We start from the raw sequence: 111,275 nt of genomic DNA on the forward strand, positions 1-111,275 counted from the left end.
GGTTGGGTTGAGTAGCCCCTGGTTGAAGGAGGGGAGCCCTGAATGCCGTCATGCTTGTGCTCTCACGTTTGCTCCAGTAGGGAGCTGCTGATGCCAAGTTTGGAAAGGATATTGGGGCATAGTCTGATAACTTCAGGGTGGCGGATTGCACCCATATACTCAAACCACGGACCCAGTGTCTTCGGGGAGCTGATCTCTTAACTCCTTGCCTGGAGTGGCAAGGAGTCCAGTGATAACATGTCCCGCCCAGGACTGGGTGTTTATCCAGTCTACCGCAGCACTGGGCTGATATATACTCAAGGCGGCGACGTGGCCCGTCTTGCCAAGCGTGATCAGAAGTGCCTTACATCGACCCTTGATCTGCTCAGAGCCACTCCGAACCTTCTCTGAGGACCGCATCACCACACTGATGAGCAAGGTGCAATACTGGCTAAGCAGGGCCGACATCTCCAATGCTGTTGCCGGTCTTTCCTTGAAGCCGTCTATTATTGAGAGGGTGAGGCTTATGAATGGGCGCGCCATCCTCGGCGGTGGTTGGGTTGGGACTCCAGCTACTGATAGGACTCCAACCCATAGTCCCGGAATGAGGTAGCAAAGGGACGACAAGCTCCCCGGCGCTGGATGAAACTTTGCCCTGTGGTCGGCATTCGACATTGACAGGGTGTTTAATTCAAGCTCTGATCTGCCGATTCTCTGGGTGAGGGTCAGTGGCATCGAAGGGGTATTGGCGGAACTTGCCACTAAAGTTGTTCTTGATCTCGATGGTGGGAGGCTCCGGCTCCAGATCTGAAGCATCATTATCGGATCTTGGGATCTCTCTGGGAGGGGTTTCAGTCATATGCAGGTTCTCCACTTTGTCTCTTAAGCTTAGCCCTTCTGTGGGTCGCTCTCAACTCATCTTTGGCCGTGGTTACTAAATTCTGGATCTTGATCTTGATCTCTTGGAAAATAAAGCTCTTAAGTCCCCAACCCCATCCCCTGTCACACATAAAATTGCATTTCGTTTCAGGTTTTGGCGTGAAGGAAATTCCGTTAACTTTAAAGAACTCTTCCCCTACATCGTGTTCAGTCTTTCTGTTAATCATGAACATTTCTCTGGAGGGATGAAAAGTTCTGACAAAAAGGACCCCTCAATCTGCTAGAATATCGAATATCAGTTTTCTTTCCTGTCAAATTGTCCCAATAATAATTCATACCTACTATGTCCTTTCTTATACTCTGCATCCTTATTTTATGGTCATGAAATGATATTCCAAACTCAATGGCTTCTCATGATGAGAGAAAACACTTGTCCTCCACTGACTCACAGCCTAATAAAACTTTCTGATCCCCCAAGCTTTTGCATTTCTAAGTATCTTTTTATTTTGTTTTGAGACAGGGTTTCTTTGTGTAGTCTTGGCTGTCCTGGACTCACTTTGTAGACCAAGCTGGCCTCAAACTCACAGCGATCCACCTGCCTCTGCCTCCCGAGTGCTGGGATTAAAGGCGTGCACCACCACCACCCAGCTCAATTTCTAAGTATCTTTCACTTCCCTGGCCGTTGAAGTGGAACACTCAGTCTTCAACACATTGCAGAATTTCACCATTACAAACCCGTTTTCCTCCCAGGAGCTTTCTGTTTTCCTTTCCACAATTGCTGATGGCAAGCAGAGGTCAGTGCTGACAGATGTGAAGAAGGACATCCTAAAAGGAGAAATGAGTACAGCCATCCTCAGGTGAGGACAAGTTTAAGAAAAGTGAGTTTAGGTTGGGGATTTAGCTCGGTGGTAGAGCACTTGTCTAGCAAGTGCAAGGCCCTGGGTCCGGTCCTCAGCTCTGAAAGAAAAAAAAGTGAGTTTAAAAAAAATTCTTGTTTATTACCTATTTAGGGGTAATCTGAATTTTCGTTACAACAGATAAATTTTATATGGACACATGCACTTCCCCAGAATTAATTTCTTCTCTCTTTTCTTTTAAAGATTAAAATGTTCATTCTTGAAGGTCCAGAACTTAGCATTATCCTCCCCTGCCCCAAGCTGGCATTGTACCTGGCATGAAATATAGGTGTAGAATAAAATGAGAGTGATTTCAAAAGCCAAACATGAAAGTAAGTCTGATTTCTTTATTGTCACACAGATGACCATGAGAACTGTGGGTGTTCCTAGGGCAGTCAACCAGAGGAATGCGGTGACTTCATCTGGAAACTAGAGAAGGCTTCCTGAAGAGTGTGTGGGAAAGAGGCTCAGGAGACCCCGTCTGCTGGTCTCTGTATGGAATCTTTCCTAAACCTTTTAATGGAGGAGCTGGAGAGATAGCTCAGCAGTTAGGAACACTTGTCAAAGCCGAGTGGTGGTGGCACACGACTTTAGTCCCAGCACTTGGGAGATAGAGGCAGGCGGATCTCTGAATTCCAGGCCAACCTGGTCTACAGAGTGAGTTCTGGGAAAGCCAGAGCTACCCAGAGAAACTCTGACTTGAAAAGCCAAAAATAAAGTGAACTTGTGTCTTACATTTTTTGTTGAATATCCAGGTTAGTAGTAACATTTTCATTTTCCGTTGACAAAAGAATATTTGTTGTGTCACTTTATACCCAATGCAATGGCTTTAATAACAGGACAACCATCAAGCGAGGTATGGCACAAATCTGTATTCCCAGCTCTCAGGGGGCTTAGGTAGGAGGATGTCCAGTTTGGTGCCAGCCTGGGGCCACACAGATTCTACCTCCAAAGCGAAACAGCACAACACAATCACGGCTGAAAGTAACGGCCATTATTAAAGGTGTGGAGAAGTTGAAACTCACCCGTTGGTGATGGGAATGCTCAAGCCACTGTCTCAGTGTGATAAACCCTGGAAAGTGTAAGCAGGGGCTGGTGAGGTGGCTCAGGCAGGAAAACCGCTTGCCGCTCGAGCCTGACAGCCTGAGTTGATCCTGAAATCCATGTTGAGGGAATGAGAGAACTGACTCCTTAAGCTGTTTCCTGACCTCCACACACAGACTGCTGTGTGACCAAGAGATTGCACTCCTGGATATAGATGCAGAAGAAAAGGAGGAGATAAAAGTGTACTCAGGTTAAGAGTAGACCTTCCCACAGCAGGCAGAAGGCAGAAGTAGAACAGGTAAGTTCTCTGTATGCAGTAAAGAAACACAGTGACAGCTGGGCATGGTGGCACACACCTTTAATCCCAGCACGCGGGAGGCAGAGGCAGGTGGATCTCTGTGAGTTCGAGGCCAACCTGGTCTACAATGCAAGTCCAGGACAGCCAAGGCTACACAGAGAGACCCTGTCTCGAAAAACCAAAAAAAAAAAAAAGAAAGAAAAAAGAAAAAACACAGTGACTAATCTAGCTATGAAAGAATATGAGGACGTTCTGATACCCATGCTATGATGGACAACCCTTGAAAGCCTTCTGTTTAATGAAGGTAGAAAAGTACATGGAATTCCACGTGGGTGAGATATTCTGAGTAGGCAGCTAGAGCTCAGGCTCAAACTGAGGAAAACCGCTTGTTTTGTTGGTGTGTCTGGTAGGGAGTTAGTCCATAACTATATTCAAACTCAGCGGGAGCAGACACAGAAAATTTGGTATGGAAAATGCATGTTCATTTTTGTTCAGCACAAATCTCACTGCCACTCTTTTTTGCTGACTTAATTTTAATACCCATACAGCATTGACAAAACTGTTGCAAAGCTTGTAAATAAATTCCCCCCAAACAACTGCAGATTTTCCTAAGTCCTGTTAGTCACTCAAGACCATCTTTTTACTGTTTATTTCTACAAAGAAGATTAACTTAATGTCTGCTTTTGCATTTGTGGTAGTGGAGACTGAACCGAGAATTTGTGCATTTAGGTAGTGTTCTTCCACTGAGCTCCAGTGTGAACCCTCCGCTCCTTAACTTTATTTTGAGACAAGATCTCCCCTAAGTTTCCCAGGCTGGCCTCAAACCCACTCCGCAGTCAAGGCAGGCTTTGAATTTGTGATCCTCCTGCTGTGTTTTAGCCACAAGTAGCTGTGGTTATAGGGCTGTGAGACCAGACCTGGCCGATCTGTAGTTTACTCCACAGAACCAACACAGCCTACTACTTCCCTCTCTACATCAAGTTTGTAACAAACTGACAAAACTGAATTCGTCAGAATGAGGAAGGAAGGAGGAAGAGCTTTATCTAACGCATCCCATCCTACTTTCCTCTCCAGTCCCCATCAGGAAATGAGAACAAGGAAGATAGCACAGGGTTGCAAGGGTCCCTTACTGGACCTCAGCTTCAGTTTCTTCTCCTACAACGTGGTGATAGTTATAATGGCAGTAGGTACTTGGTGTGTGGCCCAGCTTTTCCTGGAAAGGAGAGACATGTCAACCCATCCCTGGCAGGGAGCTCACAGCAGACCAGAGTACAGACACCACTACCAAAGTCCAACCTGGTGAACCATAAGTATTAACCGGGGTTACTTAGAGGAGATGACTCAAAGACAGCTGCATCACCAAAGCCCACCCCACCATGGGCAACGCTCACAAAAGCTAGGAACCTGGAACATCAGCTCAACAAGTTGGAGGGTGTCCTTTCCAGGTGCCTCGTGTGGTCTAACCCTCTTCCAGGCAGCTCAGCTGGTTTCTGCTTTTTGCAGGCAGCTGTTGGTTTCAGAATCTTTGCAGCTTTCCTCCTCTGAGAATCTTCTTTGCTGCTCAGCTTCTCTTAGTCGGAGAGGGACTCTCAGCTTTACTTGTTTACTCTGGCAGGGAGGGGCCTAATGAATCTCGTAAGTTTCAGGGACTTCCTGAAGCTATTTCGAGTTATCTTCCTGCAGGATATAATGCTCCAATCCTCAGAGAAAACTGTTACTCAACAAGTATTTCTGGCTGGGCGTGGTGGCGTATGTCTTTAGTCCCAGCCCTTGGGAGGCAGAGGCAGGTGCATTGCTGTGAGTTCAAGGCCAGCCTGGTCTACAAAGTGAGTCCAGGACAGTCAAGGCTACACTGAGAAACCCTGCCTCAAAAAACCAGAACTAAAAACAAAAACTAAACTAAACAAGTATTTCTGACTGAGAGTTAAATTATTATATTCATGTTTCCTTTATAAATGTTTGTGAACCATTACAGAAATCCATGACATCATAGTACCCCCTCCCAAGCAATGGCCAAAATGACCACTGACAGTGTCCTTTGTTGTCCTGATTATTTTTTTTCTTTTAATTGTCAACTTGACACACCCAAGAGTCACTTGGGAAGACAGGGTCTCAATTGAGGAATTACCCAGATTGCCCTGTGGCTTTGTCTGTTGGGAATTGTCTTGAGTTTTGATAATGTGGGACGGTCCAACCAGAAGTGGGCAACACCATCCCAAGGCAAGTGTGCCTAGACTATATAAGAAAGCTAGATGGGGCTGGAGAGATGGCTCAGTGGTTAAGAGCACTGCCTGCTCTTCCGAAGGACCCTGGTTCAATTCCCAGCAGTTGCAGGTGATCTGACACCCTTACACATAAAATAAAATTAAAGAAATTATTTTAAAAATTAAAAAAAAAAAAAAAAGAAGAAGCTGGATGCTATGCCATTAAGGGCCTTTCTTGTATGGATCCATTTCAGTCCCTGCTTGAATTTCCGCAGTGACTTTTTGCAGTGATGGACTGCAACCTGAAACTGTAAGCCAAATAAGCCCTTTCTTCCCTAACCTGCTTTTTCTCAGTGTTTTTTCACAGTAATAGAATACAAACCAGAACACATGTTCATGTGATCATCTTGTTGTAAATTTGACTTATCTCACAAGTTTTTTCTCACAACAGCAACTGTGAATGCCAGGCCCACAAAGACCAGACGAAACCCTTACATAAAATGGCTAGAATTAAAAAGGCTTCCTAGGCAGCTGGGCATTGTGGCGCACACCTGTAGTCCCAGTACTTAGGAGGCAGAGGCAGGCAGATCAGTGTGGGTTCGAGGCCAGCCTGGTCCACAAAGTAAGTCCAGGACAGCCAAAGCTACACAGAGAAATCTTGTCTCAAAAAACAAAAACAAACAAACAAACAAATAATAACAACAACAAGGCTTCTTCGGCTGTGCATAGTGGTACTTGCTTGTAATCTTAGCACTTGGAAGGATCAGGATTTGAAGATCAATCCTTGGCTACATAGTAGTTTGAAGCCAAGCAGGCCAACATGAGTAGGCCCTATCTCAATTTAAAAAAAAAACAAAAAAAAGCTGGGCCTGGAGAGATGGCTCAGTGGTTAAGGGCACTGCCTGCTCTTCCAAAGGACCTGAGTTAAATTCTCAGCAACCACATGGCAGCTCACAACTGTCTCTTATAACTCCAAGATCTGACACCCCCACACCAATGCACATAAATTACAATTAAACAAAATATTTTTTTAAAAAAACTTTCCTGAATGTTACCAAATAAAGTAATAGTCTGTTGTCCTTGACATCCAAAGAACACAGGATATCAGGAGGAATGAGGTTTGGATTGGTTGTATTTTCAATCCTTTGTGGTATAAATATGGGACACATTATCAAAGTGACCAAACAAGGCTTTGGAGTCAGCAATCATTAATAATCACATTGTCATCATTAACAAACAATTTTGGAGGCCGGGCGGTGGTGCCGCACACCTTTAATCCCAGTACTTGGGAGGCAGGGGCAGGTGGATCGCTGTGAGTTCGAGGACAGTCCAGGACAGTCAAGACTACACAGAGAAACCCTGTCTCAAAAAACAAAAACAAAAACAACAACAAAAAAAAAAATTGGGGGGCATTAGGGGCATTATATGTGGGCCTCAAACCCATAGACACCCTGAACTATCTGCATGGGTTTTCCCTGGCTGTGCTCCAGGTTGTATTTTCATATATTCTCGTATTAATTCATATTCTCCCTCTTTTTGTCTCTCCCTCCCTCTGCCCCTTCCATTCTCCAGCCCCTCCCCCAGTTCCCCAGCTGATGATCAAACCCAGAGCCATTACCCATGCTAGGCACATGCTATCTTACTGAGCCCCAGTCCTCAGCTTACATTCATTTACAGCCGCCATCTTTGCCTCCTCCTAGGCTTCTACTTACTCAATGCCCTCTTCCTTTTCATTCTTTTAATTAGTCAACTCTTGACCTCTTCAACTTCTTTGTCTTCCTTGTCTTTACATTACACACTGGCATCTCTAGGGCAGACATTCCAGGTGTAATAAGTAGTGTAATCCTAGCACCCTGGAAGCTGAGGCAGAAAGATCTGAGTTCAAGGGCAGCCTAAAGTGATAACAAGCACCTAATGAGGATGGGCGGATCAGGATGGGGTGGTAGTTGTGAGGAGGGGCAACTTTAGGCTTCTAAGCCATCAACTGCAACTACACAAGAGCAGGTAAAAACTGCAAGTGGGACGTTATCCCTGTAGTGACAAATGGTCAAAAATGACTCTTGGATTTGATTGGCTCAACTCAAGAGCTATCTGTTGGACTTCAGTTCTATAGATGCTCAGGCCTGTCCTAAGGGCCTGAGAGAGATGAAGAGAGGCAGAGGGGCTGGGGAGGGGGCATGAGCAGCAATCTGGTGAAGACAGACATTCATGCATCACACAACAATGCTAACACCTATTATGAAGGGCTTACAATGTACACCCAACGTATACATTTATTTTAAGCCTGTGTGATTGTATATTGGTTATATGCTATTTAGTGACAAATTACCATAAAACTTAGTGTCTTAAAACAATAAACATTTATTATCTCTGTGGGTAAGGGATCTCATGCAGTTGCCTGGGACTATAGCTACCCAGAGACTTGCCAGGACGGGAAATATACTTCTTCAATGGCTGGGTCATTTGACTGCCGAGCAGATGCTGGGTATCTGCAGGTGGCCTCAGTTACTTCCCACACTAGCCTCTCCAAAGGGTTGCTCGAGTGTCTCTATGACGTAGTAGTTCATGGTTCCACACTCTTGGCAAATTACTCTATCATCCTCAGCTACATAGTAAGTTCCAGGCCAACCTAGACTACATATTCATTCATTCATTCATTCATTCATTCATTCATTTATTCATCATTCATTCATTCATTTCTGCTCTCTAGAGAACACACATGATTAGATGTTTTTGTTGTTGTCTTCTGTCAGTATTTTGTTTGTTCTTTTCAGTTTGGGGGACAAGGTCTGTAACCCGGCTTAGCACCAAACCTTCCATTCTCGTAATCAGTCCCCTCAAGGGCTAGGGTTATAGGTGCATATCACCATGTCCAGTTTTATCAGTATTTTTATTTAACAGTACTTCTTTGCGATCTCCACCTATTTGTACACTCTGAGCTTTCTTTTTCATTTTTGAAGCCACATTATTGCTTTGATAGAGTTGTTATTCTAGTTCTGGGGAGACAGACAGTAACCCAGTAGGTAATACAAGGGGTTTTGCTCAGTGGGAGCATGCTGGCCCAGCCTGCCAACAGCCCTAGGCTCAATACCCAGGGCTAGGAAACAAAATAACTATGGAATGAGTAAAACGCTTTGTAGTTAAACAATGACATAGGAAACATTGGGAGTTGGGAGTGAGTGGGAAGAGTCACAGGATTTATTTATTTGGTTTTCCAAGACGGGGTTCCTCTGTGTAGCCTTGGCTGTCCTGGATTCACTTTGTAGACCATGCTGGCCTTGAACTCACAGTGATCTGCCTGCCTCAGCCTCCCGAGTGCTGGGATTAAAGGCAGCGAGGGCCACCACTGCCCGGTAAGAGTTACAATCTTAAGTAGGGTGGTTAAGGAGGGTCCTACTGAGGTGATATTTTAATATAGACTGAAGGAGGCCAACAGGTGGGCAGGGTGTGGGACGAGAAAGTGCACAAAATCTCTGGGGAAAGGAAAACTACAAAAGTGAGAGCATGTACGTCATGTTCTAGAAGTAGTAAGCAAGCCTGGAGTAAAATGAGTAAAGGAAGCAGCGGTGACGGCACAGGTACAGCAGTAAGAACTGAGTCCACTAGGTCGGCAGCAGAGACCTAGAGCTGGTAAGTTATAAGTGTCGGGTTTTGCTCTGAGGAGGAGGAGGAGGAGGAAGAAGGTTGAGAGAGGTCTGATCTTAGACTTGAAAGATTCACATTGATCAAAGAGTTCAAATAGAATGTGGGAACAAGGCCAGTTCAGAGACTGCAACAATATAGTAAGGAATAGTAGCAGAGGACCAGGATGGTAGCAATAAGATTAGTGGGAAACAGCGGGCTCTGTATATATTTTTAGTGCCAACAGACTTGCTGATGTAAAGTGTGAATCCTATGATGCCTACATCATAGATGTATAGAATAAGTGGAAGAGAGGAATTAAAGGGTGTCTGGAAGAATGATAACACACCAATGTAGGGTGTGTGGCACAGGTTTGTAATCCTAGCACTCTGGAGACAGAGGGGAGGAGGTCTCTTGAGTTCAATGCCAGCCTGGGCTTTAAAGCAAACAAAACAAGCTCTAGAACTGTAGCTTTAGTGGCTGCGAAGTTGCCTAGCTTGCACAAGGATTCTATTCGCTAGTGCCCTCCCCGGGACAATGATTACAAAAATACATCAATACTGTTTATATCACACACTTTAGTCTTGGCCAGCTTTAGTAAATGATGCCATCAAGGGCCTAGGTTTGCTTGTTTGTTTGTTGTGCATAATATTCTTTTTTTTTAAATAACCTTTATTTAGTTTTATTTTATGTGCACTGGTATCATATGCCTTGGCACTGGAGTTATAGACAGTTGTGAGCTGCCATGCCGGTGCTGGGAATTGAACTCAGCTCCTTTAGAAGAGCAGACAATGCTCTTACCCACTGAGCCATCTCTCCAGACCCTTGCATAATATTCTTATTCAGTTATTCCTAGACTGCGCTGTAGCACCACCAGGCATTATATCCTTAAGTTTATGTCAGAGAGCAGAGGGCCTTCTTTCTCTTATCTTACACATTTTTTAAGGATTTGTATTTGTTTTTAAGGTGGAGAAATGGTTTCTTCCTTCCAGCTCTCCATAACGCCTAACTTCCAGTCAGGATCATTACTTAACTTTCCACTGTGTGCCCACGTTTAAACTGAGGTCTGGTGAGGGTGTGGCCCTCCATGATTGACTTAGACCAATGACAGTTTATTCTCCAGGGCTGGTGTTGAAGCCTGGTGCTTCTTCATACACAAACACATGCTTACCCCACAGGTAAACAGGCAGTGAGCAAAATCTGAGTTGTGCTAAGATCTCAGAGTCTATTAAGGTCTAGGGCCCTGTTATACAAGCACATAAAATCCTCCCTGGAATGCTCTGAGAAATTTCCTGACTGTTAGGCCTGCACACCATGCTAAGGAGTGGAAAGAGTATGCCCCATACCCTGTTGGAGTAAAGAATTGCCACATCAGGGCCGGTGTCATGGTTAAGAGCATTTGCTACCCTTGCAGAGGACCTGGGTTCAGTTCCCAGCTCCCATCCGGCAGCTCACAACCACAGATCACTCTAGTTCCCGGGGATCCAATTCTCTCTTCTGATCTTCACAGGCATTGTACACAAAACACATGTACACGTAATAGAATAGAAGAGAATAGTTGCTAATGGATTTTATTTTTTATTTATTTATTTTTGTTTTTCGAGACAGGGTTTCTCTGTGTAGCCTTGGCCATCGTGGACTCGCTTTGTAGACCAGGCTGGCCTCGAACTCACAGCGATCCGCCTGCCTCTGCCTCCCGAGTGCTGGGATTAAAGGCGTGCGCCACCACGCCCGGCTTTGCTAGTGGATTTTAAGTCAAGAAGCAGCATGAGTAAGGTCCACAATAATTTCAGGGCGGGATAGTGTCCTGGAGAGCACAGTCTGGAGGCAGGCCTAATAACAGTCAGAAATGTGCTCAGAAGGTTCTAGGGAGGACTTCAGGTCTTTATGTAATAGGACCCCAGACCTTAGTAGACCCTGAGACCTTAGCACTACTGACTCCATGATGCAAGGACCATTTAGGCCGTAAAGCTCAGCACACAGAAAGCACCACCTACCAAAACTAAAACAAATACCTAATCCAGCAAAGCCCATAGTTCTGGGAAAGTCTCTAGATGTACTAACCTTGCTTTTTGGCTCCTGCGGTTCTGCATCGGAAGTGTGTCAACCTAGAATGTGTTTTTTGTGCTTAAAAGCCCACTATGAGAAAGGCTCAGTGCTAGACTAAGATCCAGTGTACTCACCAGCAGGCTAATAAAGACTTTCTATTGGTTTAAATGCAGGTCCGAGCAGTCTTCTCTGCTGAATACTCTACAGTCCTTAAGTTAAGAACAGAAACTGGCCTGGGTGGTGGCACACACCTTTAATTCTAGCACTTGGGAGGAAGAGGCAGGCAGATCTCTGTGAGTTCAAGGTCAGCCTGGTCTACAAAGCTATCCAGGACAGTCAAGGCTATACAGAGAAACCCTGCCTTGAAAAACAAAAAAGTAAACATTTTTTATTTTATTTTGATACACACACACACACACACACACACACACACACACACACACACACTGGAAATGAGGAAAGAAAGTAGAGGTGAGAGAGCCTAGAAGGACTCCTGCGTAGATTCCCATAAGGGCTAATCACAGGGTGTTTTGTTCTAGATGAGCATTTTGGAGGAGGGTTGGGTGGGTAAAATGAGTGGAGAGATGGCAGGATTGGCTTTGAACAGTGAGCTGCCTGAAAGGACACACAGGAGGACGATTAAACATGGGAGAGAAACCTTTACAGGTTAAACGGGTGGCTGTGAGAGTTGAAGGGAAAAGGAAGGAGCCAGGGAGGGAGCGAGGGTTCCTGACACCCTGTGGTGAGGGTGGAGGGGGTGGGGCAGTTTTGTGTTGGGGGGTTGGCAGACTTTGTTCAGGGTTGGGCATCTAGGACATGTTGACAAAAAATTTTGATGTAATTGCAGACCAGCCTTTAAGGAGCAGTTAAAAACTTGTTTTGAAGCGCAGCTTTCTATAATTTGTTTCAACATGTCGTAGGGTTACAGCAAACGAGGAAGAGAAATGGTCTCACCCTTTTTTGAATTGGCCTGCTGGCTGGAAACCTCAGAGCTCAACCTTATGAGCTGCTAATGAGATAGGCATGGCAGGGTTTTGTAGAGAATCAAGCTGAGCACATGCCTGGGGGCAAATGGACTTGTTAAAGGAAGTGTTGTCCAAACCAGCTGTCAGAGACAAATTTGCAAAGAAAGTAGAACAAGAGCCTGGCATGTGGCCCACTGGGGAGGTAGAGACAGGTGGATCTCTGTGAGTTCAAGGCCAGCCTGGTCTACAAAGGGAATCCAGCTAAGGCTACACAGAGAAACCCTGTCTCAAAACAACAACAAAAAGAAAGTGTAATGAGAAACTCTTTGCATTAAAGTGTAGTTTTCTCTTCTGTTTTATAACAGAATGCCCCTTTAGATTGTAAAGTTAACATAGATCACAAATCCTATGATTTAGGTATTGTTTACAAATAGGTGGGAATCTTATTTATCCTCTAAAACACCTATTTGTTGGTGCACTGGAGTTTAAAATATACATATTTTAGCTCAACGTGTTGGCCCAAGCCTGAAATCCCAGCACTCGGGAGGCAAAGGCAGGCGGATCTCTGTGAGTTGGAGGCCAGCCTGGTCTACAAAGTGAGTCAGGACAACCAAAGAAACCCTCTCTCGGAAAATAATAAAGAAAATATACATACATATTTTAGACTTGGAACTCAAAGATGTTTTCTTAAAAAAAAAAAAAAAGTATTCCAAAACAACTGTTGAATTATTTCTGTGTCTTCCTCTCTTTAGGTACTGAACTGTTCTCTGGAATAATAAAATTATCGATAATTATATAATTTTGTTGGTAATACCAACTTTATGCAATGTGCATGTGTGTGTGATTGCATGAGTGTGTGTGTGTGTGTGTGTGTGTGTGTGTGTGTGTGTGTGTGTGTGTGTGTGTGTGTAGTCCTGACTGCCTCACAGCAGCCTTTCCACTTCAGCTTCCTAGGAAAGTGCTGAGGTTAAAGAACTGTGCCATTAAGCTGGGCCCCACAATTTCTTCTTCAGGACAGGCTCTCTCATATAGCTCAGGTTGGCCTCAAACTAGCTCTATAGCAGAGGGTGACCTTGAACGTCTGATTCTCTGGCCCAGACTCCAAGGATTACAGGAATGCACCACTATGCTGCAGGCTTTTGTTTTGTTTTCTTTCTGTGGTGCTGGGGGCGCGGGGGATGGGTGGGTGGGTGTCAAACACAAGGTTTTGGAGGCGAGCGCTCCCTGCTTAAAGTGGGACAGTTTCACGATCTGCACTAGGAAAACACTCTCCCAGCTAACCTACATCCTCCCCGCCCCCCACATCTGCTTGTCTACTTTCTCCTCAGTGTGCTTTCAGGGTCCAGGCTAATTATAACACTAACGCAGTGTGGTGACTGGGTGAGAAGAAGTTGAGAGAGGAAGGTTCCAAGAGAAAGGACAGGTTAAAATGGCAACCTGAACGACAGCGTAGCACAAGGGAAAGTCAAACGAGACAAAAGTCAGATCAAAGATGACAAAATGCTGGTCAACCTCTGCAGCAATCAGCCAGATAGGGTCTTTTTGTTTATTTGTTTGTTTTGTTTTTCGAGACAGGGTTTCTCTGTGTAGCCTTGACTGTCCTGGACTCCCTTTGTAGACCAGGCTGTGGAGGAATGTCTTCAATGGATGTAACAACTGTCAATAAAGTGCTGTTTAGCCAATAAGCTGGGCAGGACAGGAAGTGGAAGGCGGGGCTTCCTGGAGAGGGAGGATTGACGGTTGACGAGAGAGAAGGTTGACTGCTAAGGAGGACTGAGGGAGAGAATGGCCGGAGGAGCACCATAGTGGCAAATGCTTGGGGTATATGTATGATATATGAGGTTTAGAGTAGTTTGTTTACCATAGTTTAGGAGTAGAGTTATATTAGTTCAGATTCTGCCCAGCGTAGTGCTGGCAGCTTTAAAGTAAGCTTCAGACTGTGTCTTTTATAGCAATCTTAGGCTGAACCGATACATTTTTAATGTAACACCAGGCTGGTCTCGAACTCACAGCGATACACAATCCACCTGCCTCTGCCTCCCGAGTGCTGGGGTTAAAGGCTTGCGCCACCATGCTGGCCTCAGATAGGGTCTTTTTATATAGTCCTGCCTATGCTGAAACTATGTAGACTGGGCTGGCCTGGCACTAGCAGAGATCTGCCGTCTTTCTGACTCCCATGTGCTAGGATTAAAGACGCACCAGTACCCCAGGCTAGTTTCTTTTTTAGTTGCTCTTTTCCTCTCCAACTCAGGCCCGTCCAGAGAGTGTGGTGTTACTCTGACCCGGTCACCTAGTCCTCAGCCTTTCTCGGCTATGAATAGAGTTATATGAGCCCTTGTCCCTTTCACTATTAACCCACTTTACTCCTCTGACAGCTTCGAGTCCCGGCCAAATGCAATGACAGTGACTGTCACTGGCTACAGCCAGCTTTGAACGGAATAGTCACTACTGATCTCACGTTAGTTTTCATCTCTGTTCCTGTGTTCACTTAGATCCCAAGTTAGCGGTGTTTTATGTGTGAAAGGGTGGCCGAGCTTTGGGAGTGTGTAAAAGCAGGTATATATTTTGCTAATGAGGTAGACCGGGCAAGATTTTTGGAGGAGGATACTCTTCCCTCCCCCCCCCCCCAGACAGGGTTTCTTTGTGTAGCCATGGCTGTCCTGGACTCACTTTGTAGACCAGGTTGGCCTCGAACTCACAAGGCTCCGTCAGCCTGCCTCTGCCTCCCAAGTGCTGGGATTAAAGACGTGTGCCACCTCGCCCGGTTGGAAGAGGATACTCTTAAACCAAAGGTAAGCGATGAGTAGGAGCTGATAGTCAAAGCAGGTTGAAGCAGCAGAATGAACAAAAACTATCAGGTCCAAACTGGCAAGGTGTCGGTAAGAGATGAAACTTAACCCAGAGGCGAGGAGACGCAGTAGATGCGTCGTGGACAGTGGTGAAAGAGACAGGTTGTGAAAACTTTAGATTTTATATTATTTTTTATTATTATTATTATTATTATTATTATTATTATTATTATTATTATTATTATTATTATTACCATTCAAGAAACTTCTTTATGCCAATGAGACACAAGGCTGGTGTAAGCAAGGAATAAAAGCACCAAAGGTCCGCTGCTTTTGTACGCATCACCGGAAGGTCCCGGAGGACACTCACACGAATATTCACTCTCTGCACACAGTAGACAATCAACGCTGAAGGAATGGACACGAGCGCTTTGATGCGAACATCATTATCTCCAATTTTTTTTTTTCCTCACAATGTTTCTATCACGAGAGATGGCAATCATCCTGGGACATCAATTTGTGGGCAAAAGGGATGGAATGGAAGAACTGCCATTGTGGGAGGAAAGGTTGTGGGTAACTGGTGCATGGCTGCGGTGAACATCCCGAGACCCACCCACCCACCCACCCACAGGAACGGTTCAACAGTGGACGCAGCAGTAGTGGAGGCCACCCGCAGTGAGCTGGCGACACAGCAGTCGCTGACCTCTCACTTGTGCGGGCTGCGGGTCCCCGCCCGCCCTCCAGGCGGAGTCTGGGTGCGACGCCTTTTCCATTGGCCGCGGCTCTAGGCCCGGGGGCGGGCATTCGGGGCCGGGCGCCCTTGGGGATTGGCCCCGATGTGAACAGTTGCTCAGTGTGGGCTCGCCGCCGGTTCGTCCGTAGCTCCGGCTGCGCGCAGGGCGGGCCTCTCCGGGTCCCTGCTGTCATTGGCTCGGTGCGGTTTCCTTGGGGACGTGGCGCCGCCGAGGGCCAGGCTGCCTTCCGGCTGTGCTGGGAACCACGGGGAGCCGCTGAGGACCCGGCCGGGCTGTGGAGAGGGGCGAGCGGGCCTCGGGATCCTGTGAGTGGAACTGCGGGAGAGCGCGCGCGGGATGGAGAGGGACGGGGAGAGGAAGCGGGGTCCCCCATCCCCACCACCTGGGGTGGCGTGCTCAGCGTGCGCGGAGCTGGCCCACAGGAAACCCCTGCGCCCAGGATTCGCTGTACGGCCCTCTGGGACCACGGCAGGAGAGAGAACGGACACAGAGTGTAGGGGTTAGTACAGTGGGAGGGAAGTGTGCTGTCATTTCGGGGATCCGGCCCTTTGGACACTGCTGGAGGTATGTATGAAAGCCAGTCAACCTTTTCCAGGCTGCAGCCTTAGGAGATGCCGGGGACTAGGAGGCCACCCTCTCAGGGCAAAAGGAAAAGGAGGTGACAGACGACTAGACCACTGAAGGGAATCCATGGCTAGGTAAGGTTTGCACCCAGGTATCTTTGGTAGAGGGCCCAGTGGAAGGTGGTAGATAGGTGTGTGTGTTGAACGGCTGGGAGGCTAAGTGGCTTGGATCTGAGGCTGCTGAACTTTGCATCCTGGTGAGTTGCATGCCAACACGTCAAAGCATTATTTGTTTGAAAGGCCAATAATAACCTGTGGTTATCTTTTTAAGGTGGTAGAAACAGGGCAAAGATTCAGTTTTCACTATGTATCTGCTAAAACTGATTTTTAAAAAAAGTCTTCTTGTGTATATAATTTGTTAAACCATTTAAAAACTCAGTTCAAGCCGGGCGGTGGTGGTGCATGCCTTTAAGACCAGCACTCGGTAGGCAGAGGCAGGCGGATCTCTGTGAGTTCAAGGCTAGCCTGGTCTACAAAGTGAGTCCAGGACAGCCAAGGCTACACAGAGAAGCCCTGTCTAGAAAAACAAAACAAAAACAAAAAACCAAAGCAAAACTAAAAACCAGAACAAAACAAAAACTCAGTGAAATAATGTTTCTAACCATCTGGTTTCTTGACAGCATTACTAGTGGCCATGATGCAGTTTCTCCGATTCACCAGTGTTAGGAAGTGACTCCCAGAGACTGTTGGTCTTTCCATTAACACTAAATTAAATCTTTGAGTTGCACTCAAGGGCAAAGTTTGGAAATGGAAGGTCAAGTCTTTCTTTATTTTTCTTCTTTTTTTTAAACCTCAAACTCACAGAGATTGGTCTGCCTCTGCCTCCTGAGTGCTGGGACTAAAAGGCGTGCGCCACCACCGCCTGGCCTATATCAAGTCTTTCTAAACTGCATAATAGAAATACCATGAGCCATAAGGTGCTTTTCTCTCAATTTGAAACCGAAAAAACAAACAAACAAAAAACATTTAGACTTCTCTTGGCATGGATTTGTGCCTTGAGGGCTTTCATCTAGTTTTAAAATAGTTGTTTTTTTAACAGTAAATTTATAGTGGTTTAAGACTTAATGTTTGTGTCGTTCCAGGATCAGTTTTTCCTACCTCTGCCCAGCCTCCTGGTACCTCACTGTGCCCACAGTGAGCCCATTTCTCCGTCAGCGGGTGGCCTTCCTGGGGCTCTTCTTCATACCCTGTGTCCTTTTACTTCTATTAATCATGGATTTACGACACTGGGGCACCTCCTTACCCCGAGATAGGCAGTACGAGAGGTGAGTCAGCTTCAGATCACTCTAATCAGTTTGCTGCTGAAGTTATAAGCTTTTTTTTTTTTTTTGCAGTGCTGGCGACAGACCCAGGGTCTTGCTCATGCTTGCTAAGCACTCTTGTCACTGAGTTGGGTCCCCACCCTTGAAAAAATGTTGATTGTTGAGACAGGGTTCTCACTAAGTTTCCCAGGCCCAGAATGACCTGCAACTCACGCTGTAGGCTGATCTTGAACTTGCAGTCAGTGTGCAGCTCCGCTTCCTGGGGAATGCAGTCTGTGTCACCAGCCTTGGCTGTCTTTCTTGTTTAAAATGAAGTCTTCAATGCACTTACTACCCCTGACTCCTGAGAGAGATACTTTTATTAGTAAAATTGCATGTCATTTATCTCATAAGAAAGGTCCTAAGTCCCATTTTGGCCGTGTGCAGTTTTAGGTCAAGAATGCTGGCGCTGTATTTCAACCATGAAAGACAAGCTTTCTGTTTTCTTGTCTGGGAGGACTGAGGCTTGCTGGTGCAGACATGCTTAGGATTGTTGTATGCTTTTGATGAATTGACTTCTCTGTTTTTGTTAAATGAGCCTCTTTATTTTTATTTATTTATTTTTGGTTTTTGGAGACAGGGTCTCTCTGTTAGCTTTGGCTGTGCTGGGCCTGCTTTGTAGAGCAGGCTGGCTTCCAACTCACAGCAATCCACCTGCCTCTGCCTCCCGAGTGCTGGGATTAAAGGTGTGCACCACCACGCCCGGCGGCGTTAAATGAGCCTCTTTATCCTTGGTTTTGTTCTTTGCTCTGAAATCTTGTGTGATATTAATATAGCTATTTCAGCTTTCTTCTGAATCATGTTAAATGTGATGCTTTTCTGAGCTTTTAAGTGTTGTCTTTAGAAAATATTATTTTTATTTGTGTGTGTGTGTGTGTGTACGCGGGTGCGCGTGTGTGCAAGCGCGCGCATGCCTCTCCCTGAGTACTGAGATTACAGGAATGCGCCACTGCACCCAGCTCTTCTTTCTTTCTTTCTTTTCTTTTCTTTCTTTGTTTCTTTCGAATTGCTTTTAGACATGAGTCAGGAGACTTTGGGCTCCAAGTAATAACTCAGATTGACTTAAATAATAATAATTACAAAAAAAAAAAAAAAAAAAAAAAGAAGAAGAAGAAGAACCCTTCCAGCTCATATAACTTGATGTTCAGAGACAGAGAGACCATGGCGCCACATTAGCCAGCAGGGTGGAAGTTGCTGTACTGGCCCTCTTTCTGTTTACAGGGTTGGCTGTAAAATAGCACCTGGGGCCACAAGCATCCTCATAGAAGCGGCCTTCTCATAAGGACGAAGTGAATCTCACCAGACTCCTCTAGCAGCACTTTGCATAAAGCTTTTGTGGTCAGAATTGTGACAGATGCCTAGTCTTACTTTTCACTGGTCTGTCCCCAGAATTTCTCATTTCATAGTTTATTTTGTTGTCAATCAGTTAAAATTGTGTTGTGAGAGAGAGAGAGAGAGAGAGAGAGAGAGAGAGAGAGGGAAACTGTCTTGAGAGCCATGATACGCGTAGGTGCTGCTGGTCTGCCATACACAGACCGTTTGGTGCCTTTTCTCAAGCTGCTTGTGTGTTCAACCTCCCTTCTGCTAGAACTCCTGTTCATTTGTAGTTTGGAGTCTTTTCCAAGAGAGAATATAGTATTTGGGTGGCTATAAGCAACTGACCTTAAGAAATTTGTTAGCCGACCATGGTGACGCACGCCTTTAATCCCAGCACTCAGGGAGGCAGAGGCAGGAGAGCTCTGAGTTCGAGGCCAGCCTGGGCTACACAGAGAAAATCCTCTCTTGAAGAACAAGCAAGCAGACAAGCTCACTTTGATGGCATGATGGAGGATGAATTAGAAGGAAATAAGAAAGCCGAGAGATTTACTGTAATACTTGAGCGGAGAGGAGGGCAGCCTGAAGTGGGGCGGCAGCAGCACAGATAGAGAAGAGTAAAAACACTGAGTGGTCTGCAGGCCACAGAGTGACCCAGAGTTCTTATTAGTCACCGAATCCTAAGTGACCAGATCCAGGAAATAACTACTTAAGCAGTCAGCAGCCTTGTGGTTTTGTCGCCACTTTATTGATGGCTACATACCCACTGCCACAGCCGAATGTATAAACGCCACAGTGGCGGCCTCCACGAGACATCTAGGAGTCGGACACTCTCTAAGTCCTTGCTGTGTGTTCGCTGCGTCATATAAGATACTGGGGTACAAAGGTGAATGAAACGTGGCTCCTGAGTTCATAACCTCATTGGAGAGCACACCTGAGTGAACAGTTGAGATAGTCATTTTAAAATCAGGAATGCTACACAGTTAAGAATCAGGAACAAAGTTAATCATAAATGAATCCAAAGAGACCCATGAGTAACCAACCAAATGTGCTGTCAGTGAGTCCATGTTCTCAAGGGGCACGTACATTATGATAAGACAGGCTCTTTTACACAGCTTGCTTCTCCTGTTCCTGGCCCTCCTCCTCCTCCTCCTCCTCCTTCTCCTCTCCCTTCTTGTTTTATTTCTGCTTTTGCTTGCTTTCACTCTATAGACCAAGTTGACCTGAAAGTCACTGTGTTTCCCCAGGGAAGAAGCTTCGAACTGGCACTGCCATTGCAGGCCGCCACGCCATTGCTCTTCCTTTCCAGTGTTTTAATTAGCATGGCTTCCGCTTGTCTCATGGAACCCCAGATTACAGCAAACCCAAATGATGGCTCCTGCGGGCTCAGGTTGTCCGTAGTTGCAGGTGCCCTAAAAGCAGTGAGCACTGGTGTCTGACAGTGAGGCAAAGGGAATTTATTAAAGACAGCCATAAGATCCTGACTCATCAGATGCAATGGCACATGCTTGTAATCCCAGCAGGTGAATTGCTGTGAGTTCAAGGCCAACCTGGTGTACAAAGCAAGTCCAGGACAGCCAAGGCTACACAGAGAAACCCTGTCTTGAAAAAACAAAACAAAACAAAACAAAAACCTCCCCCAAAAAACCAACCCCAAAAAGCAAAGCAACTCCAGGACATCAGAGGCTACACAGAGAAACCCTGTCTTGAAAAAACAAACAAAAGCTTTGCTTTTTCTTTTCCTTCCTTCCTTCTTCCCCCTCTCCTTTCCCTTCCCTTCCCTTCCCCTCCCTCCCTCCCTCCCTTCCTTCGTCCCTCCCTCCCTCCTTTTTTCTTTTCTTTCCTGTAGTAGCAGCTGCTGCTTGAGTACCAGGGAGCACTAGCTGATAATACAGTGACCAGCCAGGGACCGAGAAGTCATGGGGAAAACGTTTATCAACAGTTCGGAAGGATTTAAGGCAAGTCCTGTGCTGTGACTTTTAATATTAGTACAGATGTAGTATATTTACACTTCTCCTACTGAAGTTATTCCTAAATCACGTGCTGAAATTTGAGTCAGTGTTCTGTGGTGGTGCACAGATGGTGCCATGCTGCTGGGAACAGACCCCAGGTGTCCTCACAGGAGCAATTGTAGTGACCTTTGCTCTGGGGAGTGTGTGCCAAGGACACCGCAGTCATTCTGTGGTCGCAGTAAATGGAGCTTAAGCCTATGGTGATCTTTCTGCATCTTTCTGTTTCATACTAATTATTTTCTGTTAAAGGGCTTTGCTTTTAGTGCTTTACCGTTTCTAAGGTAGTATGTCCGAACGCATCAGAAGCTTCTGTTGGCTTTCTGTAGGCAGTTTCAGAACCAAAGAGTTGTATTTTCTTTCTCTTTTCATTGTGAGCACATCCCCATAAAGTTTCTAGAAGTCAAAAAGAGAGATTGCATTAAATTAAAATAAAAATGGTTCGCTTTAGGATATACATATGAAGTTAGGTTTTCTTTCATAAGAGTTTGAAAGAGTGCTTGTCTGGTGAATTTGGAGGCTTCTCTGCCCGTGCATTCACTTGCTGTTATCTTAAAAGCAGGGGTTTGTGTTATAAATGTTGTTATCTGTCTTGCTTATTAACCTTGTTAAGAGGTTAGCAATAACCTTTCAAACTTTTCCTGAGCATGTATGGAGGCCACTGTGGACAGCTACTGTAATGCCACACTACATTTGGTTTTGACTCATGAGTAGTGTCATAAAATACGATGACATTCAGCAAAGAGCTGGTAAGGTGGCCCTTGTGGATGGAGGCCCCATTTATTGACTTTGGCAGACTTCTGAGTTCTGTTTGAACTCTGCAAGTGCTGTAATTGATGTTGATCCAGGTAATAGTTTGGTCAGTTATAGCTGTAATGCTGTTAATATCTTCAGGATAATGGCAGTGAAAAGCCCTCCTCTTGCATTTCTACTTGGGGAGATGTATTTGTGGGTAACTTTCATCGACTCAGCAGTGACTAGAGGAAAATCATGGTAGGGAGAGGAGGAGGTGGAGAGAAGAGGGGGTGGCGGGAGATGGAGGATATGCTCTGTGTGAGAGAAGGGGAGATGTGTGAGGAGCGGGTGGAGTGTTGGCTCTTTCTTGAGACAGTGGCTGAAGGATTTCAGAGCTCTTAGAGCTTTTCTCATAGGCTTCCAGTCCTTTCTAGAAAGTGCTTTGTGTGCCGCCAGCCAAGGAGAAGGGTCCAGTGGTGCAGTGGTTCGTTTGTGATGTTCAAGGCCGGGTCTGCAAATCATAAATGAAAATATTCAGGAAAGGACTGTTGGTCTGCTCAAGTGGGTGAATAGAGAGAGACTGTGAAATGGTTGGAAGGGTAAGAAGGCGGATAAGATTATGCGAGGTTAGCATTCCAGAAAGTGGTACTTTGCTACTTCCGGGAGGGAAAACCCTTCGGTTGCTTGTCTGTATGCAGGATAAGAAAAATGGAGACTTCCTGCTGCCTGCAGTGATTGATCAAAGACTCAGCGAGGGAGCAGAAAACAAATGCCATCTGGCGCTTCCTCTCTGCCCTGTGGTCTGAAGCCTGCTGTTGCGTTTTCTTTTTTGCTGTTGCTCTCATGACGAAGCCTTAAGGGAAGAGAAAGCTAAGCTGAGCTGCACCAAAATTAGAACTGTGAGACTGCTGCTTCAGCAAGAATCTACCAAGTCACTGAAACTGTCTTGAGAGGCCAGTTGAGCTTGAGGATAGCAGAGCAGAGACACAGAGGAATTGTGAGTGAACCGCCAGCTCCACACCGTGGGCTCCGGGGACAGTGAGCAGTGCTTGACCGCGCCTCAGCATGCATGGCTGTGAGGGTCACTGTCTGTAACCAGTGCTGCAGGCAGTGTGGCTGCTCTTGAGAAATGGCCTAAGCAAATGGAGAGAAACCTTAAGGGTTCATGCGGAAACAGATACTAGCTACTCAAAGGGCACAGTGCTCTTAGAGCAGCAGATAAGGGCTTTTCGGTAGCTAGAGAGATGGTGCCATGGCTAAGAGCATGCTTTGTTCTTGCACAGGACTTGAGTCTGGTTCCCAACACCAGTACCCTTTAAGGTGACCCACAGCCACGTGTAACTCCAGCTCCAGGGGATCCAGGCTTCTGGCCTCTAAAGGCACACACACAGATACAATTTTTTTTTTTTTCAAAAAGGAGGCCAGTGTCTTGGCCTTTAGTTTCAACACTAAGGAGGCAGAGGCAGATGGATCTCTATGAGTTTGAGGCCAATATGGTCTATGTATTCCAGGTGAGCTTAGTGAACGGATGGATGGATGTAAAGGAATTTTAATCCAACAACATGGCTACTCTGGCTGGAATACAGACACACTTGTAATTCTAAGAAATGGGCAGGTAGAGTTCTGAGTTCAAGGCCAACCTGGTACAGAGCAAGTTTCAGATAGAGAAAAGTTTAGGTCCAGGCGTGATGGTATATGCCTTTAATCCCAGCCCTCAGGAGACAGAGGCAGGCAGATCTTCTAGTCAGTTTTGTTCAGTCACTTTGGTTGAGTAAGTGAGTTGAAGGCAGTGCAGGCGAGTTGAGTTCATGGCAGTTCAGTTTATGGAATTCAGAGGCAGTGTTACAGGGAGAGTTTTACAGAGAAAGATTGAAGCTAGAACAAGCCAGACATAGGTGAGGACAGAATGAGCCAGAGAATGAGAAAGATCCAGAAGATTAGACAGATTGCTAGAGTTAGTTTGAGGCCATCCAGAGCAATTCAGTCCAAGGCTGAGAGAGAAGCCAAATTAAATCAGTCATCTTGGAGAGGAGTTTGAGCCAGAACAGCTGAGTTGAACCAGCCAGCCAGAATTCAGAGAAAACTAGTAAGGGTGAGCTTGCTCAGCAATAAGTCTCAGAAGCTGAAAGCATTCTAGGCCTAGATAAGATTGTACAGATGCTAGGAGCTTCTAGAGCCAGGCCTAGGTTTGCAGACAGAGGCAATAAACCTCCAAGACAACATTTAAAACAGACAAATAAAAGTTACTTTTATAGATAGATAGATAGATAGATAGATAGATAGATAGGTAGATAGATAACAGGCGAATAAAAGTTACTTTTAGGTCAAAAAGAAAAAAAAGTTACTTTTAGGGCTGGGGCAATGGCTCAGCGGTTGAGAGCACTGGCTGCTCATCCAAAGGTCCTGAGTTCAATTCCCAGCAACCACATGGTGGCTCACAACCATCTATAATGAGATCTGATACCCTCTTCTGTCATTCGGTCATACATGCAAATAGAGTGTTTATGTACATAAATACACAAATAAATGCCTTTAATCCCAGCACTCTGGAAGCAGAGGCAGGTGGATCTCTGAGTTTGAGGACAGTCTGGTCTGCATAGAGATACCCTATCTTGAAAAAGAAAGAAAGAAAGAAAGAAAGAAAGAAAGAAAAAAAACCCCTTGTTTTCAGGCCCACAGGTGTTCAGTACACAGGCATACACTGTTGTCCTCACAGCATTGCTGCAAACAGGTTCCTAACCCTCTCTCTTTCCCTCACACAGGTCTATTTTTCTGTCTATATCTTCAAGGTGTGAACCCAAATGAATTGAGTGTCAGAGACTCAGGATCCTTGAGTTTAAAGCTATCACAGGCAATACTGAGTGGTGGCTGGCTGAAGTTAATGGGAAAAAGGGCTATGTCCCATCCAATTATATCAGAAAAACTGAGTACACCTGAGGCCAGGTTGCCTCCCATCCTCCCTTGCTGTCACTTTCAGTCCGTTGAAAGGTTCTGGTGGGCACCAGGCGCCTGCTCCTGAACAGGGCCCCACCACACTGCTTATCCTAACAAGGAGCACAAGATGAGCAGGGAAACCATGCCAGAGATGATGATGAAGAATGAGCAGGAAAGAGGATGAGAGGGTGCATGCGTGGGAGAGGAAGAAGGCTTCATTACAGTGGTCCCAAGGCGTGAGTCCTTTCTGAGAGCTGTGAGTTCAGAGCTGTCAGGACACTGAGATGCTACATACCCATGCCATTGCAGTAACTCGCACACGCTTCACCTCCAAAGAAAACAAATGCCAGTGCTTTAGATGAAATTTGAGCTTCCACGGGAGACTTAGGATTTTGAAGTGTTCATCTTTGCAGTTGTGAATTTGGCACTTCCTAGTACCTTAAATATTTTTATAAGAAACATTGGTGGTGATATTTGTGAGCTTTTAAAACTGTAAAATGAAATGCGTCAACATTAGGAAGATTTGTATAACCTAATTGAATGACATGTTTTCCAATAATGAGGTCAAGGAATCATGCCTTGTTACGAAAAGCCATCCTTTCCCAAGACCAAGATAAGCCAATAGATTTTAATGTAACAGAATATAAAAATTTTTGAGTGGGGGTTTTTGTGTTGGCTATGTTTTCTTAGTTTTATTTATTTATTTATTTTTTAGTTTTAATTGGTCTGGAGCTCACTATGTAGACCAGGCTGGCCTCTAACGCACAGAGACTCACCTGCCTCGGCCTCCTGAGTGCTGAGGTTAAAGACTTGTGCCACCATGCCCAGCCTATTATTAGTTACTTTTGTTGTTGTTTTTGTCAACTTGACACAGGTTAGATTTTTCTGGAAAGAGGGAGTCCTCAGTTGAGAAAATGTCTCCATAAGATCGGCCAGTTGGCAAGTCTAAGGGGCATATTTTTGATTAATGGTCAATGACAGAGGGCCCAGGCCATAGTGGGCAGGTGGTTCTGGGTGGCTTTAGAAATCAGCTGAACAAACCATGAGGAGCAAGCCAGTGAGCAGCACTCCTCCGTGTCCTCTGCCTCCAGGTTCCTGCCTTGAGGTCCTTCTCTGATGTCCCACAGTGATGGACTGTTACCTGAAGTAATAAGATGAAATAAACCCTTTTCCTTCACAAATGCCTTATTTGGGCATTTACCACAGCAGAGAAACCATGACTAATACAGTTTTAGATTCCAGTTGTAGCAGACCTCTAAGAAACTCTACTTGTTTCAGGTTATAGAACAGAAGTGGTGTCTGCAGCATTCTGAAGGTTTATCAAAACCACCTCTTGGGTCTGGGGGTGTAATTCAGTGGCAGAGTGCTTGCCTAGCATGTATGAGGCCCTACGCTCAATCCCCACATCAGTCAACCAATCAATAAAAATAAATTTTTGAAAGGAAAAGAAAACCTTCCTTTCTAGAGCAGGTGTGAAAGGCTAGACTATCACACACTCAACTAAGGGTGTGTCTGTAGCACACTGTATACCGAAGCAAATGGGCGACTGTTAATCAAGGCACAAAAGACATTTGTGACACTGTGAAACAACACCATTCTTTCTTTTTCTTGTCTCAGGAAGTGGTGTGTGTGTGTGTGTGTGTGTGTGTGTGTGTGTGTGTGTGTGTGTGTTATTATGAATTGAATTTATCTATACTAGTTATCCATACATAATTTATTGTTAATTAAGTGAATTAATATTTAAACGTTCGCTGGGTCTGGTGGCACATGCTGCCATTAATCCCACCACTCAGAAGGCTGAGGCAGGTAGACCTTTGTGAGTTCAAGGCCAGCCTGATCTACAAAATGAGTTCCAGGTCAACCAAGGCTACAATAGCGAAACCCTGTCTCAAAAACAAAAACAAGCAAACAAAAACTTAAGCATTTCTTACTTTATTTTGTAATATACCAAGTATACGTAGATAAAACCCAAGTACCCCAAAGCTTGGGGGCCCAGTCGGATGAGGGGGTGCTGGTGAATCCTGGCGATCATCTGAAGCTGTGCTCATCATGAACCATCTCATCCTGTTTCATCCTCTTAGGTATTTGGCTCGGGTTGGGGACCTGGAAGCCACCAACACGGAAGACCCCGATCTGAATTACGGACTTGTGGTGGACTGTGGCAGCAGCGGCTCCCGGATTTTTGTTTACTTCTGGCCACGACATAATGGAAACCCCCATGACTTGCTGGACATCAAACAGATGAGAGACCGAAACAGCCAGCCTGTGGTTAAGAAGATCAAGCCAGGTACTGATCAGAGGAGTTTCCTTGTTGCTCCTCTACCTGCTATAGGCAGAAGAAGACAAAGGGGAGACGGGCGTGGTGGCGCACGCCTCTAATCCCAGCACTCAGGTGGCAGAGGCTGGCGGATCGCTGTGAGTTCGAGGCCAGCCTGGTCTACAAAGTGAGTCCAGAACAGCCAAGGCTACACAGAGAAACCCTGTGTCAAAAAACCCAAAAGCAAAACAAAACAAACAAAAATCCATAAATGTAGATCCTGCCATAGAATCTTTTTTGTTTGTTTGTTTTTCAAGATGGGGGTTTCTCTGTAGCCCTGGATGTCCTGGAACCTGCTCTGTAGACCAGGCTGGCCTTGAACTCAGAGACCCACCTGCCTCCCAAGTGCAGGGATTAAAGAAGGGCACCGCCTCTGCTGGGCACCTTTGACAATCTTCCTTGTGCTGTTGTTGTTCACTTTACACCTCGATTGTAGCCCCTCCCTCATTCCTCCCCACTGAGTGTTCATTTTCTGAGTATTATGTGATCGACATTAAAAAAAAAAAAAAAAAAAAAAAAAAATATATATATATATATATATATATATATATATATATATTTGTTTTACTTTATAATATTATATATTACATGTATACATTATATATTTTGCATATATATGTGTGTGTGTGTAAAATGTGTATGTATATGTTTTATTTAAGGAATCTCCGCAATGGCAGACACTCCAGAACATGCCAGCGATTACCTGCGACCTCTGCTGAGCTTTGCTGCTGCTCACGTGCCCGTGAAGAAGCATAAGGAGACACCCCTCTACATCCTCTGCACAGCGGGCATGAGGTTGCTCCCTGAGAGGTGAGAGTCAGGACTCTGCGGGACTCAGGGAGTCCCATGCAGCCAGGATGGAGGCGGGTGAAGGCACAGCACGCAGACTCGCGTTCACGGGTGTCTTCACAGGTGGCAAAGGCTGCTCACTTAGAAGCAGAGTAGCTGTCCCTGTACCCAGTTATTGCACGGTCAGATAGTCACATCCTCATGACATTTGTCGCTTTGGGATCAGCGTCTATCTGAGATGACAAAGTGGTTCTGAGTTTGGATTGAAGGCGTGGTGGCAGTTGGGAGTGGTGGCGGTGGTGACTCAGTCATGAAGCAGGTGTGGAGAGACTGCACAAAAGCAGTAGAAGGGTCACCTGAGGTAGAGCAGTGGCACTGGGGCAATGGTACCAGAGGCTAGGGCAGCCATGCAGCGTTCGCTGTCACTCTGTGTGGGTCCTGTGATGATGGCTGAGTGCCCCCTCTCCCTGCTACACAAACCTCAGTCTCTATATCACTTTATATTTCTCAGCCCCAGCCAGAGTGTATGTGGTGTGTGTGTGTGTGTGTGTGTGCGCGCGCGCGCGCACGCGTGCGCGCGCGTGTATGGGGAAGGGTGTGGGGGTGTGGGGGGTATGTGTGGGTGGGTGGGGGGTATGGGGGTGGGTGGGGGTGGTGGGGGGAGGTGTGTGAGGGTTCCACCTGAACCTGCATTCAGCCTGATCCTTCTTCCTACAAGAGAGTATGAGAGGGAGGAAGATGCTGTATTCAGCTCAGACACCCCCTTGCTTGTGACTTCCCTCTCCCAACGCCTCCTGGGTCCCAGCACATTTACATGGACCTGGGGTGGGAGTGAGCTTCCAGAGTGTTGGCTTTCCTCATTGTATTAAATTGTGAGAACACAGCATTACACTTTGATCATTATGACACGCACCCAAGAGAAACAGTTGAAAGGGGAAGATTTGTTCTGATCCCCAGTTCTCATCTGAAGCCCACTGTATTGTTTACGAGCCTGTGGTGTGGCAGAATATCATGGCAGGTGGGCACAGCGGAGCAGGGCTGCATGGTTCATAGTGGCACAGATAGCCAGAGAAGGTCCTGCAACAAGAAAGACCCCAAGGACATGCCTCAGTGACCTGCAGTTATCCTCATCACTTCCCAGTAGTGCCATCAGTGGATTAACTAGTGATGACATCAGGGTCCACGTGACCCAACTACCTGTCTGTGCTTGGACCCACCAGCTAGGGAGGCAGTTGTCAGCACGTGAGCCTGTTGGGTTTCAGACTCAGGACAAGCAGCTGAGGTACCCATTTAACATATTAAAGCTGACCTGGCCTCCCAAGGTCTTCCAGCATCCCTCAGTCCATACTCCATCCTCTACCCTGAGTTTTCCAGCCCAGAGGCGGGGCTTCCCCTTCCCCAGAGGCTCTTCACTATATAATCCAGACATTTTGGTCTCTGTTTGTCTCTTCTCTTCTCTCCTTCCCCTTCTCCCTGTCTGCATGGTGATTTCCTTGGCCTTATCCCTTGGGACTAGTCAACCTGTCCGAGAGCTGACCCCAATAAACCTGCCTTTATACTTTTAATTTGGCTTGAATTGGCTTACTTCATCGGTAGAGAAAACCTGTTAGATCCTTTTGGGAAACACATTGTATCTAAGCTGCAACACATGCTTAACATGAGCTCTGTCATCTTAATGAGTTTTTTTTTTTTTTTAGCCCCCTCATATTTAATTTTTTAATCTCTGGATGTGTGCACATACGTGAGAACAGTTGCCGTGGAGACCAGAAGAAAGAATCGAATCCCCTAGACCTGGAGTTATAGCAGGGGTGGGCCACATGCTATGGGTGCTGGGAAACCGGCTCCTGTCTCCAGCGAGAACAGCATGCGCCTTCTTTGCAGGCCCTGCGTGAGGTTTTGAGTGTACAGTACATTCTGTTGGCTATGTGCAGAGCTTTATGCCCGATCCTGAGAGCTTTTTTACCGTGTTTGCCTGAAACTTTATGGTCTTTTCCTTGGCGTAACGTCCTCAAGACTGACCGTGTTGGCTGGCAGTCTCCTGCATTACATGTATAATTTTTTAATCCTGTCATGTGTCTGGCCATTGAGGTCATTTTTACATATGGACTGCTGTAAATAATGTTGCAATGACTGTGCAAGTGTTAGTCTGTTTTCAGGATTCTGGTTTCAGTTCTTCTGGTAATCACCTCGAAGATGATATTCTTTGTTGTTGTTTTGGTTTGTTTGTTTGTTTGTTTGTTTTTGAGACAGGGTTTCTCTTTGTAGCCCTGGCTGTCCTGGAACTGGCTCTGTAGACCAGGCTGGCCTTGAACTTGGTATTAAAGGTGTGTGTTACCACTGCAAGCTTTTTGAAAAACAAAACCCAAAAAAACCAAAGAAAGGTGCTGGGGTCGAATGCAGAGCTTAGCTAGGCAGATTTTCCACAACTGAGATGTCGCCTCCACCTACTTACATACAATGTTTTTATTTTTTTTTATTTTTTTATTTTTTATTTTTGGTTTTTGGAGACAGGGTTTCTCTGTGTAGCCTTGGCTGTCCTGGACTCACTTTGTAGACCAGGCTGGCCTCGAACTCACAGAGATCCGCCTGCCTCCGCCTCCTGAGTGCTGGGATTAAAGGCGTGCGCCACCACGCCCGGCCATACAATGTTTTTAAAAGCTTTACTTACTTTTATTTTATGTATATACCTTTTGCCTCCATGTATGTATGTACACCACGTGTATGCAGAGACCACAGAGGCTAGAAGAAGGCATTGGGTCCCTGGAACTAGAGGTTACAGATGGTTGTGAGCTACCATGTAGCTGGCAAGAACCAGACGTGGGTCCTCTGCAAGAGCAGTCATTGTTCCAAACCGCTGAGCCAACTCTCCAGCCGTCTATATGTAGTTTTCAAGTTTGGTTTTTAACATGGTGTGTGTGTGTGTGTGTATGTGCGCGCGTGCGTGCATGTGTGCATGTGTCTGTTTGCATAGAGGCCAGAGAGTTGATTTTCTCCATCCAACATGTAGGTTCCAGGAGTCGAGCTGTGATCGTCAGGGTCAGCTTTCACTGCAGAGCCGTGTCGCTGGCCCTCCACATACACTTTCTGGAAGTACCTAGATGTTGTTTTCCATAGCTGCTGTACTTTTTGTAGTTCTGCCATCAAGGGTCCCTGTTTTTCCACATCTCGGGAAATACTGTTTTTTTTGTTTTTTAGCCACCCCAAGAGGTGTGACTAGTCTTTCACTGCAGTGCTGATTTGCAGTTCCCTCATAAAAACCCTAAGAATTTCTCATGTACCAGTTAGCCATTTGTTTGGCTTCAGAGAAATGGCTAATCAAATTCATAGATCCATTTGAAAATCAGGTTGTGGGCTTGGGGATTTAGCTCAGTGGTAGAGCACTTGCCTAGCAAGTGCAAAGCTCTGGGTTCAGTCCTCAGCTCTGAATGAATGAATGAATGAATAATAAAAATCAGGTTGTAGGTTTCATTCTATTATGTTGTAAAGTTTCTCCTGTGTCTGAGGATTGAGCCCCTCATCAGATGGGCAGTCTGTAAGCACTTTGCCCATTCTGTAGCTTGTGTTTTCGCTTTGTTGGTCGTTTTCAGAAGCTGCTTGGTTTGGTGTACTCCCACATGTGGCTTTGGTTGGTGCTTGTGCTTTTGGTGGCACGGTGAGTTCAGTGCCAGCAGTGACTTTGGAATTACGCTTCTAGGAATGACTATAGTCTCATAAGCATTGGGCATTTCTTTCTTTCTTTCTTTCTTTTTTTTTTTAAAGATTTCTTTATTTATTATGTATACAATATCCTGCCTGCAAGCCAGAACACCAGATCTCTTTATAGATGGTTGTGAGCCACCATGTGGTTGCTGGGAATTGAACTCATTACCTTTGGAAGAGCAGTCAGTGCTCTTAACCTCTGAGCCATCTCTCCAGCCCCGCATTGGGCATTTCTTATGAGTGGAAATATTTTTCCTTGATAAATAGCAGTTTGCTTTTCCATCCATTTACAATTTCTCACTTGGCGTTTCTTAAAATTACGATAATAAAAGCCCTAGATGTTGGCGTAGGGCTTCAGTCTGGGTGTGCCACGTGACGTAATGCCCCACAGCACTGTGTTCAGTGGACTTCTTGCCCCTTCTGTAGACTGTGAGTGGTTTTCTTTCTGGCTTACTGGTGAGCAGCAGACTGTTTATATAGTCATTTGTTATCATGAGAGGCCATCTAGTTCTCTGTTTACAAAATTTCATTTTGATGCTACAGACCACACTTTAAATGTTAAAGTGGTAGCTTTACATCATTAGCTGAAGGCCTAACAGTACACCAGGACCAACACAGCTGTGCATTCTGTTAGCCAGCCCTTCACTTTGTATGGGTGCCTTTTTTTTGCATATCTATATGTAACTCTACAAAGTTATAATGATCCTATAATTCACATTATTTACATATTTTTAAACAAACTAAACAAAGTATTTTGAAAATCTTTTCATGTTTTCATTTAGAAATATAGGCCCAGTGTGGTGGCGCATGCCTTTAATCCCAGCACTTGGTAGGCAGAGGCAGGTGGATCTCTGTGAGTTCGAGGCCAGCCTGGTCTACAAAGTGAGTCCAGGACAGCCAAGGCTACACAGAGAAACCCTGTCTAAGATAGAAAAAGAAGTATAAATTTATTAATATGGTAGTAATTTTATTAATAGGTGTTCCGTAAATTATTTAACTAGTTCCCGTGTTATCATCTTATTTCCCCATAGTTACTATAATAAATAATAATAGCTGGGTGTGGTGGTGCACACCTTTAATCCTAGCACTCAGGAGGCAGAGGCAGGTGGATCTCTGTGAGTTCCAGGCCAGCCTGGTCTACAAAGTGAGTTCAGGACAGCCAAGGCTACACAGAGAAACCCTGTCTTGAAAAAAATAAAAAAACAAAACAAAACAAAAAAATAATAATATAGTTGTCTTTGTTAATACTTGAATTACATTTTTTAAGTATAGTGGCTTGGGCTAGAGAGATGGCTCGTGAGTCAAGAGCACTTGTTCTCAAAGATGACCCAGGCTCAGTTTCTAGCACCACCACCCGTAACTCCAGGTCCAGGGCAGCTCACGCCCTCTTCTGACCTCCATGGGCACCAGGCACACAAGACTGGTATCCATCTTTCCCTGGTGTCAGGCCCAGGCCCAGCAATCGCTCCCCCAGGAATTGCTCAGAAGCATGTGCAATCCAGAAAGATGGAGAGCCCCCTCGTTATCCTGTAAACTCTGTAAAAATTTATTACATGTGACAGTTAGCACTGTAAATGAGATTGTATTGGAAAGTTAGTTCAAGTGTAATTCTGTACTTTGAAGTGGCAGCAGTATTCTTCACTGAGTTATGCTGTAATATATAACTTCCAAAGTCCAAGATGGCTGGGGAGAGGGAAAGTACTTGCCCTACAAGTATAAGGAGCTGAGTTCAGATTCCCCAGCCAGATGTAGTGGTGCATGCTGTAATCCCAGTGCTGGGGCCGCAGAGATAGGAGGATCCCCAGAGTTTGCTGGCCAGCTAGTGTAACCAAACCAGAAAGTTCCCGGTTCACTTAAGAAGCACCAGCTAGGAAACAGTTAGATGGAGGGCTCGAGAGATGGCTCAGTGGTTAGGAGCACTTGTTGCTCTTGTAGAAGACCTGGTTTCTATTCCTAGCACCCACATAGTGGTTTACAACCATCTGTAACTTCTGTCCCAGGGGATCTAATGCTCTCTTCTGACCCCCACTGGCACCAAACTTGCATGTAGCACACATACATACATGTAGGCAAAACATAAAATAAAATGAGTAAATTTAATTTTTTTAGAAAGGAAGAAAGTAGTTGAGGAAGATGCTCAGTGCCAACTTCTGATTTCTATCTACATATGCATATGAACACACACACACACACACACACACACACACACACACACACAGATAGTGAATCTAAGATGACTACTGGTCTCATTTTTAACTAGCATTTTCCTTGGATTTATATTACTACCCTTTGCTTTGTTTATCTATTTTTACTTTGTCTAATAATCCTAGGAAAACACTTAAAACCTGAGAGACACCCGCATAGATACTTGTAGTGAGAATTTTGGAATTTTGGGTTCCTTAAACACAGAAATATAAGGACATGTTTTTGTTTTAATCCCAGCTGTGGGTTTATGGGGCTGCTTCGCAGAAGCTAACTATGATTTGCCTCATGCTCTAGCAGAGGCGTGATGTTGCCAGCTATGGCAGTTTCCTCAATTGTGTGACTTTGGGAATTCTGGGGACTTTTCAGAGGGCATATAAATCCTAGGGCCCTGAGTTGGCTGTTGTTGGTCTTCGTTTGTTAAGTAGTGGTGTGCAAAGAAGAAACAGGAGGAAGAAGAAGAAATTAAATATCCTGAGGATGAAGGTCAGCCTTGCTTGCCCAAGAGTTCAGTGTTCCTAGTCAGCGGGAAGTAGTCCAAGGACAGCGTCAGCATCGTCCCATTTAGGACCCCTGACTTTATTCAGGAATCGCTTTCCTTTCCTCTCTATCCTCCTCCTCCTCCTCCTCTCTCTCTCTCTCTCTCTCTCTCTCTCTCTCTCTCTCTCTCTCTCTCTCTCTCTCTCATACTTAGAATTAGGGGGTTGAAAGGGGAGAAGAAAAGGGGTGGAGAAGGCAGAAGAAAGACGGACCCACAAAGTAGCTGACGCTAAGCTACAAATGTCACCCTTGAAATGGAAATTCTTACGAACTTTGGGTTTTGAACTTCAAATGATAAGATTTTTATACAGAAAAAAGTCAACCCTTGAAACATGGAAAAGGAGATTAAAAAGTTAATTGTTAGCTTATATAAAGGGTTATATAAAAGCCTGTGGAACTCACAGTATAGTTTGTGAGGCATTGTCTGTATTGTGTAAGGTCTGAGGGTGAATGTATGCTCTGTAATCGCCTTCTTCCTCTCACAGTAGTTAGGAGCATTTTATAGACTAGATCTGTGTGCTGTGATTCCCTGTGACTTATTCATACCCTCCCAGGGGCATAAAGGCACGCGCTCCTCACTGAGCACTGAGTTACAGCATTATTTAAGGGATACTGCCTTTCTTTGGATGCAGTGTGAACCTCTGAAGTCAAAATAGGAGCCAAAACACAGCATGGTGCTCAGTGCTAAGGTAAAGGCAGATGTAAATGTGTGACTTCTAGAAGCACTGTGTGAAACAAGCTCCTAGTGCAGGGTCTGCAAACAGATTGTGACAAGTGGACGGGGTAGCTGGACTGACATCATGACAAGACAAGGTAGCTTGTGGTTGTCCTAAGAGACAGAGGCTCACTGCATTCTCAGGCTAGCACTCAGCCCCTGGGCTCAAGCACTCCTCCCACCCTCTCCTGAGGGGCTGTTTTGGTGCTAGGTGAAAAGACAGTTAATAATTAACTTTGGGATTTTTTTTGTTCTTTTTCCACAGGCAGCAATTGGCTATCTTGGCCGATTTAGTGAAGGATTTGCCATTGGAGTTTGACTTCCTCTTTTCACAGTCTCAGGCCGAAGTGATCTCTGGGAAGCAGGAAGGTATTCAGCCTGGCAGGGCGGAGCTGGGTTGCCTCTGAGGTGCACGGATCAGCTTCCTTAGCAGGTGTTCGGGATTACTGCGTGCATCTGATTTCCATTTCCCTGTCAAGGATTGTCTTGGTTCAGCTGCACAATCTGTTTGCAGACCCTGCACTAGGAGCCTGTTTCACATGCGTGTTTCTAGAAGTCACACATTTACAACTCCCTTTACCTTAGCACAGAGCACCATGCTTCGTATATGCATCTTTGCTTAGCTAATTGCACGGTTGGAAACACACAGTTCTAGGGGTTATGTGTACTTTACCTAGTTACATGTGGAAGCAAGTTATTGCATTAAATGTGGGGAGACCTAAGTCAAGGCATGATTAGGCCAAGTTACTTCGTCTTGTTTCCGGTTTTCCTTTTATTGCAGTTACTGTGCAGTTGTGTTACTTTCCGTCACACACCACTGCATTGCTGTTCTCATGTGGTCCAGACATTTCCTAAAGGATGAGTTACTACCAATTCTTTTCTCTTTTTGAGACAAGGCCTCTCACCATGTAGCCTTTGCTGGTCAACAACTTGCTGGCTGGCTTCAAATTCAGAGCAGTCCCCCTGCCTCTGTTTCCTAGTGCTGGGATTATAGGCGTGTGCCACCATGCCCTGCCATTCCCATTTCTTGAAAGAAGGTGATCTCTTCTGAAATGGGGACATGGCTCAGTTGGTAAGGTACTTGCCACACAAGCAGTGGACCTGACTTGGTTCCCTCGGCACGCACATAAAAAGCCAGGTGTGGTGATGCACACCTGTAGTCCCAGAGCTGGGGAGGCAAAGGCCGGGGAATGCCTGGAGCTTGCTGACAAGCCAGCCTAGCGGAATTAGCGAAAGAGCCTGTCTTCAAAACATAAGGTGGAGGGTGACTGAGGACGACAGCAGTGTCATGTCTGGTCTCCATGCGCGCGCACGCGCGCGCGCGCGCACACACACACACACACATATGTGCATATACATAATTTATTTTCCCCTTGTCTGGGCACTACTACTCATGTTTCTTAGTCACACAGCCATTTGCCATCTTTTTCATTACAGTTGGTATCTTTATCATCTCAGAATTGGCATCTTCTCAGTCTTTTTCCCTTATGAGGTAACATTTTCCTGCTTTTTGCAAGACAAATAATTTTTATTACATCCACGAATATCATGAGGTTGTGAGTCCTGTTTACATCAGAAGGAGAACATTGATTTTTTTTTTTCTTAAAATAGACACTTTCACCTGGTTTACATTCAACTTTGTACATTTATTATGTGGGTTTATTTTATTTCATTTTTTAATGTTTACTATTAATTCTTCAGGGTTTTACTTTTTAAAACATTTTCTAATGATTTATGTGGGTTCTGGGAATGGAACCCAGGTCCTCTGAAAGAGCAGCCAGTGCTCTTAATCACTGAGCCCTTATTGTTTCTGTTTTTTTAAAAGATTTATTTACTATTATGTATACAGTGTTCTGTCCACAGGCCAGAAGAGGGCATCAGATTACATTATAAATGGTTGTGAGCCACTATGTGGTTGCTGGGAGTTGAACGCAAGACCTTTGGAAGAACAGGTAGTGCTCTTAATCACTGAGCCATCTCTCCAGCCCCATGTTTTTGTTTTTTATTTTTATTTTATTCTTATTCATTGTGCATTGGTGCCATGGCTTATGTGTGAAGGTCAGTCCTCAGCAGTCATTTCTCTTCTTTCAACACATGGAATTAAGCTCAGATCAGCAGACTCGACTGCAAGTGTCTTTCCCCGCTGAGCCCTCTCACTAGCCTTGGACCAGGGTTTTATTCCACTCTGTTTCGCAGTGTATATGCAGGACGGTCATTTTAAGCACCTTTATCTGATGAGCTACTCACTGGCTCTCAATTATTAGTTCTTTAACCAAAGCTTTGACATTACTGTTTGCATTTGTCCTGTGTGTATCAGCCACTGGCCAGTCTGGAACTGGGCAATGAACTGTCCCACAATTCCGTTCTGGAAACTGTGACTATATTGTTTAGGGTCAGTATGTGTAGCTTGGAGGTGAGCCCAGTTCCTTCACAGCTGTACTCTGTGTTCTCGTGGCTTTCCTCATACATTCTGGTTCCCTGGAGCCCAGGGTCATGCTCCTCTGCTTAGTAAAACAGGCTTTGAGTTCATCTGCTCTGCCAAGTTGGTAACGTGATTGCATCTGCAACCAAAGCCGAGTGGCTGGAGAACAAAGGGAGAGAAATAATGTATTTTCCCATCTGCTTAGGCTATAGCTCCTCAGACCAAAGAGAATTCACTTCCTTTACACTTCAGGTGTCTGCTCATCTGTACCCCATCTGTGGTAGGAATGCCCCAGTAGGGAGGAACAGAGTAAACAGAGGCAAGCCAGGCCCAGTGAGGTGGCATGTGCCTCTAATCCTAGCACTTGGAGACTGAGGTAGGAGGATTGCCCCAAGTCTGAAGGTACATATAGCAAGCCGAAGTGTAGGCTAGCCTGGGCTACAGAGTGAAATTGACAACAAAATGGACTGCGCTGGGAAGATGGCTCAGCAAAGTGTCTGCACGAGGAGCAGTTTGGATCCCCAGCACTCATGTGAAAACCAGGCATGACGTGGGCGGGCACAGACCTGTAATTCCAGCAGGCGGCTCTCTGTGAGTTCGAGGCCAGCCTGGTCTACAAAGTGAGTCCAGGACAGCCAAGGCTATTATATAGAGAAACCTTGTCTCGAAATACTTAAGAAAAGAGAAGGAAGGAAGGAACGAAGGAAAGAAGGAGAGAAAGAGAGAAAGAAAGAAAGAAGGAAAAACAAACACGAGGGGCTGGAAAGATGACTCAGAGGTTAAGGAGCACTCACTGCTCTTCCAGAGGTCCTGAGTTCAATTCCCAGCAACCACATGGTGGCTCATGACAATCTATAATGAGATCTGATGCCCTCTTCTGGCGTGCAGGCTCACATGCAGGCAGAACATTGTATGTATAATAAGTAAATAAATGTTAAAAAAAAAAACCAAAACAAACCAAACAAAATATAGGCATGATAGCATGTGCCTGTAAACCCATTGCTGGGCAGGCAGACATGAGAAATCCTGGGGCTGGTGGCCAGTCAGTCTTTCTGAGTTAGTGAGCTCCAAGTTCATTGAGTGACTGTGTCTCAAAAATGTAAGATATAGAGCAATAGAGAAAGACGAAACACAGACACACATGCACACATACACATGCACACACACATACACACACATACACAGATACACACACACAGACATAACATGCACACATACACATGCACACACACATACACATACACAGATACACACACACAGACATAACATGCACACACACAGATGCATATACACATAAACACTCACGCACATATAAGCATACACACACAGACATATGCACATTCACACCACCACCACCAACACAACAACAACAACAACCAGACAAGCAAAAACAAATCCCCCGGAATTGCCCCCCTACTGCCTCTGAGCCTCTAGAGTCTGTTTTCCTACTTTTTGAGCTAGAAAGCAGTTTTAAAGTTCTTTGTATCCACACCTGGTTCATACTTTATCTCAAACTGCTTCCAGTTGAAGCCAAGAAATAACTAAGAAAAAAAGGAAACGAGACTCAGTCTAGTTTGGGCGCACTTTAAGCAAATTAAGTGGTTGGGATGTAAGTAGCTAGCATTCATGAGCCCCGGCACCCTTAGGGTGAGGGGAGTGCAGTGTGCCAGATGGGGAGAGATGGATGAGCCCAGCTGGCACCCTTAGGATGGGGGAGTGCAGTGTGCCAGGTAGGGAGAGATGGATGAGCCCAGCACCCTTAGGATAGGGGAGTGCAGTGTGCCAGATGGGGAGAGATGGATGAGGCCAGCTGGCACCCTTAGGATGGGGGAGTGCAATGTGCCAGATGGGGAGAGATGGATGAGGCCAGCTGGCACCCTTAGGGTGAGGGAGTGCAGTGTGCCAGATGGGGAGAGATGGATGAGGCCAGTTGGCACCCTTAGGGTGAGGGAGTGCAGTGTGCCAGATGGGGAGAGATGGATGAGGCCAGCTGGCACCCTTAGGGTGAGGGAGTGCAGTGTGCCAGATGGGGAGAGATGGATGGGCCCAGCTGGCACCCTTAGGATGGGGGAGTGCAGTGTGCCAGATGGGGAGAGATGGATGAGCCCAGCTGGCACCCTTAAGGTGAGGGAGTGCAATGTGCCAGATGGGGAGAGATGGATGAGCCCAGCTGGCACCCTTAGGGTGAGGGAGTGCAGTGTGCCAGATGGGGAGAGACAGATGAGCCCAGCTGGCACCCTTAGGGTGGGGGAGTGCAGTGTGCCAGATGGGGAGAGATTGAGGAAGAGAAAGGAAACAAAAAGGTGTAAGAGCCATGCCAGAAAATATGGAGTAGAATATTATGCTTCTTTTTATTTTTACTTTTCTGATAAAAGAGGCAGCCTTGGGGAGGGGTATAAGTTTGGTCTAGCTGTAGCAAATTCTAGCGAGGCCTTTTCCATTTCTCCCTAGGAGTTTACGCGTGGATTGGAATCAACTTTGTTCTGGGAAGATTTGACCATGAAGATGGTAAGTCCATCCTGCCTTAGCATAGTCTTCAAGGCGGAAGCCACTTCCCCGGCTGTCAGCGTGTAGTGCTTGCTTTGAGCTTCTCTTCTACGGAAAGCTCCAATCCCCTCTAAAAGTAGAATACACAACAAAATGAGCGTAGATGAGCCCCTCCCATCACCTAGTCTCAACACTGCAAATAGTTTGCTCACAGAACACAGTAATAAATAAATAAATAATAATTCCACATTGTTGTTAAGCATTATTTATTGTACGTATGAGGACAGGTCTGAACAGGCCATGGTGCATGTTAGAGGGCAGCTTGCTGGAGTTGGTTCTCTCCTACGCCTGTGGGTACAGAGCTAAAACATTATATTTAAGTCATGTGCAAGAGTTATTCTCTGTATAATGTGCACCCAGTAGTTAGATTAATTTATTTTAGTTGCTTTCAAGTTAAAAGCCAGAACTTTTATAGGATAAGCCCATCTTGCTGGCCTAACAACTTTCTTCTCCTCCTCCTTTTCCTTCTTCCCCTTCCTCCTCCTCTTCCTGGGCCCCCCCCCCCCAATGGTTCCTGTATCTTTGATTTCAGAATCAGATGCCGACACTTCCCTGGACTCAGCAGCAGGACGCAGGAGGACTGTGGGGATCCTGGACATGGGAGGAGCTTCTCTCCAAATTGCCTATGAAGTTCCTACCTCAACTTCGGTCCTTCCTCCCAAACAGGTATTTGACCTTGCATGGAAGTTCCTTTAGGGACGTTCCTGCTTCTGCAGGATGATCACTGTTTGAGGCTTGGGTTATCTTTTGGGGGGAGGTGGGGTGGGAGGTTGGGGGGGGTCTCAATATGTGGCCCTGGCTAGCCTTGAACTCACAGACATCTGCCCGCCTTTGCCTCATTAAAGGCCTGTGCCTGCCACGGCACTGGCAGTAGCTTGCATTATCTTGGGTAGGTTACCTCCCTGATCCTTAGTGTCCAAAGGGCATAATTGTATCTGTCTTGCCAAGTTGTAGGGACCCCAGGGTGTGAAGCACTTAGCAAGCCGCCCAGCTTATGATAAGTGCTTGATACACTTTAGCAGTTATAATTAATACTGTGTATCTTTTGGGGTTTCCTGAAGAGTAACCACACAGGTCAGTCCTGGATACCATTCATGCTCACCCTGCTCTACTGTTCCTTTCCTTCAGCTCTAACACTGTTTGCCTATGTGCTCGTGTGTGTATATGGGTGTACACACACTTGTGTGCATGTGTATGTGCAGGCTAGAGGACAGTGTCCGGATCTTTCTCAGTTGTGTGCTACCTACTCTTTGAGACAGAGTCTGTCACTGAACCTGGAACTTGCCTGCTAGTCTGGCTAGCCAGCAAGCCCAAGGGGGCCTTCTGCCCTCTCTTCCCCAACACTAGGATTATAGGCATGTGCCACCACACCCATTTGTGTGTGTGTCTGTGTCGGTGGTGTGGGTGCTTGTATAGGTAAGAGTGAGTGTGGAGACCCAAGGGTGACATCACACACCTAGGTTTTCATGTTGAACTGGGGATCCAACTCAAGCCCTCATTCTGTGTGTGGCAAGTACTTTACTGAGTCCCTGGCCCATTAGCAAATATATTTTGATGCTAACTTTTATTTGTTTGTTTTTTGTGCCCCTGTGGATTTATCCCAGGGTCCTGCATATGCTAAGCCAGTTCTGTACCAATCAGCTCTATCTCCAGCCAAGAATGTATTGTGAGGTCCTGAGACAGGGTCAGAGCATCTCTCTGGTCTTCTGGCTCTGAAGCCCTAAGACTTCATGAGTTCAAATAATTCACATTTGTGCTCCTGAGTATGAGGAAACCTAAGGAACATCTATGTCTGAATTCCCATGGGTGGGACTGTTGGAAATAGGAATTTTACAGGCAGAGGTGTCCATGCTAGGGGTGGAGGTTGGGGGAACTAGTGTGACTTTGAGCCCTTTTTCGCTGATACTGTTAGTATTTATTCAATAGGTAAAAGGAACACATGGTTCTGATATTAAGGAATAGGTGGACAAGTGGCCCTAGGCTGTAAGGTCTTAAGTGACTCGTGTGTACACACTTAGAAGGCAGCAGTGGAAGTACTTGCAGCTGCAATTTTTTATTTTGTTTTGCTTTTCCAGACAGGATTTCTCTGTGTAACCTTGGCTGTCTTGGACTCACTTTGTAGACCAGGCTGGTCTCGAACTCATGAAGATCTTCCTGCCTCTGCCTGACCTTGTCTGAAACAAATGAATAACCAAAAAGCACCCAAAGATCAACACCTTCCCCCTGTCACGGGAAATATTAAAGCTTCTCAAATAGCTTTAGACAAGGTCATAGAATAGACCTCATGATGATCCAAAATGCCTGAAAGAAACAACTTAAGAGGAAGGGTTATCTTGGCTTACATTTGAGGGGACATGGCCCGTCATGGTGGGGAAGGTGTGGCAGGGGTGTGAGGGCAGCTGTCACACCGCATCCGTAGTCAAGAGGCTGAGAAAGAAGAATGTGGGTGCTCAGCTTCCAAGACCCCAACCCATGGGACTGTCCCCACATTCAAGGTGGGTCCTCTCTCTTCAGTTAACTCTCTTGGGAAATGACCTCACAGACACACAGGGCCTTGTACCTAACTCAGATTGTCTTTGAATTGGTGATCCTCCTGCCTCCGCTCTGTGTGTGCTGGGATTACAGGAGTCCTTTACTGCCCCTGGCCATGAGGGTGACAGGCCATTGGAAAGAGTAGTCCTAGAAACGGTCTGCTGTATTCACAGCGCCACCACTGCTTTCTGAAAAAGGACCAGGAAACTCTTTTCCTCTCTTGACATTGTGTTATAGGAAGAAGCTGCCAAGATCCTGCTGGCTGAGTTCAACCTGGGCTGTGATGTGCAGCACACGGAGCATGTGTACAGGGTTTATGTCACCACCTTCCTGGGCTTTGGAGGCAACTTTGCCCGGCAGCGCTATGAAGAGCTTGTGCTGAATGCAACACTGAGCAAAAACAGGTACATTTGACCCAGATCCCACATTTCTAACGTACAGTGTCAGCAAGCTGCAGACATCAGGTAGAAACAGCGATGCCCGGCTAGGATGGCTTGGTCCACCGCCTCCTTTCCAGGAGCATCTCTGGGGCCCCTGTTTTAGCCCCTGCTCTGCAATGGTACACTCTGCCCTTTAGTAGAAGTGCTGGCAGAAGTGTCTGTCCTGTTTGTTTGTTTGTTTGTTTGTTTGTTTTTTCTGTATCCACAGCCACACCTGACATCATGGAATGTGGATTAGGTCCTCTTGTGTGAGAGTTAGGTTTGCTCCTGTGCATTAAACCAATTCTGTGTTTTGAAGAAACTGAGGTCCCAAGCCTCATGTCCTGTTTTCTTGGAGTGCTCTCACAAGCACTCAGAATTCTCCTCACAGGACTCCATTCCTGCACCTTGTTCCGACAGACCACTGCTGTGCACATCAGGCTTACTGGCCCCTTAGCTTCAGGGGTTTTTCTCTCTGCCTCCCATCACTCTGTAAGGCCATGGGGTTACAGTCACATGGCACCTCACCTGGCAATCCCATGTGTTCTGGGGACTAAAACTCAAACACCCACACTTGAGCATCAGTGCGTTACGGCTGAGCCATCTCTCCAGCTGCCGCTTGTGTGTTAAGCAGGAATTCCTTGTACCTACAGAGGCGTGCGGGAGTGAAGGCTGGAGGGAGAACAGCAGATTCATAGCTCCTGCTTTACTCTACACTGGGAAATACACATTGATGATAGTGTTATGGTTAATTTATCAGTATGGCCTAATAATGTTTATTATCAGGCTTATAATTATTATTATGTCGGTATTTTCTAACCCTCTAGCAATCAGTGAAGACACAGACACCTGTTATATTTTAAAGTAGCTGTAGTTAACCTGGAGCAGGGTGGATAGTAATCCCCTAAACTACATCCCATATTGGGGCAGGTATCCCATACCCTGCCCCCATCCCATGCCATCTGCTTCTAATAATTTCTATTGAGCTACCTTCCATCCATAATCCAAGGAGGATCACCAATTCAAAGACAATCTGAGTTAGGTACAAGGCCCTGTGTGTCTGTAAGGTCATTTCCCAAGAGAGTTAACTGAAGAGAGAGGACCCACCCTGAATGTGGGGACAGTCCCATGGGTCCGGCGGTGTCTTGGAAGCTGAGCACCCGCATTCTTCTCTCTTGGCCTCTTGACTACGGATGCCGTGTGACAGCTGCTAATTTTCATCATCTAGACCAAATCTCCATCCATACCAGCCATGTGCTTCTTCTCCACCTAACCCATAGCCCAGCCTTCTTTTTCCTGCTCTTCTCCTCTGTCTCCCTTCCTCCCAAGATTCTTACTCTCTCCCAAGCCTGGGAACCTTAGCCAGCCACACTTATCCTCTTTGCCAGCACCGCCCAGGTGTGATGGCCCTTTATTGGTCAAACAGGAAGTTCTTTAGGCAAAGTTATATAGTAACCTTGGTACAGAGACAGCAAGCAGTAATTAGCATCAAAATACATCAGAGCAACCTCCAACACCGTAGGATTGAGTAAAATCCATATCACGGCTACATGCATTGCTCTCTTTTTCTAAACTTAACATGCTTAAATATGCATGTGCTGCTGCTGCACAGTGATGCCCTGCTCAGTCCTTGCTGCTAGGGCTGTCGTTGAGAAGCAGAAGGGATTTATGAAGTGCCTTGTAGTTCTCAGAAGAGGTCAAGTCCAGGACTCCCATACTCTGTTTTTGTCGTTGTGACAGATTGCTAGGCCAGAAGACAGGCCTGAGTCCTGACAATCCATTCCTGGACCCCTGCCTGCCTGTGGGACTCACAGATGTGGTGGAGAGGAACAGCCAGGTCCTGCATGTCCGAGGCAAGGGAGACTGGGCCGCTTGTAGGGCAGTGCTGAGCCCCCTGCTGGCCCGCTCCAACACCAGCCAGGCCTCACTCAATGGTATCTACCAGTCACCGATTGACTTCAACAACAGCGAGTTCTACGGCTTCTCGGAGTTTTTTTACTGTACGGAGGATGTGTTGCGCATTGGTGGCCGCTACCACGGGCCAACGTTTGCCAAGGCTGCTCAGGTAACTTACTAATAATCACAATGACTCATACTGGCAGCTGCCACTTATTAGGTGCCTGCCTTTGTGCTAGGCGTTGTGCAAAGGCCTTTGCCCGCATGACCTCATTTGAGTCTTTACAATGGCCTTTTTCTTAGGCCATTTTATAGAGGAGAAAGTGAACTCAGAGGTTGAGAAACCATCTCTGCTAAACTGCCTTCTGATGACTACATTCAGTTTTCCTTGGCTGTATTATCGCTGGGGTATAAAATGGTTCTAATGGTGAATAGTTAGGCTTTCTTCCAACTCTTCTGACTTTGATGGTTCAAATGCGCCCTCTCATGTATTTCCTCCTTTGCTAGGTGTGTGACTTGTAATGTGCTCTTGGTGGGCAGGTTTTTCTTCTCTTGCTTTGGACTATTAAGAGGCCAGAGTTGGGCTGGAGAGATGGCTAAGTGACTAACGTGATTGTTGCTCTTCCAGAGGACAGGAGTTCAATTCCCAGGCTCCATGTTGGAAAGCTTATATAACAAACTCCTGTCAAACTCCAGCTCCAGGGGCTCTGATAACATTTTCTAGGCTCCTTGAGCACTTGTACACATGTGGCGCACACAGACCGCTCCCCCCCCAAAAATAATTAAAAAGAAAGGCTTGTAAAAGAGGCCAGAATGGTATGGGGGTTAGTGGTAAAAGGTGCTGTAAACCCAAGTGATGGTGGAAGTAGTTTTTGAGTGAAAGAGTAAAAATTCACTTTGCATCTATATGGAACTTAAACATCTTCCAGGCTCACTTCTTTAGTTCCCTGCAGAGCTGAACGCTTGAGCAGCTCGCTGTACCTCCTGGAGCCTTAGTTTAGAGGCTGTGATAGTGAAATTTGTGGCTATCTCTCGTTTTATTTTTTGGTTTTGTTATATTTTTGAGATAGAGTCTCACTATGTTACCCTGGCTAGCCTGGAATTTGCTATATAGACCAGCCTGGCCTTCCTACCTCTACTTCTCAAGAGCTGGGATGAAAGTTTTGTTAGTCGACTTAAAAAAAAAAAAAAAAAATCTATCTATCTATCTATCTATATATATATATATATCACTAAAGCAAAACACTTGCAATGTTCAACTTAAAAAGAAGAAGTTTACTTTGTCTCAGTTTGTAGGTTCCAGGCTACAATCCACTGGCCCCTTTGCTCTGGGCACACATCAGGAAACGCAGCGCTGAGCCTGGGAGCAAAGTGTAGAGGGAGCTGGGATCCCGCAATGTCCTTTAAAGGGCTGCCCACAATAATCTGCTCACTAGTCCCCTCTTAAGGACTCTGTCCCACCATGTCCCAGCAGTGCCATGGCCCAAGTCTCTAAGACATGAGTCTCAGGGAACATTCTAGAGCGAGCCCCGCCATCTCTTTGATCTATCTGAGAGACAGATGGGAAGACTCCCTCCTCTTGTTTTTCTGCTTTCCTTTCTTCTCGCCTCCACCCGCTAAGGTTGGCATCCAACAGACCGGTGTCTGCGCTTTCTGCTATCCCATGCCCAGGGCAGTCCGGGGACTACTGTGGCGCTCCTGCTTCATGCTGCTCCTTCCCCGCCCCAGGGATCCTGCCTTCCTCTCCTCCCAGAGTCCAGGCCTCCCTGACTGGCCTGGTTTGGGTTTTTCTTGTCACAGAGATTCTCCAGATTCTTTTGTTTTCAATGCCAAGAGGCTCAAGGGATTGCTAGTTGCTAGTGACACGGTAAGCTGTCTGGGTCACAGAGGCCCTTCCCCTGACTTTAAGATCCTACTCAAGGGGCTGGAGACATGGCTCAGAGGGTAAGGGCGCTACCACCTGCTCTTCCTGAGGTCGAGTTCAATTCCCAGCAACCACATGGTGGCTCACAACCATCTATAATGAGAACTGCTGCCCTCTTCTGGCATGCAGGAGAACATGCAGGCAAAACAATGTATACATAATAAATATTAAAAAAAAAAAAAAAAAAAGATCCTACTCAAGTTCAAGTGCCGTCTTCCTGCCTTCTTCCCTAGATAACCCTGTCCACAGCCACCACCTCCTCACAGCACCCATTTCCTGCTTTACTTCTACTGAACACGGTACCGCCTTGCACACTCTGTGATGCTCGTGTGTTGATTCTCTTCCCAGTAAAATGTAAGCTTCATGGGGACAGGATTTTTTTCTCTCTCTTTCACTGCTTCATCCTCTGGCACATAGGAGAGACCTGGCACCTGAGAGTCAGCAAATCTTCTTTCCCTGAACTTCACCCCCCCCCCAACCCCCCACACCCCCGCCCTAGGCCTTTGAGAGTTGTGACCTCCAGGCAGGCTGGTGATGGACTGGTGTTCTTGCCTATGTGAGTTCTCCACAGAGTGGAGGGGAACTAGCTCCCTGGCTTTTGAGGTGATTCTTACTCCTAACCTTCAGGCTCTCTGATGCCCGAGAGGCTGAGGAGCCAGCCTGTGCTGTTTTGTATTAGACATGGAAGCATGGGACTAGAGGAGGCGTGGCATCCTGTTCGGTGGTCCAATATGCCGTTCACTTCCCTTGGTGAGACAGAGTAGCCCAGTACCTAGAAGTGGAGCAGCTGTGTTTATGGGAAGTTGGAGACTTGGCCTGTAATTTATGTTGCCCCGTGTCTCTGTGCTTGTTCCAGGATTACTGTGGCATGGCTTGGTCAGTACTAGCGCAGAGATTCAAGAATGGCCTCTTTTCTTCGCATGCAGATGAACATCGGCTTAAGTAAGGCGATCCCCTTTCTACTCTGGGTGTGGTCTTAAGACATGGGTGGGAGACTGGCTATAATGGGGACTCGTGGAATAGCAGATTAGATTTCAGATTTTGGTTTTCTGGAGGATTGGGACCAGTGAGCCCATTTCTGTGTTGGGAAATGAATAGCTACCAAAGAACACTCCCTCCAAGTGATAACCTTTTCTATTTTAAACATTTTTGTAGAAAATTAGCCAAGAAGTAGAAAGAATAAAAATGCTAACTGTGGTCTGGAGAGATGGCTCAGAGGTTAAGAACACTGACTGCTCTTCCATCTATGCCCTCGAATGCCCTCTTCTGGCCTGCAGGTGTACCTGCAGATAGAGCACTCGTAAAAATAAAATAAATAAATAAAAATTTAAAAAACATGTTGACTATTACCTAGATTCAACAACTGTTAACATTTGACAAGGATTCATAATCTTCCCATTTTTAAATGTTTAGTTTGAAATTTTCTAAAGTGTCAGGCATGGTGGTGCACATGCCTTCAATCCCAGCACTCTGGAGGCAGAAGCAGGCAGATCTCTGAGTTTGAAGCCAGCCTGGTCTATAGAGAGAGTTCTAGGACAGCCAGGGCTACACAGAGTAAAAAAAAAAAAAAAAAAAAGAAAGAAAGAAAAGAAAAAAGAAAAGTCTAAAAGAGAAATTCAAAGGACAAACCAACATAAAATAGCGCAGCGAACTCCTGTGCACGTGTTACCGAGCTCCCGAGGGAGAGTGACCCTGCCAGTTCTGTTTTCATTTATGCAAATCACAGATGGTATACAAATACATCATAGTTATTTCAGGGTGCTTTCTAAAGACCTGGAAATAGGAAACGACAGGCTCAGATTTGGCTGAGGTGGGAGAGACTGGTCAGTGACATCCTACAAAGAATGTGTCACAGTTACATTTTCTTCTTCTTCTCACAACTCAGGTATCAGTGCTTTAAGTCAGCTTGGATGTACCAAGTCCTGCACGAGGGCTTCCACTTCCCCTACGACTACCCAAACCTGCAGACGGCGCAGCTGGTGTATGACCGGGAGGTACAGTGGACGCTGGGAGCAATTCTGTACAAAACCCGATTCCTGCCACTCAGGTAAAGTCGGACTAACCAAGCTGGTACCTTGACCTCAGAGGGTGTTAAGCTGATGCCTCAGTATAGCTTTCTCTAGTGAGCCGCTCCGCCCTTCCACGGTCCAGAGACTCCTGTTGCTCCTCCCGGCTGAGCCATTGTTCCTGTCAGGCCTGCTGAAACAGAACGTGGAGATGGACTGGCCTGGAATCCATCCTCATTTTTTCCCCTTTCAGAAAGTCAGCTTTATTTGTTCTCCAGCAGATAAGTCCTTAGGGTTGGGCTTATACCGAATGTTCCTAGGACACCACTGGTGACCTGAGATGCCAATCTTTTGTTTGTTTGGTTGGTTGGTTTTGGTTTTGGTTTTTTGAGATGGTTTCTCTGGGTAGCCTTGGCTGTGCTGGACTCCCTTTGTAAACCAGGCTGGCCTCAAACTCACAGCAATCCGCCTGTGTCCCCCGAGTGCTGGGATTAAAGGCGTGTGCCACCACGCTCAGCTCAAGATGGCAACCTTAAGTTAGTCTGGAAAACATATTTGACAAGGAGCTGAAGGTGGCTTCTGGGGAAACTGTCTTTCCTAGTGGGTAGAATCATACCAGACATGTGTTACTGACCTGGCACAGTTGTGGTGGTCTAGCCTCAGAAAAAGGACCTGATGTGGTTTTGTGGTCTAGCCTCAGAAAAAGGACCTGATGTGGTTTTGTGGTCTAGCCTCAGAAAAAGGACCTGATGTGGTTTTAGGACGGGTATTTTCACCTGCTGGGGGAGACTGATGCCTCCTTGTCACTATGTCCTGTAAGATATTTGGGACAGGGTTTAAGTCCTTTCCTAGAACAGGTTCAAATAAAATAAGTACTTTTCCTCAATTGTGCCTTTCCCTCTAAACTCAGGAAGCAGACGGGGACAGAGGTGAGGGAAGTAGGCTGTGTGGCATTGTGTGGAACCAGAGAGTGCCCCAACTGATTCCTGTCCCAGCATTTGCCAGTTCCCATTTGTTCAGAGAAATCATAAATCCATATTTTATATGAAATCTTTCCATGTGAAGAGTTCTACTATTAAGAAACATTGCAAAGCCAGTCATGGTGGCATGTGGCTTTAATCCCAGCACTCAAGACCCAAAGGCAGGCAGATCTCTGTGAATTCTAGGACAGCTAGGGTTGTTAGACAGAGAAACCCTGTCTCAAAACAAAACAAAGCAAACCAAACAAACAAACAAAGAAAAAAACCCATTGCAGGTCACACAAATAAAAATGGGTCTAGTTGTTGGATGATGCCTGAGTGGCCCATTCTAGACAGACCACAAGACCAGTGCTCTTCAGGGTTTATAAAGCTGTTTTTCAGGTTATAATGCAGTTGGCCAGGCCACAACTGCCTTCATGTATGAACATACCAGATCCTAAGGAATGCTTCAACTTTTTATTTTTAAAAAGATCTAGACACATTCAGTTTGGGGACACTCTATTCTTAATACTGTATTTAGAAACTCTATTTTAAGACTTATGTTACAGCTAGGTTTGGTGATGCACACTTCTGATCCTAGGATTCAGTAGGCAGAGGTAGGTGGGAGGCCAGCCTGGTCTACAATACTGAGTTCTAGAATAGCCAGGGCTACATACATAAACAAAACTCAAAACAGCAAAAAAGATTTTTGTTGCAGGTGACCAGTTTTGTCTTTCTCTTCACTTTTTTTTTTTTTTTAACTTTAGTTTCAAAGGCCTTTTGATTTTGTCTCTACATTCTGTAGTGTCAGAGCCCACAGGACTCTTCCTTCTGTGGACCAGAGAAAGGAGAGTGTAGGAGGAATCAGTGATCCCTTGGGCCCAGATGTTAGTAAGCTGGGTAGAGCTGGTTTCTGGGGATGTTTGAGTGGGTGAATACTGGGAATAAACTAGGATGGACCCTTCAAATCACAGCACTTTCCACTCTGACACTAACAATTCTCTCCACAACCCCTAGGGACCTTCGGCAGGGAGGAGTCCGGCAAGCCCACGGCAGCTGGTTCCGTCTCTCCTTTGTCTACAACCACTATCTCTTCTTCGCTTGTACCCTGGTGGTGCTCCTGGCCATCGTCCTGTACCTTCTGCGGATCCACAGAATCCACCGCCGGCAAACTCGAGCCTCAGCCCCGTTGGACCTGCTGTGGATCGAGCAAGTGGTGCCGATGATTGGCGTCCAGGTGGGGCCGTGAGAACTGGAGAAAAGTCCAGGAGCCTAGGGATCGCTGCTGCCTGCTGAACTCCACTTTCGTGAACTGGCCTCAAATGCTGCTTTGGCCTGGGAATTTCTATTTTTTCCCTTTAATTTCCTTTTGGTGCCCAGGATGGGACCTCCTCTCAGAAGCCGCAATTTAATTTGCGAGGAACTAAATGGCGGTGCTAACATAGGGGACTACACTCAGCCCAAAGGAGGCATGCTTCTCTTTTATCTCAGAAATCTTGTGTTTTCTGGGATGTAGCATTTCTCCACCCTCCACCCCACCCATTGCTGAAGCAAGTTTTCAATTGGGCAACTGGAAATGTGGTTGAAACCAACTGGGATTGACTGATACAAATCAAGGGACCTTCCAGCAAGAATAGTTGCCCCCACTTTCTCTGTAACAGAGAGACCCTTCTGTGAAGACCCACAACTTTGAATAGGGACCCGAGATCTCTGAGGTTCGCTGGACCAGCTTCCAAGGCAACCTAAATGATACAACTGCCCAGCTTATTTGAGAAGCCATTGTAGGTGGGACCCAGAATCCCTGACAGAGTTGCTGATCTTGTTATGTAGATCTGAGTGGTTAGAGCCCTTTTTAAATGAATGATTTATTGAAGATGTGACAGTATTTTATCTGACACTTGGATTGACCAGTATAGAAAACATTTCCATGTCTATGTGCCTCCCAGGCTGCTTGGGCATCAATGTTGCCTTTTGAGCCTTAAATGTGTTTATAGAATGGAGAAACTGTGATGGGAACCACGGACCTGGGTTTGCGTGTGTTCAGGTTACAGTCTCACAGGCATGTAGTGGGCATATAGTGACTTCTCTCATTTCACTGCAGAGGGCTTATATATTTTTTGGGAAGGGATATATTTGTTTTGTTTTAAAGAAAGAATAGCAGGAAAGTGGGCCAAGGCAATAAAATCAAAGTGTTGTTTTTTTTTTTGTTTTTGTTTTTTTTTTTTTTGAGACAGGGTCTATGTAGTCCTGGCTGTCCTGCAACTTGCTCTATAGAACAGGCTGGCCTCGAACTCAAACTCACAGAGGCCTGCCTCTGCCTCCCAACTGCTAGGATTAAAGGCATGAGCCACCATTCCTGACTTAAAGTCAAAGTTCTTCCTATTTTTGGAATGCTTGACAGATAGCAAATTCTAAACTTTGGAATAACTAGCTAAATCGGCCATGAAGCAATCTGGCCACTTTTTGGATGCCCGTCACAAGTAGCTCTTCCACTAATGGGAAGAGGAAAGCCATATCCACAGTGTTCTCACCCGCTGCCTGGGAAGCTGGGTCTCCACAGCCAGCCTGTCAGCTGTACTTGGTCCATCTTCAAGAGCTCCTCTCTGCCCCATGGACTCTTATTTTCTGAAGAAAACCATGAGGGGCCTGGCTGGGATTGTTCCCATGGCTGAAATAGTAGCTTGATTTCTTCTTTGGAGGAGTTAGGCAGGTCTCACGAGCCCGATTTTCTAGGTAGCCAAGGCTGCCTTGAACTCCTTGATCTCCCTGATTCCAGTTCTTGAAAGGCCTGGACTTAAAGGTGTGCACCACCAAGCCTGGCTGGTTTCTTCTCATCTTCATCAATGTCTTTGTATTTCTAGGGTTAGAATAGAAGAAAAAAAAAGTTCAACTTTAAAAAATAAAAATGGATTTCCTTGAAAATAAGTTCCACACTGGGAGCAAAAAGACGGTAAATGCTTTATGAAATAGAAGAAAAAGTCAGGATGGCCCTAGGAATAAGTCAAGGTGAAGACGGCGTATTGACTCTGCTGTTAGGCAAGTTCGAATTATTTTCTTCTTTCTTTTTTTGGGGGGGGCGGGGCGGCGGTGTTTCTCACTATGTAATCCAGGCCGGCCTGGTACTCAATGATTCTCCTGCCTCAGCCTCCTGAGTGCTGTGATTATAGGCATACCCTACCATGTGCACAAATTAGAAAAGTGTGCATCCAGCAAAGTCTTCCACTCTCACATTTTTACTTTTCGCTAGACTGTGTCATTGACATTTCCTTTAAATGTCAAGGCTTTTCAATTGTCTCAATTCTTTTTAATCCTAATTTTTATGTCCTGTGAGTGAGCCCTTGCTTTTTTTTAAATGCTGCTTTAAGATGACAAAAATGTTCTTGCTAGCCATTTGCCTCCTCAGGGAACTTTTAATTTCATCTTGGTTTCTATATACCAGTCTTGGTGTTCTTGTGAGACCTAGTCAGAAGTTCCTCTGACCATATTCATGTGCTCACTGACGCTGGAAGGAGAGGTGGTAACTAGTCCAGATTTGAAGCTCTCATTACTGAACTTCCTTTTCCTCCTGATGGTCCCAGTAGCTAACATTTGTCAAGCACTTACTCTGTGTCACTCTTAAGAACTCTGTGTTCTCTGTGTATTATTTAATCATTATGTCAGCCTTTCGGCATTGATAGCCCTACATTCTTTTTGTAGATGGAAAAAAATTCTCAGGATGCCAATCTTTATCATTTCTCAACATAAATATATTTCTTAATTTATTTTAATTAGTCTTTGGCTTTTTGTTTTGTGCATTAAATCCTGTTTACTGTTTTAATATTATGGGATCTAGACTTCCCAGCATTCCACAGGTTAAGAACAAGAAGGGACAACTACCGTGGTTGAGAGGAACTGAGCACACTGCTCTTGACTGGTCCCTGGGTTCTTCCATTACTCCCATTGGGTAGGCTTCGAATGGAATCTCATTTGCCTAGTTTTTACTACATCTGTTTTTTTTTTTTTTTTAATATTTTTGATTTTGTGTTTAAGCAATTAGCTGACTTTGCACAATTTTTCCTAACCACAACATTCCAATAATATAATTACAATATGAATGAAGGTGTGATGCCTACTAGAGATACCTACCTCATCACAGATCTTGGTGGTGATTCTTTGTATGTGAATTCATCTTAGTTGGACTAGGAACTAAGCAGGAGTAGTGATGGCTGTTTCGGAGTCCCTTAAACTGGTCTCTTAGATTGTGCTTAGCTTCAGTCTTGCTGTGGGGATGGTAGACTTCTGCCAAACTCATGAAGATTTTGTTGATATTATAGAAATTAGTATGTTCAAAAATAAGGACTCAAAACCAAGTTTTGGCACCTTGGACTAACAATACAGAATAACAATTTTTTTTGTTTTGTTCACTTTTTTGAGACAGGGTATTTTGGTGTAGCCTTGGCTGTCCTGGACTTACTTTGTAGACCGGGCTGGCCTCGACTAACAATACAGAATAACAATTTTTTTTGTTTTGTTGACTTTTTTGAGACAGGGTATTTTGGTGTAGCCTTGGCTGTCCTGGACTTACTTTGTAGACCGGGCTGGCCTCGAACCCTCAGTGGTCCACTTGCCTCTGCCTCCTGAGTGCTGAGATTAAAGCATGTACCACCATGCCCAACTACAAATACTTTTGTAAACAGTGATTGCATCTGAAATCAAAGACTTCGAGGTAATGTTCTGTATTGTGTGTGGCTCTGTGCTTGGCCTCCACCCACCTCCTAACTTGGATCCAAGTGGGAATGCTATTGCGCCCTACTTGGGTTCCTGTCAACCCTGGGGTTTCTTTTTCTGTGGGTAGCTTGTTAAGGTTCTATTTTAAGACAGCTTTGTCTTGTTTTATATCTCATTAATTAGGCTGTCACTGTAGCATTTCCCATTTATTTCATTATTTTTGTTTGTGATGCTGTTATTATTGAGGGATGGAGGAGAATCATGCACCAGCAAGCCATTTTTAGTTTTTGAAAATCTGAGCATGAACAGATCATTGCTTCCATTTTTAAAAACTAAAAACCTGAGTTGAAGATGTTCTGAGTCTTAGGATGCTTAATCATGCACTCCTGACTTTAAGAAGAGCTTGACGATGTGTCTACTCTTGAGCCCCTCCTTAAAGCAGGACAACTGCTGATAGACCCCCCCAGCCCCTCAAGTGCCTGCTAGTCCACTCCTCTGTTGAGTAACTTTCCATGTACTGTAACACAATACCTGAGATCATTTATTAAGAGAAAGGGCTGTTTCGGGTCACATTTTTAGAGGTTCAAGCAATAGTCAAAGTGTCCCTTTGGCTGAGCCTGTGATGAAATATACATTGCAGGCACGTATAGCGAAGTAGATGCTTAGCACATGGTCAGGATGCAAGCGAGGATGGAGTTAGGAGTCTCGCATGTCCTCCAAGGACTTACAGAGCTTCTATGAAGCTGTGCCCACAAGGGTTCCACCATCCTAATAATGTCACTATGGGGACAAGCCTTTAACACATGGGCTCTTGGAGGACAGGAAGGTCTAGAAAATGTGTCATGTGTTAGAGTAGTGATGCGGTTACCCTTATGTGGAGGCATAGCTCTGTGTTACATATGCCCACATATAACCCACCTTCCACCCAAGGACTGGAAGGAGGGCTGCAGATACACTAGTATTCTAAAATCATGATAATCAAAGCTAGTCTTTGGCAGTCACTAACCTCAGTGTAGGTAATAGACAAACATGTGGGCCAGTGGCACAGCTCTGCAGGTAAAAGCACTTGCCACGCATGCCTGGCAACTTGAGTTGACCCCAGAACCCACACAGAGATGGAAGGAGAGAGCTGACTCATAGGGGCTGACCCCTGGTCTCTACATGCACAAGCATGTATAGTGCATACCCCCATCATACACACACAACAGTAAGTAAATTCTTAGAAAGATTAAATGATGTCGTAACTCTTACCATCATGAGGATGGTAAAAGAAAAAAATTAAATCCTGGGTTAGCTGATTGAAAAGTTGTTTTTTTTTTTTTTTTTGGTTTTTCGAGACAGGGTTTCTCTGTGTAGCCTTGGCCATCCTGGACTCACTTTGTAGACCAGGCTGGCCTCAAACTCACAGCGATCCGCCTGCCTCTGCCTCCCGAGTGCTGGAATTAAAGGCGTGCGCCACCACGCCCGGCGATTGAAAAGTTTTAATTGCCTTAAAACAATTGACAAAACTGCTGACAGACTGTTGAAAACATTAAAGGAAATTTATTTAATCCTTTAAGTGTGCAATGGCTTTTTCTGAAATAGACATTCAGGACATAATAAGTGTAATTTTTCCACCAATTTCTGCTTTCCTCATATTTGGTATATATGTAGTGACAGTCAATTAAACAGATACAAAAATAGTAAAAATAGTTAAGATCTCTGTTCACCAGGACCACACAAATATGATGCCATTAAATAGCTAAACACTAGATCGTTTCTGTACATGCTTAACTGTAGTAAGAGAAAAAATACAGCAAAGCATCTGAGACTTGCTTGTGGCTGTGCAATGTGATTTGGGCTGGCTCCTCCTGCTCCTCGGCTGCCTGCCTCTGACTGAAGGCTGTGGGTTTGGGGATGAGAAGCAGCTGCTGTGCAAAGGTCTGTCAGAGGCAGGGATGGTGGAGTAGAAATTTGGCAGGAGCAGGAACAAGCTAGCAGAACTTCATAAGGACCTAGGCCAGCGGTGTCTAAACTTACATGCACTGGAGTCCCCAGGGAACTTAAAAATCAGCCCACTCCTGTTCCGGGGGCTCATGACTTAGGATGAGTCTTGAGTTCTGAAGTTGAGGGCCCTTCTCAGTGCAATAACACAAGCCCAGCAGGGCCTGGGATATTTTACACATGGCATATATTAACACACACAGACAAAGAAGAATGTTCACTTCACAATCTAGCTAGTTAGCTGCTCTTAAAAACCAGAGGTTATGACAACCCTAGACCTTGGTAACAAACCAACATTCAGTTACTTGTCAACTGGTCGAGTAACTACTGGGCTGCCTGTTCTTGAGTCTGCCGCTGTCATCACTAGCCTGACTTGTGGACGGGACTCTGCAGCACAAGGACACAGGAACCCAAGGTCTTCCTAAGGCTAAGAAAAGCCAGACTGCGTATTAGGAAGCAGATGATGACGATAGACACTTGTTTATGCAACAGATTTTAAAGGGACCCTCTGTTATAAGCATCCTTTGGTGACATCCTTGATCCAGTGTCCATCTCTAAACAGTTTTAGAGGCTTGACCAATTTGGAAGCCATGTGGCATGTCAAGGCCACCCTCATAGAAAAGGCTAAGCTCTTGTGCTTGCTGAGAATTCCCAAGGCAGTCTCGAGCCTAGGGACTAGTCTTCTGAGAGTTATTTTGGGACTCTTCGGAGTTCATTCATGAGCCAAAGGGCACCACTGAGCAGAGCCAAGGAACCTGACTGGTGTGTGGCAGCCAGAGGAGTTGGAACGTACAGAAGCAGAGTGCTGATGCCCAAGGTCACCTGTTGCAAAAGAAAGAAGAAAAGTAGTAATCCTGAAAGTGCCTGACTGTGGACAGCCAGATACACATGCCTCTCCACTGTTTCATCATTGTGTTACAAGCGCATGTATTTCATGTCCTAAGCAAGCAAGGGTAAAATAATGAAATTCACTGTGCAATCAATTGTGGTGCAAGCAATCCTCGTCCCTCAGTCTCCCAAGTGCTAGGATTATAGGCATGAGCTACCACACCCAGCTTCTACCTGGTTCCTATTCTCCATTGGTAGTTATGATTACTGGTTTCTATATGCCTTACTTTCACATATATGGTTATTGTTTGAGGCAGGGTTTCACTGTGCAGCCCTGACTGGCCTAGAACTCACTATGTAGACCAGGCTAGTCTTAAACTCACCTGCCTCTGCCACCGAGTGCTGGGAGGTAGAGGTGCATATGGTTTTATGCTGTTAAAAACATATTGTCTGTCACTTGCTTTTTCTTAAAACTGCTGTGCAGTATTCCACAGGAGAGACATACTGTGGTGGTTTTAGCTTGTTTCCAATTTTTAATATCACAATTCTGAGTTTCCTCACAAAAGCTCTTAGTGCATTAGTTTTTCTCAGGCAGAGACAACTGTCAGTTTTCTGGACCAAAGCATTATTTATTATATATGTTTTATATGTAATATACATTATATTGTCTAATTGTCCTCTGGAGAAAGCTATTATAGACTCGTGGTCTCACCAGGGGTATCCGATGTGTCCATTTTCCTATGCTAATAACATTATCTCTTTGTCTGCTCCCTCCACATGCAGACCTCAGCTCACTGCAGAGTGACAAGCGGGAGATGGAGAGGCGGCTCAGTGGTTAAGAGTGCTGGCTGCTCTTCCAGAGGACCTCAGTTCAATTCCCAGCATCCACATGGCAGCTCAGAACTGTCTGTAACTGTAGTCCCAGGGGATCCTATACTCTCTCCTGGCTTCCATGCATGCATGAGGCGCGCAGACAGGCATGTAGGCAAAATACCCATAAAAATAAATGAATAATTAAAAAATGAAAAACACAAAATGGTATTCATTATTTTAAGTTCCTCTTCTCTAATATTAAGAAGCTGTTGTGTTTATAAGCCTTGTCATTCCACTTGTGCCAACAGTGTATTGACAACCTTTATCACATTAGTAACTTTAAGGGATGCCATCAGATCAAGAAGGGCTTTGTACCTGTGCATATGCCAAAGCTAGCAGAGTCACTGCTGCCATCTTGGTCCTTCGAGGAAGGGGGATTCTCCGGGACAGGAAATAGAGCATTGTAATGGCAGTGACAGACGTGATTCCCTATGAGAAAGAAGATCATCATGTGCTGTGATTTCAGCCACACTAACCCCCACACATCTCAGGGACCAATGAGCAACCAGGAAGAACTTTACTAGTCACAATGCCATTCTACCCCAGTTGTTCCCCATTAGCATTGCCACTGTCCTCTTCTGCTCAAATAGAGGTGGCACTGTCACCCAGGGCACTATCTGAGTGTGTTTACTGCTTTATACACACTTACCTTCCCTCAGAGTCTTGCTTTTTAAATTAGACTTTGTATCCTTAGCTGTAATTTTATATCTAATTTTACAGTTTTTCAAAGATTCAGTTTTAACTTAGGTGCATGGGTGTTTTGCCTGTCTGTATGTGCCATGTGCGCGTGGTGCCTGAGGAGCCCAGAATAGGGTGTTTAACCTGTAGAACTGGAGTTGGTGTGAGCCCCCAAGTACGTGCTGGGAACAGAACTGGGGTCCTCTGCAAGAACAACAAGTTGCTCTCAACCACTGAGCCATCTCTCCAGCCCTAACTCCCGACTCTTAAAGCAGGGCTGACCTTAGCACACAACAGATTTAATTTCTGTGGAGTGTGAGTGGCGGGGATGGTAGTTCTTCCAGCAAGTAAGAAGAATGAAACACTTGGTTTCATTTATACCGGAATAAGGGTCTGGGCTTGGCAACAGGGTTTCTCTTCTCCACTCATGCCAGAGAGAATGTTTTCTCTCATGTTTGTCTACACATTTCATAAGGACTATGGGGACAGACCCCATCACACTTAAGCTAAAATACTGTGCAGGGTGGGGACTGAGGCTAGCTTGGAGGGTCAGCCCCAGCCCATGGATATGAGTCCTCTCTACATCGCCCTGTCGACCAGTCCACAGTGGGCACGCCGCATCTGATGACACTCACTCTAGAGGTTCCATTTCTGCTGGTCATGTTTTAAGAATGCTGCAAGAGAGTCTGGGGGTCTCCTTTGATCTCTCTTTAAATGTATCCTAACGGCTAATATTAGCTTCTGGTTTTAAAGCTTTTCTCGGATCTACCAGTCATCCAGGTCTTCCACTTGGGCCCTGTGACCCTACCCTGCCTTCTTCAACTGCACTAATGCTTCCTGGGGTCTCCCGGGTACAGTTCACCACACTCAGGATGCTAGCCGGCCTTTGTGCAGCTTCCACACCGTCAGTACCTATCGGCTGACATGAACTGAGAAGTATTAACGAAGCACCCCCGGGCTCCTCCATAGTCTGTTCACTAGTTAACCGTTCCCGCTGAAATGACACCTAGATACGTTCAAGATTGATTTGAAGCTAGAATTTGGGTGTAATGATGACAAAAATGTCAGATCAGACAACTGGTCCTACAGTTACTCCTGCCCTGCGGACGGCAGCCATCAGTGCCTCACTCCCACTCCTGACGCCTGTGGGCTCCCTCTGGCCAGCAGCACAAACCAGCGCACTTACCAGCAGCCGGTGATCAAACTGCACCATGGTAGGATTCTCAAACATGTTCTTCAGCATGGGAGAGAAGGTAAGGAGGTCCTCCGGGATCCAAGAGTCTCCCATTTTGGGGAAGGAGTTGTAAACCAGCCCAGCATCCAGCCCAGCCACAAAAGCTCCTGTATGCCAAGATACAGAGGACTTACTAAATGAAGAGCAAGTGTTAGCTCTGAGTACAGAAAAGTGCCCGCCCCAGAGCACACAAAAGCCTGGAGGATTATTAGACAAACAGGCCATCGGGGCTACTCAGGTGGAGAATGCACATACAATCACCACAGGACTCAGCGGCACCTTGAATCCGTATCTGCTCTCACAGCACGACTCCAGTGTGTGTCTGAGAGGTCAGACACTGTGGTCCTTCTTTTTGACTCTGTGTCCATCCTGTCCCTATCTGCCGCTGACCTATCTTGGATATTTAGGACTTGCTCCCTCACTCCCCAGTCTCCGCTCACACACTGCCTTGCTAGAAGAGCCCCCTCCACGTGACGTGAGTGGGCGCTCTTCTGCTCCATTCCTTTCCCCTCATCCTGCTTTACTTTCTTCACAGCACTGTTACTGGATGTGTTTTTGAGCATTATCTGTCTTTCTTCCCAAGGATGCAATAAAGATTTGTTGAAGGAGCAAAGAAAATACAAAAAGAAAAAAAAAAAAAATCACAACCTGAACCCTGGGTACGCACAAAAGGAAGGCAGGTGTGCATGAATGCATGACAGGTCCATTATGACCAACTCACAAGATCACAATGCACATTACATAGAGAAGCGGAGAGCGGAGAGTCAGGGTAGGGCAGGCTCCTGGTTTGAGCGAATGCTACTGTCATCACTGAGCAGCACTGTGCATCAGAACTTTCTGTGATAAAGAGAGTGTTCTGTGCGTCTCCTGCAGTATGTTAGCCATGAACCCCATGTACCTGCTGAGCATGCATGCGGCTTACGTAACTGAATCAAAGTTAAATGTTATTTAACCTTAATCTAAGTTAACCACATGGGGCTTCTAATTCCCTTATTAGATAATGCCTTCCAAGGTGAGAAAGGTGAGGTGAACATAGGATTTAAGAAAGAGAAACCCAGAGCTAGGACAATGGAATGGCTCAGTGGTAGTTGCTCTTCCAGAGGACCTGAGTTCGTTTCCCCGCACCCACTTTGGGTGGCTCCCAACTACATCAAGTACATGTCCAGTGCCCTCTTCTGGCCTCTGTGTATACCTGCACATACATGGCACACACTCACATAGACACACGTGTGCATACACATAAAAAAATTTAAAACTCTAAGGAGTTTTTATTTAAGGTCTATGTTAGTCTCAGCTCCAATGACCTTGTCATCTTGGACCATCACTAAGGACGGGCCACCTGTCTGACCCATTCTGGTCTAATGTGTAACAAGGCTCACATCACACCACAGCTTTTACTGCAGGCCAGGCACTGTTCTAAGCACTTCACGTACATGACTTTCAGTCTTCGTCTCTGTTTTGTACACAGCTTGCAGTTCTTAGGTGACGCTAGAAATCAATCTGAACTTGGGTAGTATGGGTTTAAGGAGCTGCTCAATAGTTCTGTTCAGCAGAATGGACAGAAGGAGCGGAAAACAGAGGGTAAACGGTGGGTGTGAAGGAGCCAAAGGTGACAGGAAAAGATGAAGAGGCAGCATGAAGAACAGAGCTTGTTTAGGCAAGAAATGCTGCTCCGACCAGAACGGAAATGCAGCGTGTACGTTGGGATGAGCCCTACCTGAGAGAGCCGTAAGGAACACCAGGCCTGCTGTTCCACCAGCAAAGCGTCTCAACCACAGGAGCTGTCGGGTTTCGGGCAACTGAAAAGGATAATGACGTAAGCTGTTTGGTAGGAACTGTGGTGGCAGCAGGCTCTCCAAATCCAAGCCAGACAATTTAAGGTCAGACTGTCTCTATCTGCTACCAGGCATAAGTACTTCCAGCAGACACTGTTCCAACACAGGAAAAGCACTCTCAGGAGTATGTTCCAACATACTTCTATTTCGTTGTTGGACATTTACTATGCATCTTCTTTGCTATTTCTTTTCCCTCCCCCCCCCCCTTTTGTTTTTGGTTTCTTGAGACAAGGTTACTCTGTATAACCTTGGCTGTCCTGGATTCTCTTTGTAGACTAGGCTGGCTTTGAATTCAGAGATGGTCCTGCCTCTGCCTTACAAGTACTGGGATTAAAGGAGTGAACCACCATGCCCAGCCTTCCCAGATATTTTAATTAATTACAATTTAAATAGCCCCCAGGAGCTACCTGGGATGGAAGGTATGACACTGTGTCACTTACCTAGCCATCATCTCAAGTTCTCTCTATAACTAAGCAGAACATAAACAAATAAAGAAGCAAATCAAATCACATTGATAAATGTTATCAGTAGCCTGCCACAGTTCAATGCTAGTGTTTGAGCATGTGTGAGTGTGTGGGTACATGTGAGTATTTATGAAGCAGTGAAGGATCATAGATGTTAAAAACAAAGAACAATTTTTCAGGAAGTAGTTGTAGATGTGGGCAATTTGTTTTATAAATTTGGCTTGAAGTCAGAGGAAAAAGAATTTTTCAGATGAAGAGTATTTACAATAAAAATGCTTCAGTGTTTGACTCTCCTGTGAACATATCCTTTCCTTCCTGGGACTTAAGCCCCTAACCCTAAATACCTATTAGATGATTCTACTGAAAACATGATATCACAACAAAATCTTCTCCATGAACAGCTTATCCAGGTCGTCCCATGATTTAATGTTTACTTATCAATTTTTAAATTAACATTTTAAGTTATGTGTGTGCATGCGTGTACGTGCGCGCACACGTGCGTGTGCATGTGTGTGTGCACATGCTCATTCCACAGCACATGTGTGGGTTTCAAAATACAACTTTGTGGCACCTGTTCTCCTGATCCACCTTACGTGCGCTTAGAAGACTGAACTCAGTTTTCAGGCCTGTTGAGTCATCTGGCCAACCCACAATCACTATTAGTAAATATTAGAAAAAATGGAAGACTTAAAAAAGAAAGAAAATATGTCCTAAATGAGTGTGGTAGCTTGAGACTTCTACTATAAACAAAGACCTCAAAAAGAAAAAAAAAGTTATATCTTGCTTTTGAGTCAAAGCACAGCTTAATACAGTGCTAGACTGAATACTGTGTCCTCACTTGAGATGACACAACTGGGCTGCTGTTCACCTGCAAAAGTTCAGATGCATCTCCTGTTCTGTTCTTCCTTGTCTTCCATTCTGGGAAACTCTGGTTGAGTTTCATCTTATTGTGGGTTCTCCTCGCCTTTTTCTTAAAAATTGTGTTTTTACCTTCCTCCTGAGATAATGTTGACGAGATATTCAGCCTCTGTATTACCGAGCAACTTCACTCTGGGTATATATGTCCCAAAGAACTGAAGTCAGGGTCTCAGAGTGCTACCTGCATATCCACGCTCACCACAGCCAAAGTGAAAGCAACGGATGCTAAAGGGAATCTGAATTTTGACTTACTAATTTTGCCTTAGAACCAGACTTTGCACTTCCCTGCCGTGCCTGCGCTGTGCAGCTGTGGAAACTGACCTTACCTTGTGCTGAGGGAGGAGCAGTGAGAGCGAGGTCCACAGGCTGGCACAGTAAAGAACGAGTGCGGATCCCAGGTGGGCTGCCAGGCGGTACTGGCTGACCCGAGGGACATCATAGGACTCGGGTTTCTCTTCTAATCCACTTTTCACCATATACCAACCCAATAGACCCTAGAATTCAAGTAGAAAGAGGTGAATCAAAGACGGCTTGACCTGTTAGGTTCTGGTTTATTCTATGAAAATTAGACTGTATGTAGAAAAAGCTAAATAAAGGCTGTTTAAAAATAATTACTGTCAAGATAGTGGGTATAAGATAAACACAAAAGTCTGAGAGGAGGTCATACAAATGTGTAAGATTTTTTTCATGTAGATTGCTTTGCCAAAATGTATTTCTACTCTCTAAAGAAAATGAAATGGGAAACTGTAATTTGTGTAGATGAAGAAATTTAAAGTGTAACTCCAAATCCCAGACTCACAAAGACTTCAGCTTTTAGGAAGAAAAGGAGGAAGGAAGGAAGGAAGGAAGGAAGGAAGGAAGGAAGGAAGGAAGGAAGGAAGGAAGGAGAGAGGGGGAAGATCTGTAAAGAAAGTGCATGTTTAAACCAGATGAGGTGGCTTCATTCCAGACTTGTCAGGCAGCCCTTGGGAAGTAGAGGCAGCAGAAGCAGCAACTTGAGTCATACTTGGCTAAAGAGCAAGTTGGAGGTCAGAGTTGACTATGTGAAACTGTCTCATAAACCCAAACCAACCAACAACCAACCACAAAACACCACCCCTCCGCAACAAAAGGCATGTCTCTGTTTAGGAAGCTCAAAGAATGTGTCATACTCTGATTCTTCGCTTTAACTGGCCAAACACCAAACTACATCAATTCCAGTCTTACTAGATAAAACACAGCCTGCCATTACACACACTGCCCCCAATCCCAAGGAACCAGGTCAAAGGGGTTTATTCTACTTCTAAAGGTAATAATTTGGTGATATTTCTTTCCCCTTCAAGATTAGCCTGGCTATCATAATTACCTGTCATCTGCATGGAAGCCAGAAATTGAAGGCACATATGGTGAGAATTCTACAGCCCAACTTGCTTCCTCCCATAACTTTGACAGCTTACATTTATAACTTCATTATTAGTATCTAATAATATTACACTCATATTTTTATTTATTTATTTATTTATTTATTTATTTATTATTGTGTATACAGTGCTCTGCCTGCACGTACACTTGCCAGAAGAGGACTTCAGATCACATTACAGATGATTGTGAGCCACCATGTGGTTGCTGGGAATCGAACTCAGGACCTCTGGAGGAGCCCTTAACCTCTGAGCCATCTCTCCAGCCCCTACACTTATATTTTATTCCATCTAATTTTGCTTAGTTACTGAAATATAAAAGTTAATGTGCCGGGCGTGGTGGTGCACAGCTGTGATCCCAGTACTTGGGGAAGCAGAGGCAGGCAGATCTCTTTGAGTTAGAGGCTAGCCTGGTCTCAAAGTGAGTCCAGGACAACCAAGGCTACACAGAGAAACCCTGTCTCAAAAACAAAAACAAACAAAAAGTTAACTTTTATTAGTGTCTAATTCTATTGTCTCAATCTTTTTAAAGACTACTTCAATTTATTTATTTATATTTTACGTATATTGGTGTTTTGCCTTCATGTATGTCTGTATGAGGTGTCAGATCCCTTAGAACAGGAGTTACAGACATTTGTGAGCTGCCACGTGGCTGCTGCGAGTTGAACACAGGACCTCTGGAAGACCTGCTGACGCTCTTAACCACTGAGCCATATATCCAGCCCATTAATCTCTTCAAATTAGCTCTTCTGAGCTAAATTAACCACCTAGTTTTCTACTGGTCAAATGTTGATGTTGGGGGTTGGTCTGATGCTATGTATCCAAATGCTAAAAATACTGTCCCCCAAGATCTGGTTGCTACCCAGAAGAGTGCACTCTCACTTACATCGGCCTTTGTTGTGTAAACCTTGCTCCCCAGTTTAAAGTTGACTGGTCAATAAAAGTAGCTAGAAGCCTGTAACTGGACAGAAGAGAAGTAGGTGAAGCTAGGGTTCCCAGGCTTGGCTCAGATGGGGACCACAAGGCCCGAGAGGGAGGCAGGAGAAGGCAGAGAGGAGGGGGCAGTGTGGACCATGAGCACGTGGCCATGAGGGCGGCAAGCAGCCCAGGCAGGAACAATTACGGTGAGTAACTTAGGGTATGGAGCTGGGAAACAGCACAACAGTTTAGAGGGTTGATACCTGCACAGTTATGGTGCTTTAAAGCTTTTATAAATCCAGAAGGTCTCCATATCTTTTATTCCAGAACTAAAACAGTCTGAAGTGGGGGAGAAAACCCAAATAGTTATTTAGGAGCAAAGAAGGGCATAGTAAACCCCCCAAAATTAATTATTGCTTTATGTTGGTGTTTCTTTGATGTTGCAACTCTATCAGCTCCTTCACATTTTGGTCCAAATCCTTACAGGTGTCTTTTCTAATTCCTTTTCTTGGCTCTTAACTTTAACTGTGAGAATCCTGCAAATCTCTTTTCCCTAAGAAAAGCCCAGCTTACATGATTTTAAACCACGTATACTTGAACATCAGTTACTGTTGTATTCAACCTTCATCCCACAACTGTTCTTTTGGCATTCCCCTATTTGTCTCTGTAGCTATTCTCTAATAGGGAGCACTCTTTCTCAGACAGTAGACAAGCTGGGAAAATGGAAGAGAACACAGGAAGAGAGCCATAGCAGGGACGTGAAATTCTACGTCTAGTGGCACGAGGTAATGAGCTTACTGATTTTAGTGTTTTATAGACAGCATCTCACTCAACAGCTACCCTCCCTAAGTGGCATTATTACTACCTCCACCTACAGCAGGGAAATCATATGGGACAGAGGTCAGAGAGCTTGCCCTAAGTAGCTCAGAGCCAAGCCCATGGCACGGAAATGCTCTTTCTTACCTAATCTATTGTAGTGCATCAAAGACTTCCTGGAATAATGACAACTAGGAAGCTCTTGAAGTAGCTCTGGTTTTCCAATCTTGAATATATCTTACCTGGAAACAGACTAAGCCACAGAGGGCAAGGACACGTCCTTTCATGGCACGGTTGAGCCAACCCTTTCTCCAAAAGTAGGCAGCAGGCAGGATGTACGCAAGGCCTACAGCTCGACCCCACATTCGGTGTGAGTATTCCATATACCAGATAAACTTGAATTCTGCCAGCGTCATGTCATGATTCAGGCTAGGTGAAATGGGAGTCAAAAATAAAGAAAGAGGAAATTATTGGGTTTATTTACTTATTTTGTGGGCATGGATACATATATGCCACAGTTGTGTGTGGGTCAGACACAACTTTTGGGGATCAGTTTTTTGTTCTCTCTTTCCACTTTGTGTTTGAGGCAGGGTCTCTTTTATTCCTACCACTGCATTATATGCTCTAGGCTAGGCTAGCCCTTGAGTTTCTGGCTGGTTCTCTTGTCTCCACCTTATACTTGTGTGTGTGTGTGTGTGTGTGTGTGTGTGTGTGTGAGAGAGAGAGAGAGAGAGAGAGAGAGAGAGAGAGAGAGAGAGAGAGAGAGAGAGGGTTTTTCTGTGTAGCCTTGGCTGTCCTAGACTCCCTTTGTAGGCCTCGAACTCACAGAGATCCAGCTACCTCTGCCTCCCCGAATGCTGAATGCTGGGACTACAGCGTGCGCCACCATGCCCAGCAGGGGCAAGCACTTTACTGCTAAGCTATCTCAACTCCGCCGTGTTGGAGGTTGGTCTGCTGTATTTTGATGCTAATTACTGCTTGCTGTCTGTGCCCCACCTGTACCTTACCTAAGAGCCTAACCTGTTTGAACAATAAAAGGCCATCACACCTGGGCAGGACAAAGGGGATAGATGTGGCTAAGGTTCCAGGGCTAAGGGAGACCAAGAAAATCTTGGGAAGAAGAGAGACCTGAGGAGAAGAGAGGAGAAGGAGGCACCAGCATGGGTTAGGTAGAGGAGAAGCATGTGGCCAGCATGGATGGAGTCTTGGCCCAGATGATAATAATTAGCAAGTATTTGGGATTATGGATGGGAGGCAGCTTGATAGAAAGTAGCAAGAACCAGATGGCATGGGATTGGGGCAGGTATGGGAAGTAGTTTAGGGATTAATATCTGCCCTGCCCCAGGTTAACTAAGGCTATTTAAAAATATAACAGGTGTCTGTGTCTTGATTGATTGCTAGCAGGTTAGAAAATACTGTCATAATAATAATTATAGGCCTAATAATAAACATTATTAGGCCATACTGGTAAAATAACTACACCACCTCCATTTGAACTTTTTTTTTCCTATTTAACTAGGAAACATTCTCAGTGTTGCAGCTTAGTAGACCTGCTCTTTTCCTCATTAGTAACATGACTCTGGGCTAAAGGTTTAGAGTAGGCAGTTCACTATACTTAAGTGAACCAAAGTCAAGAAATAGGTCTAACCATAAAGTACTTAAAGAAGCAAAAAGCTGAATAGGATACATGCTGGCTAACTGTATGCCTACTTGAAACAGGCTAGAGTCATCTGAGAGGAGGGAACCCCAGCTGATAAAATGCCTCCATATGACTGGGTTGTCCGCTAGCCTATAAAACATTTTTTAAATCAGTGATTGATGGGGTAGGGCCCAGCCCATTGTGGGTAGGGTCATCCCTGGACTGACGGTCCTAGGTTCTATAAGAAAGCAGGCCAGGGGAGCAAGCCAGTAAGCAGTATCCCTCTGTTGGAACACAGTCCAAGAATGGAGTTATGTGAGAATTCTGAGTGCTTCTAAGAAAACAAGGTAATAGTCTTATGACCTCAGTTTCTTTAAAACACAGAATTGTTTTTCAAATGTGTTTTCATGTTCTTCCCAAGTGTAAGAGGAGTGAGTTTATCTCAGCTGTTGTTATTCATATGCCTTGGAAAAACATGTTATTTTCCACATGTGGCTTACTTGTGCAATTGAACACTGTTCCAGGATATTTGATCACATTGTGAGCCCTGAGATTTTAACCTTGAAAAACCTACTTCTTGTTGTGGTATGGCTTAGCCCTAGCACACACCTTTAATCCAAGAGCTTCCTGTAAACAGGATTAAATAAAGTTAACCCTAGGTCAGGAGGCAGAGCAAGCAACCAGTTGATAGAAAGAGAACATAGGTTAAAAACCATATAGAGAGAGGAAGTTCAGAGGGCAGATAGAGACGCATAGGAAATAGAAAGGAGGATCACGGAGTTGAAGGGTATTTAAGACAGCCTGGAGAAGGAGAAAGGGCTTTTTCCTTCTAGGACCTCAGAGGAGTAGGAAGGTCAGCTGGGTGCTTCCTCTGCCTCTCTGAGCTAGCAGGTTTTCACCCCAGCATCTAAGTCTTCATTGGTAAAATCGAATGACTGGGATTTTCTTTCTTTATAACAACAGAACACCTTACTCGTATGATTCTTCTTAACCCTCAGAGTATAAATTGCCTGATGCTCCAAATAAAGTTGCATGAGACTTTAGTCTGCCTTATTTGTAGGCTCCACTCTCCCAGGTCCCAACCCCTCGGAGCAGTAAACACCCTCTGTGGCCTCTGCATTAGCTCCCGCTGCCAGGTTCCTGGCCTGCTTGAGTTTCCTGCTTTTGAGGATGAACTGTTACATGGAACTGTGAGTAAAATAAACCCTTTCCTCCCCAAGCCACCTTTCCTCATGGTGTTTCATCACTGCAACTGTAACCTTAATTAAGACAGGATATTTACTTGAGGGGCTTTGGAGATGGCTCAGTGTGTGAGAGTGTTCACTGTACAAGTGTGAAGACTTGAGTTCATATTCCCAGCACCTATCTAAAAAGCGAGGCACGGCCGTGTGTGCCTGTAACTCTAGTGCTGTGGAGGAGAGACTTGCCAGCTGTGAGCTTGGCTCTAGGTTCAGTGGGAAACCATGTCTCCAAGCATGTTACAGACACACATGTACCTTTATCACACAGATTTACCTGATTTTTCCCCCTAACACTTACATTTTAAATTCTGGAAACTGTTGGTATTTTTGGAATTCTGTTTCCCATTCTTCTTGGCTTGTGGGTGGCTTCATCTCCTTGACTAAATGCCAGTCTACCATTGAGAGGCCAGACTCTGTCAGCCTGGGATAGGAAATAAGTCTGTGAGTGCATGTTTCTAGATTATTCATAAATAGTTTACAGCAACAAGCAGCTCTGGACTTAACCTGTGGGTCTGAATTCCTTTCCTCTTCTTTTTTTGTTTGCATTGCTGGATATGAAATACAAGTTCTTGCACACACGAGGCCCTATATGCCCAACTCTCATTTCTTTATACTTTCATTTTTTTTGTTGTTTTGTTTTTTGAGACAGTGTTTCTCTGTGTATCCCTGGCTGTCCTGGACTTGCTTTGTAGACCAGGCTGGCCTCGAACTAACAGTGATTTGCCTGCCTCTGCCTCCCAAGTGCTGGGATTAAAGGCATGCGCCACCACGCCCGGCTATATTTTTATTTTATTCTCTCAATTCTTTTATTCGAGCCCCTGATTTATGTATTTATTTATTTATTTATTCATTCTCTTCTTCCCAAAAACAGGGTCTCTGAATTAGCCTAGCTTGCTTTTTACACTTCCCAAGTACTGAGGTAGCAGGCATATCCCACCATGACTGGGTCCCACTTAAATCCTTCACTAACATTTCTTTATAGACAAAAAACAATGCTTAAAATAAAGAAATGTGTAATAAATGCATAAACGACATTCTTATTTTGGTGCTAGGGACTGAACCTAGGGCCTGGCACACACTGAGTATTCATTCAACCATTCAGCAATTTGTAATATAAACTAAGACTAACAATCTCTACACCAGAAACAAAGATTTCTTACAGAAGTCCAGGTTTTATATAATATAAAAATTTGCTGCAATTTCCCATAACAGCCTATGTCTAACAACACAGCCTTTTAAACAGGACTGCAGAGAACACACATGCTTCATTAAACTTAGAAAGTAGGGGCTGGAGAAACAGCTCATCCAATAAAGTTCTTTCCTGAACACAAGCCCCAGAACCTATGTTTAAAAAGACAAAAATGGGCACAATAGCACACACTTGTAAACTCAGTTCTCGGCATGTAGAAACAAACAGATCCTTGGAACTCAGTGGTCTATTTGGTAAGTTCACGGTCAATGACAGGCCTTGTCTCAAAAAAAAAAAAAAAAAAAAAAAGGAGCGGCACCTAGTAATAATGCCTGAAGTCATCCTCTGACGTCTCCATGTATGCAGATGCACATGCACCCACATACACACAGACACACATGCACACACAAACTAAAAAAGTATTTTCACTAAAAGGAAGCAGGTTTCCTAAACTAAAGGCCAAGGCAAGACACACACATGATAAGTCTGGAAAACCTTATATCAAGAAAGCAAAGAGGCTATCAAAAGAGGCTTGTCGAAAGAAGCTGAAACCAGTTTTAAGAGATTTCCACCAATTAAGATGGGCGAATGTAAGCACACCATCAACACAATCCTCACAACAGACTAAGATCTATCAAAAGTATTTAAATGTATGAGTTCACAACGAAACTTTAAAGCCCAAATTCTTTATTAGTAATCTTTGGAGGATCTTGGGAACAGATTTTGGAAAACAGTAGATGAAGAGACTGAATCAAGTATACTGCGTTTTTTATAAAGACTATCATGGGGCGGTGGAACTTTCTCTTTAGAGTTAAGCTAATAAAAATATTACTGTTTTTCAATTCTAACAATGGATTCAGGCAATAGTAATCAAGACAGTTAAAATCCCCAATAGATCCCAGAATGAAAGCGCCAATCACCCATGCAGTATTTTGCCCCCTCATTCCCAGTCTGAATCTAATAAGCAACTACTCATTTGCAGGACAGATGGGGACAAAGGATATGTTAAACATCACCAGATAGTCTGGTTACCAACCAGAGGACAATGACCTGGCCTCCTTCAGTAATATCAAAACTTTGACGAAATGGGGGAGGGGAAGCCTAAATCCATAAAGTCTGTGTACAGATACGAAGATAACCTAAGAGACACACGAAGCAATTGTGATATATGTGCTTACATAAACAAACTGCAGGGGGGAAAGTTATGACAAGTCTCAACATTGGAGAGGTAAAAAAAAAATTCCGAAACAATGCCCAGCTACTAGTCAAGACTGAAACCTGTGCTTATGATAAAAACTAAGAAAACACCAGCCTGTTCTATGACAGGGCAAGCTGTCAGTTTCTCCATCTGTAAATTGAGCAAGGTAACTAGATGATGCCCCAAAGTGCCCCCCCCCCTTTTTTTTCCGAGACAGGGTTTCTCTGTGTAGCCTTGGCTGTCCTGGACTCACTTTGTAGACCAGGCTGGCCTCGAACTCACAGCGATCCGCCTGCCTCTGCCTCCCGAGTGCTGGGATCAAAGTCCCCTTTTTCCTATTGACAACCCGATTCACCAAGAGCAAATTACTCACCTGGTTACTCCCCCAAGAATAACGGCTCCAGCTACTGTCCCGCTGCACACCAGGAGCCATCGGCCCACTGCCCGCTCAGCTGCCTTCGAAGGAAGGGACACTGGGCTTTTTCCAGATCGCAAAGCCACTTCGGTGATGGTGCTGTACTGCCCTGGCCTCAGAGGACGCCTGCTGCCATAGCTGCAACCACACTAAGGAGCAAGACGGAAAAGTCTAATGGAAGAATCTGGGAAAGACCGCTACCCGCGCTCAGCCTCAATCTAGCCCTGTAAGGCTGCATTTTCACAGCTAGCGCTCTGCTTACTCACTGTCTCTCATCTGGGCTACTCGAACCCACTTCCTACTGGGTTTCTTTCTCCTCTCAGTCTCTGAATGTGCTGTCCCCTCCCCCACATGTCCTTCAATGCCTGGCTTATACTACTGGAGATCTGGGCTTGCACAGCTAGTCCCTAAACTTTTCAGAGTCTTACAACAGGTCACTCTCACAGGGCAAGGTTCCTCCTCTACCCCAACCCTTGACGCACTGCCATGTCTACCAGTGTCTCACTAACCTGGCAGCAATGCACCGCAGGTTCTGGTCAGTCTTGCTCTCTCCCCTCTCTCTACTTTTGTTTGTTGCATCGGCCCCTTACATAGCAAGACCTAATACATATTTAACAAGTGACCTGACAAACTGAATGAACTGACTCCTTTGGAGCAGGAGCCACGTGGGCATTTATGGTTTTTCTTCCTGGATCATTAACACAGCGATAATTACTAGAATTCTCCAGCTTTTCTTCACATCATAAAATACTTTTACCTTTTATCAATAATTATCAGATAAGAGAATATATGTCCTCCTTTGATTCTAACAGTAAGACTAAGAATGTGTGTGTTCCGTTTCTTACTTTTTATTACCTGAGTATCTTAGCCGAGCAACTTAAGTCTCAATTCACTTCTCTGTAGAATGGGGTTATACAGTTCCTGACTAGTCGGTGGCTTTTAGCAAAAACCAAATGTGCAAAAAATACTGAGCTTTTATCACGGGCTAAAGGTTTGATGTACATTTAAAAATTTAATCCTCACAAACACCTTGTGTAATAAGTAGTTGTCCCATTCTACAGATAAGTAAATTGAAACATAAAGGAAAAAAAAAAAAGCTAAATAAATCGGTCAGTAATATGCAACAGTGGGCAGTTATTTCCGGATGCACATTCAAGGAGGTGTCTGGACACAAGGAAATGTGCGGGCTGCTCGTTAACTTTATCCCAGCCTGGCTTCCGTGATCGGAGCCAGCAGCAGTGGGTACCTGTGCTCTGGACGCCGCCCTAGGGAGCAGGAGCCCGACACTGCAGCTCCCCATCAAGGCCTTCAGGGGCAGAAGGAGCAACCGTTGCATACTGACAGCGCACCACCTCCGCCGGAATGCCCCAGCGACGTGCGGTCCCTTTCGCCTCTGCCGAAAGGAGAAACACTTCCGGGTCAGGCTTCCCGAGCGCCCCGCCCTCCGGGCCCCTCCTCGCGCGAGGCTGGCCACTGCGCTTGCGCCTGCGACTCCGCGGGGACGCGCCCGCCCGGTGGATCGCGCAGCCGCGGGGACTCAGTGAAAACTGAAGGCGCGCGAGGGGAGGAACGCGGGAAGCATGAAGAAAGGGGCTTCTTACGAGCGGAAACCGGCATGGATACCGTCGGGGAAGGCGGGTGCGGAAGGTGGCGGGGCAGGGGGTGGTCGGCTGGTCGCTTCCGGGGTGGATCCCAAGCCTGTCTGGCTTTCCCGCGGTCCAGTTTGCTCTGCTGTCCCCCGGATCCCGGGCTGTCACGCATTCCCGGAGTTCCCTCAGCTCCCCGCAGCCCTTCGTGCCACAAGAGGGCACCATGCCCACCCGCCTCCCTGTCGCTGTGGTAAATAAATGTGAGGTGTCAGCTCTACCGCCTGTAGCTGAGGGCAGGCGGCGAGTGGGATCTGTGTCCACAGCCATTGGGTTACAGGTTGCCTCCTGCGGGAGTTGTTCCAGGACTGGCTATGACAGACAGGAGTTCGACAAAATTTTCGCTTCCTACTCAGTGAACTCTTGGTTCTCCCAACCAGGGGTTTCTCACATTTGCTGTTCCCAGGACTTAATTTGTCTTCCTAAAAAGTACTGACTGATAAATTAGAAAACAGCCATTATATGCCAATTATAGTTTAACACAAATAACTTGTGTTGTTGTTGTTGTTTTGAAGACAGGGTTTCTCTGTGTAGCCTTGGCTGACCTGCTATCGCTTTGTAGACCAGCCTGGCCTCAAACTCCCAGAGATCCTCCTGCCTCTGCCTCCCAAAAGTTGGGATTACAGGTGTGCACTACCACCCTGGCCATAAATAAATTTTATGAAGGATAAATATCCCTAAGCAAAATAGTGAAAGTGGCAATGCTCTATATTTTGCAAATCGCCTTCATATCTCACTTACTGGAACGGAGCTAGGTTCGCATACCTACATCTGCGTTCCATCTGGCACATTCAGTGGTACCCTGAAACTACAGTCCACTCCCTGGAGGCTAAGAGAGAAAAGGCAAATACAGCTACAGGCCTAGAATCCCCCAAATTCCCAGGAGTATCTTACGTCGAGTACTACCACTTCAGACATTTTTTTTTTTTTTTGATCCCTAAAACCAAAACAAAACAAAACCCCTTGTTTGCTCAGGCCCCTGTTGTAGCCGTTCCCACCCGTCCTCTTGTATGAAACGCTTCAGCGTTGTCTGCCCCACTGATGTGACTGTTACCAGATTTGTGGAGTTAGGGCATTGTTGTTTAAAACATTTGAATCCCAATGTACGGGACTGATAATCTTTTATTAAATAAATTATTATTGCAACTTGATATTAGGAGGTGACAGATTTTTGTTTGTATTTTAAAGTAATTTTTTCATCATAAAAGCAATATTGGGTAGAAAAAAAAAATCAAGTACTATGGAAAAGTTAGAATAATTCCAAATTCACTGCCCAGTAGTAACCACTACTAGAATATGGTGACTGTTCTTACAGAGGTCAGTACATGAAGTATGAATTAAACACTTACTGGTCATTGTTGTGTGAGGGTGGATACTGTGCCATAATGAGTGTGCGGAGGTCAGAGGTCAACTTTGTGGAATCAGTTTTCTTCTTCCTGCTTTAAATACATTCAGGGGATGAGCTCAGGTCAGACTTGCACAGGAAGTGACTTTCTCCACTGAACCATCTCCTAGGCTCCAACATTCAAAACTTATAATTAAAGTTACACACTTAACTTGCAGGAAAATCTCAAAGCTGCTAACACCATCCAGACATGTGTAGTATCAACATATAAGTTTGTAACTCAGGTTTTAGTATGTATTTGAATGACTTGTTAACATGGTAGATTTTGTGCTTTGCCAAGAAGTGAAGATAAAGAATTTTTACATAATGATCTTATTAAGGAACTTCATGTCAATCAACAACAATCAGATATTTATCTCATAAATAAGAGGTGAAAGTAGAGCTTTAATGAGAAATATATAACTCAAGTTATCGGAGTTCAAAAAAAAGGAGATAAGCTTTTCTATTTTGAAAAAAAACACGGTATCCTTGGATACCTTGGAAAAGTTTAGCATTTGAAGATGAAACTAAAAGGACTTTGCCAGTTGAGATAGCATAATCATTGGCAAAGATAGAGGCTGAAGAAAACTGGAGTCATAAAGAGGAAATCTTTATTATTATCAATGACCATGAATGCTTTTTGAATGCTTAGTGGGTATGATACCCTGTATGTAAGTTATCTCAATGTTTGTTACCCTGAGAGTAGGAATCAAAGCCTACTCTGCTTTATAGAAAACTTAAATAACCTGTCTAAAGTCACACAGTGAATAAAATGGTGGGATCAGGACTTTAAGTGTGTGCTCCTTATAACTGCTGGTATTGAGAAAACTGAGAGTTTGAGCTGAGACAGTGGTGAGGTCAGTGGTTAGGAAGATTCATTTCACATTTACTGTGTACTAAAGATAGTTTCAGTCTGGTTTCTTTTGTGTATGTCTATATCTATTTCAAGTCTAGAGATGCCGGCTTTTAAATTTTTTATTTTTATTTTTTTATTATTATTAATTATTATTATTATTATTAATTTATTATGTATACAGTGCTTTGCCTGCATGTACATTCACAAACCAGAAGAGGGCATCAGATCACATTATAGATGGTTGTGAACCACCATGTGCTTTCTGGGAATTGAACTCAGAACCTCTAGAAAAGCAGTCAGTGCTCTTAACCACTGAGCCATCTCTCTAGGCCCAGATGCCGGTCTTAATGAGTGGTATTTTACTACATGGATGGGTCTTAGTGCTTCTGTTTATTCTTATATTGCACATTTGGATTCATGCCACAAAAATATGAAGTGTTTGTGGAAGACTGGTATGAATTGCTAGATCCTTCAAGAATTTCTGTTGTTCATATATTTTAGGAGCAGCAAATGGATTTCTTATGGAAGTGTGTGTAGATTCAGTGGAGTCAGCTATGAATGCAGAAAGAGGAGGTAAGGGACAGTTGATATGGAGTGGTGGCTGGCAACCACTTTTACAGTCCGAAAGTGAACCCTGTGAACTGACCTCAAAAGCCCTTGCCAAACTGGGCGTGTGGGAGGCTATGGCAGAAGAGTCACTGTGATGTCTGTTTGAGCTTTTGAGGAGACTCCAATGAAAGAAAGGAAGATGGCCTTTGTCATCTCTGGCAAAGTGACAGTCGTTTCAGAAACAACTTACTAGAAAACCTACTGAAGGGTTTGGCACAGTGGCTCATGCTTATAGACCCAGTATGGGGGAGCTTGAGGCAAGAGGGTTGATTATTTTATTGAACTTGACACAAATTTTAAAATCTGAAATAGTTTAAAGGTATCTTTAAGGGACTGAGGATACAGCTCAGTGGCAAAGCACTTGTAACATGTGCAGTGTCCTAGGTTCAATCCCCAGCCTTGAATAAGAGTAAAAATTAAAGATGACTTTAGACTTACTATCTTTTTACCATAGGTGCTCTTTTGTTTCGTATTCTGGATTCGTTTTTGTAAGAAACATACACATTTTCATCAACCCAAGATCAGAAAAAATAATTTTAACTTGTTTTTTTTGGGCAACTTATTGTTGGGCAAGTATTCTACCAAACTCTACCCCATGCCTTTATTATTAATTAAGGAACATTCTCAAACATAAATGAATCAGTTATACGAATCGCCATGTGCTGACTAGTTTTGTCATTTGGGAAGAAGGGACCTCAGAATGAAATATCCCCACCGGGTTGTCCTATGGTGCATTTTCTTGATCGATGATATTGATGACTGATAGAGGAGGCCCCAGCTCACTGTGGGCAGCACCACCCCAGGCCTGCTGGTCCTGGGTGCTATAAGAAAACAGGCTTATCAAGCCAGTAAACAGCACTTTGCCCTCCAGTTCCTGCCTGGCTTTCTTCAGTGACAAGACTTATAAGACAGACTTTGTCTTCCCTGATTTTCTTTTGGCCATGATGCTTCATCACAGCAGTGGAGACCCTGACATCCCAGCTCCTCATCCAGTTTTAGTCACTTTTCTCGTCTCTGTGACAAATTACTGCACAAAAGGAACTTAGAGAAGGAGGAGTTTATTCTGGCTCACAGTTTGTTGGTTTTTTGAGACAGGGTTTCTCTGTGTAGCCTTGACTGTCCTGGACTCCCTTTGTAGACCAGGCTGGCCTCGAGCTCACAGCGATCCACCTGCCTCTGCCTCCCAGGAGCTGGGATTAAAGGCGAGTGCCACCACACCTGGCTTGGCTCACAGCTTGAAGGGATACAATCCATCATGGCACTGAAGGCCTGGCAGCAGAGCGTGAGGCGCTGATCACGCCATGTCTGTGGTCAGGAAGCAGATGGAAGTGGCTGCTGATGCTCAATTGACTTGTCTCTTCTTTTTTGGCTTGGGACTCCAGCCATTAAATAGTGCTACCCACATTCACTATGGGTATTCCCTCTCTTAAACTTCTCTGGAAACTTCTCAAGGATGCATTCAGAGATGTGTTTCCTAGAGGATTCCTCATCTAGTCAAATTGACACTGAAAAATAACCATTACAGACTTCAACTGTAGTTTGTTTGTTTTAATAATTTTTCTTAATTAAAAGAAAAAAAGATTGATTTATTTAATGTAATGAGTACTCTATCTGCATGTACACCTGCAGGCCAGAAGAGGGCATCAGATCACATTCTAGATGGTTGTGAGCCACCATGTGGTTGCTGGGAACAGAACTCAGGGTCTCTGGAAGAGCAGCCAGTGTTCTTACCTGCTGAGCCATCTCTCCAGCCCCCTCAACTGTAGTTTTTAACTGATGGTCAATCTTCTTTTGGCTACATTTTTGGTAAGGAGCAATATATATGTTTTCAGTTTTGCTGGGCATATTTGGCTATTGTCACTCCTTTGGGTTTTATTTGGGGTTTTTTGTTTTGTTTTTCAAGACAGGGTTTCTCTGCATAACAGCGCTGGCTGTCCTGAAACTTCCTTTGTAGGCTGGCCTCAAACTAACAGAGATCTGCCTGCATCTGCCTCCCAAGTGCTGGGACTAAAGGCGTGTGCCACCATTGCCCGGTTCTTTTTTGCTTTTTGAAAATGTGAAGTCCCTTTGTGGGGGAAAAATTGATTGATGTGTACTGGCAACAGGTGGATTTTCTTTTCTGGTGCCTCATGGGGATTGAACTCAGGGCTTTGTGCATACTAGATGCTGTATTACATCTCTTATTATGGGTTGTTTTGAGAGAGTTGCTGTAACCCAGGCTGACCTTAAACTGTGTTCGTCTTGCCTAAGATTTTCAAGTGCTAGTATTGTAGGCATGTACTACCGTACTCTATGATTCTTTTTTTAAAACTGTGGTTAATTTAGAAGTATGGCCTAATAAATATGTATTATTAGGCTAATTATTATTATTATGGCAGTATTTTCTAACCTGCCAGCAATCAATGAGAACGTAGACGCCTGTTGTATTTTAGAATGAGCCTTTACCTGGGGCAAGGCAGATGTTACTTCCTAAGCCATCCTCCGATAACTTCCCATTCCGTCTGTTCTAATCATTTCTACTTGGGCACCCTCCCATCCACAATCCCAAAACACTTGTTAACGTTCTCTATTTCTTCCCATGAGGAACTTCAGAATTCCTCCCCTGGGCCCAGGTGAAGCTTTTCCTATCCTGTGGCAATTCTCCTCCTTCCTCCATCCTGTTCTCTCTCTTTCTCCCAAGATTTTCTCTGTCTTCAAAAGCCTATCCCATTTGCCTTCCCAGGTGTATTGGCTTTTTATTGGCCAAACAGAAATAAGTTTTTAGGCAAGGTTACACAGCAATATTTGAGGTACATTAAAAGACAGCAAGCAGTAAGCATCAAGACCCGTTAGACCAATCTCCACCATTGTAAAGAAGCTTCCCCCCGCCCTCCCTCTTTGATTTGTTATGTGCATCATGGTGTTCATCGTTGAGGGCACCACAGTCTCAATTTTGCCAATTTTGTAAGTGGTGCCACATGATGTGCTTTTCTAGCCACTCTGTTCCCTGTTGAATTGTAGTTAACCCCAGCAGTTTAAAATCCAGTTCAGAATTAAGTTTCAATAAAATTGTTTCATAGGCCTGGCTGGAGAGATGGCTCATTGGTTACAAGAACTGGGTGCTCTTTCAGAGGACCTGGTTCAATTCCCAGCACCCATATGGCGGCTCACAACTGTCTTTAACTCCAGTTCCAGGGACTCCAATGCCCTCTTTTGGCTTCTATGGGCAACAGCTTGCACATGGTACACAGACATGCAGGCAAAATACTCATACATATAAATTAAATAAATAAGCTGGGCAAGGTGGTGCATGTCTTTAATCCCAGCACTTAGGAGGTGGAGGCAAGCAGATATCTATGAGTTTGAGACCAGCCTGGTCTACCTAGCAAGTCCCAGAGCAGCCAGGGCTATGTAGAGAGAACCTGTCTCAAAATACCAAAATTAAAATAAGAAAATTAAAAATATAAAACTAATTTTTAAAAGTTGCATTATAGACAGTTTCCTGTTGTATTACATTAGGCAGGCATCTTGTGTTTTTGTCTTTGGGGTGTGTGTGTGTGTGTGCGTGTGTGTGCGTGCACGCACGCGCGCATGTAATGTTAGGATTATTCAGTGGATTCAGGTGTAAGTTTTCCAGTCATCAGCTAACCTAATAATTTACATAGTGTATCACTATGTAGTTGAGGCTGGCCTTGAACTCATGATAATGTTTCTGCCTCAGCGTTACAAATGCTAGAATTGCAGGTGTTGTACCACCATGCCCTGCTTCACATTTATTTATTTCTTATTTATTTATTTGTTAGAATACATCCAGAAAGAACAACCTTCTTCACTTGGCCATTTGGTTTGTATGAAAGAAGAAGGGAGACAGGCTGGCTTCTCGGTTCACTGATTTTCAGAATAGCATGTTTGCTGTCCTCCAATGAGCTGTTTCAGCACTATAAAACTAGACTCCGACATACGTGGTTTACTCAATTGGAGTTATTTTGTTTATTGAGGCTTAAGGTGTCCTATCTTTGGCTAGTGAGAACGTCTGAGAACGTCTCCCTGCTCCTGAGAATGTCTAACATGACCCCAGCAGTATTCTCTTCATGTTGAAATCATTGATAGCTACTCCAAGTAGCTATTTTTGTTTTTTAAAGCTCAGAGTGATGAGGATTTGAAAAGTTGATGTTACTTTCTTATTGGCTGAGAGTTAGCATTCTACTTTTTTTTCTGTCTAATACTGTCTTTCCTGTGCACAGCAACTCTTTAATACAAAATTTAAGAGAACTGGCTTAACTTGAATTAATTCTTAATTTGGCTCTTAGTAACACAAGGAGGGTTGTAGAATACAATTGAGATTTAAAATTTTTTTACTCTAATTTTATAGTTAAGTTCTTATCTCATGTTTAGATAAACTTTTGTTATATAAACTTTTAAAAAAATGTATGTTTATCACAGGTGCTGGTCGGATTGAATTATGTTCTGGTTTATTGGAGGGCGGAACTACACCAAGCATGGGTAAGTATCTTTTTTTTCTTCACCAAATTTTTCATACAGAGGTTGGGACAACTGATTATTTAATATATGTTACAGTATGTGGTGAGTATGATGCCAATTAGAAATCCTAATGGTTATAAATAATATCACCAAAAGATTTAATCAAACATATTTGTTGTTCTCAAACATGAAAAAGTTGAAAGGTAAATAATTTTGTTGTAGCTACTGACATGTGCTTTTAAATTGCAGTGTCTTCAGTCTTTCTAAATTGTTCTTTAATCCTTGACTTTGCTGTTCCTTACCTTCTACCATAAACACTTTCCCCCCCTCACTGTCCTGCATTGCGTCCTGCATGGTTTGGTCCTGGAAACTTCACTCAGGCAATGAGGAAATGAAGCAAAGGCAGACAGGTGCACACTCACACATACAGAGACGCTAGGATGGGATGGATTGTACTTACTTTGATGGAGTGGTACCAACTATGCAACAGCCTAGAGCCTCAGTGTGTTTATTATGTACAGCACAGGTAGGGGAGAAAGTGTGCCTCAGTATGAGGTTTCTGTAGGGGAGCAGTCTTAGGTTGGGAGGAGGAAGCTGCAGTTGCTAGTTTTTGCACACACTGGTCAATCATTTATGAATACTCAACTCATACTTGGACCAAAGGAAGGCTTTGCCAATAGCCATGGGTCTGAGGCGTTGGTCCTTATTAATTCACACCCACTCAGGACTTCATCCTTTCCCCACAGGCCTCCTTCCCTTTACGTCACTGTACTCTGGCTCTTCTGTCAGCTCTTTTCCTTTGGAAATAGTACTTAAGAATATCTATTATGACCAGTAATATCTTAATAATGTCTTCTGATATTTTAGCTCACGTTGAACTTCAGTCTGCTTCTATTCTTAAAGGTGTTCTTCAAGTAGTAAAACAGAGTGTCCAGATTCCAGTTTTTGTGATGATTCGACCACGTGGAGGTGATTTTTTATATTCAGATCGTGAAGTTGAGGTGATGAAGGCTGACATTCGTCTTGCCAAGCTTTATGGTGCTGATGGTTTGGTGTTTGGAGCATTGACTGAAGATGGAAACGTTGACAAAGAGCTATGCATGTCTCTTGTGGGTAAGAATTTATATCTGAGGTATAAAAGCCTCAATGTATAAACACATGCTCCTGATGCAGAAAAAAAGTTTCGCAAAATTGATTTTTCAGTCATATCTGCAGACGCTTAAATTAACTTGTCTTTAAAAGTTGTTTAAGGATTTGAGGTAGAGTGCATATGTGGCGAAGCCAGCTCTACACTCCTTTGTGCTGTAGATGAGGTACCGCTCTTACAGGGTTTGCACTAACACTCCAGACCTTGAGAGGTTCTTACAGTCAGTGATGAGGAGAGGAGGTAGAGAGAACAGATGCAGACCCAAGTTGTTCTTGAAGATCCTCAGATCAACAAGTAATAGATATAATGTTGTCTTTGCAGTTCATGCCATCTTGTTTGGTGTAGATAGCTATATTTTATATAAAAGTCGGAGCTTAGTGGAAAGATAGGACTTAGGATTTTATAAGGCTGCCATTTTATTGTTATTTTAGTTCACCATCTTATCAAAAGGGTATAGAAGTTTTGCCCAAGAAGAGGTCCGCATATGGTAATAAACTTCTTCATGTTGTTGTATGGCTTTCTTTTTATAGCTCTTTGCCGTCCTCTGCCAGTGACTTTCCATCGAGGTGAGTCGTTTCTGCTTTAATACGTTTGTTAAGTGGTGTCAGTTTTCAGGTTTTACCAGATGGCACAACCTTTCTAAGGAACATTGTTCTATAATGTTACAGTGACATTGGTTAGTATCTTAGTCCTAGGGGAAAAAAGTTATGGATGTAGAGATGGCGCATAGTGTGTAGGAAGCGTCAACGCTCTGTTATGAACTGTGTCAGGAAGTAGTTGCAGCATGTACTGGGAAGACAGTAAACACTGCCTGGAAGTGCGTGTGTCCAACCAAGTAGCAATCCTGAGATTCACTTTTTATCAGATTACCTTAGGTCAGATACAACCCTAAACGAAATAAATCTCCATGGCCATTGAATTGAAATGTGCCGCCTGGCTTATGCCAGACAAAACCATTCCTAGAGCTAGCAGGGAGGTCAGCTTTATCAAATGGAGACTTCTATTAGGGAGAGAAAGTAGATGTCTGAACAAGAATCAGATGTTTTTATGAAGAAATCGATGACAATAGTTGTAGTTCCCATGTCCTTTGGCTAAGTCTTTCTAAGCCTGGCAAAATGGGGAGATAAGTGTCACTTGTGTTTAGAAGGTACTACCATTGCACATGAAAAGAAAGGAATTGGGCTGGAGAGATGGCTCAGCAGTTTAGGCCACTAGCTGTTCTTCCAGAGGTCCTGAGTTCAATTCCCAGCAACCACATGGTGGCTAATTACATCGATAATGGGATCTGGTGCCCTCTTCTGGTTTGCAGGCATACATGCAGGCAGAACAATGTATATATAATAAAATAAATAAATCTAAATAGACAAAAAGAAAAGAAAGAAATCTTTAGTCAGAACATTGGTATATTTAAGAAAATGTTAAACGTTTTCTTCCTTTTAAATAGGCTTAGAGTGAACTTCCAGCATCTGTCTCCATTTATAGAAATTAAGATGAAGTATTTGTTACCCTTTGAAATGTATGGCACTACCAGAAATTATCATTTTGATTTGATTTGGTACTAGCAGTGCTTCTTATAAATCACAATAACGAAAAGACATTAGGCTGTCAGCATCTTGAGGCAAGACACACCAAACAATTTTCAAATAGGAAAAATATTTTTAAACTAGTAAACATCTGAGAAAAATAGTTTTGATTTTGTCATGCCTATTAGTTTTAAAAAATAAATTAGTCACATAGAATATATTTTAAAATGTTTAAATGAGAAGATGATCTCAAATTTCTATTCCTTTCTTTTTCTCTAATAACTCTAACAAAAATATTTTCATGCTGAGCAATGGTGGCACACGCCTTTTATCCCAGCACTCAGGAGGCAGAGGCAGGTAGATCGCTGTGAGTTTGAGGCCAGCCTGGTCTACAGATCAATTCCAAGACAGCGACGGCTACACAGAGAAACACTATCTCGAAAAACAACAAACAAACAAACAAAATACTTTCCCAGTTTATAGAAATATTGGTGGGTGAGCATGTTACATTTTATGCAGTGTAGTTTGTTACGCCTTTTATTCACTTGTTAGTCTGATAAGGCAGTATAACCACTGCTGAGGAAGTGATGGCACCGGGACAGGGGCACCTCTGTAGCACCTCAGCTGCCTGTGTACAGTAAAGCGCGGAAAGGGAGTCTGTCCCAGAGGACTCATGGTGCTTCATCACCGTAAATCAGAGCTTCGCATTGTAAGACAGTGCTGAGCATCAGCCTAGAAGTAGTTTTTCTTTTTAAGGTTCCTAGGCCACTTTCTTAGTGTTCTGACCTCTATTTTCATCCTTTCATCTCTCCTTTCCTCCCTCCTGTGAACTTGGAATCCTCCTGCCTCATCCTCCTGAGTGCTAGAATTACAAGCCTATGCCTCCATGCCTGACTTGAGAAAGGAAGTATCATCTTAATAGAATGCAATTGAAACCTCACGTAGTCTGTTGAAAACAACCAGCCTTACACTGTGAGTCTTGAGTCTATCAGGTAAATGATTTAGTGCAAACTATTACTCAATAAATATGAATGTGAAGCCTCCGAGGACAGGCTAGTATAATGTTTCATTCTATGCAGTGTAGTTTGTTTTGAAACCTTAGAGCACTTTTCCAGATATAATCATTGACCTGCCACATTTACAGCATTGTCATGTCTAAATGATAGTATAAATTCATTAAATTTTTTGGTGTTTTGACACAGGGTTTCTCTGCATAATAGCCCTGACTGTCCTGGACTCACTCTGTAGACCAGGCTGGCCTCGAACACAGAGAGATCCTCCTGCCTCTGCCTCCTGTGTGCTAGGATTAAAGGCCTGTGCTACCATGCCCAGCTCTCATTGATACTTTTTTTACAATAAATTTTTAAGTAGGTTTAATTTAAAGAGAAACAGTCATGACTACTGAACATTTTAAACTTGCCACTTCCCATTTGCATCTAAGTAAACGCACCTACTGAAACATGTGCTGATGAAATGACCATGCATGTATCGCCAGCAGTGTGCAGCCTTTCGTGCTGGCAAACTCTGATGCTTAGAAAATAAAAAGAGGGGCTGGAGAGACGGCTCAGCAGTTAAGAGCACTGACTGCTTTTCCAAGGACCTGGGTTCAATTCCCAGCACCCTCATGGCAGCTCACAACTGTCTGTAACTCCAAGATCTGACACCCTCAAACAAACATACAAGCAGACAAAACATCAATGCACATAAAATTTAAAAAAGAAAAGAAAAAGAATCCTTAGGAATAAAAGATAAACAAACAAAAACTCTTAGAGCAGGCATGGTGACACATGCCCTTAATCCTAGGACTCTAAAGGCAGAGCAAGTGGCTCTCTGTGAGTTTGAGGCCAGCCTGGTCTACAGAGCACTCACTATGCAGTAATCACCAGGCTAATTAGAGCTACATCAGGAGACTCTGTCTCAAAAAGAGAAGAAAGAAGAGACTCTGGTTTGTAGCATATTTTAGTTTCTGTGGTTTAAGTGCTTTACCTTGACCAATTTTAAATGCCAGCCTAAGTTACGAAGTTGTGAGTATTTCATAATTGTATATTGTAAGCCAGTATAAATCTAGTGTACCATTAAATATATATACACTATGTTTTGGAAACTATTGAATTAGAGGATGTTTCTGTTCAAAATTCAAACCAGTTTTACTTATTTTAGCCTTTGATATGGTTCATGATCCAATGGCAGCTCTGGAGACCCTTTTGACCTTGGGGTTTGAACGTGTCCTGACCAGTGGATGTGACAGCTCAGCACTAGAAGGACTGCCTCTGATAAAGCAACTCATAGATGAGGTACAGGCACCTTTTCTTCACTTACTTCTTAAGACGGTTGTGGTTACTCTGGACATTCTATTATTCAGCTAGTTTATAAAAGTGAAAATTACTGACTTTGTAATTATGAAAGAAAAGCAAAGTCAATGATATATAACTTTTCTGTACTTATTGCATGGGTGTTTTAAATAACCAAGGTACTTCCGATCAAATTAGAGACAACAAATCTTACGTTTCCTCTGTCATTAGTCTTGTCTAGTTTTATACCACTTGGTGGCCAAGTAGTGTGTGCATGTATCTGCATGTGTATGTATGTACCGTTACTGCCCGTGCAATCTTTTCACAATAGGTACTATAATAGAATAACTTTTGCAAGGTGCTGCAGGGGCACAGTGGGATGGAGCTAATTCCAGATTTGCAGATATGGAGGTTGGTAGTCGTTAGAACTTCCTAGATGAAAAGACTTCCAAACGGTGATGTCTTACTCCTTTGGAGGGTATCTGGAACTTACCTGTCAAAGTCAGAGTTGTTTCCGCAGAGAAAGTGTATGTGCAAAGGCCTTGAAACAAGAACAGCCATGACTTAAGGTATGGAAGACTGAACAGAGTTTGAAGTGGAAAAAAAAATGTAGAACCACGAGAGCCTTGCTAAATAGCATTTCATATTTAATCTTTGGCTCTAGGACAGCCCAAAATATTTTGGAATAGAAGAGCTGGTGAACCAGGTTTCTAGTTTTAAAAGATTACTAAAGAATAGAGAATAAGCTATAATGGTTGCTATAGCCCTGTATTAGGTTTTAAAGTCCTCTCCCCCTCCCCACCACTATGTGTGTGTGTTTATATATTAATCATTGGTTGACACAGTTGCACTTACCTCTTACATCTTGAGTAAGTACCTAGTACTATAATACACTTCATAACGCATAGGCTGCTGGGTTAGAATCCAGTCTCACATCTTGGGTTTGCCTCATTCATTTCCCTGGGCAAATCACATAAGCATTCTATGGTGGAGCTAACCTTTCTGCAAAGATGAAGTGATGATAGTGTCTACCTCCCCAGACAACTGGAGAGTGTGTCAGTCAGACTTCCATCGCTGTGACATAACACCTGACATGTGCAACTTAGAAGAGTGCTTGACTTGGGCTCCTTGCTTCTGAGGTTTTGGTCTGTGGTCCATGGCTCTGCTCGTGAGTCCATGATAGTACAGAAGGTAATGGCGGTGGGAGCATGTGACAGAGGCTGCTCACTTCATGGCGCATAAGAAGCAGAGACAGTAGTAACCAGAAGGGACAGAGAAGATCCAGCCCCCAAGGGCAGGTCCCCAGTGAATGATCACCTCCAAGGCCTCACCTTCCACACAGTCTGTTCATCAGTGGATCACTCCAGTCATGAAGTCAGAGTCCTCCTGGTACAGTCTGTCAGGTGGCAACCAATCCTACGAGCATAGGTGCATTTCACAATCACACCATAAGTTTTGGGGTTTGTTTTGTTTTTGGAGATAATTACTGATAGTTAGTGTTTTGTATTATTAAATCACTTTTGATAGTGTTAAAAAGTAACCTTTTATAGAAGTCCAAAAAGTATGATAAAATTTATCTCTTTAAAATATTATTTTTCGGGGACGGAGAGATGGATCAGCAATTAAGAGCACTGGCTGCTCTTTCAGAGGTCATGAGTTCAATTCCCATCAACCACATGGAGGCTCACAACCATCTATAATGAGATCTGATGCCCTCTTCTGGTGTGCATGGAGACAGCATACTCATATACACCTTGACAGTGAATGTTTTGTGGATGCTTTGCTCTTACACATTTGAGATCATAGAACATCTTTGTTTCAGTTAGTTTTTCTAACAGTTATTAATTTTGTGAAGTAGCCTCCTTTCTCTCAGTCTCTATTTCATTATCTGACTATATTTCATCTTCATCGTATGTGATATCTGAAGTTTTATTTTATAAACATTTCCCTGCTATCTTTCCTCCTTTAGTATGTGAGTTCCATGCGAACAGGAACTTTGTCTTGTTTGCCACATCAAAGGGATGGGTTTCCTCCTCCCTCTCACGCTTAGCTCCTGAGGCACATAGTCTAAACAAAAGAATGCACACAAAACTCTATATGTTCTTGTGCATGCGTGCGTTCTTGTGTGTGTGTATGTTAGCAAAGAAATATAAAACTCAAAGAGATGGTTAGAATTAGAGGCTTACATATGATTTTAGTAGGTGAGGAGGAGACCGAGGAAGGGCAACTATGGAAGAAAAATTATTTTCTGAAAACATAAATAGACTCTTAAGACAATGGATAGGTGATGATATAATTTTATAATTTGTTCCTATCTTCCAAACTTATCAGAAATTGAATTAGTTCTTATAGTCTCAGCCGATAAACTTCTGGCTTTATTCTGTTGGTATTTATTCAATGAGGCAAGACTTGAGTGGATTCCCATCCTCCCAGTCCCCCCATTAATTGTAAATACAATTATATTGTCTTTTCTGCTAAAATTGTACTTAGATGCGACTATTTTCATTCCACTGCATACCACAAACTCAAAATTTCTGTGGTTTTCTAGTAAGATTGTTTCTTAAGATGGTATGCTTATAAAGTATATTTCCCACCTATTCTTTATGTTTATAGCACAATACATTTTTTTTTCAAGACAGGGTTTCTCTGCATAGTCTTGGCTGTCCTAGACTCACTTTGTAGTCCAGGCTGGCCTCGAACTCACAGCGATCCACCTCCCTCTGCCTCCTGAGTGCTGGGATTAAAGGCATGCACCACCACGCCCGGCGACACACAATACATTTTTAAAGCAATACAATAAAATTTATTTCAAAAAAAAAAATTACAATGTTGTAGATCTTTCTTGCTCACATCCTTTCCCTCAGAGAGAGAGAGAAGTGGGGGGGGGGGGGGGGGGGGGGGGGGGGAGAGGGAGGGAAAGGGAAGCTCTATTGAAAAGTTAAGCATTAGCAGTAACTTAAAATGTAATATGCTAATTAATCTCAATTGAGACAAAGACACTAAAATTTACCTTTTTTTTTTGGTCCCCTTTCAGGCAAAAGGCAGGATTGTGGTAATGCCAGGTATTTATCTCTGTTGATTCATATAATACTGAAATAAGGTTTTAGAAGAGTAAATGAGCCAAGAAAACAAAGGAAAGAGTGTTAAAACATGGTACTTAGAGATAAAAATAATAGTTTAATTAAAATGTTTTAAGATCGGAAGGTCTCTGCTGGGATTTAAAAGAACATTCTAACAGAGGTTGTCTGAAAGAGGAACAAATAAGGAATTTCTCCATGCTTGCTTTCTTACCGTGTAGAATATGGGTTTGGATGTTCACGTCGGTGAGGCAAAGCAAGTTCAATGTTGCTATCCTATGATAAAGCCAAATATTAGGCAATGTGCCTGAATAAATGGAATATTCTGTCAGCTCATACAGTTCCATCAAAAGACTTTAGGACATAAATATCAAAAACCAACTTCTTCATGATAAGTTCAGAAGCAAGTAGAGCTAGAAGGACTCTATCTCAACAAAAAATATATATGATAAACCTACGTTTAAAAAGCTAAAAGAATTTCCACTAAAATCAGTTGAGACTCGGTAGTTTTAATAATTTCCATAAGGCCACACAGCTTTTTAGTTACAGTGGGAAAGCCCAGAATTCTAACTCAAGTCTGACTTGTCAGCTATGTTCTTTCATTTTTGTTTTATTTTATTATTTTATTTTAGACAGGGTCTTGTTATATAGCCAGGCTGGTCAAACTTGAGGCCATCCTGCTTCGGCCTCAAGTGCTGAGGTTAGAGGCGTCCGCACTCTGCCTGACTGGCTCTTCCCACTCCTTAGGGCTCAGCAATATGACTGTAGCACCGCGAACAACATCGAAAAGCCAAGTTAATGAGGCTGCGGAAGTATATTTAAAACACGCCTGTAATCCCAGCACTCGGGAGGCGGAGGCAGGCAGATCTCTGTGAGTTCAAGGCCAGCCTGGTCTACAGAGAGAGCTACAGGACAGCCAGGGTTACACACAGAGAAACTCTGTCTCAAAAAACCAACAACAACAAAACAAGACAAAAACAAAAACATAGCTTAAAGAACAAAGTATTAATTCCATCCTAAAATGTTTTAAATAGATAGATCTTCTGTATCAGAATATAAGGTTGGAGAATTTACATTTATAATTACTGGTATCAGTTTAGACTATGACTGTTATAAATATATTGAAGATTATCCAAATGAATGTCATCTTAAAGTACTTGGCTGTGTGGTTTAAATAAAGTGAGATTAGATTCTTCTTCAGTGAAATGAGACAAAAGTTAATCTCATGATGAACAAGCTGTCAGTAGTTTGCTTACTCATTTCTACTAGCGTCAGTCCATTCCTCAAATCCTGGGCCAGAGCAAAAACAGTACAGGTTCTCTGCTGAGGAGTTTCCGGTGCTTTTGTAGCTTTTTCCTCAGACCTGTCCTGCCCTTCCCGTGTATTTGACTTTGCTGAAGTTGAGGGGCCAGCAGTGATGAAGTTCTAAATGGTTTTCTCTTTCCAGAATAGTCTTTTTAAATCCAAAGATAGCAATGTACGGCACTGTGACATAAACCAGCGGATAAGTGAGGCTCCATTATAAGCTCTTTGTCCTTAAAGCTGTTCTAGGTCTGCAGCACGGATCTCGTTTTCTGATCCCATTTTAGCTTAGAGACAGTAATGTTTGAATCAGAAACATTTTAGACTAGAGAGTTTATGTAGAATAAGGATTTATCTTTATTTAAACTTTATGTGATATTCTGTTCCATTTAATGTATTACTTTTTCTTTGTAACAGGGGGTGGCATAACAGATAAAAATCTGCAAAGGATCCTTGAGGGTTCCGGAGCTACAGAATTTCACTGTTCTGCTCGGTCTTCTAGAGACTCGGGAATGAAATTTCGGTATAAATTCATTCCTTATTTATATACAGGAGAAGATGGAATTAATCTTTGCTTGCTTAAATAAGAAATCCTTAGTTAATGCCGTTATTAAATCATGAAATGCTGTGGCTAGTAGGTGTTGTGTTTGGTTTTCAGTGTGAAAGTATTTCTAAAATGATTGTTGTTCTGCCATAATTAAGCAGTATCTTTAGGGTCTTAAGTAAGTCTGTATAAAGTCTTTGCTTAGTCTTGGTAGCCCTCACCATTGCTAGATGTATCTAGTCTGAGAGTCTACAAGGCGAGTAACTATTAATTCAATGGGAATGATTTCCTGATTAAAACATTGCTGAACTTAAGCACTTAATAAAGTATTCAGTGAGTCAGATACTCACATGTACCCATTCTGTATGCTTTCCCTTTACAAAGTTAATAATTGATACAAGACAGCCTCAATACCATTTTATCTCTCCTAATGTAAATAGTCTTCCTTTACCTTTGCTCTCTACTTGGAGTTGTTTTGAAAGTTGGTCACTATTAAGGACTTTAGTCTACTATCTGGTTCCCCCCCCCCCACAATACCATAAAGGAGTCTTACAACAGTCGAGAGGAAGGCCCTTAGCATGTACATTTTCAGATATAAAATCCAATCTCCTGCCTGATAGATTTAGCTACTAGATCTTTTAAAGAAATTAACTAGTGAAAGTGTGGAGTGTGGTAGTCCACCATCCTTGACCTTGCCTTCTTCTGACCATGGATTAGCCTATAAAGCAAAGTGCCAGTCGGAGGGTGTATTTAACAAGTGGTACGACTATCTGTCTGTTCTCTGTTATTTCTATTGCAGAAATTCCTCTGTTGCAATGGGAGCGTCACTTGCTCATTCAGAGTATTCAATGAAGGTAACAGATGTGACAAAAGTAAGGACTTTGAATGCTATTGCAAAAGATGTCCTAGTTTAGCTAAACTTCTGAGAGACGTGGCTATCACAGTGTGAAGGGAGAAGTTGAATCTACAGTTCTCTGACACAGCATTAGCCTTCCCCATGGCTATGGAGTATGTGTCTAAGAAGAAAAAGAAATTGGAACAGCAGTGCAATCGCTTTCTTTGCTCGTCATTGCTGTCATCATGGGTAAATTTAGTCTGTGCTTCTTCCACAGAGAGAGGCTTAGTCAGTGTCCAGTGGAATTAACTGATGAACTCGCAAAGTTCAACTGTAAAGTATGAATCAGCGTTTGGTTTGAGGTCAATCTAGTGTCACTTTTTTTTTTTTTTTTTGCCCTTTTTGTCTGTAAAATAAAAATTCTCATACTATTATGTTATAGTCTCATATTCTTTGACATAATATCCTCAGTAGCTTACTAAGAAAAGATTGTTTTGCTTTTCTGTTACATTTAGTTTTTTTTTCTATTATGTACTTAGTGGATTTGTTGCTCTGGGCTGCAGGTAGACATTATAGTAAAATGGTATAGCCTAAGAATCTATCTGAAGTGGGGGATAAGGACCCAAGGTGCTAGATGACAGAGTGATGGTAATGGCTAAAGCCAAACCAGAGCTCAAAAAGAAAGTACATCCAACAGTGAAAGTCATACTAGGGCCAGGTACAGTGGTGTATGCCTGTAATTCCAAATGCTAGAAAGACTGAGGCAGGAGGATGGCTTGAGCCCAGAGTTCTGGGCTGTAATGTACTATGCCACTCATTTGTCTGCACTAACTTTGACATCAATATGGTGACCTCTAGGGATCAGGTGACCACCAGGTTGCCTAAAGAGGAATGACCCAGTCAAGGTCAGAAATCATGTTACTTTAAAAATGTTGCAGGGATCACGGTAAGGAATAAAGATGAGATGAAAGGTTCTGCCATTACAGGTTCAGTTACAAAGAAGAAGTTGCAAATCAGTTGCAGATTTGTGATTTGGGTTGTAGCCTGTGCAGGTAAAATTGAATGATTCTGAGGACCTTATTTAATGCCACGATTATTGGATGGCTCTAGGACTTTTACGTTGTTAAACCCTCAGACTTGGAAAGCAGGATTTAAAAGTTCCTAGAGCCAGCCAGTAATCCCAGCACTTAGGATACTGAGGTAGGAGGACTGTTATGAGTTTGAGACCATCCTGGCCTTCGAACTGAGACCTTGTCTCAAAAGATCAACTAGCAGGACTTGAGAGATAACAGCAGTTTAGAATTTGGGGTTTTCTTCCAGAGGACCGAGGTTCAATTCCCAGCACCCACATGTTAGCGTACAATCTTCTGTAACTAAAGCTCCCAGAGATCCAAGTCTTGCCTGTGGCCTTTGTGAACACCTAGCATGCACGTGGCACACAGACATGCAGGCAAAACACCTGTACATAATATAAAATATGCACAAAAAATCCAAAAGCAAGTTTCTGGACTCAGAATCTTACATACAAGCTTAGACTGTATAATTCTCCAGAGATAAGAATTGTCCTGTTGCCTGTGTTTGTGATATAAATTCCTGGAGATTCAATAACAAGTTCAGCTTGTTTTTAAGACTGAACATCAGGCTCCTAACCTCCCAGGTCAAGCTGTCATCTTTAAGATGCTTTGCTTTGTGGGTGTGGTACAAAGCACAGTACTACTGGGCAAACATAAATACCAGGGATCATATCTTACCTCACAATCAAAAGAAAGCTAACTTTTTGAACCTTAACTCCCTCATTCCTAAATCAAGAATAAAAACTAAATTATAATTTCTGGCTAAATGATATACTAAAGCATCAGGCACATAAGACATACTCATTGTTGATTCTTTTCTCCCATGTTAGCCTTCTAGCATTAGTCTTTGATTGTTTAAAAGCCCTTCCTGAGAGGCATAGAGTTTTGAAGCCAGCACTTATTCTGTGCACTCCACTATATGAGTATTAAAAATTAGATAATCCTTTCCTTAATTTTTTCCACGTTTTAGTCTTGGAGGTTAGTCTGATATAGTTGAATGCTAATTACCGCTTGCTGTCTTTTAATGTACCCCAAATATTGCTGTGTTACCTTGCCTAAAAACTTATTCCTGTGTGACCAATGAAAAGCTGATATATCTGGGCAGGCAAATGTGATAGGTGTGGCTCAGGCTCGCAGTCTTTGGGGACGGAGAGGCTCTTGGGAAAGGAAGCAGTCAGAGATGGGGACGTGGTCGGGGAGTGATCTTGGGACAGAGATGAGAGAGAAGAGGAGAAGGAAGGAGGCCTCCATGGCTTAGATGGAGGAGAAGCACATGGCCGGCGTGGATGGAGAATCTGGCCCAGATGAAGATACCTGGCAAGGATGTGGGATTATGGGATGGGAGGCAGCTCAATAGAAATGATTAGGAGCAGATGGCGTGGGATGGGGGCAGGGAGGTTGGAAGGTAGTGCCCTGCCCCAGGTGAACCAAGGCTGTGTTAAAATATAACGGGTGTCTGTGTTTTTATTGATTGATAGCGGGTTAGAAAATACCAGAGTAATTATAAACTATCAATAAACACTTATTCGGCCATACTTTTAAATTAACCAGAACATTTTAGTCCTGTTTTAAAATATTTTTTTTGCCTTGGTCATTGTGTTTTGTCACAGCAATAGAAAAGTAACTAATACAGTAGGGTTCCAAGACAATTCCTTGGGACTTTTTTTTTTTATTAATTTATTCAAATTACATCTCAGTTGTTAGCCCATCCCTTGTATCCTCCCATTCCTCCCTCCCTCCCTCCCGCTTCCCTGGGACTTTTATTTAAGATAGTCTTAACAAGCTGGATTCAGCGGCACATGTCCATAATCCCCGCTCTTGTGGAGGCAGAGGCAGGCAGATCTCTGGGATTTCGAGGCCAGCCTGGTCCACAAAGAGAGTCCAGGACAGAGAACTGTGTCTCGAAAAAAATCAAACAAAATGAAACAAAACATAAAGCTTAACAAATGATGCTGAAAAAAAAAAAACAGGATATCCACACGCAGAAGACTGAAACTAGGTCTTTATACCATGTACAAAATAAAAGGAATCCTAAGCTTAAATATAAGACCAATAGCACAAACCATTTAGAAGAAAGCAATAAGTCTGTGACCATAGCTTAGGCAAAGAGCACGTGAGGCAAATGTAAAAAGAGGAGTAAAGTAGACTTGATCAAAATAAAAAACTTAAGCTTCAGTGAGTAACATCAATAAAGCAGAAGGACAGCTGGACAGAAGGGGAGAAAATCTTTACAGTCATGTCTGATAGTGTACAGTGGCTGGAATATATAGAGAACACTTAAAATCTGATTTTAAAATAACAAATGATTTAAATAGAAGTTTCTAAGTGAAAGTTACAAATGGTTACTGTCTTTAGTCACTAGGAAACTGTAAACCACAGTAAGTTTCCCTTTTATGCACACAAGGATAACTGTACTCCAAGTGCTGGGAAGATGTGGGGTAACTAGAACCTTTATACACTGATGGTGGGGGTGTAAAATGGTGCAGCTATTTTTATAGAACAGTTAGGGAAATCTTCAGCGTATTAAACACAGAGATGCAGTCTAACTCAGAACTGTGGGTATGAGTGTCTACACAATTTGATGCATGGATGTTCGTGGTAATATTATTTATCCTTTACAGAATAGTCATTTTGCATCTCCTAATGAAACAAGAGTTAAGGATGATCTGTGTAAATGTAAAATGTTGCTTGGGAGCTAAAAGGTCTACAAGGTACTACATGGTACTACATGGTTTTTCAGCTTATTTATTAGTTATTAAAATGGGAACTTGATCTTATATTTTGTTATCTTGTTATAAACCAGCCCATCAATTACACTTAAGTTACAAACAGTGGAAGGCCATGGGAGGAACTGTTTTTTTTTTTTTTTTTTTCAAAAATTGGCAAATACCTGGATTGAACCAAGGAAGACCTTCTGAAAGACAGGATTTGAGGAGTTAGACACCTGGAAAGCAGCTATCACAAACTGTGCAGTGGGTGGCCATTAGCCAAACAAAACTGAATTATGCATCCCATTATTATATATACCTTAATGAAGCAAAAGTGAATCGTAGCATCAGCTCATAGGAGACAAGCATCTCGTTGTAGAGGTTTTCAGTTTTAGCCCTTCAAAGCACCACATCCTGGCAACTGAGAAGCTGATAGTCTACCGGCTCAGTAAAATGATCTTTGCCTAGAGGGTTCAGGAGTCCCACAAAGAGACCATCAAGGCTGCCAGATCTGGGCCCACACGGTTGGCAGATCTTGGTCGTCACAAACTGTTGCACCAACCAAGGACAATGCATGCAGTAAACCTAGACACCCCCACAACCCCCACTCCCCCCCACCCCCCGTTCAGATCTAGCCAATGGACAGGTCATTCTCCACAGTTGTGGGGAGAGTGGGGACTGCTTCTGACATGAGCTCTTGTTGCCCCTGATTTGACCACTTCCCCCTGGTGGGGAGGTCCAGTGGCACACAGAAGAAGGGGACGCAGGCTGTAAGAATGAGACCTGATAGGCTGTGGCCATATGGTGGGGGAGGACGTCCCCTTCTGTTAGAGGTCTAGGGGAGGGGAATAGGGTGAAAGAGGGAAGGAGGGTGGGAACGGGAAGATACAAGTGAGGGAATAACAATCTAAATAAATTATAATTTTAAAAAGAAAAGAAAAATGACCTTTGTACCTTTTCTTCTGGTCTTTGTCTCTCACCCTCAATCCTGGAATGTGTGGAGGAGGCCTTGACAAACAAGGAAAAATGGAAATAGGAGTGCCACTGTTAGCCGGTGTTAGCTGGTTTTGGAAACAAGAAGGAAAAAACTCTAAATGGGGAATCAGGTTTATTTTTTTCCCCTTTGGGGACTTTATTTTATTTTGTTTTAGGAGGTAATAGATTCCCAAATTCATTGTAATGATGGTTATTGTATAAGTCTGGCTAGGCTAAAAAGCAATGTTCTCACAAAGTGATTGAATTGTATATTTTAATAAAGTTGATTTAAAAATACAGTTTCTTGTTCTCTACTCTGTGTATCTCTCAGTAGCATGTTTTTGCTAAAACAAAGAATATTCATCCCATCCTTTCCCTTGGAATCCTTAAATTTTAACAAATAGTTGAACTTAGACCTCTATATCACTGAGCCGTCTTACCTCCAGTATGCATCTGCTTTGGATGCACAATTTTTCACACATTCATACCTGCCTTATTTTCTTCCTTGACAACTTCATATGCATGCATAATGCATCTGGTTACTGCCCTCTCCTGATCTCCTTCCCACTCTGCTAACCCTCACCTCTTTATAGTTCTTATATTCCTGTCTTTATTTCGTCTTGTGACTCAGTGAGTTTAACCAGGACTGTCTGTGTGACCATAGGTTTCAAACTATCCATTGGAGCTTGGTGGGCTCACTTTGTAGGCTGTAACTGAAAAAAGGAACTGCCTTCTCCCCAGAATCTGTGCAGTTGGTCACCAGGAAATGTGGTCCTGTGACTATTTCCTCTATCCGTGACTGACTAATGACAGCCTAGTTTTGTGAAGGCCCAGTTGCTGTGAGAGGATTGTAACGCCGTGTGACACCCAGAAGATAGCACTTCACAGGCCTTCTTCCTCTCGTCCAGATCTCACGTTCTTTCTGCCTTCTCTACTGTGATGTCCTTAAGGTTTTAAGGAAAAGATTCTATAAATTTCCTATTTAGGGCTGAATTCTCTTAACCTGTGAGCCATCTCTCCAGCCCCCCAGGGCTGAATTCTCAACCATCATCACTTGAGCATCATCACATCATCATCATGCCTTGAGCAGCCATGAGTCTGCATTGGTGCAGTTCAATGCAAGGAGAAGCCTCTCTGATTAAGGCTGTGGAAAGCATTGGTCTAAGAGTATAAGCATAAAATAGTTAGAATTCAATTTGGTGGCATGTCATGGCAGCTAAACAACTGTAGTTACGTTTCCTCTTAAATCCTAAGCACTTACCAGTTTTTTGTTGTTGTTGTTGTTGTTGTTGTTTTTTTTTTTTTTTTTTTTTTTTTTTCTTGTATTTTGATTGTGTTTGGGTTCTCCGGGTTGCTTTCTTTGAGATAGCTGGGATCTGGAGATGCCAAACTGTTTTGGGTTTTGTTGTTTGTGTTCTTACGTTGTCCTCTAGTCATTTTGCTATTTCGGCTGATGGGATGTAGCTTCTGGTGTCCTTCACTGGTTGTTGAGAGTGGATAGTTGGTGAGTGATTATAGGTGTGGGGACCAGGGAGTTCTTCACTGGAACAGGCAGGTGACCTGGTTTCCACACCTGGAGACTTTGCTCTACACCTTAGGCTCCAGGCTGTGTCAGCAGAGGTAGGCTTCTGCTTGGACCTTTTCACCTTAGTGCTGTGATTCAGACCAGCTGTTTTGGGACTCAGACTGTGGGTGGCAAGTTCCGGCTGGGCAAGTTGCTCCTCAGTGCCAGGCATGAATTCCCTCCTTTGGAGTGGGCCTCAAATCAAAGCAGAGAAATAAGCTAGTTCTCTCACAGCTGTGCCAGTTTTGTGTCTGGCAAGTTGGCATTATAGCTATTCATAGGATTCACAGCTAGACAGGATCACCGGTGCCCTTTTTTGTCACCACAGCAGCCTACATAGCCCCTTTCAAGAGTATTTAAGATATGAAAATGCTAAGTTGACCAAATGGGCCTTGGAACTTATAATCCTCCTACCTAAGCCACATTAGTAGCAGTGATTACAGCCCACATCACCAAGTCTGGCAGGAACCATTTTTAAATAACAATGACTGACAAATGCAAAACATTCCTAACTTGTACAACATTCCATTTGTATGAAATGTGAAATGTTTTTGTCTCTGAAGCCGCTCTTGTAAAATGGTTTCTGTTTTTGTTTTCCTCTTGGTAGCACCGTCAGCCATATAACTCCATTTCCCTTGCCTATAGGGCCACGTGACCCAAGCCATCCAGTCAGAACTCCTGGTTTCATTGTCTACACTCATTGGCCCAGAGATAGAACACAGCACAAATACAATCCTACCAAAGATGCTTTTCTGGAACTATCAAAAAGGATCCTCACCCTTCCCAGTGCTTTACCCCATAAGTTTGTGGTCATCTTTACTAATTAAATTACTAAGTCTCTTTCCTTTCATTGATTGATGAGAACAGAGTAAACAGCAGCATTTATGTAGATAGAAATAGAATGAGTTTTGCACAATTGGCTTTTCCTTTGTTAAATCTTTTCTATCTTTTCTTCATTTGTATTTTTATTATATTTTATGTATAAAAGGCTATTTTTTAATCCTCTTCAGATATGAAAGTAAATAGAGTTTGTTTCCATATTATCCTGAGTATACTAGAACAAAACTCTCAGCTGGGTGCTGTGGTGCATGCACTCGGAGGGCAGAGACAGGGAGATCTCTGTGCGTTCTTGAGGCCAGCCTGCGTCTACAAAGAGAGTCCAGGACAGCCAAGGCTACACAGAGAGACCCTCACTCAAAAGACAAACAACAACAACAAAAAAACAACAACAACAAACCCTCTCAATCCTTCCCATGAAGCACCAGTGCCTTAGAGAAGAAGGGTCTCCTCAGCCACAGGCTCAAGGATGGGCCTCATTAAGAACTTCAGTCCTCACTCCCCAGTGAGGACTTGATTGAAGAACTTGTATCATTTGAGATGCCAGGAAAGTTTCCTTCTGAAAATGGTTCTTTTCCTTTTAATATATGTTATAGCTAGAGATGAGTCCTGAAGCTATTGCAGTTACCTCTCATCTTTTTAAGAATAAAGCTCCCACGCGAACACACACACATACACACACACACACACACACACACACACACACACACACACACACAATCAGAGAGGGGTATGAAACAGAGCCACTGGAATTAATTCTCTGAACTGTAATTTCTCGGAGATTTAGTTATTTAAATCAATAAAATATTTTCATCCAAGCCACTTTGATTTAGGTCATGACCTTTGCAAGGGTCCTAAACTAATGGTAAACTCAATCAGCTCCAGTCTAGCAGTTGCTAAGGGTTGAAAAAAACTAAAGCTATGTAGTGTGTCAATAATTTGCAAGAGATAACCTATCTTTGGAAATGCATATCTTTGGAAAAGATAAGTTTCTTGGTTTGGCTGAGTTCAAAGGCCTCAAAAGTGTGTTGGAATTTGCTGAAGCCATTCTGAGCTGAAGGCTGCTTCTGGGAGAATACACTTTGTACCTGAAGTTACACAGAGTCTATTGTTTCTGTGAAGATAGGACACTGCCTCATAAGTCACCATGTTGACTTATTTTGTAACTCCTTCTCAAGGGTCTAATCACATGACATTGAGGTAATAGTCATTCCATCTTTAGAGGCCATAGGGAGACCGAGTCTCTTAAGTAAATGGTGTTACAGCACAGTTGTCTCTCATGTCAAAGACACAGTTTTGAAAACAGCATTTTTTTTTCAGCCCAAATCTGTGTGCCCACATTGTCCTTGCTGCACTTTAGATGCGACCTCCATAGTAAAAGATTTTTTAAATTAAATGATAGATACTAAGATATCATTTAAGTAAAATATGGGCCTCTTATTCAAATTCTCTAAAATTACTAACTGGTAGACCTTCAAAGGTGTCTTCAAACAAGTAAAAGTAACTGCTAATAAAAGTACTTGCAAATTTTCTACATATATGTCTGAATATATGTAAACAGACACAAATATTTTATAGTCTTGATGGTACATTTGAAGATACTTACTAAATTTTCTTGAGATGACTAATTTGGCCATTTTCATGTTGTCAATTCACATTACAGTTTATACTAAGACTAGTCATCAGCCATAAAAGAAACATCAAATAAAAGTATCAAATGTAAATATTTGATATTTTGAGATTAAACAAGTTCACAGGCATATGTCACGGTAGTACTTTCTGCTGTGATGTAACTTTGTCAAAAGAAGTATTTTACTGACCAGGTCACACTGATGCTAACTTGGGGAGCTAATATTCTGAACTATTCAAAATTTACAGGCAAAATAATGTCATTTCCTTTAATTGTCTAGGACTCCTGACAGCAATGGTATTGGTTTTTTTCCTAGGTGGGGATTCATGCCTGTGTTCCCGTCTACTTGGGAAAACAGGCAGGACGGTTGCTTGAAGCCAGGAGTTTGAGGCCAGGCTAAGTAATACAGTGAGACCTTGCCTCAAGAAAAATTATATAATTTTTGTTAGTAATGTACTTAATGCTAGCAGAGTTAAATGTTTCTCCATAATATTTCGGTTTAAAGTGCCCTCTCTGTATCTTATTTGTGTCAGATTAATTTTCAATCTGGCAACTTCATATCAGTATTTGTTTTAGAAATTTCCCTTCTGAATAATGGTAAATGGTACTTTCTCATTTTCTATCTTCCCTGAGTTTTTCAGAAGTCAGAAGGGTGCTTTCCCTTGTACTGCATATCTTTTCATGCTGGTCTATTTGCTTCTGTTGTGCTATGACTTGTCAAGATTATATTTTATGGGATGGTGTGAAGGAAAGATCTAAAAATATATGTATATTGCTTTTGTGTTGTTTTCTGGTTTTTTGAGACAAGGTTTCTCTGTGTTAGCCTTGGCTGTCTTGGACTCACTTTGTAGACCAGGCTGGCCTTGAACTCACAGCAATCCACCTTCCTCTGCCTCCCAAGTGCTGGGATTAAAGGTGTGCACCACCACGCCCGGGCCAATTATTCCTTTTTCTATGTTGATATCTTGTTATCCAAAGAACATTGTAAATAGAGCAGCATTCCATTCTGTCTAGTTTGTCAAAGGTTAACAGCTACTTGTAACTTCAGCACTCACAGGAGGCAGAAGCTTGAAGATTGGATGTTCCAGCTAGCCTGGGTTACGCAGCAACACCCTATCAGACAACCAACCAACCACCCGTCCCCCCAAACCCACAACCTCTAAAAAAAGGGTGTAGTCTTTGAATCTACTAGGAATATGATTCTGTACCATTGCTAGCTTTTATAATTTTTATTATAATTTCGTGTGTGTGCATGTACCGGTGTGCCAGGGCATGCCAATACAGAGCAGAGGGAGGCTTTGCAGAGTGGGTCCTCCTTTTTCACTGGTATGTGGCCTCAGAAAATGAACTCAGCTTGCTAAGATCTTGTAGCAAGCTCTTTTACCCACTTGCTGGACCAAATGTTACAATTTTAAAAAAATATGAACTTAGGAGAACCGCATAAACTTTCTTTTAGTAATTATTTTATTTTGGTAGGCTTTAAGTCTAATTTAATGAATTCATTTATTGTTTAAATATATTCTCTACAATTTATCCCTCAGGAAGAATTTTGCTATGTTCTACGATTTAGTGATTAATAATTTTATAGTAAAATATTAAAATGATGTTAATTATTCCTCGCCTGTCTTTCTTTGATCCATGTTTGTTAGTTGTTTTAAGTACTGGACTTAAAACTTGGGGCCTTGCACCTAGGTAAGTGCTTTAACCCTGAATATACCCGAGCCCTTGGTTCCTGCATATTTGAGAACAACAACAACAAAAAAATAGCAACAAAAAAATGTGTCATTTTAAGAGCATGAGAATACCCATAATACCTTTGATAGGAGAAATTGCTTTGCTATTCATAATCAAATTGCTTTGCTTCCTAATAAAAATTGTTAAATTTTGTCTAGGTGCATGATTGCATTGCCAAATTTTAAAATATGAAGGCAAAAAATATCTTTTTACTGGTGCCACTTTACTCTGGGTGTCTGAGTATTACACAACAAAGGAAACCTTTCTTAAATATATCTTTAATCATTAACCTAAAGTGTGCAGCTCTTTGAGTTATCTTAGTTACTGGACTTCTGTAAAATTTTACAAAGTTCCTTATTAACTTATCCAGTTGATAACTTATTAATCAGACTTTGCTTGCTAAGTACCAATTATATAGTACATTTTTCTCCTTAGTCATTATGATGAAACATTTTGCGTCGCTTAATTATATCTGCATGAGTAATTACAGTGATGCATCACTTAACAAGGATGAGAAATGTGTTATGAGGAAATGTCATTCTGAAAAGTCACACAAATTAGTGGACAATAGAAAAAAGTGACATTAGTGGATAATAGAACCTTAGGACAATATTACCGGGTAGTCATCACCTTGCTGATTGCAATATCATGATGTAAAGACTTTTTAAAATACGTATGCACACTGAGTCATTAAAAGATGATTTTGGACATAGGTAAGGGGTGATTTGGGGTCTGGGTTATAGTTGGGTAGCTAAGTAGGCATGCATAAAGAAGAAACAAGAAGAAGAAGAAAAAGTTAGACATCCTGACGGCAGAGATGAAACTGAACCCCAAGGAGTTCGACGCCCCTAATCAACAGGAAGTAGTCTAACAATAACGTTGTCTCCTTTCCTTCCTCTCTCCTGTCTAGTGTTAGGGGGTTGAAAGGGTGGAAGAAAAGGGGTGGAGAAGGATGGAAGAAAGAGGAGCCCTCAAAGTAGCCAGCACCAACTGCAGAAGATGCAAGCTTCCAACAGAACCTCTTAGAATACCTGTTACTTATTATGTTAATTTCTCTGAATATATAATTGTCCAACTAAAGATCCATATAATATATTCTAATCTTAAACTATTCAGCAATCATGATATGTTTTGTCAAATGTCTTGCTGAGCTCACAATATATGCCTACTAATTATTTAATAAGATCACATAGAAAAACTAAATTCGGTTGCATGTTGCTTCTTTTAGTGTTTATTCTGATTCTTAGTGATCATCCTTTTTCAATTCCCAAAACATTCTTTACTTAACAAGCCAAAATAGTTTTTACTAGTAGCTAAAGTCAGACATTTTTAATGTGTGAGTTTTTGTGTCTTTCTATCCTTTCTTATTAAAAATAGTGAAAAGTATTTGCCCCTCAGTCTCTTGATATTTTTACTATTCCCAGTGATCCTAGAAGTTTGCTGTAAGCTCTCATAAAACATATGGTAGGCTGCAAAAGTTTTACTATTCGTTCTCCGGCTTCCAGTGTCTAACATAAAAAGCAACTTTGAGAAGCCCTGGTTTTCTCATGCCCCCCAAGAGAAGCTACTATTAACAATTCATTCGAAAGCCAAATACAGTGGCTGACACTTGAGGAACTGAATCTGGAAAATAAGGGGTTCAAGGCCAGGCTTGGTACACAGTGATTTTGAGGCCAGACTGAGCTACATGAAGTTCTGTCTTAAAAATAAAACAAAGGACTGGACTGTGGTGATACACTCCTTTAATTCCAGCACTCAGGAGGCAGAGCCAGGTGGATCTCTGTGAGTTCGAGGCCAGCCTGGTCTACAAAGTGAGTTCCAGGACAGCTAGGGTACACAGAGAAACCCTGTTTTGAAAAATCAAGTAAATAAATAAACAAGGGGATGGAGAGATGGCTCGGAGATTATAAGCACTGGCTGTTCTTTGAGAGGTCCCAGGTTCAAGTCCTTGTATGGCATGGTGGTCCACAACCATCTGTAACTCCCTGTTCAGAGATTCGAATACCTCCTTCTGGCCTCTGTGGGCACTAGGCATGCACACAGTGCACAGACATACACACAGGCAAAACATCAATGCATATAAATGAAATAAAGCAATAAATCAAAACATAAATAGAAATCATCTTATTTAAAACAAACAAAATTTTTATGTATTTATGTATAAATACATAATTTTTGTCAAAAAGAAGTAACATGTGTGTTCTATTTGCTTTTTAATACTTTGTTTTTATGGGCTGGAGAAATGGCTCAGTGTTTAAGAGCACTGGCTGCTCTTCCAAAGTTCCTGCGTTCAATTCCCTGGAGCCACATGGTGTGTCACAACCATCTATAATAGGATCTGATACCCTCTTCTGTTACAGCCATACCTGCAAATACAGCAAGCACTCATAAACATAAAATAAATAACAAATCTTTTTTTAAAAAAAGAGCAGCCTTTCAAAAAATTGCTTTTAGAAGAATTTTATTTCAGAACAAAATTAAACTATAAATGTATAGCCCCCTTAATTTCAATATCTATTATAATAATTGTTTTATTTAATGACTTTAATTAATAGCATTAAAACACAAAGCTCGTAGTTTACATTCTTTCTTGGCTTTATATATTTGTAAGTTTTTATAAGGTTACAATAACAGCTACCTATTACTCTTGCCATTTGCTAAATGTTAGCAGGTGAGGAGTTCAGAGCAGTGTGTGTGGCAGTTGCTGTAGATCCTAAGCTGTGTGCCAGCCCAATGCCTGGCCTGGAAATTTGGCAGAAATGAGTGTTGGTTCTCCACAATACCGTCTAATGTAGCTTTCTCTTCCCTTTCCCTCTCTTTCAGACAGAGATGAAAGCTGTTGTGTCTCTCTTCAGTCATTTCAGAAGTGCAGTTCAGGAGTTAAGAAACTATAAGGGGCCATATAAATTATGGGGGCTTCATGGGATAAAAGAGAAAGTCAAGCAACTATTTTCACTGACTACTTGTCTTCCCATTTTATAAAAAGCATTCTTAGCTTTAGGTCCACTGACATATTTTATTTTAACAAAACGGAGGCAGCTGGATATAGCTTTTAGTTCATAGCATGATAACTTAGTTTTATATTGCTTAATCATTTTTGGTGTACCTTTCCTGATAGACTGTGAGAATCTTTTACTTTCATATGACTACTGCTGTTTTCTTTTGATATAATAAGAACAGCAGTGGCTTGTGATAGTGTGTGTGTGTGTGTGTGTGTGTGTGTGTGTGTGCCTGCCTGCTGTGTGGTTGAGCCAAAGAGCAGAGTCCTATTGAACCAACTTCATTTATGCCTTCTTTCTATTGGTTCTTACAAAAATTCTGTCTACTCCCATGAGTTTTATTAGTCTTTTATCACTACATTTAATCTCCTGAGAAAGACTACCATATAGGTAATATGGAGAGATTGCTACCAGCATTTCAGAACCCAAACTCTAGGCTCTTCTAGTGTTCTGTTACAATGCTTCTATAGCTTATAGAATTTGCCCCCTTTATTTTTTTCACTAAAGCAGAACTAGAGAAATGCTATTTACTGAGCAGCCAAATGCTCACAGAAGATTAGGGATCTCTGTGATAACCTCACTTGCTTTCACATTAGGTTTCTAACAGTTGTTCTACGGAAGGTTTTACAAATCAAATGTGAACTTTTTATCTTACAAAAGGCCTGAGGCCAGTGTGTGTGTGTGTGTGTGTGTGTGTGTGTGTGTGTGTGTGTGTGTGTGTGTGTGTGTGTGTGATTTTTAGAGGAATTAAAAGATGGCCAGATCATTCTGGCCAACCAGAGTTTATTGTGTCAGCTTTATCTTACATGCGCGTGTAAGTCTATAGATCCTGATGTGAGGATTGAGGTCTTCCAAAGTGTGCCTGCCCCAAGAGCAGAGAGCAGAATAGTCCAGCCGCTGTTCATTTTTCAGTTTAACTAGCTGAAAAGATTCGCTCATTTCTGGGTATGCTGCAGAGCCTAAGAAGTGGCCAAGGGACATACCAGACGGCAATGCGATATGTGATCTGTTGAAATGCTCCTACTCACTTTGTCACTTTGTTAATCAACTTTGTCCTGACACACTCTGGGAAATGTTGCTTTAAAACATCTGTACTGTCAATTTTTAATGGCAATAATTAACTTTGACTTATTGTTGTTAAAAAAAAAAAAAAGCTCCTGAGTACAAAAATTAAAAATTAAAAAAACAAAACAAAAAGCTGGGCGGTAGTGGTACATACTTTTAATTCCAGCACTCGAGAGGCAAAGGCAGGTGGATTGCCATGAGTTCGAGGCCAGCCTGGTTACAAAAGTGAGTCCAGGACAGCCAAGGCTACACATAGAAACCCTGTCTCTAAAAACAAAGCAAAGCAAAAAACTCCTGAGTTTGCAATTTACCCTCTTTGATTTTTTAGAGAACTGTTTAATTCATCCTAATGATATCAATCCTGTTAAGCTAAAGCTTGTGTATCAAAAGGAAGGCCAGCACAGACGTGCCTTGAGAGGTAATGTGAGCTGAGAATGGACACTGTACGTGAGCTTGTCTATCACAGACACAGACAAAGACTGTCTTTACCCTGAATGGAAAAACAAAGGCCATTTTAAGAGAGTGAAAAAGGCTGGCCCTAGCTGGGCATGGTGGTGCACGCCTATAATCCTAGCACTCTAAGAGGCGGAGGCAAGCAGATTGCTGTGAGTTCGAGGCCAGTCTGGCCTACAAAGTGAGTCTAGGACAGCCAAAGCTACACAGAGAAACCCTGTCTCAAAAAAACCGAAGAAGAAGAAAAGAAGAAGAAGAAGAAGAAGAAGAAGAAGAAGAAGAAGAAGAAGAAGAAGAAGAAGAAGAAGAAGAGAAGAAAAGAAGAAAAGAAAAGAAAAGAAAAGAAAAGAAAAGAAAAGAAAAGAAAAGAAAAGGGCTAGCCCGATCAAGCATACCTTTCATAGTTCTGAAGGTCCAGTTGGTCTTTCTTCATAGTTAGGATGAGAATAAGATTTCAAAAGCTTACATATTTGTCGAACCTGTTATGTAAGGTCTGTATTCCAAACAAATGAAACAAACCTTTACTGGACTATGAACCATGTCTTTTTGTTTGCTTGTTTCGTTTCATTTTGGTTTTGTTTTTGTGAACTTGGGGCCTAATGTTCTATGTCCTATATTTCTTGTAGTGATTCATATGGAAATGTGTGATTTGCCTTTGAAGTAAGATTTTACCAGTTTGGTACCGTTGTTGTTGTTGTTGTTAATAAACTGTGCTAACATCCCCCCTTAAAAAAACAAACAAACAAACAAAAAGAAACATGCTGGTCTTCTGTTTCCTTTTTATTGTAACCCAAGTTCCTCTAGGCCTTGTTGGCCTATGGATAACCAGGCATCTCTGTTAGCAACTGTCATCAGTTTGTTCACAATTTCAGCCCAGCATAGAAGCACTTTTTAAAAAAAATATTTTTAAATATATATTTTTGAATTTTTTTATTAATTTATTCTTGTTACATCTCAGTGGTTATACCCTCCCTTGTATCCTTCCATTCTTCCCTCCCTCCCATTTTCCCCTTATTCCCCTCCCCTATGACTGTTCCTGAGGGGGATTTCCTCCCCCTGTATATGCTCATAGGGTATCAAGTCTCTTCTTGGTAACCTGCTATCCTTCCTCTGAGTGCCACCAGGTCTCCCCCTCCAGGGGACATAGTCAAATATGAGGCACCAGAGTATGTGTGAAAGTCATATCCCACTCTCCACTCAACTGTGGAGAATGTTCTGGCCATTGGCTAGATCTGGGTAGGGGTTTAAAGTTTACCGCCTGTATTGTCCTTGGCTGGTGCCTTAGTTTGAGCGGGACCCCTGGGCCCAAATCTGCCTATCATAATGTTCTACTTGTAGGTTTCTAGGACCCTCTGGATCCTTCTACTTTGCTATTCTCCCATGACTCTCTCATCTAGAGTCCCAATAGGATGTCCTCCCTTCTGTCCCAGTTTCCTGGTAAGTGAAGGCTTTCATGGGACATGCCCCTTGGGCTAGTATGCAGATATAAGTGAGTATATACCATTTGAGTCTTTCTGCTTCTGGGTTAACTCACTCAAATTATGATCATTTCTAGCTCAATCCATTTGTCCACAAATTTTGGGAATTCCTTGTTTTTAATAGCTGAGTAGTATTCCATAGTGTATATGTACCACAGTTTCTTTATCCATTCTTCTACTGAGGGACACTTAGGCTGTTTCCAAGTTCTGGCTATTATGAATAAGGCTGCTATGAACATGGTTGAGCAAATTTTCTTGTGTGCTGGAGCATCTTCTGGGTATATTCCAAGGAGTGGAATAGCTGGTTCTTGAGGAAGCCCTATTCCCAGTTTTCTGAGATAGCACCGATAGATTTCCAAAGTGGCTGTACTAGTTTGCATTCCCACCAGTAATGAAGGAGTGTTCCTCTCTCCCCACATCCTCACTAGCATGTGGTGTCACTTGAATTTTTGATCTTAGCCATTCTGATGGGTGTAAGATGGAATCTCAGAGTTGTTTTGATTTGCATTTCCCTGATGACTAAGGAGGTTGAGAATAGAAGCGCCTTTCTTTTTTTTTGTTGTTGTTGTTTTTGTGTTTTGTTTTGTTTTTTGAGACAGGGTTTCTCTGTGTGTAGCCCTGACTGTCCTGGACTCGCTTTGTAGACCAGGCTGGCCTCAAACTCACAGGGATCCACCTGCCTCTGCCTCCCGAGTGCTGGGATTAAAGGCATGGGCCACCATGCCCGGCAGAAGCGCCTTTCTTATTCTATCCAGGTATCTGATCCTGTATTAGAAAGCAGTTTAATGGGATGTGGCACCCTGGCACAGCACTAGCTTAGCAGGAGCAAGACCCGGGTTGAGTCCTTGTAACTGCAAGGCGGGGAGGGAAATCTCAACAAAATTTACTGTAAAAAGCCAGTATTGCTTCATGTCAAAAGCAGATAAGGATGTAACACAAAACTATAGACCAATTTCCATGATGTAGACACAAAAATCCTCAATAAAACACTTTAACTAAACTATCATGTGACATATCACATGACATAATCAAGCTGGCTTTATTCCAAAGATGTTTCAGCATACACAAACCAATAAATGTAATTCAGGGTATAAACAGACTCGGGACAGAAATCACTTGATCATCTTAATAGATGTTAGAAAAAAAAAAGACCCTGACAAAATTCAATATCCCTTCATGATAAAAGTTGGGAAGAAATTTAGGAATAAAAAGATAGTTTCACAACATAGTGAAGGCTGTTTACAACAGCCTCACAGCCAACATTACACAAAATGGGGGAAACTTAAAAGCCTTAAAAGAACCCCCAAACATAAGAATCTAACAAGGAGGTTAAAAAGAAAAACCCTCAATAATAAAAACTTATAACAGAAAAAAATAAGTTGGTATAATTAATATTCTGAAATGGTAATATCACCAAAGATTATCTACAGTTGCAATGCACAACCCATCAAAATTCCAATGAAAATCTTCAATAGAAGTGGAAAAAATAACAAGAAAGCACACACACACACACACACACACACACACACACACACACACACACACACACTGAGTCAATTAGCTAAAGCAATACTGAGCAAAAAGAGCAGTGCTGGAAATAGCACAATATCTGATGAAATTTTAGCACAGTGCTATAGTAACAAAACCAGTGTGGTAATGGTATAGAAACAGAGAAACGGATCCCTAGATCAATGACAGAATGTAAACAGAGCCATAAGGTGACAAAGGTGACAAAAACAGACATTGAAAGGAAGCACAACCTCTTTTTAAAATTTATGTGTATATATATTATTATTAACTTATTCATATTACATCTCAATTGTTATCCCATCCCTTCTATCCTCCCATTCCTCCCTCCCTCCTGCTTTCCCCCTACTCCCCTCCCCTATGACTGTGACTGAGGGGGACTTCCTCCCCCTTTATATGCTCATAGGGTATCAAGTCTTTTCTTGGTAGCTGCTATCCTTCCTCTGAGTGCCACCAAATCTCTCCATTCAGGGGACATGGTCAAATATGGGGCACCAGAGGTCATGTGAAAGTCAGTCCCCACTCTCCACTCAACTGTGGAGAATGTCCTGTCCATTGGCTAGATCTGGGTAGGGGTTCGAAGTTTACTGCCCATACTGTCCTTGGCTGGTGCCATAGTTTGAGCAGGACCCCTGGGCCCAGATCTGCCCATCATAATGTTCTTCTTGTAGGTTTCTAGGACCCTCTGGATCCTTCTATTTCCCCATTCTCCCCTGCTTCTCTCACCTAGAGTCCCAATAGGATGGGAAGGACAGCTTCGTAAACAATGCCTCTGGGAAAATTTGATGTCCTTATGTAAAAGAAAGAAACTAGATCATTATGTCCCACCCCACATAAAACATTCATTCGAAATGGATCAAGGACTTTAATGGGAGATAGAAAAATTTGAAACTGCTAGGAAAAAACATAAGGAAATGTTAAGGAAAAAAAATTAAGACAGTACTGCATGTTTTCTCTCAGACATGGAATCTAGATTTAAAAATTTTTAAAGCATCAAAGTAGAAAGGGTTCTATTTGAGGAAATAAGGGAACTATCAGAGATGTCAGGAACATGCAAACAACTGAAGGATGTGTGAACCTGATCAACGTATATTGTGCACACTTGCAAAAATCTCGTGATGAAACTTTTTGCATTGTACAAATGATATGTGATAACAATAAAAACACATGTATTTATGTGGCATGTGTGGAGAGCTGAGGAGAGCTTGTTGGAGCTGATTTTGTCCCTTCGCCATACAGGTTCCAGGAATTGAATTTAGGTTGGTGTGCTTGGTAGCAAGTACCCTTAAACAATCTCACAAGTCCTAAAAATAAAATAAGTAACCTCTGGAATGGCAGGAATTTTCAGGCTAGCTATGGGTCATTTAAATGATTTAGAGGATCGATGACCAGCATTTTAAAAAAAAACTGTACCAAGATATTAAAAATCTCATTGCAGAAAAGCAGCTGAACCCCTTAGTGGCTTCAAACAATGATTTAATATTCCTATAATTCTGTGTGCCAACCGGGTGGTTGGTTCTGGTTTGCCTGGGATGGGTCAGCATCCATCCGGATAGTCAACTAGTTGGGTGGATGATCTTGGAACGTGTTAGTCACAATCTTGGACCACAGCCAGAGGAGTTGAGATGAATTACCTCATCTCTCTCTATTTGATCTGTTTCCCACGTCGGGGGGTAGTCGCTCAAGAGTTAGGTCCTTGTCATAGTACAGTGGTTTAAGGAATGAAGTGAAAGTGAAAAAGGTGACACATGAGCCCTTGGGTTGGGGCTTTATAACTTAGGTGGCATCGTTTCCACCACGTTCTCCTCGTCAAAGTAAACCCAGTCACTCAAAAGGCGGGAACACAAATACTTCTTTCTAGG

General features: G+C 43.4%; 3 protein-coding genes and 1 long non-coding RNA gene across 5 annotated transcripts; 2 read left to right on the plus strand and 2 right to left on the minus strand.

Annotated features, from left to right (window-relative positions):
- Nucleotides 1-15,638: 15,638 nt before the first annotated feature.
- Nucleotides 15,639-51,123, plus strand: Entpd7 (ectonucleoside triphosphate diphosphohydrolase 7). The gene is made up of 13 exons (XM_051146608.1): nt 15,639-15,784; nt 16,075-16,177; nt 17,185-17,367; nt 26,477-26,682; nt 27,372-27,522; nt 34,923-35,026; nt 39,531-39,587; nt 40,159-40,292; nt 42,396-42,562; nt 44,318-44,642; nt 47,254-47,339; nt 48,283-48,444; nt 50,380-51,123. The coding sequence occupies exons 2-13, from the start codon at nt 16,170-16,172 to the stop codon at nt 50,609-50,611; spliced, it is 1,815 nt and encodes a 604-aa protein (XP_051002565.1). The 5' UTR covers nt 15,639-15,784; nt 16,075-16,169; the 3' UTR covers nt 50,612-51,123.
- Nucleotides 51,124-56,234: 5,111 nt separating this feature from the next.
- On the minus strand, nt 56,235-73,108 carry LOC127189612 (cytochrome c oxidase assembly protein COX15 homolog). Its single transcript, XM_051146609.1, has 9 exons — nt 72,942-73,108; nt 71,654-71,844; nt 69,192-69,314; nt 66,256-66,442; nt 63,209-63,376; nt 61,383-61,464; nt 59,618-59,772; nt 58,069-58,182; nt 56,235-56,874 (listed from the first exon to the last, which is right to left on the minus strand). Exons 1-9 carry the CDS (start codon nt 73,029-73,031, stop codon nt 56,743-56,745), a joined length of 1,242 nt encoding a protein of 413 aa, XP_051002566.1. The 5' UTR covers nt 73,032-73,108; the 3' UTR covers nt 56,235-56,742.
- Nucleotides 73,109-73,162: 54 nt separating this feature from the next.
- Nucleotides 73,163-91,751, plus strand: Cutc (cutC copper transporter). 2 transcript variants are annotated; one of them, XM_051146610.1, is made up of 9 exons: nt 73,163-73,333; nt 76,083-76,154; nt 80,613-80,672; nt 81,555-81,764; nt 82,329-82,364; nt 85,482-85,615; nt 88,647-88,674; nt 90,409-90,514; nt 91,335-91,751. In XM_051146610.1, the coding sequence occupies exons 1-9, from the start codon at nt 73,276-73,278 to the stop codon at nt 91,447-91,449; spliced, it is 819 nt and encodes a 272-aa protein (XP_051002567.1). In that variant the 5' UTR covers nt 73,163-73,275; the 3' UTR covers nt 91,450-91,751. The 2 variants fall into 2 exon arrangements, with proteins under 2 accessions (XP_051002567.1, XP_051002568.1); XM_051146611.1 differs by lacking the exon at nt 76,083-76,154.
- Nucleotides 82,109-86,915, minus strand: LOC127189615 (uncharacterized). The gene is made up of 3 exons (XR_007830664.1): nt 86,611-86,915; nt 86,106-86,153; nt 82,109-82,905 (listed from the first exon to the last, which is right to left on the minus strand). It is a non-coding gene; the product is annotated as an uncharacterized LOC127189615 (long non-coding RNA).
- Nucleotides 91,752-111,275: the final 19,524 nt, after the last annotated feature.

The sequence above is a fragment of the Acomys russatus genome, chromosome 5 (genome assembly GCF_903995435.1).
Source record: "Acomys russatus chromosome 5, mAcoRus1.1, whole genome shotgun sequence".
Taxonomy (NCBI): Eukaryota; Metazoa; Chordata; class Mammalia; order Rodentia; family Muridae; genus Acomys; species Acomys russatus.

Coding starts and splice junctions, on each gene's coding strand:
- Entpd7 (XM_051146608.1), top strand. Junction 44,643..47,253: donor CGTTTGCCAAGGCTGCTCAG/GTAACTTACTAA, acceptor TGCTTGTTCCAG/GATTACTGTGGCATGGCTTG. Junction 48,445..50,379: donor ACCCGATTCCTGCCACTCAG/GTAAAGTCGGAC, acceptor CACAACCCCTAG/GGACCTTCGGCAGGGAGGAG.
- LOC127189612 (XM_051146609.1), bottom strand. CDS start 73,031: ATGCAACGGTTGCTCCTTCTGCCCCTGAAGGCCTTGATGGGGAGCTGC. Junction 66,443..69,191: donor CAGTTTCCAGAATTTAAAAT/GTAAGTGTTAGG, acceptor CATTTCACCTAG/CCTGAATCATGACATGACGC. Junction 58,183..59,617: donor AGTTTGATCACCGGCTGCTG/GTAAGTGCGCTG, acceptor TCTTTCTCATAG/GGAATCACGTCTGTCACTGC.
- Cutc (XM_051146610.1), top strand. CDS start 73,276: ATGAAGAAAGGGGCTTCTTACGAGCGGAAACCGGCATGGATACCGTCG. Junction 73,334..76,082: donor GATACCGTCGGGGAAGGCGG/GTGCGGAAGGTG, acceptor CATATATTTTAG/GAGCAGCAAATGGATTTCTT. Junction 82,365..85,481: donor GCCAGTGACTTTCCATCGAG/GTGAGTCGTTTC, acceptor TACTTATTTTAG/CCTTTGATATGGTTCATGAT.